Raw genomic sequence first — 114229 nt, 5'->3', positions numbered from 1 at the left:
ATGTGGAGTCCAAACAGGGTTCCCAGTGAGACTGAGAGCTGCTTTTATAGTATTTGCTGAGTTGACTGAACTGGTGGGTTTGTTTTTTTTGCCATGCCTGAGGCTTGTGAAAGTTCCCAGGCCAGGGTTCAAACCTGTGCCACAGCAGTGACCCAAGCTGCTTCAATGACAGTGTTGGATCCTTAACCTGCTGTGCCACAGGAGAACTCCTGAGCTGCTGTTTTCATCACATGGTACTTTCCTGTATGCTTCAGAGGGACAGCCATGCCCAGATAGCCTTAGGCCTGGGCAGAAATTTTGCCTTGGCCTCTCATTCCTCTGGCCTTACTAGCGCCTCCCCTGGGGCGCCATGGAGGGTGAGGCTGGAGTTGGTCCATCCACAAATTGGTACTGTTCTGGATTTTATCTTCCTGCACTGAACAGTGAGATAAACATACTTTTAATCCCCATTTTTTATCTACTCACTAGAAAGCAGACAGGGTTGTTCCAGAATGGATTTCCTGTGTCATAGAAATCACGGAAGCATAAAAGGAAAAACCAGATGTGCACAGAGAGCCCGCCTGGGCTTACACATTCTTTCATATCCAGAGTCATAGGGCTTTATGGTCTGCGTTCCCAAAGCCAGCTCATTTTTTCCCCTTTGGAGTATGTACTCTTGCTCCTATTCCCAGTTTGGGAGCTAGGAAGAAGGGAGCAGGGATCTGGGTGTTCGTGAACCGGGCTATGTCTGTGGGTATCTTCACACACGCTGGGGGCTTGTTTGCTAAAAAGTATAGCTGTGCACATCTAAGCAACTACTCCAGGAGACCCTTAAGCTTTGAATAAGCTCCTTGACACCTGTCAATCCTTTCTCTTCAATGAAATGCAAAGCCCACCTTTTCCTTACAGATAGAGTAGATCAGAGAGGAGATGCCTGTTGTCCGAGGCCTAGCTGCCCCTGACTTTCTCTTTCCTGTTCCTGAGTCTTGTGCCTTTTAGAATGAAAGGCTTAAAATAGGTTCAGGGTCTGATTTTGTCACTAGGATACATTGCGACTTTTCCTCAATCAAAAGAAAAGCATAAAGTCTGCTACAGATGCACAATTTGTAGTCTTATGCTTTGCATTTGAAACTCATAGCCTGGTTTGAGATTGTGATATAGAAGCTATAGATATAACAGAAGTCCCTGGTCTAAGTGGATAAGAAACAGGGCAGCAGGCAATTGGGCAGCTGGTACATTGACGCCCTAATGTATGAGAGCTAAATTCTGGAGGGACTGGTGGGGATTAAAGCAGAGAATAGGAAACTTCGGAGTAACTTTTTGGTAGTCTAACCAGACCCTTGATTCATGACTTTCTTTTCTTTTCTTTTTTTTTCTTTGCATGCAGAAGTTCCCAGGCCAAAGTATTGAACCTGTGTCACAGCAGTGACAGTTCTGGATCCTTAACTCTCTGAGCCTCTTCCTTCCTTCCTTCCTTCCTTCCTTCCTTTTCCTTCCTTCCTCTTCCTTCCTTCCTTCCTTCGTCCTCCTCTCCTCTCTCTCTCTCTTTCTCTCTCTCTCTCTCTCTTTCTTTCTTTTTTAGCTACACTCGTGGCATAGGAAGTTCCCAGGCTAGGGGGTCGAATTGGAGTTTCAGCTGCCGGCCTATACCACAGCCACAGCAACTAGGGATCCGAACCTTGTCTGTGAGCTACACCACAGCTCACGGCAACACTGGATCCTTAACCCACTGAGCAAGGCCAGGGATTGAACCTGCATCCTTGTGGATACTAGTCAGGTTCATTACCGCTGAGCCATGATGGGAACTCCCTATGACTATTTCTTGAATGCCAACTATGTGCTAGACACTGTTCTAGAAGCTGAGGATACACAGTAAACCAGAACTACAGTCTCTTCCGTCCTTGAACTTATGGTTGAGTGGATGGAGATAGGCTGTCAGGTGGCGATAAGGCTAAGAAGGAAAATAAAGTGGGTCAAGGGATGGTTGGGCGTTGCTATTTTAGATAGGTTGGTGAGGGAATGTCTTTCTCATAAGACTGCTTTTGAGCAGGAACCTGAATCACGTGGTGGAGCTGGCCATCATAATGATAATGTGGAGGAGGATCATTCCGGCCCACAGGGACAGCCTTGAAAAGGCTGAGTTGGAAGTGGGTCTAAGGCAGAGCAAGAGGGCCCACGCGGCTGGCACTGGGGGAGCCAGAGAAGACTGGCGGGTGATGGGGCAAGAGAGTGGACTGGGGGTCTTGCAGTGAGGGAGGTGGAAAGCAGTTGAAAATTTTTTTTGTTTGTATGTTTTTTTATGGCTGCTCCCAGGACATAGGAACGTTCTAAGTCTGGGGGTCAAATCAGAGCTGTAGCTGCTGGCCTACACCACAGCCACAGCAACACAGGCTCCAAGCTGCATCTTGACCTATACCACAGCTCACGGCAATGCCAGATCTTTAACCCACTGAGCGAGACCACAGATCAATCCTCATAGATGCTAGTCAGATTCCTTTCTGCTGAGCCACAACGGGAACTCCCAGTTGAAAGTTTTGAGCAGGACAGTAATATGATCTGATTTGGGTTATAAAAGGATCACTATGCTTGCAACAGTGTCTAGCAGAGTGTAGGGAGGCAACAGAAAAAGCAAGGAGAGCAGTTAGGAGGCAGTTGTGGATGTCCAGCTCAGAGAGATGGTGGCCAGGCTTGCGATGGAGGGCTGGAAATGCAGGCATGGAACTGGATTCTGGGTATGTTTCATAGCTAGAACCAATGAGATTTTTCTGGTGGGTTCAATGCAGAGTATGAGAAAAAGAAAGGAGTTAAGGATTAAAGAAAGGACTCCAAGGGTTTGCTTGTTAGTTTGTTTCCTGAGCAGTTAGAAAAATGGGAAATGCCACTTCCTGAGATGGGGAGAAGCTGGTTTTGGGGGGATATCAGAAGCCTGGTTTTGGACCTGGCACATTTGAGATCCGATCAGCCATCCAAGCAGAAATGTTTTGGAGGTCATTGGTGACAAGAATCTGGAGTTCAAGAAACTAGATTAGGTATAACATGAGGCCTTGGTGGAACCTGAGGACTCAGTTCATTCCATGGCCCTCATCCTTTTCTAACGAAATGGTAGAACATTCTCACCAGCCCTAACCTCTTTTGAACATCTAGGGCCAATTTCCAACCAGAGATTGCCTGGACCATGGATGGAAAAGTTCAAGTTAGTCCCCAAGTTTCAGCTGGCAATTCATTATTACCCAGTGTTTATTGAGTGCCTAGTGCATGCCAGACACTCCGTTGAATGCTGGGTATTCAGTGAAGACAAGACACATTCCTTTTCCTCATAGAATGTTCAGTCTTACAGGGAATTAGGACAAGAGAATGGAGATTTCGGTACAATGTGTTGGAGGGCGGTGGTGAAAATAGGCTTCATTAGCCATGAAGGAGAGGCACCTCATCCAGTCTTGGAGGCCAGGGAAAGTGCTCTAGGACGACTCCTAAAGGATTGGTAGGGGTGGCCAGGTGAAGAGGAGAGGGGGGTGGTGGTGGAGAGTGTTCTAGGCAGAAGGATGGATCAAGCAATGAATGAGTGTTCAGGCAAAGGACAAAAATCCAGTTTAGAATGTGTGGAGTGCAGAGTGAAGGGGTAAAGGCACAGGGAGGTAAGTAGTGGCTGAAGAGGAAATTAAGAGTGACACCATGAAGCATCTTATTTTTTTATTTTTTATTTTTTTTTTTGGTATTTTTAGGGCTGCACCTGGGAGGGTCCCAGGCTAGGGGTCTAATCAGAGCTGCAGCTGCTGGCCTATGCCAGAGCCACAGCAACACAGGATCTGAGCCAAGTCTTCAACCTACACCACAGCTCACGGCAACGCCAGATCCTTAACCCATTGAACAAGGCCAGGGATCGAACCCGCAACCTCATGGTTCCTAGTTGAATTCGTTTCCGCTGTGCCAGGACGGGAACTCCACCATGAAGCATCTTACTGAGCGATGCTGGGGCTTTATTATAAAAGCTACAGGAAGGTTTTGAGGAGTTTTAAGCACAGGAAAGAAGCTGGTGTAAAGCACAGATAAGGAGGCAAGCCTGAGAGTTCCCATCATGGCGCAGCGGAAACCAATCCAACTAGGAACCATGAGGTTTCGGGTTCGATCCCTGGCCTTGCTCACTGCGTTGTCATGAGCTGTGGTGTAGGTTGCAGATGCGGCTCGGATCCCGTGTTGCTGTGGCTCTGGTGTAGGCCAGCAGCTGCAGCTCTGATTAGACCCCTAGCCTGGGAACCTCCATATGCCATAGATGCGGCCCTAAAAAGACAAAAACACCAAAAAAAAAAAAAAAAGAAATGAAAAGGAAGAAAGAAGAAGGCAAGCCTGTAAGTAGGGGATTGGAAATAGTGGCAATTTCAGATTCACACTGCCCTGAAAATCTCCTATAAGTGTGTCCGTATAGTAGGAGACAAAGCCTGGGTGTGCTTTTCTTAACCCCAGCTAATGGGAGATGCTCTCTGAGATGCTAGTTATTTTGATGGAAAGGAGGTATCAGATGCTTACTTTTTTTTTTTTGTCTTTTTGCCATTTTTTGCACCACTCCCACAGCATATGGAGGTTCCCAGTCTAGGGGTCTAATCGGAGCTGTAGCTGCCGAGCCTATGCCAGGGCCACAGCAACGCGAGATCCGAGCCGCGTCTGCAACCTACACCACAGCTCACAGCAACACCGGATCATTAACCCACTGAGAAAGGGCAGGGATAGAGCCCGCAACCTCATCGTTCCTATTCGGATTCGTTAACCACTGTGCCACGACGGGAACTCCTCAGATGCTTACTTTAAAAAATTTTTTTAATTATTATTATTTTTAATGGCCACGCCTGCAGCATATGGAATCTCCTGGGCTAGGGATCGAATAGGAGCTGCAGCTTGGGCTTATGCTATAGCAACGGCAACATCAGATCTGAGCCACCTCTGTAGCCTACGCTGCAGCTTGCAGCAACACTGGGATCTTTAACCTACTGAGCCAGGAATCAAACCTGCATCCTCCTGGGCACTATGTTGGGTACTTAATCCGCTGAGCCACAAAGGGAACTCCAAGATGCCTACATTTTAATGGGGGGGGGCAGTGTGTTGGAGGAAGCAGGGTGAAGGGCAGTTCTAGGATGGTACAGCCTCCAGGGAGGGCAAGCCCTCATCCCAGGATTCAGGGGGGCCAGGGTTAGAAACCAACCAATTGTAGTTTTTCTAAGCACATCTTGCTTTGTGTCCTGTATGCCATGCAGTGTGGGTTTAGGGGCCGGATTCTGTGTGAAGGTGCTTAGTGCTGGGTTTGTCTTTGGGAGTGGATGTTTGCGAGGGAGAGTTCTCTCTGAGTCTATGTTAATGTGCAGAACTCTGGAATGCATACTGAGCAAGTAGGAACTTGCAGTAAAAGGGGATATTCATTCAATATAGGCTGTAATATAGGCCTTTTGATGACCTGCTTCAAACAGAACAAGCTATGGGTTCTGTTCACATTTAGAGACTCGGTTTATGGTGCACACAGCAGGCAGTCACATATTTGTCAAATGAATGATTGTTTCCGTTTTATTAAAGTGTGATCGTTTTAGGAAATATATAGGTTGGGTTACAAGCTTGAACTGGATGTTTTAAGAAAAATAAACACAGCCAAGCCCCAATATCCATTTACAAAGTCTAGCAGTTTAAATTCTGGAGTGGAGTTTATATAGTAGCTGGAGTCCTATCTCATGTCAAACGCTTTCACTATTTCATTCAACAAACATTTAGAGAACACCTTGGCCCAGCAGCACTGGGTGTTGTTGCTGGAACTCACTTCCCTCTCCTCTGAGCCACCTTAGTCTGGGTGCTGCAATTAAAGCTTAATTATATGCTATCTTGTATTGTTCCTTAATTGTTGCATGTGCATTCATCTGCTTCCAGCTAGGCTGGTTGTCCCTTGGGGGAAAGGACTTTATTATAAACTTCAGGGTAGGTGAGGGACTTGGCAGAGAGGTGAATCTGCATAAGTGAATAAACACCCACTGTTTGAGGAAAAAGGGAAACAGAATGGAAAGCTATTTGTGAATTGTAGTCATTTATAATCTATAATAAGATACCTTAATGATAAAGGAGTATATATTGTTGTTAATTAAGTAAATATTCCTTTAATAATAAAATGTAAAATTCAAATACGCATTTTCACATTAAGGGAAGGCTTTGCATATTAATATAATTGCTTGTGATCCCCCAAATGCCTTGATTCTTGTTCTTCTGAGTGCAAAACAAGAAGTTTCCTTGTGGCTCACAGACATGGAAAACAGACTTGTGGTTGCCAAGGGGGTGGAGGAAGTAGTGGAATAGACTGGGACTTCTGGGTTTAGTAGATGCAAACTATTACATTTAGAATGGGTAAGCAATGACGTCCTGCTGTATAGCACAGGGGTCTATATCCAGTCTCTTGGGAGAGAATATGATGGAAGATAGTATGAGGAAAAGCATATATATATATATGTATGTATATATATGTGTGTATATATATATATGTAGATATATGTGTATATATGTGTGTGTATATATGTGTATCTATATGTGTGTGTATATATGTGTGTGTATATATATATGTAGATATATATCTGTGTATATATATGTGTGTGTGTATATATGTGTATATATATGTGTATATATATATATATATATATATGACTGGGTCACTTTGCTGTACAGCAGAAATTGACACAACATTGTAAATCAACTATACTTTACTTAAATAAATTTAAAAAAGGAGTGTTTCCTTGTAGATGAGAATTAAAAGGTAGGGCCAGTCTTTAATGAATTATTCCAGGGCGGAATTATCCTATAGCAGGATTTCTTAACAGTACCACTATGGACAATTCAGACCAGGTAATTCTTTGCTTTTTTATTTTATTTTATTATTTTTTTATTTTTTATTACTCAAATGATACCAGGTAATTCTTTGTTGTGTGGGGCTGTTCTGTGCATTGCAGGACATTTTTCTAGCAGCATCATTGGCCTATTCCTATTAGATGTTAGGAGCAACACCACTCCCAGTTGTGACAATCAAAAATGTCTCCAGACATTGCCAAATGTCTCCTGGGGGGTAAAATTCCTACAAGAATTTTGGTTCTGTGTAGCTGTTTTTCTTATGTAACAAATGGTGGTGGTGGGAGGGAAATACTATTTAGTGCTTATTTGGTTTGAGCTAGGCACTATACCTATGTGTTTAATTTCATCTTACAGATAAAGCTGAGGTTCAGAAAGAGAAAATAACCTGCTGAAGATCATAAACTAGTTCAGTAGTAAAATCAGGAGAGCAAACCAGGCTTGTTTGACTGCAAAGCCTTCAGTCCTTTCCTGCACACTCCCCATTGCCTCCCTGCAAGAAAGATAGCATACCTCAAGTCGAAGGTGAACAGACCACAAATGCAACAAGTGTGTCCAAAAGTATTTAAAAACTTTTTTTGGGGGGGGGAAGGGATTTATTTCTTGTATCCATTAAATTTATTTGAATATGAATCTACATGCTCACACTCACAGGCACTGGGTCTCCTTACCACCGTTGTAGCTCTGGTCTTATCTCTGAAAAACAAAGTGCGATACAGTGGAACAGCTTCAATTCTTCTTGTTACAAATTATACAAAGCCAGAGCCTAACAGTGCCAAAAGCAGCTGGTATTGTTTACCTAAGGGCTGAAAGCTAATAGTTAACTTTCTCTCATGTTAATTCAAGAAACAGTAAATAACGTCTCACTTTACAACTACAAACGAGAGGGACCGAGTAAAATGTCATAAAATGGAGAAGAAAGCATTAAAGCAAAGGCAAATGGAAAGGTTGGTTCCATGGCTCTCTCCCTCTCGCCTTTCGCCGCGCCCCGCGGGTCGGTGCTGCGCGGCCCGGGTCTCGACCGCCCCCGCCCAGCGCCAGTCTGCGGCGCCCGGAGCCTTCGGGCGGCCTTTCCCGCCCTGGGGCGAGCTCGGCCTTTCTCGGAGAAGCGTATCCCAGAGCCCGGCCTGGAAAAAACAACAGCAAGAAACTTTGACTCGGTTGGCGGTTCAGTGGAAACAGGCAAACCCCCAAGTTTGTTTCGGGGCTGCAGCCGCCGGGTCCGATTTGGGGGTGGGGTGGGGGCGTCATCACTGGCTCAGGTTCAAGTGCGCATGTGCGCCAGGAGTCGCTCGGGCACTTATTGAGCGCCCACTGTTTACTAGCGGGCGGGGGTGTGTATGCCGGGCGCGCAGTGGGGTGTGTGTTGGGGGCGGGGTGGGGTGGGGGCTCGGGCGCGCGGGACCGCCGAGGGGCGCGCAGGCCGCGGGCGCGCGCGCGGCTCCAGGGGCGGGGGGGGGGGCGGGGGGCGCGGGGGAAGGGCGGTGCGGAGGGGGGGCGGTGGAGGGCGGCGAGGGGGTGTGTCCCCAGCCTCGCCCGGGTGCTCGCTGGCTGGCGCGCGCCTCCGCTCCCTTCCCGGGCGGGAATCCGGGCCGGGTTGTGGCCGCGGCCGCGTACGTGAGCGCAGTGTCCCGGAGAGGGAGGGCAGGCCGACCAGGTGGGCGCGAACGGAGCCTCGGCGGGCGAGCGACCGTAGCCGAGCCGGGCGGTGGGCCGCGCCGGGTGGGCGGGCGCCGCGGCAGCCGCAGCGGGTTGCCGAGCCGAGCCGTCCGAGCGGTAGCTGCCCGCCCCGCGCCGCCGCTTGTAGCGGGGCGAGGTAAGCTGCACGGGGACCTCGCGGCGCTGCAGCCCAGGGACGAGGGCGGCCCGGGAACTTCCCACGCTCCACACGCCCTCGGGAGCCGGGCCGGCAGCTGGAGGGCACGGGAGGCGGGCGCCGCCGGGGCAGCGGCGGGTCGGGTCGCGGGGGCGCTGCGGCAGCGGCCGCGCCGGCCGGGAGGGGGTGGCCTCCCGCTCTCCCTCCCATGAGCCGCCTTGTTTATTTCGCCGGCTGCCGGCGCTCGCCTAGTGATCCCCTCCCCAACTTTGAGCGCCGGTCCGGAGTCGTCTCTCTGCCGGAGGGTGACCTGCCCCCTCCCTGACCCTTTCCGGCCGGGCCGCTGGCCCAGTCCTTTCGGCGCCCCGCGCGTTCCTGCCCGCTCCTCCGAGCGGCCCGGCGGGCAAGTGCCGGGCGCCGGGACGCGCGGCGCGACACACCCTCCACCTCGGGGGGCTGGCCCCCACCCTCCGGTTCCCGTCTCCCCACCCTCCACACTTCTGCGCGCCTTCACCCTGCCTCTCTTCTCCGGAGGCCCTGGCCTTCGTCGGCGCTGGCACTGCGGGCTTGTGGGGGTGCCCGGGTGGGGGCCCGAACGGGGAGTTTGTCATGTGCAAACAATTTCAAAGGCAGTATTTTCTTCCTTGCCTGGGAGTTCAGGGCTCAGCGCTTTCACTTTAGGATGGGCTCAGAAATCCAGAGAAGCCCATCTGTCAGGCGGCGAGGGGGGTGCTGCTGCCCCCTTTATTTCAGGCAGCCTTGGCCAGTGCCCAGTGATTTTGGAGCGCTTCCCCCAGGCGGGAGTTCTCCTGATGCCAGGCGGCCAGGTGCAGCGGTTACCTATAGGACACCAGTCAGTTCTTTAGACCCTGTTTTCTAGAAAAGTGTATTTGGTGCATTTTCCCTGAAAGCGAGTGATCAACAGGTATTGAAGGCCTTTTTGACACCCTCCTAAGGTGTTGTGTAAACCGAGGTTCCGGGTCTGAAGGAACTTGAAACACCAGGAAACATAGCAATGAAGTTCAGTTCCACAAATCCTTTTGAGGGGCTTCTGTGTTCTCAGCATCATGCCAGGCTCTTTGCGAGATAATAAGAGGGACCCAAGAAATCTAAGGCCTCAGTAAGCGTACTGACCAGGTGAAAGTGATTTGAGAGCTCAAGTTCAAATTAATGTGCTCTGGCTGCCTTGATGAAGATTAGAGTTGCAGAATGGATTTAAGAGTACTAAGTTATGAAACGTTATGCACATGGAGAATAGCTCTGTAGCAAAGGTCAAAGGCAAGGGAGGGAGAAGTAACAGGTGTGAAAGGTTACAGAGGGATTAGGGGAGGAGAAGAGGTTCAGACAGTTATCTCAGGGAGGATGAGAAAGATACATGAGATGATTCCCTCCAGGGTGTATAATCTCAGGGAGGAGACAGAAAGACTTGGGAAGTAAGACCTCAAGATGGGGCACAATTAACTGTCAAACTGCAAGGTGTAGACTAGGTGCTATTGGAATTCAGAAAAGGGCACTATGAGTAGTGATCACCAGGATTGTGTTCCCAGCAGATGAGACCCTTGAGATGGGCCATGAGGTACAAATGAACATGACTTTCCTGAGAGACAAGGGGATGTTTCCTGCACAGTAGGAGATAAAAATGGAGAGGAACAATGGTTGAGGTTGTGAATATCCTAGAAAGCCAGAGGGGAATCGCACTGTACCCTGTGTATACTAGGGAGATAGCAAAGGTTTTTCAGCCAGAGAGTGATGTAATGAAAGGATATTTGGAAGGGTTTTTAAAAGCAGTGTTAGGTGACAAATCAGTTAGTAGGCTGTTTTAGTTGTGGAGTACCCAGGCCTTGGACTGGGATAACTGGAAATGGAAAAATGGGTGGGTTTTAGAAGCATGACTGTTGAAATAATCTGTTGTCAGGGGCAGGATGAAGGAACGAGATGAATGGAAATTAATTCTTGGTGGAAATTGATTACACGCCAGGGCCTTGGAGCTGCTGTAGTTAGTAACTCGAGAAATCGGAAATGTGTGTTTTGGAGAGAAGTAATTGACACTCAGGCTGAAGAGAAGTTTCTTGCGTTTGCCAAGACATTCAAACAGAGGTGTCCTGCGAGCAGCCACAACACTGAGATTGGTGGGAAACCAGGTGTGTAAGGTGGGAGAGGCTGCTGTTGCGGGGGAGGGAAGGCATCAGTCATAGGGAGTCAGGCAGGATGCTAGTGAGCGGGGCTGAGGGTCTGAGTTGGAAGGTTCTGTTTGGTCTTGCCATTCACATGACATCACTTGGTCCTGAACCTGAAGTTAACAGAGCAACTCAGGGGAGTTGAGCCTCCGAGGAGGATGGGACACTTCTTCTTCTTATCAGGTGGATGGGATTGGAGATTGGAGGGAAGTAGGATGGAATTGATTAAACACGTAAATTGTTGGGCTTCGAAATAAGTTGAGTTGTGCTTGCCACCCAGACCTTCAATCTTGCCCTGGTGTCCCTTCGCAGGTGTTTGTCGGGGGAGCACCAAGATGAGGGGGCAGCAAGATGATCTAAAAGAGCAAGGAGGAAATTTTGGGTTGGGGGGTGGTGCTTCTTCCAGGGCCAGGCCCCTCCTAACTAGAGCCTTTGCTAGTTCCCAGGGAGCCAGCCACTCTCCAGCAGCCGGGAGCTGGTGCTTCTCCTGGTCTCCGAATTCTGCTTTCCTGTTGCAAGGGTGACTTAGGGCGATTTGCTGAACAAATTCCCCAAGCCTCAGCTTGCAACATCTGAGTGCTGGTGAATTTGAAGGATGATTGCAGAAAGTTGCAGAATGAACAAAAATATGATTGCAGTTACTTAGCCTCCTGGTTTCTCTGAGATGCAGGAACCGTGAACTAGCAGGGGAAGCTGACTTGCATGGGGCAAGGTGTCCATCAGATATTTTTTCTTTTTAGGGAATATATGATTGTCAAGAAAAAAAATTTTGAATGGAGCACAGATGGAGCTAATATACTTGTCACAGAGCTGTGTTTTCTATACGCTTTCGACTGTGACCTACATTAAGAAACAAAATTTACAGTATGACCTAGTACACTCAATTATGTATGTAAAAATTTTAATTCATGTACATGAAGTCCTCCTCCTTTTGCTTGCTGCAATCTCCTCTGATACTTGTATCTTCTATCCCACTATTTTTCATTAAAGAGTGCTTATTGTCTCCCACAAAGTCGACTTAACCGGTCTGTAATGGATCATAACCCACAGTTTGAAGAAAAGTTATAGAGGATTTTTGCATCTAGGAAGTGTTTAGTAAGGTGTTCCTGCTACCCTTATTAGTGCTGGAGGTGGAAGGAAGCAGGAGGAAGGGATTGAAAGTTTCCAGGTGTGATGGAGAGATTAGATACCTGTGTTTAAGGAGCAAGGCAAGATGATGAAATGCCAGGATGAAAGATAAGTAGCCATAGGGTTCAGAGGAAGAGGCTGTGGTATCGTGACTCGTAAGAACTTTCTGGAATCGGGAAGGAAGTCTGGGAGGGACCCTTTGGAGGTGTCTCGTGGTGGTGCATAGTTGTGGGGGTGCGGCCTGGGCCCTGGCATGGATTAGGGGTGTACTCGGTGTGTGGAAGAGTGAAGAACAGAGGTCCTTGTTAGAGGGAAGGGAGAAATCAAGGTTGGTTAGGATCAAAGGGTAGTTAGTGGAGGGGTTCTCACTGGGAGGCCTGGTGAATTTTCAGCCTTCAGACTAGTTGTAATTTGGACCTCACAAGGTTTTGCAGAAATTGGGAGCAGTCCAGAAAAACTTCTGGTTTGGAGACTCTCATAAAGAGTCAGACCAGGAGTTCCTGTCGTGGATCAGCACTTAATGAACCCAACTAGCATCTATGAGGACTCGGGTTCGACCCCTGGCCTCGCTTGGTGGGTTAAGGTTCTGGCATTGCTGTGAGCTGTGGTGTGTATGTCGCAGATATGGCTCAGATCTGGCGTTGCTGTGGCTTTGGTGTAGGCCGGCAGCCTCAGCTCCAATTAGACCCCTAGCCTGGGAACCTCCGTATGCAGCAGGTGCGGCCCTAAAAAGACCCCCAAAAAAGTCAGACCAGGCAGACCCCCTGGGGGTGGGAGGCAGGCCTGTGCCCCCAGCTGTCCTGATTGCAGTTCTCCTTATGGCCTCGGTCCAGTGTCTGTCGATTCCCTGCTCAGGCCTGCAGGCCTTTGGTTTTGTGGCCGGAAGAGACTCAAAGGCCAAGTAGGGAATTTGGGCTCCCTGTCCAAGGCTCCGGGTGGCCGCAGGAAGATTCAGTTAGGAGTGGGACATCATGGAATTGGAGAGCTCTGTGTACAAGTGGTGTGTTTAAGGCAGGTCAGAAGCACTTTCTCAGTTGCCGCTGCCTGGGACTTGGAAATGTTTGTTTTTCTGACAACTGGACTAGTACTAATTAGAGATGGCTTCAGGCTGTAGTCTCTATGAGGAGGCCAATTTCTAGTGACCCCAAGATCTCTCAGGCCTTCCCATTTTCCAATTCTGGCTGGCCACATTAGGTGGTGGCTCCTGGCACGTATCTTCTGAGAACTGTGTCAGGATAACAACTTGGTGAGATGTGAGTCATGACTGCCAAGGGCCGAATGACATTATCTTCTCAGGAGCTTTGATTCTGTGAGTCAGTAATAAAGGAGACAGGCTGCGTCATTTCTTCTCTTATTTCCTTCTTCTTTTCACGGCCCTTGGGGGTAGGACCCCAGGATCCAGAGATTGATAATCCAGGATTCATAACAACCATGGAGTAATTGGTTCAAGTCCAGGTGTGAATGCAAATGACTCCTGGAAAACCAGGTTGGTTCGAGGACCAGCTCAAGTCTGTGGTCTGGAGACAGGTTTGGTTTACCCTGGAGGTCCATAACCAGTTGTGATGTAGAGCACTTCCCTGGGGACCTGTAGGTGACAGAGTTGAACAGGAGCGCCACCCTGCTTTTTACCGGTGTGTGGTCGGATTATTTTAGAATATTGCTTTTGTAAAGAAAAAAAAAAAAGTCAAAACTGAAGTGCTTTTTGCTTAAAAAAGTATGCGGCTGTAGGATGCAAGGATAACTGGAAGTCAGCCAAATTGTATCCAGTTAAGCCCATTTCCTGTTGTATGTGATGGTTTGGTTACTAGATCAAAGCAGTGATGCAGCAGCTATAGTACACTTTCGCTTTAGTACAGTATTTAACAGTTATCTTAAGATATCACGGTCCATATTAAATAAGTGGTGGAATGTGGGCTGGATGGTGTTATTAATTTAATTTGACAGTTATATGCAAAAACCGTTAATTAGTGGCACTGAGTCAGCCTGGAGAGAGGGCTCAAAATGAGTGCCAGGGGTTCTATTCTTGGCCTTGAGCTGTTCATCATTTTTCCCAGTGTTGTGGATGAAGGTGCAAGAAGGTATGTTTGTCAGTTTTGTTGATGGCATAGAAGTGGGAGGAGTTGCTTATTTAGTAGACAAACCAAGGTTCAAAAATATCCAGGAGGGCCTACATTAAACAAAGAAATACAGTGAGGGATAAATGTAAAGTCTGATGTAGTTGGGTTTTTTTTTTTTTGCTTTTTTTACTAATGAATTTTATTACATTTATAGGTGTACAGCAATCATCACAACCAAATTCTGATGTAATTTTTAAAATCTGAATTGTAATGTTTGTACATTCTGGTAAGATACTTCCACTTCTGGAGACCACATCTGAAATGTAGCTGATGCTTTGTGAACAGAGATTATTTAGACTTTTATTTTGTTTTGTTTGTTTTCATTGTAACTGGTCTGGAAGTAATCTATATGTGATTCCGATGGATATGTCTTTATAATGTAATAAAAATAATGTTTAGGAAAAGTTTTTTTTTTTTGTCTTTTTGGGACCACACTCGTGGCATATGGAGGTTTCCAGGCTAGGGGTCGAATTGGAGCTGTAGCCATCAGCCTACGCCACAGCCACTCAGGATCCGAGCGCGTCTGCGACCTACACCACAATTGAAGGCATCGCTGGATCCTTAAGCGACTGAGCAAGGGCAGGGATCGAACCCGCAACCTCATGGTTCCTAGTTGGGTTCTTTAACCGCTGAGACACGACGGGAACTCCATAGGAATAGCTTAAATAACACGGACAAATGTTTCTGCTAAAAGTTGAGGTGCATCTACAATATGACTGCAAATCTTACAGTGTATAGAAAAGGCCTGGAAGGAAATATACTAATAATTCAAATACCAAAACACTAATATAGGTTACTTCTAGATGGAATAAGTTGAGTGACTGTCTTTTTTCACGTTTTCAATTTACTATTTGCATTTTTTATAGTGTGTATGTATAGCACAGTGGGAAAAACACTGATATATTTTTAAAATATGTTCTATTTTTTTAGAGCAGTGCTTTTAGGTTGACAGCAAAGTAGAGCAGAAGGTTCAGAGAATTCCCACATCTTCTCTCCCCCTGCACGTGTACAGCCTCCCTAGCTATCAATACCTCTCACCAGAGTGGTACATTAGTTGTAATTGATGAACCTACACTCACTGACATGTCATGATTACACAAAGTCCATAGTTTCCACCGGGGTTCACTCTTGGTGTTGTACATCCTGAGTTTGGACAAATATATCCACCATTATAGTATCACATGGAGTACTTTCACTGCCCGAAAATCCTCTGTGCTTTGCTTATTCACCCCTCCCACTTCCTAACCCTTAGTAACCACTAAATGTTTTACTGCCTCCACAAGTTTTGCTTTTTTTAGAATGTTATATAATTGGAATCATACGGTATATAGTCTTTTCAGATTGGCTTCTATCACTCAGTAACATGTGTCTTATCTTTCTCCATGTCTTTTCATGGCTTGATATAACTCATTTCTTTTTAGCACTGAATAGTATTCCATTGTCTGGATGTACCACAATGTATTTATCCATTCCTCTGCTGAAGGACATCTTGATTGCTTCCAAGTTTTGGCAATTATTATCAATCACATAGCCATAAACATCTGTGTAGAGGATTTCATGTGGACATAAGTTTTCAGCTCCTTTGGATACATATCCAGGAGCACAGTTGCTGGATCTTATAGTAAGAGTGTGTTTAGTTTTGTAAGAAAGCACCAAATTGTCTTCCAAAGTGGCTGCACCATTTTGCATTCCCACCAGCAGTAAATGGGAGTTCCTGCTGCTCTACATCCTCACTAGCATTTGTTGTCAGTAATCTGGATTTTGGCCATTCTCAAGGTGTGTAGTAGTATCACATTTTAATTTGCGATTCCCTAATGACTTGTGATGACATCTTCTCATGTGCTCTTTTGTCATCTGTCTTCTTTGGTGAGGTGTCTGTTAAGGCCTTTGGCCCCCCTTTTAAAAATTGAGTTGTTTTCTTGTTGAGTTTTAAGAATTCTTTGTATATTACGGATAATTATCTTTTATCAGATGTATGTCTTTTGCAGATATTTTCTCCCAGCCTCTGGTTTGTCTCTTCATTCTCTTGAACACTGCTATTTAAAAAATGTATTAAGGACAGGATGGGGTAAAGGGGAATGATTCATTCAGCAACTACCCTTAAGTATCTACCTGTTATGTGTCAAGCACAGACTAGGCACTGGAGTCTCAAAGGAGGACTCAGTCCCTGACCTGAAGTTGATGATCGGATTGAAAGGGGGAGACAGATAGGTAGATAGATAAGCACAGTATAGCCCTGGTGGTGCCCCAGGTGCTGAGGAGGGGGCAGATCAGGTGGGAAGAAGGTTTTGAGATTGTTCTGTGATTCCTGAGTTTCATCCTCATCTGGGTGGCATGAGGCTTTTTAGAAAATAAGGCCAGTTCTTAACTGGACCAGAAATTCATCAGTGCAGTCACAGGGTATATATATATATATTTTTTTTTACTTCCTTTTTTTGGCCATACCTATGGCATATGGAAGTTCCCAGGCTAGGGGTCAAAGTGGAGCTGCAGCCACCGGCCTTGCAACACAGCCACGGCAACACTGGACCCAAGCCGCATCTTTGACCTACACTGCTTGCAGCAACGCTGGATCCCTAATCCACTGAGTGAGGCCAGAGGTAGAACTTGCATTCTCATGGAGACTAGTTGGGTTCTTAATGCACGGAGCCACAACGGGAACTCCAGATCTAGATATAATGACCTCTGCTGGTCATGTGATAATTCAGACCACTGCAGGGCCATGATTTAAAAGAAACATGAACAAACTTCACCTATAGGAAGGAGACTAGGATGACGTGGGATCAAGGATGATTGGAGTACACTCACAGGGTGGGTACACAATAGTGCTTTCCAGGAGTTCCCGTTGTGGCGCAGTGGTTAATGGATCTGACTAGGAACCAAGAGGTTGCAGGTTCAACCCCTGGCCTTGCTCAGTGGGTTAAGAATCCGGCGTTGCCATGAACTGTGGTATAGGTCGCAGATGTAGCTTGGATCTGGTGTGGCTGTGGCGGTGGCGTGGGCCGGCGGTTACAGCTCCGATTGGACTCCTAGCCTGGGAACCTCCATGTGCCTAGGGAGAGGGCCTAGAAAAGGCAAAAAGACTAAAAAAAAATAGTGCTTTCCAATATTATCAGGTATAGGAAAGAGTGTTTCTGCTTCTGGTGTCCAGATATGACCAATGCATGGAACAATTTTTCCCCCTCTAGCTTCAGATTCTTTCTCTGTAGAATTTCATTACATACTTCCTTGTCTGTTGAGTGTTTACACTGAAAGTGATGAGTTTTAAATTTCTTTTTAACCTTAAAAACTGGGAGAGCAGAAACTTTTGAGTGGGATTTCCCAGGAGTGCATTTATTTAGTTTATATCATCAGACAGTACATTTGTGGTTTGAATGAAAAGTTTTTCACTTTTGTTATTTGCAGCTTACATGTGGGAAGTCTAATTTTGCCTTTACTTCAGCTTTACTGAAATAGATGGTGGATTTAGAATCCTCCCATATTATGTAAAAACTTGAGATTTTCTTCTTGATATTTTTGGATTACTTCTTTTGTTGTTGTTGGGGGCACTGCTTGGGCTAAATCACATACCAAAAGTTTCTTAGAGAAACTCTGCAAAGAGGACACAGCTTTATCTCATCTTTTGGAGAATAACATAAGATTTCTGTCACCGTGTGATACATGCCTACATTTTTGCATCTGAAAAAAAAAAAATCGGTGTGGGGTAGTTCCCGTTGTGTCTCAGTGATAACGAACTTAATTAGTATCCATAAGGACTCAAGTTCAATTCCTGGCCTCGCTCAGTGGGTCAAGGACCCGGCATTACCCTTAGGTGTGGTGTAGATCACAGACACAGCTTGGATCCTGAGTTGCTGTAGCTGTGACATAGGCTGGCAGCTGCCACTCTGATTCTACCCCTAGCCGGGGAACTTCCATATGCCTCGGGTACGGCCCTAAAAAGCCAAAAAACAAAAAACAGAAAAAAATCAGTGTGGGCAAAAAAGTGCTTTCTTCATGTGGAGTAATTTCAGGGTGCGTGACCTTGGGGAGCTCAGTTATAGATGTATGTAAAAATATAGGCAGAACTTGTTAATTTAGAACTATCCTTGGAAGTCTTGGTGTACTTGCTGGTCAAGGGCCCAGCAGCCTTTATTTCAGTATCATTAGGACCTCACACAGTGTGTGGCACGTCGGCCTGGCTTTTGGAATTGCTGTGCATCAGTTTCCTGGGCCACATAGCAGTGGGTACGGGAAAAACTTAGGCTATGACACTTTTTTTTTTAAAGGCCAAATACGATAAGAAATAACAGCTCTCAGCCTTTTTTGTTCTCTGAGTCCTGGGAAGCCATAAAACTCTTTTAGTAAAAACAACCACACTCAGTGGCTGTTTTTCAAAGTGCAGGGGGAATGAAAAACTCCCTCGCCTCCTTCTATTTTTCCTTTTCTGCTGAAAATGAATTGCTCCTGGTGTGCTGTTCTTAAATTCCTGTGTCCTCTATCCATTTTAATCTTGTTATCTATTTTTATGGTGACTGTCGCCATGGTACTTGTGCTCTTTACATAGCACAACAGAGATTTCGGATGTCTGATAGGACAGCTCAGAGTTCTGCTTCAGCCAGCAGAGAAACTGTGCTGGGGTAGTGTTTTTTTTTTTTTTTAATTGAGGTGTGATTTGCATACAGTGGAATCCTCAGATCTGAAGTGTGCTGTTTAATCAGTTTTGACAAACGTATCTGGAGATTGAACATTTCCGTCACCTCCAGAGTGTTACTCCTCCCCCAACCAGAAGGACCACAGCGCTGAGTTCTATCACCTGGGTTAGTTTTACCTACACTAGGTCCTTAATACTAGAATGTTGTGTTTCTAAGGCCTTTAGACATGGTGTTTTTGAAGAGGTGGAGAAGTGTGTGTGTGTGTGTTTAAAAGTCAGCCTTCTCTATGGTTGGGTGACCCCGAGGAGTAAATAATATTTTGGAGCTTGTCTAATGTGGTGGTCAGATTCTTCTTTCTCATTAGCCCACGGGATCCAAATTTATGTTAGAAATCCCCACTCCCAGATGGAAGAGAAGAGTCTGAGGCACAATGGCTAGGCCTGGTGTGCAGTACGTGTGACTGGTGTGTGTGTGTGTGTGTGGCTGGAGAGTTGGAATGCTCAACTAGAGCTGAAATTGCTCCTAGGACAGCCCTTTGAATTACCCAGAAGCCACCTGACATGCCTTTCTCTCTCTCTCTCTTTTTTTTTTTACCTCTTCCTTGCACCAGATATAAATTGAACCATCCACCGAGTCACAGAGCCTGGCTTCTAATATTGAAACAAGATCTGTGTTGCAGAGCTGGCTGCTTTGCACTGCCGAATTCTCAGCCTCCTGTCATATTTGGGTAGAAAGTGCCCCTAAACACGTGACTGAACAGTAGGGAACAGGGTCCGTTTTCTTTCTTTTTGTAAAAAAAAATTAAATGGCAAAATGAGATTTTCATTACACAAGTCGGATGCGGACTCGTTCTCTGTAGGGAAAGAACCAAAAAGCAAACCTTTCAGAGCAAATAAAATCTTCCTTGACAACCACTCCTAATCCTGGGCCTTCTCCAGAGGTTAACCACTGTTTTGAGCTTGTCAGTATTCTTCAGATGCTTAACATACTTGCATTTATACCTATAGAACTTTTAAAAAGTTAAGTGCACTGCACTGCAAATGGTATTGTGCTCTGCCCCTCCCCCACTACCCCCACTAGATCTTGCTCCCATCAGTATGTATAAGTCTTGTTGATTTTGTTTAACTCCTGCTTGGCCTTCCTTAGAATCAGAAGACTAAACCCTTGTTTGACTTAGCCTAATTGATGGATGTTTAAATTCTTCCCAAATCCTCCGCTGTTACAAATGCTGTTACAGTACACATGGCTGCACCTGCCTCTCTGTAACACAAGTGACTGTTTCTCCAGGGTAGATAGTGAGAAAGAGGACTTGCTGGGTAATAGGGTCCTTCGATGTTAAACCTTAATAAAGACCCATTACAGGAGTTCCCGTTGTGGTGCAGCGGAAATGAATTCAACTAGGAACCATGAGGTTGCGGGTTTGATCCCTGGTCTTGCTCAGTGGGTTAAGGATCTGGCGTTGCCATGAACTGTGGTGTAGGTCGCAGATGTGGCTTGGATCCCGGGTTGCTGTGTCTGTGGTGTAGGCCGGCGGCTACAGCTCCGATTAGACCCCTAGCCTGGGAATCTCCATATGCTGCAGGAGCAGCTCTAGAAAAGGCAAAAAGACAAAAAGACAAAAAAAAAAAAAAGACCCATTACAGGGTCAGTTCTGAGTTTAGACTTAATGTAGGCCATAGGCAGGGCATACTTGAGGATGAGCTCAGACATGAGGCAATTATTTTCTAAGACTGGGGCAGGTTTTATTTAGGCTGTGCAAGTGTGTGGCCCCCACGTTTCAGCTTGTCTGGAAAGGTGGCTGTTGGGAAGGGCTCTGCTGAGCCTCATAGCCTGTTTGGTCTGGTCCCCCAAAGACTCTGGCCTGAATGTTGGAGAAGAATCCCTGGATGGGAGTTCTTGGTGGCTCAGCAGGTTAAGGATCCCATGCTGTCACTGCTGTGGTGCAAGTTCGATCTCTGGCCTGGAAACTTCTGTACACCGTGGGTGTGGCCAAAAAAAAAAAAAAAAAATCCTTGGATGGATGAGTCCATTGTAGACTCTGTGTGGTAAATTCTAAACCTAGTTCATTCCCTAGCTGGAGACCTTCATGCATCTGTGATTCTTCTCTGTCCATCATTAGAAAACAAAGTGTGGCTTCATCGTGCAAAGCCAAGGGTGAGGCATTTAGAAGCACTTTAGTGTTCCATTTCATTTTTTTTTTTTTTAAACCCTAGAACATTGTCGTGTGACTCCTAATAACAATTCCATTTTGTTAGGAGAAGGATGATGTGTGGCTTTCTGTATTTATACTTCTTGTCATCATCTCTGGATCTCGGAGAACTTGTAGGAAACATGAAAATTCATCATATTAGGCCAAACCATGCCTTAGCCAGCCAGGCAAGGGAGGCTTGGCTCTGTCCCCTTTCTTTCTTTTTTCTTTTTATGGCCGCATCTGTGGCATATGGAAGTTCCCAGGCTAGGGTTTGAATCAGAGCTACAGCTGCTGGCCTACGCCACAGCCACAGCAATTCAGGATCTGAGCTGCATCTGTGACCTACACCGTAGCTCACGGCTGGATCCTTAACCCACTGAGTGAGGCCAGGGATTGAACCCTCATCCTCATGGATGCTAGTTGGGTTCATTACCACTAGTAACAATAACAGGAACTCCACTAGTCGGGTTCTTAACCTGCTGAGCCACGATGGGAACTCCAGCTCTGTCCCTTTTGAAGGGATCATGCTGGTGCCACTGGTCACCTAGCTAGTGAGGAGCAGAGCCTGTTGCATCCTTAATTATTCCACATGCATTTGCCTTCAGATTCCTTAAGCAGAGGTTAGAAAACACCCTTGCATCCAAACAGCTGTCCAAAGCCAGTAATGCATTTATATTGCCTTCTTTGGGCTCTTGAGACGTCTCCTCCTCTGGTCAAGGTTGGGGCCTTATCTTATCTCCCTCATTTGCTAGATACTCCCAGAGTCCTACGGCCTTGATCTTTCTGGCTCCCTTAGTGTGCTTTCCCCGTCATGTAGCCCATTAAGGTGACGGTCCTCTAGTTTTACAAGTTTTCTTTTTTCCTTCCTTTTTTTTTTTCTCTTTTTTTTCTTTTCTTTTCGGCCACTCCACGGCATATGGAATTCCCAGGCCAGGGATCGGATCTGAGTCACACTTTCGACCTATTGTGCAGCTATGGCAAAGCTGGATCCTTTAACTACTGTGCAGGGCCGGGGATCAAACCTGCGCCCTGGCTCTGCAGAGATGCTGCTCAGCCCATTGTGCCATAGCAGGAACTCCAAGTTATCTTTCTTGATGGGCAGTCACCAGCGCTGGGGATGATTCTCTAAGTTTATAGAGAGTAGCGGGCAATGTGTTTTTATTTTCAGTGTTTTTGCAGTGGTGCCGGACAAAACAATTTGTTCTTTGGCCTCTGTGACCATTGTAGGGGGACAGTCCAATCTGTAGTGCTATCAAGGGCCCTGGGTTGCCACAGAGCTCTTCCTTGACTTTGATTTTTTTTTCTTAAATGTATTCCACAGCCCTTGTTGATGGGAAACTGTGCTGTCTGCTTTCCTCCTCCTTGAGTGAAGTTTTCCCTGTGATCTTCCCATGAGCTTGGCTGGTCACTACCCAGAGCTTGGTGCCTTTTTTTAGGCTCACATTTGCTGACCTTAGCACTGGAGGTGCTTCTTCTCATTCTTTGCTGGGCTCCTCTCTCAGACCTGGGGAATCGGAAGCTCTAGGGAGGGGAGCTAGGTGACTCTTAACAACCAAGGCACTCTTTGAAAAAAAAGAAAAAAAAAACTGCATCATCTCATCAAAGCCTCGAGGTTTCCTTTGGAGTAGGAGGCCAGTGTTTTTCTCACTTTACAGGTGAGGAAACTGAGGCACAGAGGAGCAAAGTAGTTTGCCCAAGCTCACAAATTGGGTAGTTAGTGCTTGTTTGCAACCCTGGCTGTTTCCCTGTGCATTCTCTTTGGGATATTTGTGAACGTGTTAAGTAGGGGTAATTGTAGCCCTGGTCCCAGGGAGCCCCATGTGGGATGCTTTGCTGTCATAGTGCCTCTTTCATTTCCCCTCCCACACACCAACACACTAACCTCTCTGTGACTCAGGTTTTCACGAACAAGGAGCCTCATCTTGCCTAGGCTCTAACTTGATACCTGATTTTCCTGTATAATATGGTGGAAAGAGCATAGCTTTTGGAGTTGGATGTGTTTGGACTCACATCTTGGTTCTGTCAGTTTGTCACCCTGTGGCCTTGGGAATGTTACTCAACCTCCTGGAGCCTCAGTCTCCGCATCTGTAAAGTGGAGAAGGTGATGGCACTTATCCCATGGGATTATTGTGAGGGACACAGTGAGACACAGTCTGTGTGTGACATGCTCAACCAATGGCTGGCACATACATCTTTGAGAAATGAAAGCTCTTGGAACATTCATCAAGGACCAGCAGTCTTTGAAAGCCTGTGCATTGCACAGAAGCCTGTGTTTCTCTTGCCCTTTGATTCTGTCACAACTGACAAAGCAGGTAGATGCAATTCAGAGGTTTGGGAACAGCTCACTGCCTTTCCCCTCAAAAAAGAGTGTTTTTTTTTTTTTTTTTGGTCTTTTTAGGATCACACCTGTGGCATATGGAGGTTCCCAGGCTAGGGGTTGAACCAGAGCTGTAGCCACCAGCCTATGCCACAGCCACAGCAATGCAGGATCCAACCTATATCACAGCTCACGGCAACACCGGATCCTTAGCCCACTGAGCAAGGCCAGGCACCAAACCTGTGTCCTCATGGATACTAGTCAGATTCGTTTCAGCTGAGCCACGACGGGAACTCTCAAAAGAGTCTAGTCTTCTGCTGGCCCTGAACTATGTTCACCCTCCCTGCCTGCCTGACTTGGGCCGGGAGTCCATGTGGTGTCAGCCTCCTGGGTCATCCTGGGGCCAGCCATGGCTGTGACCTACTGTGTGCCAGCATCAGCACTTGAGGGGGCCCTGTGGTCCCTGTGATTGACCCACATTTGTTTTGTCACTCTGCCTGAGAATGTCCTCAGCAGTGAGCGTGCTCTCATCCTCCGTCCTTTTCAGGAAAATCATCCGAGAGTGGATGCCCCAGTATCCTGAGCTGGGGCCAGGTTGCCCTTTCATTTGGCCTGTGTCTGTGTCTCTCCGTCACCCTTGAACTCACCCTAAGCCCCAGGAACCTTCAGTTACTGGGGCATGAAGGTTCCCTAACTGGCTTCTGGAGAGAAAGCTCCTGACTTGGTGGCCTGTGCCCTGAGTGAGTGGCCTCCCCAGCTGCGCTCATTTTCCATCATTTTACCATGTATTTAAACTGCCTTCCTTACGGTATCTAAGAGGCTCTTCATTTAGGCTTTCTGTTTTCTGGGGGAAATGTGTCTGTCTCTCCCCACCCTCTAGTCACTCAGCAGATTTTTCCCCCCCTTAGATTCATAACACATTTTATTTCAACTTATGTTAGACACTGAAAATTTTAACATGCACATTCATCTATGAGCTTAATCCTAAAAACCATCTTTTTAAAAATCGGGCTTCAGTGTCAGATTGCTGGATGGATGTTTTTTGCATTTTTCCCCAAAGAAGCAAATTCTGATTCATTCATTTAATTATACAGCACAGATATATGAATGTCGCTCTGGAGCATGTTAAGTGCTTTAATAAACAAGTGCTGGGTGTGGGATGCAGGTGGAGCTCAGTGAGGCCTCACGTTCTTGAAAGGCAGTGTCTGAAGCCGAGGCGCCTTCATTATTTAGTTCATGGCAAGAGCCTGGCACATGTGTTGAATACCAGCAGATTTTTGAAAGCACTAGAGGTCTGGTTCTGTTGTGTCCTTCCCCCCGGGTTTCTGGTGACTCGGTGCTGACCTGTTTTCGGTGTGGTTCTGTAGGGTGAATTTGGATCCAGATTCAGGACAGCTGGATCCCGGGATGGACGCGTCAGATTTGGGAGTTTGCTCGCAGAGCCTGGTCGTGCTCCACCTGCGGGAGGTCTGGCAGCAGGCCTTGAATTCCCCTGGTCAGGGCACCAAGACGGATTTTGGCTGGGAGAGGAGTGCAGGGCTGGGACCTATGTGCTGAAAGCGAGGTGCGTGGCCAGGCCGTGTAGGGTCCAGCTTTGGGCTGCAGAGCCGAGCTGACTGGCTGGGCATTGAGCTCAAGCAGGGAGCCCTGGGGCTGGTTCTCTGTGGCCATCTGGCCTCTAAATGGAATATGTTGGGTTTCTCAATTCCCATCTTGCCGAAATCACAGTGCTGTTTTGATTTCATTTCATCAGTGGCTCACCCCTGGTCCACTTCTTGATTTCCCATCAGAGTCAGCAATTGTATTACTGGTTCTGGTTGAATATTCTCTTGCAACCTCAGTTCCCTGATGCCAGTGGATGGCGGCCATCAAGCATTCCGAGTGGCCTGCTGTGTCATTTCAGGGTCCAGCGCCAGTCTGAGAACGGACAGGGGTGGGACCACATTTGTTGAGATCCTTCCAGATGCTGGGCACTGAGCCTGTTTTTCACAGGTGAGGTGAGAAATGGAGGCTCTGAGGTGGTGGCTCATTGCCGAAGCTCACACAGGTCAAGGTGATGGGTTGCGGGGAGCCCTTTTCTCTGGGAGAGGCGTTCTGGGCAGTGTGCCCGGGCTTAGCTTCTCTTGCACGTGCTGGTTCCATTTTGAGGAGCTGGTTTTAGTTGCGCAGGTGATCCAGCCCTTTTTTACGCTCAGCCACAGCACTCCTGGGGAATGGGAAGCGTTCCCGTTGGCTCCAGTCCCGGGAGAGCAGAGCAGTCTCCCGGGAGACGTGGTGGCGGGACAGCGTGAGGAGCTGCCCCCCCATCCTGAAACAGGAAGGCTGACTCAACTGGGGAGTCAGAGTGAAGGGGAAAGTTGTATTCGAAGTTGATCCATGGAAGCCTGGTACTGTCCTTCTGGCCAGACTCCTGCCATCTTGGCTAGTCAGCCATCCTGGTCTTGGAACCAATTCTGGTATCCAGTTCTTATTTCAGTTCCTAAATGTTATTAGCCACTAGAATCGCTAGTCATCCCAACAGCACATTTTTTTTTTCCCCTTCTTTTTATTGCCGCATCTGAGGCATATGGAAGTTCCCAGGCTAGGGGTTGAATCTGAGCTGCAGCTGCCGGCCTAGGCCACAGCCATAGCCACAGCAATGCGGGATCCTTAACCCACTGAGCAAGGCCAGGGATCTAACCCATATCCTTAGGGACACTATGCCGGGTTCTTTACCTGCTGAGGCACAAGAGGAACTCCCAGCACGTGATTCTTTTTTTTTTTTTCTTGTCTTTTCTGTGGCCGCACCAGGGCATATGGAGGTTCCCAGGCAAGGGGTCGAAATCCAAGCTGTAGCTGCCAGCCTACACCAGAGCCACAGCAACGTGGGATCTGAGCCGCGTCTGCAACCTACACCACAGCTCACGGCACCAGCATGTGATTCTTATTTTGTGATTTATAATTTCCAAGATCCCAGCTTATTTCCCACTGGCTTACGTTTGGCAGCGTTGTAGCTCCCACTTGAGACTTGGATGCCTGAGGGTTATCAGGGTACCTCGGTCCCTTCCCTTCCCTGTTTCTCTTTCCGGATGGATGTCTCTCATTGGCCCTTCTTGTCTGCACGTGCCTGGTTTCCCATCTATCATTTTGGCTTGCCCACTCCTGGCCGGGCCCCCGGACCAGGTGGCTGCTTTCTTGGGCACCTGTAGCCCTGTGTGCTCTGATAATGCACCCTGGGAGAGGGCTGCTGCCTTTATTACTACTTTATTACTACTATTCCAGCCAGGAAAGTCAGCAGGTGGCTCTCACCTTCCCTGCAAACCCCTCTGTCTATTTACTTAGCATCATCAGGGAATGTGATTATTCATTCAGATGACTGCTGAGTTCCAAATAGTTTTTTTCCTTTAACCAGTTCAATGAAAACATAGGGAGCTTGCATTTCTCTGCCTTCAAAGGGGTGAGAGAACATAAGGGGCCCTTTTCTTGTCTTTCAGGATGGGCACCTCAGGCATCATGATCATGAAGCTTCCCTTTCTGGCGAACCATTCAGGGTCTTCTGCTAATGGTTTCTGGATTGTTAAGCCTTTTATTTATTTTGTTTTATTTTCTTTTGGCCATGCCCGTGGCATGCACAAGTTCCTGGGCCAGAGATTGAACTTGGACCACAGCAGTGATCCACGCCACAGCAGTGGCAGTGCTGGGTTCTTAACCCACCGAGCCACCAGGGAGCTTCTGTTAGGCATTTAAAATTTTCCCCTCTGTGTTTTATGTTTTGTGTTTTTTCTCTTTAAAAAGTTTTTGTATGTGTTGTATTTTTGAGGGTGGTTCTTCTGCTGCCAGCTCTTGCTTTTCAAAACTGTAAGTGCCTCTAATAGAGCCCTTCTTCCTAATGAAACTCACACTGTTTTCCTCACAGCCTTGTGAGGGTCAGACAAGGCAACGTGAAGGCATCAGGGCTGGGACTCTGGAGCCCCTGTCCTGCTGCTGGGTCTCCACTTGGGGAAGAGAGAACTAGACCAGGGAGGGGCCAGGAAAGCTGCAGACATCACAGCTTGCCAGCTGGAAGCATGTCAGTGGGCTCTTAGGGGAACCTCAGTTTTCTGAGCTGCAAAATTGGGATTATGTCATCCCTCTATATTTTCTGGAGTTGCCGGGAGGTCAGGAAAAAAAAAGAAGGAAGCTCCTAGACATGGGTCTCAGGGTGAATGTAACCCCAGTGCCACTGAGGCAGTTTGACTTGACATGCAGGTTATATGCTTACTCTGCAACCTGCTGGAGAGAACTGGTCGTTCTCTGAGGCTTGTTCTCCTAGAGAGACTTGTCTTTTGGTTCCCTCCTTCCCACCTGCTCGGGGTAGAATCCTGAGTCGCAGTCGTCCACCTCTGCGCCACCTGCTGGAACTCTCACCTAGTTTTGGTGCAGCCAGATTAGGTTTAACCACAGTGCAGGCACCCACAGGTACTCACATGTGTGCGAGCGTGCCCCCATGCATGTACAAAAACAGTGCTGCATAAGCTCTCCACCTCACCGGACATTTGTGGGCATGAGTTGCCATATCCCTGCTTGCTTACACAGAGTTCTCCACCTATTTTCAAGGAAACACTGCTGTTTTAGCATCGAGTTTGAACACTAAAACTCTCCCCTTTATTTTTAGAAATTTTTAAAATTGTAGTTGGTTTACAGTGTTGTGGCAATTTCTGCTGTACAGCAAAGTGACTCAGTTATACACACATAGACATTCTTTTTTATATTTTTTTTCCATCCTGGTCTGTCCCAGGTGATCGGATATAGTTCTGTGGGCTGTTCACTAGGACCTTGTTGTTTATCCATTCTGAATGTAAGAGTTCGCATCTGCCAACCCCAGACTCCCAGTCCATCCCACTCTCTCCCCCCTCCCCCTTGGCAGCCACACCGTCTATGTCTGTAAAAAATTATCTCCTTGTGTTTGTTGCCTGTTTTCATTTTAGGGCGAGCAGCAGGTCTTATTTCTTCTAACACACTATGTTTTAATCTGGGGCTCTCCTCACTTGTGGAAATAGCATTTATTCAAAGTCATAAATAGGGGTCAGCAAGGTATGGTTTCTGCCCTGCAAGGCTTGCAGTCCATTGGTACTAAGAGAAGTAGTTCTGGATCACTGAGCTCTCACTGTGTGCCAAGTCCTGTGCTAAGAATTGTCTCGTTTAATACAGAGTAGTGTATGCACGACAGAGCAGCAAATAAAGGGCACTGGGGGTTTTGAAAGCAAAGAGGGGGGAGCGAGGTGTGAAGGAAGGGGAAGTGTGTTTGTGCCTGGGCTGAACTGTGAAAACGCTTTCCTTCCCCGCTGGCAGTACAAACAGAACGCTCTCTTTGACTTGATTGAATGGCCGTTGTGCAGTCAGACCAACAAAAGTATTTGTCGATCAGGATCATTTATTTGCTGGAGAAAATTCCGTGTAGCCAGATTAGGTGACCTGTTTCTATGGCCCATCTCTTGGAATATGAAAATAGCACGGCTGTTTGGGGCCCTCATTTTCCCCTTCCATTTTCCTGTTACAGCTATTACAGTAATGGAAAGGCTGGATATTCACTTACAGGAGACGCCCGTAGAGAGGATACCAGCCCCGAATGGGGGATGGGCAACCTGTAAGACCCCTGCCAGCCCTGATAGTCTCGTTCCAGTGTTATCAGTAGTCTAAACTATTCTACATTGAAGCAGTGTAATTCAGTTTTTAACAACCCGCAGAAGAAGACAGTGATTAGAATGCCCTGAGAATCCAAACGGCCTCTGGACAACTGACTTAGAAATGTTGGAATTGAATCAGTTACTGCTATGATCAATGCTGTGATCTTAAGCTCCTAGCATGAAAATCTAAAATGCACACCACACATTTAAAAACGGTGCAACAGGGCCTCGTACATAACTTGCGAGACCTAGACATTTTAGCTCAGGCCCTGGCTACTCTTGCAGGCTTTTCTTTCCAAAGCCAGGCTGGGTAGAGAGTCCCCTGGGAAGAAAAGGGTCAATACGTGCTCCATGAAGTTTTTGGTTTTGTTTTGTTTTTTTCTTTTTTTGGAGACCATACCTCAGAAGAAAATAAGGCTTGAGAACTACCAGGCAGCATTGGGGAGGTGATGGTGGAGTATGGCAACTTTGCTTCTTCCTGCCAGGGTTCACATGGTGAGGACCACAGATGTATTTGCATGTAATCATAAATATGCTGTGGATGGGGGGTTCCTGTTGTGGCTCAGTGGAAATGAATCTGCCTAGTATCCATGAGGACACGGGTTCGATCCCTGGTCTTGCTCAGTGGGTTAAGGATCTGGCATTGCAAAGACCGGAAAAAAAAAAAAAAATGCTGTGGATGCAACATAGCACCCCTCAGCAAAGTTCATCCCTGGCCACGAATTACTGAAAAATGAGTTGTTTGGGCAAATGAATTGTCCTCTTCTCCACTAAATTCTCTTAGAAGATAAAAGGTGTGGTTTGCTACAGCATCTTTGGATGAGCTTAGAACATCACATTGAAAAGAATTAAGTTAAAACTTTGCAGATTTAAAAGAAAAAATCAGTGACTTTTCTGACAAAAGATGATGCGAAAGTGAGATGCAAAATATTACCCAAAGAACTAAACACTGGAATTCTTGTTCTGCCCAGTGGTTACCCAGTGGAGATCATAAAATAGATGGAAAGCTGTAGTTTAGTGGAGAACCTGACACTCTTGGTAGAGGGGTGATGTGCCTAAATTCTAAATTGTTCAGCAGAGAGGCAGCAAGCCTGCAGACTTCAGCAAGTGGAAGTCTGACTCCAAACCTCACCCTCCGTAACAGCAACCCCCCTCCATTAGTTGTGTAATGAATCACTTTGACTTTATGACCTGTGTCCTGGAAGTGCCACTTGCTGATGTCATGGCTTGTTGAGTGTCCCAGGGAGGTAGGAGAGAGCAACCATTGTACGTGAGCGCGTGCACACATACATACACGTGCTGAGACATGGGGTTGTTCGGCAACAGTCACATGTCAAGCGGCAATTTGCAACTTAGAACCACAGAGAGGGTTTGTTTTCCTTTTCTGTCTATTCCAGTTATTTAACTGATGGCAGATGTCCTCATTAAGGCCAGTTAGCACATCAGGAGACATTTGCTGAGCCCAGAAAAGGGCTAACCCCTTTTGGACATGGACCAAAATACATCTTCATGGGTAGCCAGCCCCTCCCTGTGGGTGACAGTGGTGGGAGTGAGAAGCAAAGAGGACTTGGGATCTCCTAACACTGTACTTTAGCCAGGAAGTCTTTCTTGGAACAGAGTTTAAGTTTCAATCAGGGACTTTAAGAAGTTGAGAATGTAACTCTTTAATGCTGGATTTGACTACTGTTGAAACATGGTTATTGTTTCCTGTTACTGTTAGTGTTTCTTGATTTCTCTTTGTGGTACCAGAACCATAGGACACATTTGGGGCTGGCTGGTTAATATGGACCATTGATAGCTCCCAAGAAAGAATTGGTAGGGGAGTGAGGAGAAAGTAGAGATGGGGGCGGGGGTTCCTTTGTGGCTCAGGTTCAGTCCCTGACCTGGGGACTTCCACATGCTGCGTGCACAGCCAAAAAAAAAAAAAAAAAAAAAAAGGAGGAATGGGGAATAGAAGTTTGAAGGAGGCAGCAGTTCCACTGATAGAGACACACTGGTGGGGGTAGGGGATTGGTGGATTGGAACCCTTGATCTGAGGTATAAAGTAATAGGTGGTCCTGGAAAGCCACTCTAGGGTCCAGAATTAAAACCTGGCTTCTCCACCCACCTGCATGGCAGACCTCTGTAGGTGTTTGAATTCACTTCCGAATCCCTCAAGGACTGCTGATTGTGTTAGCAACTGAGCCATATTCCTAACATGATGAGTGTGCCAAACATACCTGGCCACCCTGCCCAGCTTACACTGAGTCTAGATTCATATATTTTCACTTCTGTGCTATCAATCTCTGGTGTAAATTTGGCTAAACTTTTCTTTAACTTTGGGGATTAATTACATCATCACTTTGGGCCCGCCCAGAGGGCCATACGTGTATAAAGGTCTTCCCAAACTGCTAAATGATTAACAGTGACTTGGACTGTTGAACAAGGTCAGAGTAAAGCATTGACCTTTCTTTTGTAGGGAGGTGGTTAGGATGCAAGTGGAGAAGGGATTTTCAAGGAAAGAAAGGAAGTGGAAGTAGAGACTTGCAGGATTGGGAGCCGTTGTTTTGTTCTGTTTTGCTTTCTTTTCTATTGTGGCTCACTGACGTAGGGAAAAAAAAAGCCATGTAGATAAAAAGCAACTTTATTGCATGTTTTATTTTAGGAGAGCTCACACCTCCTGGAGTAGTGGCAGGATCGTGCCCTTTGACACCAGATAGACGTGAGTTCAGTCCCCAGGGACGGCCTTTCCTGGTTGTGTAGCCCTGGCAACCTAACCTCTCGGTGGCTCAGTTTCCTCATCAGAAATAAAAGAACATATGTTTAAGTCATTTTGAGGATTAAATTAGTACAGTTTGTGAAAGCTAGAGCTATTAGGCATTTAATAAAGGCAGTTTCCCTTCCTTCTTTCTCTTCTGCTTTTAAAAAATTAAGATTTGGGTGGACTCTAAATAAAACAAATACTAAAATATACTTCAGAGTGGAATTCGGGCCAGTTACAGGAGAAAGGCCAGAGAACACATGTGGGAAGAAACCGGAAGTGGGCAGGTTCACCCACCGTGCAAATCCAGCAGGCTTTTTTGAAGGTCACCAGCTTTGCAGACCAAGTAAAAAGTGTTCTTTACATTTTTTTTTTTTCAAAGACTTAACAAAAACATTGTCAGAATCTGTTAGTCAAATATTTCAGGCTTCATCTGTAGACTGGAAGCCCAGGAATTTTGGAAATACTACCCTGTCTTCATTTTCAGTGGTAGAAACCTCAAACTTCCTGCTGTGGAAAGTGGGGCTGGCCACTGTGTTTTTATTGGTCAAGAGCAGGATTGTTGCTTTCTCTGGATGGATGCTGCCATCTGATGTCTCTGAGTGGCACTGTGGCTTCACTTCTAGCTCAGTGAGATTAAACTGAGGGTAGGAGGTTCTTGTTTCTGGTTTAAGGCTTCGAGGATGGTGGTAGGTGACTTGAGTTTTTGAAACCACATTAACTTGGATGGACATTTGGTGTCTTTTTGGTTTTTCTGATAGCGGTAAAGAATTTACTCTTTACGTTTTTTTCTTCCTTTTGATTACATACACAGTAAAGCTTTCCGATAGAATGTTACTGATTATAAAGTCACCAGACACTTGGAGAGGAACTCTGTAGAATGCTGTGATTTTGATCTTTTTCTTAACCTCTTCTTTGCTTTCTAGGGAATTCATGGTAGAGATACCATACTCTCTGGTTCTAGCCCTGGAAGCTCTGATTAAAACACTTGTAGAAATGAGCCAAACCCTTTCCTCCATATTTGCAACTTTATTATTATTTTCTTTTTTTTAAATGAAAGTATAGTTGATTTTTAATGCACTTATTTCTGCAAAGCGAACCAGTCATACACATATATACATCCCCCCCGCCCTTTTTTTTTTGTCTTTTTAGGGCTATACCTGCAGCATTCGGAGGTTCCCAGGCTAGGGGTCAGATTAGAGCTACAGCTTCTGGCATACACCACAGCCACAGCAATGTGGAATCTGAGCCCCGTCTGTGGCCTGTGTCGCAGCTTGTGGCAATGCCAGATCCTTAACCCACTGAACAGCAAGGCCAGGGATTGAACATTCATCCTCATGGATACTAGTCAGGTTCTTAACTCGCTAAGCCACAGCAGGAACTCCTACATTTCCTTCCTTATATTATCTTCCATCTTGGTCTATCCCAAGAGATTGGATATAGTTCCCTGTGCTATACAGTAGGACTTTATTGTTTATCCATTCTAAATGTGATAGTTTGTATCTGCTAACCCTAAATTCCCCATCCATCCCGCTCTTTCCCCCTTCCCTTTGGCAACCACAAGTTTTTTCTCTATGTCTGTGAGTCTTTTTCTTTTCTGTAGATAGGTTCATTTGTGCCATATTTTAGATTCCACATATAAGTGATATATGTTAGTTGCCTTTCTTTTTCTCATTTACTTCACTTATTATGAGAATCTCTAGTTCCATCCATGTTGCTGCAAATAGCCTTATTTGTTCTTTTTATGTCTGAGTAGTATTCCATTGTGTATATATACCTCATCTTCTTCTTCTTCTTCTTTTTTGTCTTTTTGCCATTTCTTGGGCTGCTCTCGCGGCATATGGAGGTTCCCAAGCTAGGGGTCGAATCGGAGCTGTAGCCACCGGCCTACACCAGAGCCACAGCAACTCGGGATCCGAGCCGCGTCTGCAACCTACACCACAGGTCGCGGCAACGACGGATTGTCAACCCACTGAGCAAGGGCAGGGATCGAACCCTCAACCTCATAGCTCCCAGTCGGATTCGTTAACCATTGCGCCACGACGGGAACTCCTGTACCACATCTTCTTAATCTGTTTATCTGTCAGTGGACATTTAGGTTGTTTCCATGTCTTGGCTATTGTGAATAGTGCTGCTATGAACATAGGAGTGCATGTATCTTTTTGAATTATATAGTTTTGTCTGGATTTATGCCAGCAGTGGGATTGCTGGATCATATGGTAGTTCTATATTTAGTTTTCTGAGGAACCTCCATACTGTTTTTCCATACTCCGTAGTGGTTCTCCCAATTTACATTCACACCACCTTTGCAGGAGGGTTCCCTTTTCTCCACACCCCTTCCAGCATTTGTTATTTGTAGACTTATTAATGATGGCCATTCTGCCTAGTGTGAAGTGGTACCCCAATGTGGTTTTTATTTGCATTTATCTAATAATCAGCCATGTTGAGCATTCTTTTCATGTGCCTACTGGCCATCCGTGTGTCTTCTTTGAAGAATTGTCTATTTAGGTCTTCCGCCCATTTTTTGGTTGGATTATTTGTTTTTTGTTGTTGTTGAGTTGTATGGGCTGTTTGTATATTTTGGGGATTAAACCCTTGTTGGTTACATCATTTGCAAAGATTTTCTCCCATTCTTTGCGTTGTTTGTTCTTTTCCTTTCTTTCTTTCTTTCTTTTTTTTTTTTAATGGTTTCCTTTGCTGTGCAAAAGCTTATAAATTTGATTAGATTCCTTTTTTTTTTTTCTATTACCTTGGGAGGCTGGCCTAAGAAAACATTTGTATAGTTTATGTCAGAGAATGTTTTGCCTATATTCTCTTCTAGGAGTATTGTCTTTTAAACTTATTTTTCCCATTCATGTTTTGTTACTGTGAAGATATTTGCTTAGCATAATTTGCTGGGATGGTTGAGAAGGAGGCCAGGATTGTGGATATGTGGAGATGCCACAGAACTTAAATGAAGCCTTGGGGTACTTTTGGACAAGGATGAAAGTAAAGAAGGTTTATAGACTTATTCAAAGAAAGTTTGAACCCACACCTGTGGTGCAGCTTTCTTTTGGCCTGAGTGTGGCTGGAGGAAGAGGGGTGGGAGGGGGGAGATAGGAGCTGGAGTTGTCACTTGAAATGTCAAGCTTAATAGATGCAGGTGGAGTTGGTCTGGTGGGCATTCCAGGTAGGGAAGTAATGTTGGTATTGAGTTCATGAAAATCCTAGTATTTTATACCAGCCACAGCACCGGGGATATGCTTTGCACATGTCAGTTCCTCAAATCCTGACTGGATAAACAAATTAGGAGGGAACAGGGGAGCTGGGACAGCAGAGATTAGGAGTGTGCTGGGGGGTGGTGTCAGAGGAAATGAACCTCAGCAGGATGGCAGAGGAGCCACTCGAGCCCTGGAGAAGGGGTGGCATGAGTTTGCAAAGTGCTGGGTCTGATGCTTCTCCTTCTGCCAGCAGACCCAAGCCCAGGAGCGGCTGGGCTCCCTGGTAGGATCTGTCCTAAAGTTCTGTGCGGATGCAGGGGATTCAGGTTTCTGGGGGTGAAGGGACTGCAAAGTTCTGATTTGTTGGCGGGTGACCGCTGGAAGTCGGTTCTCAGGTGTTGGTGGGAAGGCAGCAGGTGAGAAGGGCAGCCAGTAGCCTGGGAACCAGAAGGGGAAACCAGGAAGGAGGGCATGGTTGGGGGTTGTGAGCGCAAAGCTTGACCCTCCAGAGGCCGGGCAGTACCCTGTGCCTCAGTTCATGACATGGAAGGCAGAGATGGAAGTCAGTGGAGTCAAGGGAGGTGAGGAACAGGGAAGTAGAAGCTTAAGTAGTGGCCCCAGGCAGGGCATATTTGGAAGAGGGGGGAGCATGGTGTAGTCCTGAAAAAACAGTCTTGGAAGTAGGTCCCTGGGGGCCCTGATTTGGCCCTTTACCTTGATCTTGGTCAAGTCTCTTAATCTGAGTCTTTTTTTTTTTTTTAATTTTTAAAATGATTTTTATTTTTTCCATTGTGGTTGGTTTACAGTGTTCTGTCAATTTCTACTGTACAGCAAAGTGACTCAGTCACACACGTATATATACACACATTCTTTTTCTCACATTATCCTCCATCATAAGTGACTAGATATAGTTCCCTGAGCTTTATAGCAGGATTTTTTTGTTTTTGTTTTTTTTTGAGATTAGAACTAGGATGGATGATAATGCCAGTGCAGGACTTAAGAGTCTAGCACATAGGAAGTGCTCTTAAGTGTTAGGTATGAATATGATATTTACAGAATAATGAGGTGTTCCGAGGTGAGCCATCTAGATCACCTAGGAGGTTATTACCAAACGGGGAAAAGGGATCATTTTTCATCTTTTAAAGAACATGGAAGATAAGTCTAGTACATAGTTATTTAGAAGCCTGTGCCCAGAAGGCTTCTACTAGAACGTTCTCATTTGCTCCTCTGAGGTTGGTGAGTGTCACTTACAGATGAGGAAACAGGCTCTGACTGGGGACTGACAGTGTGGCCCGAACAGATCTGCTGTTTTTCCCTGCCTCCTGCTTACCAGAGAGGCTGTGGGTCGGAGTGGGATTTCCCAAGAGCAAGCCTGTTGGCTGTTTCGAATCGCTCAGGCTCTGTAAGACGGAGTTCCTCTTTTCTGGAATGGTATAGGCTCCTGAAGGTCAAGGGGTGGCCCTGGCCCCGGCCCTGGGGCTTAGGGGGTGCCAAGTGCCAAGAACCCTGCCTCTCAGGCAGGACTTTGGTTAAAGGAGTATCACACCAAGCTTTTTGGTCTGGTCTCCCTTCTTGCTCTCCCCCCCTATAAAATGCAGAGGATGGCACTGCCCAGTTCCCTGCTTTCTGGAGTATGACACACGCGTGACACCTCGGAGCGCGCAGAAACGATGTGTGTGGTTTCCAGAGCAGCAGCCCCTGTTGGTCGTGGGGTGACTGTGCAGAGGCCTGGAACAGTCCTTCTTAGCTCATGTCAGGGCCGTGGTCCTGCATTTCTGTCACCCCTGAATGCACACGCAACCTGACTGCCCCCAGGTGCTGTGGGAGACAGTGTGCAGGCAGTGGGGAGGCAGTGAGGGGACCTGGGTTTGGAGCCATGAGACCAGATCTCGTTCAGGCTCTAGTACCAACTACCTTCATCGCCGTGAATAAGTCATTGAAGCTCTAGGCATTAGTTCCTCCAATGAAAAACAAGGAGCATGGAGTTCCTGTTGCGGCTTAGGGAGGATGCGGGTTCCATCCCTGGCCTCGCTCAGTGGGTTAAGGATCTGGTGTTGCTGTGAGCTGTGGTGTAGGTAGGTCGAAGATACGGATTGGATCTGGTGATGCTGTTGCTATAGTGTAGGCTGCAGCTCTGATTTGATCCCTAGCCTGGGAACTTTCATATGCCAAAGGCGTGGCCCTAAAAAGAATAAAAGAAAACAAGGAGCGTTAGCATGGCCTGTTTCTGAAGTTGTTTGCAGCTTTGAAGCCAGCTGAGCTTGAGAACCTGCAAGTACCCAACAACCACTCTTCTACTCTGACTTAGCACTGATGTAATAGGATCCTGACCTGGGAAGTGGTCCTTGGGGTGTGGGTGGAGCAGCAGCTGAGAGGCTCCCTGTAGGCAGAGCAGTTTAAGCAACACAACCCTGGGCACAGCCCTCAGGCACAATCATAAGGGATTTGTTAAATTAGCAACGATGCATCTGCCTAAGAAAACACTGTGTGACTTCTAACTGTTTTTGTGGAGTAACGTATAATGACGTAGTACAGCCCACGCAGGTTAAGTGAAAATTCAGTTTACCAAACCATGATCCCGTTTTTGTAGAAATAAAAGTATGTAAATCCATGTGAAGAGGAGCGCTTGGAATGCTGTACTGGGTATCTCTGGGAGGCAGCTTCTTGAGTGACTTGTTTTTCTTTGTGCTTATCAGTATGTCTAAAGGTCCCACTAGTAATAGATAAGTATTACTTTTGTTAAAAAAAAAAGTTGTGGGAGTTCTCCTGTGGTGCAGCAGGTTAAGGACCTGATGTTGTCACTGCAGTGGTTCAGGTTGCTGCTGTGGTGCTGGTTTGATCCCTGGTGTGGGAACTTCCACATGCTGAGGGTGCAGCTGAAAAAAAAAAAGAAGTAAAATTGGAGTTCCCATCATGGCGCAGTGGGAACAAATCCGACTAGGAACGATGAGGTTGTGGGTTCGATCCCTGGTCTCGCTCAGTGGGTTAAGGATCTGCGTTGCCATGAGCTGTGGTGTAGGTCACAGATGAGGCTTGGATCTGCCCTTGCTGTGGCTGTGGTGTAGGCCAGTGGCTACAGCTCCGGTTTGACCCCTAGCCTGGGAACCTCCATATGCTGCGGGTGTGGCCCTAAAAGGACAAAAGACAAAAAAATAAATAAGTTAAAAAAAAAAAGAAGTAAAATTTACTTTAAAGTGCTTCCTCCTTTTTAATAGACACTCTTGGGCTCCTGCTGTGTACAGGGCTTCCTGATTCCTCTGGATGATGGATAAAGGATTCTGTGTCCCCTTTGCTTCCCCAGGAAAGGCAGCAGCATGGCCAGCGTGCTGTCCCGGCGCCTTGGCAAGCGGTCCCTCTTGGGAGCCCGGGTGTTGGGGCCACCTGGGGCTGTCCCACCCTTGGAGCCGCAGGCAGAGCTGCTGGAGGGGGCGGCTCCCCAGCCCTTCCTTGCCTCCAAGGACACGTCCTGCCAGGAGCAGCCCAAGGAAGTGCTCAAGGCTCCTGACACCACAGGTCCTCAGCCAGTGGCCTTTCAGCCTGGGCAGAAGGTAGGTTGATCTCTGAGTGGACTGGTGTCTGATCTCCACAGGCTTGGGTTTGGCTGCTCTAGTGATGCCCCTGAGTGACAGACCAGAAAGTCTCTGGGCGATGGCTTTACCACAGATCTTTTCCCTCCAACAAGCTTCCCGAGACAGTGAGCCATCCCGAGCAGACCCAGGGCTCTTCCATGACAGTTCCTGGCTCAGGTCTGCCCAGAACCTCAGTTCAGAGCATGGCCAGAGCTCAGTTTTTCTTCATCTGCCTCAGCTTGCACCTTTACAAAAACAAGGTGAAGAATCTCAGGCTTAGAGGAGACAGATAAGATGCATCTTTGAATTAGCTTTAGGAGTTCCCATTATGGCTCAGGGGAAACGAACCCAACTAGTATCCATGAGGATGCAGGCTCGATTCCTGGCCTCAACCAGTGGGTTGAGGATCCACCACGGCTGTGAGCTGTGGTGTAGGTTGCAGATGCGATTCAGATCCCATATTGCTGTGTTTGTGGTGCAGGCTGGGAGCTGCAGCTCGGATTTGACCTCTAGCCTGGGAAGTTTTGTATGCCCCACTAAAAAGAAAAAAAGAAGGTGTTTGTTTAGTTGGATTGCTGTTTAGGTTTCCTTTTCCCAGGGCCCAGGCAGAGCCCAGGTATCACCTAAGCCTGAGCTTATCACTGGATCCAGGTGCGTGGGCTCCTTTTTCATTGCTTTTGCAAAAGCTCATGGTGGAGGCTGTTCCTTCTGCCTCTTTCTCAAAGCCTGTGTCTCCAGGCCCCTCTTCCTGTGAGGTGAGGCGACCTGCCAATCGATAGGTACTCTTGAGAGCAGTCAGCCTACTTCCCCTACCATTGTGCTCCCAGGCAGACCCAGGATTCTCTGAAAGGAAAAATGCCGGGTGTAGGCAATTCGAGGCAGTGTTGGGAGCCAGCAGGTATATAGGACTTCAAAGGCAAGGCAAGAATTCAGGAGGCCAGACACAGATTCCAAATTAATTTGATTGGAGAATTTAATCTGTTTACATTTAAGTAATTATTGATAGGTAAGGACTTAGTATTGCTGTCTTGTTAATTGTTTTCTTTCTCTTTTTTTCTCTCTTTTCGGGCCGAACCTGCGTCATATGGAAGTTCCTCAGCTAGGGTTTGAATCAGAGCTCCAGCTTCCGGCCAACACCACAGCCACAGCAATGTCAGATCTGAGCTGCGTCTGCAACCTACACTGAAGCTCATGGCATTGCCAGATCCTTAACCCACTGAGCAAGGCCAGGGATTGAACTTGCATCCTTATGGTTTCTAGTCGGGTTCATTACCACAGAGCCACAATGGGAACTCCTTGTTGTTTTCTGTTTTGTAATTCCTTTCTTCTTCTCTTGCTATCTTCCTTTGTGATTTTTTTTTTTCAGTTCTGTGTTTTGATTCCTTTATCTTTTGCGTATCTACTAGAGGTTTTTTCTTTGTGGTTATCATGAGGCTTATAGAAAACTTCTTATAGTTGTAACAGTCTCTTTTAATACAATAACAACTTAACTTTTTTTAATTGCATATAGACTCCAAGTTCCATAAAAATCCCAGAAACTGACACATTTGGTCTCTCCATCTAGAGGGTTTATGAGGGTCTGTTTTGGGAAGAACCAACCCACTGTGGTTAGTCTGAGTGTTCAGGTGGGAAGCAGGTACCCAGAAGCATCTGCTTGAATTAAAGCTGAGTCAGAGAATGTGGTTTGTGACAGGTGGCTCCTGGCTCCCAGAATTTGGGGCATATGGAGTGAGAACTCCCAGATGTTGACCACTGGTTGCTGTTTTTCTCCCCCCAGGTTTGTGTGTGGTATGGGGGTCAAGAATGCCCAGGGATGGTGGAGCAGCATAGTTGGGCAGAGGACAAGGTGACTGTCTGGCTGTTGGACCAGAAGTTACAAATCTGCTGCAAAGCGGAGGAGGTGTGGCTGGCTGAGCTGCAGGGCCCCATCCCCCAGGCGCCACCTCCAGAGCCTGGAACCCAGGCACCAGCCTACCGGCCTGTCTCCAGGAACATTGACGTCCCAAAGAGGTTTGTGTGGGAGAACCTGGGCTCTGAAAGGCACGTGGGTGGTGAGGTCTGGGGTTGTGAGATGCCCGGTGAAGGGGGAGGAATGTGGAAGTCCCAGATGTCGAGTGGTCAAGGTCTCAGGCAAATGGAAACAGTGGGAGGGCAGTCTCTGAAAAAAAACCAGAGGGGCATCTATCTTTTCTTCCCCGACGGCTTTGTCTGGCTAGAGGCTGTTTTTCCCCCTTATGCTTTAAACGAAAATCAGTTCTTAGTTTTTCATGATGAGAGGGGAAAAAAATGGCTTCGATCAGGAGTCAGCAAACGTGCTCTGAATGGGCCAGATAGTAAATAACGTAGGCTCTGTGGGCCAGACGGTCTCTGTTCCAGCTGCTCTGCTCTGCTGTGGTCGCATGGAATCAGCTGCAGACAGTACATAAGGAGGCGGGCATGTTTGTTCCAGTAAAACTTAAGAATCTTAGATTTCAATTTCAGGTAATTTCCATGTCTCACATGCCAAGAAATAATATTCTTCTTTTGATTTTTAAAACCATTTGAAAATTGTTGAAGCATTCTAGCTTGTGAGCCGGGCTGACACAGGCTGCAGGCTCATAGGATTGCTGACCCCCAGCTAGATAATTAAAAGCACTGATGCTGAACGAAGAATGCACTTTGCTTTAAGACTTTCATGACACGATATTCCCCTGAGACTATGTATACTCTAATTTCTATGTTATATACTTTGTGTACATTGATCTTTTAAGATTAAACAAGAAAATCCTCGATGAGATTCTTATATACAGGATATGTAAGTGGTTGAGCCCTGTGCCACCTCTTTCTGTGTTTGTGGGTGCTGACTGTTACTGACAGTGCACCCAAGTGTCTTGAGACCAGATCAGAGCAACAACATTTGTGATTCCAAATTCATCGAAATGCTGGCAAGAATTTGCCTTTCTGTTCTGTGGAAATAAAATTACAGATGATCACACAAAAAAGGGGATGTTAACTTGTTTAATATGTTACTAGTCTTGATTTAGCTCCTTCAAGCCCAGTTGCATATTTTAGTGGATCTGAGTTGTAAAGAATGAATTAATACAGTCCTTTGAAATAGAGAGCCATCTAGAAATTTATTTCAGGCTGACGTATAAGTTAGCATTAACTTATAGCTTTTATTTCCAAAATAATGTAACTTGATACAGATTCTTAAAATATATAAAATTTTATAGAGCTCTGCTGTATAAAGCATTGAGATTTGCATTGGGAAATTTATTTTAGTATTTCTGGGGATTTTTGCTCATTGGCTTACAAAATACCAGGTTCTGTTGACATTCAGAAATTGTCAGAACACCTCATCATTAATCTTGGGGGGAGGGGAAGGAAATTGGTTAGTATAATTGTGCTCTCAATTTTTTTTTTTTTTTTTTGCTTTTTAGGGCCACACGTGTGGCATATGGAAGTTCCCAAGCTAGGGGTCGAATTGGACCTACAGCTCCCAGCCTCCATCACAGCCACAGCAACTCAGGATCAGAGCTGTGTCTGCAACCTACACAACAGCTCACAGCAACGCCTGATCCTTGACCCACTTAGCGAGGCCAGGGATCAAACTCGCATCCTCATGGATACTAGTTGGATTTGTTTCTGCTGCATCACAATGGGAACTCTCAGTTCCCTCTTAAATTTAAACAAGTTCCTGTTGTGGCTTAGCAGGTTGGGAACCCGACTAGTATCCATGAGGAAGTGGGGTTTGATCCCTGGCCTTGCTTACTGGGTTAAGGATCTGGCATTGCTGAAAGCTGCGGTGAAGGTTGCAGATGCGGCTTGGCTCCCACGTTGCTGTTGGAGCAGAAGTTACAAATCTGCTGCAAAGCGGAGGAGGTGTGGCTGGCGAAGCTGCAGGGCCCCACCCCCAGGCGCCACCTCCAGAGCCGGGAACCCAGGTGCAACTGCAGTTCCAATTCGACCCCTAGTCTGGGAACTTCCATATACCACAGGTGTGGCCCTAAAAAGAAAAAAAAAAAAAATTTAAATATGAGATGAGGAAAGGAAAGTGATTTTGGTGATTTTGAATTCTAGCCCATGCAGTATTTCATTGCTTCCTTCTCCTCAAATAAAATTCCTGGTTTTAAGCAGCAGAGCTAGAGTTAGGAAGTGAATTCAGTGGTGAGCGGAACTGCCTCTGGGTGTCAGCAGTGAGGTGGGACCCGACCAGCCTGCTTATGCCGGGGTTGACTGAGATTTTTTTTTTTTTTTTTTTTAGCTATTTCTTGGGCCGCTCCCATGGCATATGGAGGTTCCCAGGCTAGGGGTCCAATTGGAGCTGTAGCCGCCGGCCTACGCCAGAGCCACAGCAACGCGGGATCCGAGCCGCGTCTGCAACCTACACCACAGCTCACGGCAACGCCGGATCGTTAACCCACTGAGCAAGGGCAGGGACCGAACCCGCAACCTCCTGGTTCCTAGTCGGATTCGTTAACCACTGCGCCACGACGGGAACTCCTGAGATTTTAAATGCAACTCAGAATGTAGTATTTTTCATGAAGAACGAGGAGAGGTCTTAATGACTTGTCTCACTGTTTCCTGAGCACGCACTGAGTGGAGTGGGGCGTGAGGGGCCAGTCCAGGGACGTAAGATGCTCGCGGGACCAGCTGTGTGGGGAGGTAACCTCTGGCTCTCCCCGTTTGACTCCAGGAAGTCGGATGCCGTGGAAATGGACGAGATGATGGCGGCCATGGTGCTGACCTCCCTGTCCTGCAGCCCCGTTGTGCAGAGTCCTCCTGGGGTCGAGGCCAACTTCTCTGGTGAGGAAAAGGGTGCGTTCTGGGTGCGGCAGAGGCCCACGACTGACTTCCTCTGCTTGGGGCAGCTCTTTGCCAGAGTTGCCGGCGGCCTGGCCGTAGGGTTTCTGGAGTCTCTTCTTCCTTGTGTCCCAGGCTGGCTGAGTGACATGGAGTTAGATGCTTCCCATTCTTTTTCCTCAGTTTCCTCCTCTGGGGAGATGTGTCCTGGTGCATTGTGAAGATGAATGAGCATGGGATTGAGCCCCACGGGCCACTTGAGTAAGTTCTTCTATGGGAGTAAGCGAGTGAGGCACTTGTGGGGCTGAACAAGGCCAGTAGAGGAATGTTTAGTTCGATAGTAGAAACTTAGTAAATGGTCCCCTAGTGGCCTCAGCCGATTCATGCCCCTCTTCCAGGGGCCGAATTCAGCCTTGTAAATTAGTGTGGAGTAAACGAGCTGAGTCTAAAAGAAATCTAGGAGTTCTCTGTGGCGTCGTGGGTTAAGAATCCGGCATTGTCACTGCAGCGGCCTGGGTCACTGCTGGGGCATGGGTTCCATCCCTGGCCTGGGAACCTCCACATGCCGCGGGCATGGCCAAAAATAAATAAATAAAATAAAATCGAATTGACTGATACAAACCGTTAGTATGACTTAGCAAATTTGTAAATTGAAAGGAAATTCTAGCACAACCCCCAGAATACATTAAAAATACTATAGGAGGCGGAGTTCCCATCGTGGCTCAGCGGGAGCAAATCTGACTAGCATCCATGAGGACACAGGTTCGATCCCTGGCCTCGCTCAGTGGGTTAAGGATCCGGCATTGCCATGAGCTGCGGTGTAGGTCGCAGACACGGCTTGGATCTTGTGTTGCTGCGGCTGTGACGTAGGCTGGCAGCTACAGTTCTGAATCAGCCCCTAGCCTGGGAACTTCCATATGCCGAGGGTGTGGCCCTAAAAAGACAAAAAAAAAAAATTGGGGATGGAAATGCTGTAAAATTTGGTTTGTGATGATCTGTTGTACAACTATATTAAAAAAAAAAAAAAGAATACCATAGGAGGAGGGGAATTGCTGGATACTAGTCATGGGACAAGACTGGTGGCGAACATGAAGTTTTTTAAAAAATTCATTATAGGGCTGGCCTAACTTACTCCCAGGGAATAACTTTTTCATTGGTGACTAACTGAATTGTGAGCTTCTTAATTCTTAAGCTTATAGGAAAATAGAGTCAGCTCTCCATGATTACAGAAAGGTTCTGTAACCTGCATACCAGGAGGAAAGCAGCCTTTGCAAGCATCCCTTATCAGTAATCTCCTAGATGGAAAATGAATTTCAGGCAGTGATAAGGCAGACCTATCTCACCCAAGGCCTGTCATCAATGACTAGGCTGCCAGAGGTAGGCACAGCATCACATAACTGTTCTGTGAGTGCCGAGAGGCTACACAAGCAAAGCACAGAATCCATACGTGTTCACCCCCCCCCCAACACCAACAACATGTACACAGCTAACTGACAATAACTGACAATATGCCATGATCTCTTAACTCCCTTTGGAAAACAATTTCTCATTGTCTCTTAAAGATATTTTTCCCATTACAGTCTATTTTTGGTCTTATGTTGAAGTCAATGGAAAAATAAGGCCTCCTCGGCAGCTAATCATGTGGACATATTCTGCACGAAGTGAGGCCTCTGCAACAACCAGAACCTTGCTGCAATCATGGATGCGACTCGCACAGAATCCGTCTGTTCCCTCCGGTCCCTGCATTGTTAGAATGGCTCCGTGTGTGTGTGTGTGTGTGTGTGTGTGTGTAGAGAGGAGGGAATTACAAGTATTTCTTAGAAGTTCATTCTGCATTTGCAGGTAGCTCTTTGCTTTCATGGTATGGAATCTCGCTTGACCCTGCGCTAGAAAGTCTTTTTACTTTTTTTCTTTTTAGGGCTGCACCTGTGGCATGTGGAGATTCCCAGGCTAGGGGTCAAATCACAGCATACAGCTGCTGGCTTACACCACAGCAATTCGGGATTTGAGCCGTGTCTGTGACCCACACCACAGCTCACAGCAACACCGGATCCCTGACACACTGAACGAGGCCAGGGATCGAACCTGCATCCTCATGGATACTAGTCAGATTCATTTATGCTGTGCTACAGCAGGAACTCCTAGAAAGTCTTATGATCCAAGGTAAAATAATTTTTGATCCTCTTCTCAGATACAGGTTTATTTATCGGATTCACTTTTCCCTTTGCTTTTTATTTTTCTTTCTCCAAGTGCCAATTTGCCAGTTTTCATGTTGAGCCATTTGAATGCTTCCTCCGTGGAAAGCTACTGTTTTGGGCGTGCCCTTTGACCTGCCCTTCTCCGGTTCCCACCATGCTACATGTAGCATTCTGCTTTCTTGCCCTTCTCTCCCTGGTAGGTTTCCCGAATGGATGTGTGTGGACTCTTGACCTGTTGGCCTATTGGTGACTCCTGAGTTCTTTCCTGAATGTCTAACCTGTTTAAAGCCCCAGGTGTAAATGTCATAAACCCTTGGTTTCCAGGAAGTCACAGCTTTGAGACTTGACAGCAATCCTGAAGGAGGTCAGGTGCATCTGTCCCATTCTGCTTGGGTGGGTTTCTCCTAGATTGTGAGACTTAATTAAAGAGAGCCTACATTGGAATGCTGGGTATCCAGATTAGCCTAGAACTGATTTGAACATGGACCAGATTGAGAGAAAAGCAGGGAGTTTATTGTGGCCACAGGGCATGTGGTAGACGAGCTCAGAATCCAGGGTGAGGAGGCTCCATGGGATGCTGCCCATGTTGGGAGGTGGGGCTTTTGGGGACAAAGCCACTGTACCTGCGTGTGTCACAGTTTTTTCCCCCTTTTCATACTATTTCCTTGTATCGAAAAATTAGATCCTCCTATATTAAACATGCATACAAATTTATGGCCTAGGCATGAAAGAGTCTGGGTTGGGTCTAAAGGAGCCTGAAGAAAGGCAATTTAAAAACTGAGAATTTGGAGTTCCCATTGTGGCTTATTGGGTTAAGGACCTGGTGTTGTCTCTGTGAGGATGTGGGTTCGATCCCTGGCCCCACTCAGTGGGTTAAGTATCCAGTGTTGCCGTGAGCTGCAGTATAGGTCTCAGATGCAGCTCTGATCCAATCTGGCATTGCTGTGGCTGTGGCATAGGCCGGCAGCTGCAGCTCTAATTCGACCCCTAGCCTGGGATCTTCCATATGCCACAGGTGCGCCCTAAAAGAGAAAAAAAAAAAGGGAGCTTCATGTCTCACTGTGATCTTCTGGTTCAGACACGATGCTGCGAGCAGGGCAGCCAGTCCAGGCCATGTCAGGTGATGACGGGCCATGTCATCTCATGATGAGTCTGATCTGCTCTCAGAGCTTGTCTTTCCTTCTGCAGACATGTTCCCTGTGTATAAAAAGCAGGGGCCACCTGGGCTGCAGCTAGCTCTGGTAAAGACTACACCTTTCGACAGCTGTGAGAGCCGGCTGAATGGTTTCTTTTCACATGCAGGTTTTGATGTACTTGCCTGGGTTTAAATTATCAAAAGGCATTTTTAAAGAAAGCCTTGCTAACAAGCCCTTAGCATGGCCTCTCCATTCTACTCCACTGCAGGAAAAACTTCCCAAGTGGTACCCAGGCTGCTTGTCTGTGCGCAGAAGGCAGGAGAGGTTTTTCCTCTCCATCTCCCCACTCTTCCCCTTACTTTTAACGTGAGAATTACATTTTAATTAGGTGATCTTTCCCTTAATCATGCAGTTTTCCCCCACTGTCTGAAAGTAGAGAATTTCTATGAAAGTTTTCAAAAACTGAAATGATGTAAAGCAGAGTCAGTTATCTCAGGACACACCTTGCTAACGGATGCACAAAATACATGGAAATAAAGCACAGATGCTCACAGACTCTGCTCAGAGCTATGGCAGCTGGATGCTCAGATGCTGAGTGTGGTTCCCTGGAAGGAGCTTGGCAGGGGCACCCTCACCTCTCGGGGTGCGCTATCTCTATAACAGCTGCTGCTGCGAAACCCGTGCTGAATGCCATTTTTCACCTTATTTCATAAAGTGAAAACCCTCCTCAGATTTCTTTCAGTTAGTGAAAGTGTACTAATGTACACCTGTCACTTGGGATTCATGGGAGATTGGTTCCAGGACCCATGCAGATCCCAAAATCCGTGGACGCTCAAGTCCCTTGTACAAAGTGGCATCATGTTTGCATATAACCTTTGTCCATCCTCCTGTATACTTTAAATCATCTCTGGATTTCTTATAAATACCTAATACAATGTAAATGCTACCTACAATGAAAATAGTTGTAAATACAATGTAAATAGCTGCTGGTGTGTGGCCAATTCAAGTTTTGCTTTTTGGAACTTTTTTTTCCCTGAATTTTTTTGTTTTTTTCGGTCTTTTTAGGGCCACACCTGCAGCATGTGGAGGTTCTCAGGCTAGGGGTCGAATTGGAGCTGCACCCTCTGGCTAACGCCGTAGCCACAGCAACTCAGGATCTGAGCTGCGTCTGTGACCTATACCACAGCTCACAGCAGTGCCAGATCTTTTTTTTTTTTTTTTTGCTTTTGCTTTTGCTTTTTAGGGCTGTACCTGCAGCATGTGGAGATTCCCAGGCTAGGGGTTGAATCAGAGCTGCATCTGAAGGCCTACACCACAGCCACAGCAACGTCAGATCTGAGCTGAGTCTGCAACCTACACCACAGCTCATAGCAATGCCTGATCCTTAACCCACTGAGCAAGGCCAGGGATCAAACCCACAACCTCATGGTTCCTAGTCAGATTTGTTTCTGCTGAGCCACAGCGGGAACTCCCTCCCTGTGTATTTTCAATCCATAGTTGGTTGAATCCTTGGATGTGGAAACTATGGATTTGGAGGGCCGATATGTAGGTCTTTCATAAAAGGGAAATGGTGTAGGCCAACTTTCCGGAAGCGGGGGACACCTGCACACAAAGTGAAGTTGCATTATCAATGTGGCTATGATGAGGTCCCTGGCGGCTCAGCAGGTTGAGGATCTGGCTTTGTCACTGCTGTGGCTCTGGTTGCTGCTGTGGCTCCAGTTTGATCCCTGGCCAGGGAACTTCTCATGCTGTGGGCGTGGCCAAAACCCCAAACACAGACAAACAGAACATGGCCATGAAAGGAAGTGTGCCCTGGAGCAGAGCAGGACCACCCGCAGATGGTGCTGCAATGACTAGACCCACTCCTCATTTTTACTGAAGCTCGAAAGGGGAGGGTTTGTTGGTGGTTGGTTTTCGCGTCCCCTCTTGGAGCGGCCAAGCCAGGCAAGCAGAGCCAGGAATTAGACTCAGAGACCCAGACTCCAAACTCTAGTTTCCTGGCCTCCGACCTGGGCTGTCCATGTGGCATCTGGTGTAGACCCGGGGACAGTCCCCTGAGCGTCCTCTGTCTTCTCTCTGCCCAGCTTCCCGCGCCGCCTGTGACCCGTGGAAGGAGAGTGGCGACGTGTCAGACAGCGGCAGTAGCACCACCAGCGGGCACTGGAGCGGGAGCAGCGGTGTCTCCACCCCCTCCCCTCCCCACCCCCAGGCCAGCCCCAAGTATTTGGGGGATGCCTTTGGTTCTCCGCAAACTGATCATGGTTTTGAGACTGACCCAGATGCTTTCCTGTTGGATGAACCAGCTCCCCGCAAGAGAAAGGTGCGTGGTGTGAGCTTGGCCATGGAGGGGCTGGGCCCCACGGGTCCTGGGCCTTTGTGGGCTCCATCCTATTTCAGCTTGCCTTTGCTGCTTGTGTTTCCTCCTGGTATTCCTCAGAGCCCACTCCTCTCTAATGTCACCTCCTTGGCCTTCTCACCTCACCCCCACTCTGCCTTCGTTCCCGCTTCCCTCTAAAGAGGCCTCTGACCAGTCTTACCCCCCCACCCCCCACCCCCCAGTCTCTGGGCTCTCTGCTGGTCCCTAGGACCAGCTCTTGGCGCCAGGCTTTCTGTCCCTGCTTGTCTTTGGCCCCCGAGGACCCCTTTTCGCGAGCCTTTTGCTGGGTTCTGTTTGAGAGGGGGCTGAGGGAGAAGACACCACCCCTCACCCAGCCTCCCTCTCCCCCAGAACTCGGTGAAGGTGATGTACAAGTGCCTGTGGCCCAACTGCGGCAAAGTCCTGCGCTCCATCGTGGGCATCAAGCGACACGTCAAAGCCCTTCACCTGGGGTAGGTACGAGCCCAGGGCCCCTCTCCTGAGGATGCCGTTCAGGCATCTTCCACCTGCTGCTCCCCAAGACCTACAGCTCAGAAGGCTTCTGAGAAACAGGCTAGGCTGGTGGAGGCTGCCACCCACACTGACCCTGGGCCCCACAGAACAGCCCCTGGGAGAGAGGTTTTTGCTGGGGAGGGTGGCCCCTCCTGTGGCAGTGGGTGCGGAAGCTGTTGCTGGGCAGGGAGCTCCACCCACCTTGCAGGAGTGACTTCTCACCTCGAGATAGGAAGAAGATGCTTCGTTCAGGTAGTTAGAGGGTGACTGGTGAGAGCCTGTTGTGAGTTCCGCATCTGCTTCTCCTCAAGCACCCGGGGCTCCCTTTGCACTGACCCCCTGGAGCCTGGGAAACAGACAGCCCTTTCCTCTGAGTAAGTGGGGACCATAGAGGACCCAGGGCTGAGCTCAGAGTCACATTGTGCAGGAGAGGTTCGCACATGTTTTGTGAGAGGAGAGGCCTTAGGCGCCAGGATGCACAGTTCTGCTGATGTACAAGCTTGTCATGCCCTGTGACCCAGCATCAGGACCAGGGCTTCTGGGGGTCCTCCTGGGCGCCTTGTCTAACTTGCCGGGTGACTGCCTCCATGTCCCCTGTGTTTGGACCAGGGCAGCTTGTTCCTGGCCCTCACTGCATCTCCTTCCCACACAGGGATACCGTGGACTCCGACCAGTTCAAGCGGGAGGAGGATTTCTACTACACGGAGGTGCAGATGAAGGAGGAAGCTGCTGCCTTGGGCGCCCCCGCAGCTGACCTGTCTCCCACCCCCGGCGTGACCAGCCCACCCCTCGCCATTCTCCCACCGCCTCCTCCCAAAGCCCAGCCCTCAGGCCCAGATCACCCTGGCCTGGAGTCCTACCTGCCCTCTGGTGCTCTCAGCAAGTCAGCTCCTGGCTCCTTCTGGCACATTCAGGCCGACCATGCATACCAGGTACAGGGCAGTGACAGGCTGGGAGCTCAGCGCGAGGCCATGAGGACATTCAGGGTCTGTCACTGGCCAGCCTGATCATAGGCCACTGACCAGTGGCCTCTGATTGAAGGCTGAGTCTTTTGGCTCAATTACTGATCTCTACCATCTACAAAGAATAAAATGACTTCACACCCAATAAATATGGGGATTCCAGAGTTCTCCCTCGGTGGCTATCATGAGCTGTTAGGAAAAATCTGGCTGAATCCCCAGGTAACCAGGTTGATGGGTTTGGACTGGGGAAATATTACATCACTGGTTATAAAAGGGGGCAGGGTAGTGAAGGTGAGCTTCCCAGAGCAAATCCCTAGTTCTAGAATTGTGCTGTGTTAACAAGTAACCCGGCACTTGCTCTTTCTAATTCCTACTATATGTCAAATATTGAGCCAGGCTTTGCAGATAAAATAAGACATAAGTTCCTGACCTTGTGAAGTGTGTGGTTTAGCTGAAGAGAGAATTTGAATGTGTAACTATGATTCATTATAATAAGGCGTCAGGGTATCTTCTTGGAGGCACAAGAAGTTGTTGTGGGTCCAGGAAAGACCAAGCTGTTAGGCCCATGGGGTGGGGAAAGTTGTCATGGAGTGGGTGTCATTTGGGATGGCCTTCTCTGCAAGTACAGAAGACACTGCTTGTGATGTACCAGCTTTTCTTAACATCCTTTTAAGCCTGTGGCTTGGTTTTATCTGACTCTTGGCTGATTTGCAAGTTACTAATTAAAACACAGAGCTTTCCGTCAGAAAGCCTTTACAGAAGCAGCCAGCTCTTCTCCTCGTTAGAATGAGTGGTCGCTTACCTATTTTATGTTTGGCCTACTTTAGGTGGCCATTCAGGCATTGGCTGGCCCTGTGGGCTGGGAGCCTGGGAAGGGCGGCGGGTGTCTTCACAAGAAACCTGAGCCTGCGTGTGTGGCTGAGAGTTGCTGCTTCTAGGCAGTTGCCTGTGGACGCCATACACTTAACGTGGCAACACCAGCCCCACTCAGAAAGCTTTCGGACTTCTCTGGGGAACTGCCTATAGCTTGTTCTTGGTGGGTGATCCAGCCAAGAAGTTAATCCTGGGAAATGATTAAACCATGAGGCTGGCATCGTAAACCAGCTCTGAGAGCACGGTTCCAAAAAAAGATTGAGGCCACTAAGGAGACTCCAGAGTTGTTACTCTGGCGTTTCTCTTGGAAAGAGTGTTTCGGGGTGTCCCCCTCCCCCGTAGTTCCCTGTCATAGATGCACCTGCTGCTATACACCGTGAGGTCACAGGGACAAGGCTGGGGCCCAGGCTGACGCTCTTCTGTCTCCTGCAGGCCCTGCCATCCTTTCAGATCCCCGTCTCGCCACACATCTACACCAGTATTAGCTGGGCCACTGCCCCCTCCACGGCCTCCTCCCTGTCTCCGGTAAGCCTGCCGGCTCTGAGCCCGTCAGCACCTCTGGGTGCCCTGAAACCCCCCAACCCCTTTCCCTGAGGGCCTTCCATACACACCCTAGTGCTGGAGGCCTTCCCCTCCCACTTGCCTCCTGCGCCCTCAACTTCTTGAGGATCTGTATGCCCTCTCTCCCCAGCTCACCCCCCAGCTGGTCACAGCACCCCTTTAGGAGGTGGGAGGGGCACCCAGATCAAGCAAGTTCATGGCCAAGAAGATCTCGATGCCAGGCGGGGTCAGTGCCCTGTCTAGCCCCGAGTGTCTGGGTACTCAGCCAGAGGAGGAGGGAGAGGATGTGGGAAAGCTGGAGAGGAAGAGGGCAGGTGAGGAAGGGGGTGTGTATGGGTGGATCAGAAATGTCCAGGCCACTGCGGACTAGAGTCATCAGTTGCCTGCCTCAGGCCTGAAGTAAACTAAAGTCATTGTGAACCAGGCACAGTGGGTTCTGGTCTTTTTAAAATTTTTTTTTATTTTTTATTTTTTGAATTATTTATTTATGTTTGCTTTTTAGGGCCGCACTTGTGGCATATGGAGGTTCCCAGGCTAGGGGTCAAATTAGAGCTACAGCTGCTGGCCTACACCACAGCCACAGCCATGCCAGATTCAAGCTGCATCTGCAACCTACACCAGAGCTCTCAGTAACACCAGATCCTTAACCCACTGAGCAAGGCCAGGGATCGAACTCGCAACCTCATTCATGGTTCCTCGTGGGATTCATTTCCACTGAGTCATAGTGGAAACTCCTAGTCTTTTTTAAAAAATTGGACTGTAGTTGACTTACAGCTTCATGGTAGTTTCAAATGTATAGCAGTGATTCAGTTATATATATAATATGTGTGTATGTGTGTGTATGTGTTCTTTTTCAGATTTTTTTCCCCTTTAGGTTATTGCAAAATATAGAGTATAGCTCCCTCTCTCCTGCAGGAGGTTAGCACATGTTGTAAAACCCAAGGGCCCAAATATGCCATTGAGGCAGTGCCATCCCTCCTGTTGTCCCACATAAGGTGGCATCAAATCCACAGGGCTCAGGCCAAGTGGCTCCTCTGTCCATGGCCCCTACTCTGTTGGGAGTGTGGCTTTCAAGGCCCACTTCTCATTCTCCACCTCACGCCTTGCCTGGCCCTGCTCACCCGTGCCCAGAGTCTCCTTCCGGAAAAGACCTCCTGGCACAAGGTGGGGCTCGGCGGTCCCCTCACCATTCACAACTGCCCTCTTGCTCATGGCTCCTGTCCCTGTGCCCAGGTCCGGAGCCGGTCGCTAAGCTTCAGCGAGCCCCAGCAGCCACCCCCTGCCATGAAATCTCATCTGATTGTCACTTCTCCACCCCGGGCCCAGAGCAGCGCCAGGTGAGACCGCAGCCTCCCTTCGCGCTCCTGTCCCTGCCCACCTCTCACCCCCTGGGTCAGGTCCAGGGAACCAGGGGAGGGGGTCAGTCCTGGTGGCTCCCACTCCTTCTGGCCACTGCTCGTGGGCTCAGCCTCGGACCCGGCCCCTCTCCAGATCTGCCCACCAGTGCGTGACTGTCCCCTCCTTGCCCTGTCTTGCAGGAAAGCCCGTGGGGAGGCCAAGAAATGCCGCAAGGTATACGGCATCGAGCACCGGGACCAGTGGTGCACAGCCTGCCGCTGGAAGAAGGCGTGCCAGCGCTTCCTGGACTGAGCGTCCAGCGCCTGCCCAGAGGCCTGAGGACAGAGGCAGGCGTGACCCAAGCCCTCAGCAGAAACTGCAAAGCTAGAGAGTGGACAGTGGGAGTTTGGGCTCTATTGGCTAAGGTTTAATTCTTAAAACACTTTCCCTTCCCTTGCGGGAACGTTTTATTTTTTAAAAGAAAAGAAACGAAAATATTTTTTTTTTCCTCTAAAATAGGAAAGAGCCAAAACCGACCAAGGGTATTCTGCAGTGAACCAGAGACCAAAGAATTGATTAACTGCCCCCCCCCCCCCACATCCCGCCTCTAGGGGATTAGTCTGTACCTACGGAAAGAAGGAGCAGCTCATTCTGTTTCCTGCCGAGTTGGTGAATTCTTTGCTCTCTCACCTCTTCCAGAAGGGACTATGAGCAAGATGAATTTACTTTTCTTACAGGAAAAAAAAAAAAAAAGCAGGTTTCTGGCTGATGACTCAGAGAGCAGGGCCCGCTGAGGATGGGGTGGAGAGACAGGAGGGGTGGGTATCAGTGTGCAGCCGGCTCTCTTCTCCACCCGAATCAGCCAAGGGAGACCTTGTCCTCCCCAGGCGGCTTCCATAGAAGTGAAAGGAAAACCCTTGAATCCCCGTTCCCTCAGACGTTGGGTCGCAGCCCAACAGATGGTGCGTGTGGCTTCTTCTCTAAGCCCAGACGCATGGGTTTGTAAAGACTGTCCCCGAAGAGCTGAGCCAAAAGGCCAAACCGAAGTCACGCCTTGCAGTGTGGCAGTTAAACACTACCTTGATCAGTCCTTTGCTCTTTCCTTGAGGAGAGGTGAGAGGGTGTAGTATTGCTGAGAGCTCCCTGCCGTTCCCGAGTGAATCAACTCCCTCCAGCTCTGGACGACACCTGGGGAACGCTGTGTTTTCTGTCATGGTGTATTCAGAAGCCTCTCTCTGATTACAGTTCCCTTTGTTTGGGTGGGAGACCCCACCCCAGGGAAGGTACCTCCCCATCTCTGGTCTCATCAGGGATCTCCCCACTTCCCTCCAAGGCTGCAGACAGGGTCGTCCAAGAGAACAGACAGAAAGGTAGGTAGCAGCTCCCACCATGAAGGGAGAGCATAGAGCAGTGCCCAGTTGGTCCACTGGCTCACCTGCCCCTTTGGGGACCATCTCGTTTTGTAAGGTGATGGGTAGGACAGGGCTCTTCAGGCTCTTCTGGGTTTTTACCAGTGTTGGTGCAGACCGTGTGATGCGGAGGGCCGGTTTGATATGGTGTCACCTTCCCAGCCATCTGCTGGGCACCGAGTCTGCCTGATGGCGGGAGGGGGTGGTTAGAGTCCTAAGATCATTGAGGTGGACCTGGGGTTGCATTACCAGCTGCTGGTGCTTCTGGAGGCCTCAGGAATTGAGCAGAGCCTGGACTTTGTTGCTTGGGAGATAAACAAAGCTGTTCTGGAGGTGGGAGATGTGGGGAGTTCTGTGCTGGGAGGGGTCAAAGAATCATAAAGGCCAGGTGAGCTGGACTGAAGGCAGGGCACATTTTTTATCACAGAGCCTCACCTTTCTTCTGAGCTGGACTGGTCTGGGGACTCCTCAGGGCTTGCATCTAGGGGTCAGGGGCCAGGGCCTCCCATCAAGCCACTTCTCTGGGGCCTGAACGGCAGCGTCCAGACCTTGGCTGTGGTTGAGCTGTCCTCTTGGTCCCGCTGGGAAGAGCCTTGAGGACACCTTTCAATCAGAGATGGGAACCCGAGAAGAATGGGATGATGTCGTGAAGGGCGATAGTGATTGGGTTTGGTGACAGAAGGGAAAGATACTCATAGGCATGGGTGTCTTTGATGGTGATGGGGTATATTTTTATAACTTAGTAAAAAAAAGAAAAAAAAAAAGTATCTGGAATTCTGTCCCTTGGTGAAGCTCGAAACCAGGCCAGCAAGCGTGCCTGGTTCTTCCTCCAGCCCCTTGAATCTCCCTGAGAATTAACCGCTGTTGCAGGGTGTTGCTGTGCCGATGCCTCGCTCCTTGAGCTGGCCATTTGCAGGTCCTCCCAAGCAGGGAGGGGGCCTTTGAGACAGGGCAACGCCTTCCCTTCCCTTCTCAATCTGAGCTCTTGCTGGGCCTCACCTTTTCGAAACGCTGTTTTAATTCCCCCTCAGTTTGGACCGTGTAGATAGAACTGGCTGTAAAGATTGTCTCTGTCACTGGTGCACGGAGCAGAAAAGGGAGAAGGAATTGATGCAACAATTTAAAAACTGAGGGTTTTTCTCTTTTTTCATTTTTTTAAAAAAATTGTCCTGGTGCGGCTTTCCCTGTCAGCATTTGCTCCTGCCTCCTTTCTGGTGGCAGTGGCCTCCTCTGGCGTCCCTCCTCTCGCCATTCTGTCTCGTAGCTGTCGTGTTGGTTCTTGACGTGTGGTTCTGTCCTGGAGTTGTCCCGTGCGTCTCTTCTTGGAGGGTGGGGGTGGCTTGTGACCTGGTCCCGTGATCACGCCTGTTTTCTTCATCTCTGTATCTCTCCCTACTGCCCAGCCCACCTGGGTGGCAGGACCTGCTGGAAGGCAAGATGCCTCAGGTGTGCGCTGGAAACTAACAGGACTGATGGGCAAGAGCAGGTGCCTTGGGAAGGTCTTTATTCCAGGGATGTTACCCTTATTCAGAATATTTCTGGAAAGTACCTTTGGAGTCTGTGGTGCCTGCATCTGCACCCACGCCTGTGCATCACTGCACAGAGAGCCTGCAGTCAAATGAGGTCAGGGGTGCAAAGCACAAGGCCAAGGGGTGAGTAAAATGGCTTGAGTTTAAAAATGTGATTTCTAAGCCGGCCGTGAAAGTTTTGTACTTTGCGAGAGCATTCTGAGCAACATCTCCATTGTTGCGGTTGGCCCATGGCTGGCCTCCTTGGAGGGTGTCATGAATTTGGATGTGGAAACTCTGATTTGTTTGAAGAAATCTGTCCTGTTACTTTCTGGCCCTCCCAGGCTCTGACCTTACCAGGGGCAAAAAAAAAAAAAAAAAAAAAAAAAAAGAAAGAAAAAAAGAAAAGAGGGAGATGAATCCCATCTGTGAACTTGTCTTACTGGCGCCTTTTCCCCCAGCTGTCTTCCAAGTATTATTTTTACTGTTAAAAATTTTTTTAAAAAATGTGAAATGTAATGTTTTTACAGCAACAATATGAAATATATTTTATAAGGAATAAAATGGTACATTGTCTGGTTTAATGTGTGCCTGGCCCCCTTGCCCTGTACCCCTACAAAGAATCAGATTATCATTGTTCTTGGTGTTAAACAAGTGGTAGTCCTGGGGGCGGAGCACACGCACTCCTTTGCTTATAATAACAACCGTTCCTGTTGTGGCTTAGCTGGTTAAGGACCCGATGTTGTCTCTGTGAGGATGCAGTTTCGATCCCTGGCCTCGCTCAGTGGGTTAAGGATCAGTGTTGCCGTGAACTGTGGTGTAGCTTGCAGATGTGGCTCGGATCTGGCATTGCTATGGCTCTGGAGTAGGCCGGCAGCTGTAGCTCAGATTTGACCCCTAGCCTGGGAACTTGCATGTGCTGTGGATGCGGCCCTAAAAAAAAAAAAAACAAAAAAAAAACCAGGCAGCATTACGAGGGACCTGGCCAAGTGCTTATTACATGGATTACCTGAATAACCTTATGAAGGAGTTACTTGTCATTCGCATTTTATTTTTTAATTAAAAAAACTTTTATTTTTGAGAGTTCCCACTGTGGTACAGTGTTTAAGAATCTGACTGCACTGCTCGGGTTCCTGAGGAAAGATGGGTCAATCCTAGCCCTGTGTGGTAGGTTAAGGATCCCGTGTTGCCACAGGTATGATATAGGTCACAGCTGCAGCTCAGATTCAGTCCCCAGCCCAGGAACTTCCATATGTTGTGAGTGTGGCCATAAAATTAAAAAAAAAAGTCTTTTTATTTTTAAAATTTTCATTTATTTAACTTTATTTTCTTTTTCTTGTCATTCCCATTTTACAGATGAGAGTGAAGCACAGAGGTTAGAAAGCCTCACCCAAAGATGTCATTTGAGAAATAAAGGCACTAGGATCGAAATCCAGGCAGTAACTATTTTCTGTACTAGTGGGGTGGTGGTCTTGGTCCTGGTCCTGAGTTGCTGGAGAGCGGGCAAGTGACTAAGGAGAAAATCGGTCCCATTCTGTTTCTGGAGTGAGTTCTGACCCTAGGGAGCAACAAGGGGCTGTTTCCGCAATTCCTGGATTCCGTGTCCTGTGATGGCCCAAAGGGCTGGTTCAGAGCTGACCTGGGTGGAAGGGTGCTAAAAGCATAAAAAAGTGCCTCACGCTTGTAGCGCTGAGACTGCCTTATGCATTTTGAGGTATCTCTGGGAGCAGGTTCTTGGGTCCCCTGATGTCACCTATCGGGGAGGTGAGGCCACTAGATTACGTCCTGAGTCAAGCACATAAGTCGGCTGGTGTGGGAGGTTGTCCTTGGCCTTTTTCCTTCCCTTGGGGTAGATCAGAGGACTTCCTTCTCCCCCTTCCCTTTGCCCTTGCCCTGCCTCATCTAAGAAAACCCCAAATAGAATTGCTGTTCTTCTGCAATTCCCCCACTCTCTCCCTGCACACGCCCCCTCTTGCCCCATCCCCCCATCAGTTAAACTGCCTTTGGGCTGGACATTGTCTGTTTGCAGCCCTGAGCCCTCCCAGGCCTACCTTATGGCTGCATCCGAGGACCCGCTAACTTTCTGGCTGCTAGTTAGGTTTGAACAACAGGAGTTTGAAAGGCTGGAGGAGAGAGGAGTTGGGGTATATAAACCTTGCAGTGTGTGAGTGGCTGTTCCACCTGATGACCACTAGAGGGAGCCACGGTTCTCCCTGGGTTCCAGGAGCACCTTTAATGGGGGGCGGTGTCCCCCCAGTTCCCCAACAGAGCGTCTTACCCCCCCCCTTACAGATTTCCCACAGCCAGTCTACTTGTGTAGCCATTTGCCCCTCCTCAATGACTCCGTTTGGGTAGAGCAGCAGTTTCTTGGCTGAACTGATCATTACCCCCCTTAACATGTTTCCTGTTAATTGGGGCCCAATGCGAAGGTCGCAAGCCAGCAGGCTGTACATCACCTGGCTCTTGTTAACAATGTGCATTTCTAGTGAGTCAGAAACTGGGGGTGGAGGCGCAGCAACCTGGCCCCCTCCATTCCGCCGGGCTCTTCACACAGCTGTGGGCTTGGATCTGGGGTGTTTCTGTTCCCGTATCTCACCCGTCACACTTTACATAAAGCAGAGCCACCCGCTTTTTCCTCTGCCTCCCAGGAGAGGCGGCTCTGGTGGTGTGTCTGAGGTCTGTGCTGCTCAGTTCCTCCACTTAAAAACAACCAACCAATGTATTAACCATTTGCTCAGTAGAAGTTTAATGGAGAAATATCTGTTGAAAACAACCATTCAAAAAGAACAGCTCTTTTACAAACAAGTTATGGCAGTGACAAGTCAAAACCCCCGGCTTGATTTGTTCCTTTAACCCACCCTGAGAAGAGCGAAGAGGCGGGTGAGAAGGAAAGATGGGGCCATTTGAATGGTAGCTGGAGGAATTACAAAAATACACTCTGGTGTAGCAACAGGGTTATCATGAAACATGCCATGGGGTGGGTGGAGGAAGGGGGGGAGATAACCAGACAGGGGCTGGGCCCTAGGGGTGGAGGCCTGGAGGCAAGGCTAGTTTCAGTGCCTCGGGGAAGAAGGAATCCCGATTCCCAGCCGGCAGGTCTGGGGCTGGAGACATGCTGATTTGGGGATTGCCCGGACACCTGGGGAGACAGAAAGGGTTACAGTGGCAAACCCGATACTTTTTCTGACCCTTCAATCCTATTTGCCCTAATGACTGAGCATTAGAAAGGAGGCAAAGAAAAGCTATCATCTGGAGTTTCCCCTGTGGTGGGTTTAAGGATCCCGTGTTACTGCAGCTATGGCATAAGCTGCAGATGTGGCCCGGGTTGGATCCCTGGTCTGGGAACTTTCATATGCCATGGGTGCAGCCAAAAAAGAAAAAAAAAAAAAAAAAAGAAAGAAAGGAAAGCGATCCTCTGAATAAATAGCTCCTAAAGCAGTGAGAAGTGTTCCCTGACTCTACACACCTGCTTTCCCTGCCCGCCTCCCCCAGTGGCAGGACCAACAGACTAAAGGGAGGGGGTGGGCCGTGGGCTGGGACTTGAAAAGCATAGAGTAGCCTTCCCCCCCCAGCCCCTCTCAGAAACAGATCTCTTATCTCTGCTATTTGGAATCTGTGTAACTCCTCAAGCTACATAGAGCCCTGGTTTATGGCTGTCTTACCCTGCAAGTGTTAACTTCACTAATTCCTTAACCAGGAATGAATCCACTCACTTTCCCTGGTCAAGATCAAGCCTTGGGGCAGTAGAAGAGAGGAGGGAAGTGTAGGGCCAGGGAAAGGGATAGTAGACACAGGGGCCGGTTGTGCACTTTTCACAGGCTTGCCCAGGACTGGCCCTGTATCCCAGTGTCCCTCCTTTCTGGGACATCCTCACACTTTGTGAATGGGGTGGTTCTTTTTTTTTTTTTTTTTTAAAGAACATATTTATTTTCCTTTTTAGGGCTACACTTGCAACATATGGAAGTTCCCAGGCTAGGGGTCGAATTAGAGCTGCAGCTGCCAGCCTACACCACAGCCACAGCAACAGGGCATCTGAGCCATATCCTTGACCTATACCACTGCTCACAGCAAGGCCAGATCCTTAACCCATTTGAGTGAGGCCAGGGATCGAACTCGCATCCTCGTAGATACTAGTTGGGTTTGTTACCGCTGAGCCACAGTGGGAACTCCGGAATAGGGTTCTGTATCCCATGTGTTAGGTGGTGCCCTTTCCTCCAGTCTTCTACATCTAGGTTGGTGCTGGGTATCTCAGGATCCAGAAGAGCTCTGGCCTCAGGGATTCCTCCCCACCCCCCCGCCCCATTGGGGAGACCTCAAGCTCATGTGGGGCTGCTTGGGGTGTGTACAGGCAAATCAGGACAGGTTTAAGGGACTCATAAATACACATCCACGCTGGAATTCAGCAACCACGAGTGTGTGGGAAAAAGATGGAGCAAGATGCTCACAGGAGGAGAGCCATCAATCACACCCAAATGAGCTGGTTAATATCTCTAGTGTTACTATCAAGAACTGTACATCTTGGAGTTCCTGTCATGGCTCAGTGGTTAATGAATCCGACTAGGAACCATGAGGTGGCAGGCTTGATCCCTGGCCTTGCTTAGTGGGTTAAGGATCCGGCGTTGCCATGAGCTGTGGTGTAGGTCACAGACACGGCTCGGATCTCGCATTGCTGTGGCTCTGGCGTAGGCAGATGGTTCTAGCTCCGATTCGACCCCTAGCCTGGGAACCTCCATATGCCATGGGCGTGGCCCTAGAAAAGACAAAAAGACAAAAAAAAGAGAACTGTACATCTTGAGCAAAGCCGCAGACGGATGCTGGTTACCAGTTATGTTTCAGTACCGCTCAGTCAGAAGCTTAATCGAAAACTGGAAAAACCAATTGCCTGAATAGGAGCTCAAATCGTTTAAAAATAGGTTGATTCCTGCTAATGTGACTGATTTGAAACCCTTCTTAAACTGTCTTTCTTTAAAGAAAATGGTTGCAGTTCAGAGTTGGATGTGTCTTCAGTGCCCCTCAAGAGTCACTTTAAAGAGAAATGTCTTTAAGATTCAAAAGAATCCAGTCCATGCTAGTTGTGAAAGATTTACCATTAGGTCCTGTGTAGATATGGTTTGGGAAAAATAGAATACTTGTTAAGGATCCAAGAACATGACTTCACAAAAACCATGCAGGTTAATTCAAGGCCTTCAGAGATTAGTCATTCTGCTAAAATAAACACAGCAGCCTTTGCCTCACAATACATATAGCCATATTTGGCAAAAGACCTTTTGCAAACAAGGCAGCCTACCTGCAAAGAGCTACGTGGGCTGCCCCCTGCCGAAGTGTGTGTACCAAAGACCAACACGTGTATTAATATACTTTGAAGGAAGATTATTAACAGTCGGCTAGCTTTAATGCACAGGAAGCAAAATAAAACAGTAAGTGCAAACTTTTTTTCTTGTATGCTTCTGAGTCAGGGAAGAGCCCCAACTTGATTTTTTTTTGTTTTTTTTTTTTTGTTTTTTTTTTTTTTTTGCTATTTCTTTGGGCCGCTCCCACGGCATATGGAGGTTCCCAGGCTAGGGGTCGAATCGGAGCCGGTAGCCACTGGCCTACGCCAGAGCCACAGCAACGTGGGATCCGAGCCGCGTCTGCAACCTACACCACAGCTCACGGCAACGCCGGATCGTTAACCCACTGAGCAAGGGCAGGGACTGAACCCGCAACCTCATGGTTCCTAGTCGGATTTGTCAGCCACTGCGCCACGACGGGAACTCCAGAGCCCCAACTTGAGTTAAGAATATTTTGGGAAAGTTTTTGATCAACCGATTAGTTCTTTCTATTAGGGGAAGTTTCTAGACGATTTAAAGAGAGACAGGAGACCCTGAAGATAATCATATTCCCATCTATGAATTAAGGAGGCACTTAGGCTTGATGGTTAGGATCTTTTTAGATTATCGGAAAATTCCATGGTGCTAGTTCCTTGCACCACTTAAAGGTTGATGGGCTGAGGAAAGCTGAGATTCTAATGACTGGGCAATAAATGAGGATCTCTGGTGCTTGTTATCTGAACTCTTGTAAAGATACATGTATAAACCTACCTGTGGGGGTAAGAACAAACCAGAGGAGACAGAGGATGAGGGAAGCAAACAAACACAAAACAAAAATGGCGCCTGGAAAAGTGAAGAAAGGCGATGACCCCTTAGTCCTCCTAAAAACGACTCAGGGCACTTGGGCGGGATTCTCAGAGCTTTGCTCAGGTGCCATGGGCTGTAAAGAATCTGCCCATTTCTGGCAAAGTGGTCGGATGGACAAGTGATGTGTGGAAGAAACAAAAGCAGAATGTGTCCTGACAAGAACTGGTCCTAACCAGCACCCCTTGATGTGGAGAGAGTGGGAAAGTTCAATGGTTTCCACCGACTCCAGTCACCTTAAGATTCAGAGGGGTGGGGGGTGGGGATAGCTAAGCCTTTTTTGAAGGCGAAATAGCACCAGCACAGCCACGGAAATCAGACTCTCTGCAAGTGGCTAAGTGCAGGTCCAGCTCTCGGTTCTTAGAGATAGTCTCTAGAGGAAAGGTGAGCTGAATGGTTTCTATGGCAACCAGATAGGCGGATTGGTCCACTTAACTGTCCCCATAGTAACTAAACTCCTGGAGAGCTACAGAGGAATTAGTTATCTTAACACACGACTATTATCCCCATGGTAACCAATCTCTTAATGGCAGTGGTCAGCATGGGGAACGATCCCAGGAAAATCTTGGCTCCCAGAGAAAGGTGGGCAGAAGGCAGGGAGGTGGCTTCGGCTCCCAGGAGCTGAACACCTGGAGGTGGTGCGGGGAATGTGTATGTGTTTGGGGGGGCCTGGGAGGAGGGCTAACAGGGGAATAGGAGGTTTCTTCTTGCCCCCAGCTCATTTGGGCCCAACTCACTCATGGGGTTGAAGTGGACGGTGCAGCTGGGAGGGGCTCCCCTTCCGGCTACGCATTACCATTCTGGTGCAGGGTGCGCCGGCGCTGGCTGGACTGCAGGCTCAGGACCAGGTACTGCCTCATAAACTCACTGAACCGCTTTTGGTTGGCCAACTTCCGGGCCGACTTCCGGGCCCCCGTGAAGCCCCCGAACCTCTTCTGCAGCTGCTTCTGCTTTGTCCCTCCAGCCTCATCCATGCCGGGCTTGGTCGCTTCCTGGGCTTGGAAGAGGCTCCGGACACGGGGCATCCGCTTCAGATGCTGCATCTCAGAGGCTCTTGGCTGGTAAAGAGTGGACGCCACGTGGTCTGGGTCGGCAGGGCTGAGCTGCCAGGAGGAGCCTTTGGCCATGACCTTGGTGCATGGAGTCCAGAGGGGACTGGTGAAGACCTTCCCTTCACACTCGAGGATGCACACCTGCAAAGACAGAGGTGAGAGGAAAGACAAAGACCAGGAACATCTCTTAGTTCAAGGCACTGGGGAGACAAAGTACCCAAAGTACTCTTGGTACCAACTGCAAGTACTTCTGAAGCATCTGTGTATCAAGTACCGAGCAGCAGTTTGACATGTAGTTATCCAGGTTCATAAGGATTTCAGAGTTGGAAAGAAAGAGAAAACTGGCCCAGCTCTGTCATTTTACCAACAAAGAAAGCTGGGTCTCAGAGAGGTGAGATTAACTCACCCCAGGTGACACAACAGGTTAACAGAAATGAGTGTGCCACATTGTACCTGGTTAGAGCCTTAGTTGGGTTCGGGGAGCCAAGCTTAGCTCATCAGGCTGACTCATAAAGAATTTTATTTTGTTCCCTTATTAGGCTTAGGTCAGATGGCTTTGAGAAATCAGGGATGTCAAAGCATATAGTTTAATCTGCATGGTTATTTGAAAGTCACCAGGTAAAGATCAACTTTGGTGTGGTTCATTTTTCACAACCCCCCAACACTAGTCATCACTGCCTCTGCGTCAATTAGAGAAAATGGGGTCAAGACCATTTGGGATGCCGGCAGGTTGGGCAATCTGGGACCATCAGATGCAATCCAGTAGGCCTGCCAGTGCCCAGGAACTCCTGCTGTGGTGCCAGCCATCTCCCACTTCTCACCTAGGTCACCAGCCTGATATCCCAGCCAGTCCTGGGCTTGGCCCCCTTCCTCCCACGTTCCTGCCTGGGTCTCCTGGAAGCCTCTGCCTCCGACTTTCCCCCTATTTGCTGTTTCAGCTTCACCCTCTGAATGCTCCTCTCTGGTTTCCCCCTATTTGCTGTTTCAGCTTCACCCTCTGAATGCTCCTCTCTGGTTTCCAGCCTTAGCCAGATGAAAACCCCACTTCGACCTGACCTTGACATCATGGTCAGCAGGAAGCTGCAGAGCCCTTTGTTAAAACTTGGAGTCTTTACTTGGCTTACAGTCATCAGGAGTTACTTCTCTACCTGAGCAGGTGTGGGACATGAGAAGACTGACCCATTGGTCCTACCAGGAAGTAGGAACACCCACCCAGGTGTTTGGAGTGGCAGAGATGCCCCTAGGGCAGCGTTTCCAACCTGATCCCTATCCAAGGAGTGAGAGGTTCATGGAGCTTAAATCACAGACCTCACAGGCCGTTCCATCAAACCCTCAAAAAATTTCCTTCAATCTGACTTTTCCTGAAAGCCTTTGCCACTGCCAACCCTGCCCTCTTGTTCCCTGCTAAGCTTCTCCAAGATGTGATCTGTTCCTTTGCCTCCATCTCAGCATCTGCCACTTGCCCCTCAACTCCTTGAAATCTGCCTCCTACCCTCATCCCTCCACTAACCTTCCTTCTCGTGGACCTCCAGTGACTTCCCAGTCATTAGACCCTGCTTAGCCCTCATTCTCCTTGACCTGCAACATTTGGTGACGGGGACCACACCCTCCTGAACCTGCTCTTTTTTTTTTTTTTTGTCTTTTTGCTATTTCTTGGGCTGCTCCCGCGGCATATGGAGGTTCCCAGGCTAGGGGTCGAATCGGAGCTGTAGCCACCGGCCTACACCAGAGCCACAGCAACGCGGGATCCGAGCCGTGTCTGCAACCTACACCACAGCTCACGGTAACGCCGGATCCTTAACCCACTGAGCAAGGGCAGGGACCGAACCCTCAACCTCATGGTTCCTAGTCGGATTCGTTAACCACTGCGCCACGACGGGAACTCCTGAACCTACTCTTTCTGATGTTGCACTCACCTCTCGGACTGTTTGTGCACTGTCCTCTTGTGTTCCTCAGATTCTGTCTTTAAATATCTCATCTCCCGTTCCAATATGCTCCTTTGTGACTTTGTCCTTTTCTGTGATTTTGGTCATCATGTCTTTCAGGACATCCCAGGTCTCTATGTCCAACACCCATTATCTCCTGAAGTCCAGACAGTTCTCTAATCCCTGTCTGTTATCTCATTAAGTGAAGATTTTTTGTTTTTGTTTTTGTTTTGTCTTTTTTGCCTTTTCTAGGGCTGCACCCGGGCACATGGAGGTTCCCAGGCTAGGGTCCAATCGGAGCTGCAGCTGCCAAGCCTATGCCAGAGCCACAGCAACACAGGATCTGAGCCGCGTCTGCAAACTACACCACAGCTCACGGCAATGCCACATCTTTAACCCACTGAGCAAGGCCAGGGATCGAACCCACAACCTCATGGTTCCTAGTCAGATTCATTAACCACTGAGCCACGACGGAAACTCCCTAAGTGCAATTTGTTAAGAATAAAGCCAACCTTCCCTTCTGGAGGCTGCCAATTGCCCATTCTCTACCCATCTCCCATCTTCCTCAATAAAAGAACACTTTTCTTCCTGAGGGCCACCTGCATGTTTCCCAGCCTCCTCTGTAGCCAGAGGTGGCTGATGACATATATGTGAAATTGACCAGGAGCCCTTCTGGGCATGGAGGAGGCTGACTTATCTGGGAAGAACATCTTTTTTTTTTTTTTCCCTTTTTCCTTCCCTTCCTCCAGTCTCCTACTTAGGACATTTTGGCCGATGCTCCCTGGGCCAGCTTGAAACCACGAGGGAACTTGGAGGATGGAAGCCATATGAGGGTGGCAGCTGTGCGAGGATGGAAGCAGAAAGTGGAGTCTGGTGATGTGATGGAGCTGCCATGTCAGCCCTGGATTGGCCACCGCCTGACTTCTTTATGAGGGATCAAATCTCCTTCTTATTTTTTTTCCTTTTGGCCACACCCATGAACCTGTGCCACAGCAGTGACCCAAGCCATAGCAGTGACAAAACCGATCCTTAACCTGCTGAGCCACCAGGGAACTTCAGAATCTCCATCATATTAAAGATGTTACTTTAGGTGTTTGTGACTAGCAGGTGAGTTTAATTCTCATCTGATACACTTCCTTCAAACAAGTCTGTCCTTCTGCTCTATGTCTCCGTCTGAATGGCGCCTTAGTCCCCAGTTGACTCAGGGATTTGAACCCTAAGCATCTCTCCAGCATCTCCCTTCTCATGACCCTATTCCTCTATGCAATCCATAGGTAAGTCTGCCTCCTCCTCGCCATCCCTTCTACTTCATTCCTTCTTGGGGTGTAGTGGCTTCCTCATGGACCTCTCCAGCTCTGATCTTTGCTTTGCCTTAATCCATTTTATATCCCTGGCAGAACTGCCTTCCTGAAGAATAGATCTAATCATATTATCACTTACCCACAACCCTCCTGTATTTTGTCTTTGTCAAAAATAACTCCATACTCCTGGGAATTCCCATTGTGGCTCAGCGGTTAAGGAACCAGATGAGTATCCATGAGGATGTGGGTTCGATTCCTGGCCCTGCTCAGTGGGTTAAGGATCTGGCTGTGAGCTGCATGCGGCACAGGTTGCAGATGCGGCTCGGATCGCACATGGCTGTGGCTGTGGCTTAGGCCGGCAGCTGCAGCTCTGATTTGACGCCTAGCCTGGGAACTTCCATATGCCGTGGGTGTGGGCCCCCCCCAAATTAAAATAAAATCTAAAACATCTCCAAACTCCTAAGCAGAGCATTCAAGTCCCTCCCCCACCTGATCCTTGCCCATTTTCAGTCTTAGTTCCAAGTCCCCCTCAAAACACCCCCATCCATGTTCCTGGTGCCTCAAACACACCAAGCTCCCTGCATTCCCCACATGCCTTTTCTCACTCTGTTCCCTCTGATGGAAGAACCTCCTTCCACCTGTCTCTGAGGCCAGTCAAGCTCCACAGCTACCCCTCCATGACACCGGTCTTCTGGCTCCCTGGCCAGAACTGCTCTCTGCTGCCTCTGGGCTGCCACAGAACTCTCCATCGCTCTTGTAGAAATCTGGATGCTTAGTATAATTCTAACACCTTATAGGAGTAGATGTTAGAGTAGGACCCATGAGGGACCACATCTTGCTCATGAAGGAATCTTCTCCATCCAGTAAATAGGAGGCTTTCAGTAGAGGTTTGCTGCCCTGAGCTAAATTAAGCAAGAAGTCACTTTATATTTAGCTAAGGGTGACACAAGAAGAAAAAAATTTTTTAAAAAGAAGAAAGATAGGAAATAGAGTCACTGGAAGAACAGGAGTGGCAGCTAGTTGCAACCAGACTTGAACTCCCCCAGCACTTAGCAGACGCTTCTGATTTAGTACTTGTCACCCTGTTGCAACTCTTCATTTTCCTGATTCCTTATCTGTCCCATTAGACCAGGGTTCTTAACCTTTTGGGGGTCATGGACTCTTCTGAGAATCTAATGAAAGCTGTGGACTCACCCTTTCACCATCTAAATGCACATGTGTGTCACATTTAGGGGGCTCATGAGTCTTCTAAAGCCTAGCCATGGACAGGCATCTGTGGACTCCAGGCTAAGCACCTCTCTACTTGTCTGTAGCTGGGCTGTGGGGGGCGTGATGCATTCCAGGCATCCAATAGCTGGAATGCAAAGTAGAGTCCATCGTGAGGCTGGGAAGTGGAGAGAATCAAGAGGAGAAAGAGGGGATCTGCAGCTGAGGTCCCCCATGGCCACAGTGGGAGAAGCCCTGACTCTTCTTAACACATCAGCAAAGTGTTGCTAAAATTCTAGCGCTAGGAGTGATCTTAGGCAGCACTTGGTCAAGTGGGTCCTACAGCTGGGTGTGAATCCAAATCATCTGCAGAACTTTCCATTTTTATTTATTTATAGGGGGGCTGCACTTGCGTCATATGGAATCCTGGGCCAGGGATCAAACCTGCGCCCCAGCAGTGACAATGCCCGATCCTTAACCTACTGTACCACAAGAGAAGAACCTGCAGAACTTTTAAAACACTTGTTAAATCTCTCAGGAATAGGAGTTCCCATTGTGGCACAGTGGAAATGAATCCGACTAGGAACCATGAGGTTGGGGGTTCGATCCCTGGCCTCAATCAGCAGGTCAAAGGTCCAGCGTTGCCATGAGCTGTGGTGTAGGTCGCAGATGCGGCTCACATCCAGCATTGCTGTGGCTGTGGCATAGGCCAGCGGCTACAGCTCTGATTAGACCCCTAGCCTGGGAACCTCCATATGCCCTGAGTGCGGTGCTTGAAAGACAAAAAAAAAAAAAAAAGACCAAATCTCTCAGGAATAGAACCAGGGCTTAAAGCCTATTTTTTCAAAGCTCAGGTAACTCTGATATTTGCCCAGGTTTGAAAACCACTGACGGTGGTTAACGAATCTGACTAGGAATCATGAGGTTGCGGGTTCGGTCCCTGGTCTTGCTCAGTGGGTTAAGGATCTGGCATTACCGTGAGCTGTGGTGTAGGTTGCAGACTCGGCTCGGATCTCGCATTGCTGTGGCTGTGGCGTAGGCCGGTGGCTACAGCTCTGATTGGATCCCTAGCCTGGGAACCTCCATATGCCGCGGAAGCGGCTCTAGAAAAGGCAAAAAGACAAAAAAAAAAACCCCAAAAACCAAAAAAGAAATCCACTGACATAGCCCATGTTTGCCTATTGCAATGTGGTTCAGTAAGGGGTTTAAAACTAAGCTGAGATAACAGTATAACCTGAATAGAACTCAAATGTTTCAAATTCCACCCCAGGACATTTCCTACCCAGTGACCTCTCTGTGCTTGCAATATGAACTGGTGGAAACTAACGGGAAAATAAGGATTCTATGAGCAATGTTCTGATGGGGAAATTGCTCATTTTCTGCTGGACCAGAGAGAAAAAAGAGACGGTGTCCAGTGGGAGCGCCACTCTCCTTCACCAGTAAGGTTTCCAAGGAGCACCTTTGCCCAGACCACCTGCTGGCCAGGGCTGGTGATGTTGGCCCCTGCTGATCCTCGAGCTTTTTCTGAGCATGTCTTTTCCAATTAGAGTTTCCTCAGACATGCTGCCAGAACCAAGATGTTGTTAGTGCCAGCTCAGTGTGATACACAGAGAAACCACTTTTTCACACCCACAAACTCACTGGGTAAGAAAGAAGGACAGACAAATCCCATAGATGGGAAGGGGGGAGTTTAGAACAAGAGTACTGCACAGCCGAGCGTTCTTGAAGAATCACTACTGGGGGAGTTCCCCTCATGGCTCAGCAGTAAAGAACCCAAATGGTAGCCACAAGGATGTGGGTTCGATCCCTGGCCTCGCTCAGAGGGTTGGCGATCCAGCGTTGTCGTGAGCTGTGGTTGCAGCCGTGGTTCGGATCTGGCGTTGTTGTGGCTGTGGCATAGGCTGGCAGCTGCAGCTCTGATTCCACCCCTAGCCTGGGAACTGTCACAGGTGCAGCCCTAAAAACAAAGACAAAAGGGGAAAAAAAGAATCACTACTGGGGCTGGCTAGAAGATATTCTTCGTCTACACCCCTGGAGATTCTGATTCAGTAAGCCAAAGGTGGGGCCTAGGAATATGCGTTTTCAAATGTCCCAGGAGATTCTGAGGCTGGACTACGCTCTGAGAAACCCTGCTTTGGAACTTGCTCCAAGGAGGAAGGAGCCGTCATGGAAACATAAGGTTGGGACCCTGTGGAGGGTCACTTGGGTTTGTACTTGGCCCGCTCCTGAAACACTCTGAAGAAAACCAGGTACAAACAACTTGTAATTCATCTTTTGGGATTATCGTCCTATTGGGTTATTGCTGTATGTTGGACTTCAAGGCCCCTTCAAGGAGACTGAACTCAAAGCCTCTGGCCAAGGCAGAATTACCAGACACTTATCATCGCCCCCCCCACCTCACTGTAATGCCCCTTCCCCACCTGGAGCAACCTGTCCCACTCCTTCCTGCCCTCTATGAAGAAAGGAGGCCCACTCTTCACCCTGCCCCTGTGGGCCTTATATGCCCCCAAACAACCAGCAAGTGGTGGGCTATAAAAACAGACACTTAGAGGAAGGCAGGTCACTGAGGTAACAGCGTCTCCTGCCTCAATAAACTTGTCTTCACTTTGCTTCGGATCCGGAAATTCTTTTCCAACCCATATGTACAGACCATAACACTCTATATCAGTGGGTCTCAACTGGGGGCAGTTTTACTGCCCCCCCCCAACACACACACTCTGGGGACATCTGGCAATACCTGGAAACATTTTTTTTCTTTTTAGAGCTGCACCTGTAGCATATGGAAGTTCCCAGGTAAAGGGCTGAATCCGAGCTGCAGCTGCTAGCCTACACCACAGCCACAGCAATGCAAGATCTGATCCACGTCTGTGACCTACACCAGAGCTCAAGGCAACTCTGGATCCTTAACCCACTGAGTGGGGCTGGGGATGGAACCTGGATCCTCATGGATACTAGTTGGATTCTTAACCTGCTGAACCACAACGGAAACTCGTGGAGACGTTTTTTGGTTGTCACACAGCGGGTGGAAGCAAGGGATGCTACTGCTCTTTAATGAATAGAGGCCAAGTGTTACCAAACACAAGTTCATGATGTACAGTGAGGCCAAGCAAACCTACATGTCAGAGTTTGGAGCAGAGCAAAGTTTGTTGCAGGGCCAAGCAAGGAGAATAGGTGGCTTGTGCTCAAACTCCTAACTTCCCAATGGTCTTTGGGGAGCAGTTTTTATAGGCAAAATGTAGGGTAAAAGCTTACAGGTATGTGGTATGTGGCTTTCTTCTGATTGGTTGGTGGTGAGGCCATAGGGCGGGGCTCCAGGAATCTTGTGCTCAGCCAGAGGTTACCACCGTCCACCTGGGAGGGGCCTTAGTTCTGCAGAAGAGCTCACAGGTACTGTTAAGTGTATCCTTTGAGGCAGAATCAGGACCCTGCCCCAAGGCTGCGCTATTGTTTCTTGGCTTCTCTTCCCTTGTCTCTGCCTAGCTCCCTTCCCTGATTAGTAACTGTTTGAATCTGACCTTTGGAACTCAGGGAAGATCAAGGAGACTGGACGAAACCTATTTTCTATTTATTCTTATTTTTATTTTTCATCTTTTGTCTTTTTAGGGCTGCACCCACAACCTATAGAAGTTCCCAAGTGCGGGGTGGAATAAGAGCTGTAGCTGCTTGCCTACACCACAGCCACAACAATGTGGGATCTGAGCCGAGTCTGCGGCCTACACCACAGCTCAGGGCAATGCCAGATCCCTAACCCACTGAGCAAGGCCAGGGATCGAACCCGCGTCCTCATGGATACTAGTCAGATTTGTTAACTGCTGAGCCACAGTAGGAACTCTGAAACCTATTTTCTACGAACAAGAGAGGACTTGTACCCAGGGGGGCCCCACAAGGTCGTGCTCCGTTTCACAGAGACACTAACAAACATCCTACAAGGCATAGAATACCTCCACCCACAGCAAATAATTATCCAGCCTGAAATATCCACAGTGATGAGCCTGAGAAACCCTACTTTACAGAGTAAAGGAGAAAGCAGGAAAGTGTGGGGAGCACTGAGAAAGCCAGCAGAAGTGGAGAATTTTCAAGCTAAAATGGCCCTTTTTTTGGGGGGGGCGCACCTGCAGCATATGGAGGTTCCCAGGCTAGGGGTCGAATCAGAGCTACAGCTGCCGGCCTATACCACAGCCACAGCAACTCGGGATCCGAGCCACATTTGCAACCTACACCACAGCTCATGGCAACCCTGGATCCTTAACCCACTGAGCGAGGCCAGGGATCGAACCCCCAACCTCATGGTTCCTAGTCGGATTCATTTCAGCTATGCCACGATGGAAACTCCTAAAATGGACTTTGAGCACACTTGTCCAGTCCTCACAGACTGGGTGGCCCAAAGTGCTTGTGGCATTTTTCCGATCCTTCAATTTTACAGGAACAGGTGGAAGCTGTTAAACCTAGAGGCGCTCAGATCTTCCTTGAGCCCCCGGGTTTCTAAGCCCAGATGGTAATTAGGCTGCGTGTCAATCAGAGAAAATGAAATCCTATGATCAAACCAGATGCAGAGCCTGTACTCAACATACTGTTAGATGAATTAGGTATTAACAAAATCATCTCAACTCTAGATTTAGGAGAAGGTTTGGGGCAAAAATGAGGAATCCAAATACACAGAAGCATTTGTAGCACCAGATGGGCATATGAGCTTAATGCCTAACCCTCAGTTTGAGGGACCCACCAGCCTCTTTCCAGAGCTGAGTTAATGGCCCGTTAAGTGAGCTGGACACGTTTTCACAGCCCATACTGATGACATTGCTATATTCAACCGGAGTGTGGAAGGGCATCTGGAAAGTCCCAGATTGGTGCCAAATTGATCTGAAGAGCTGGGCTTGTGGGGAAATGGAACCAAGGTCTGTTTAGTTGTCTGGGATCAAAGATTAGGGAAACAGGGCCAAGAGACCATTGAAAGGAAAAGCAGCAGCTCACTGAGATTGTCACATTTCTGCCACTAAGGAATCAAGCCACATGTGACCAAGAGAGAGACATTTGGGATCTCTTTATTTTAGGAGGTTCTGCTAGCATATCTGAGGACGAACATTAGCAGCCAGCGGATGAATAGCACAAAGGAAATACATATAAGAAACTCCTCCTGCAAGTCAGCTACTAAGAGTTTTCATGTAATCCAGACAGAAAGTACTACCAGAAGGCTGTTTCTTGTGCTATTAATTGAGTTTTAGGAAGTTTCTTTTTTCTTTCTTTTTTCTTTTTTGGTTGGATATACCTGCAGCATGTGGAAGTTCTGGGGCCAGGGATCGAACCCATGCCACAGCAGTGACAATGCCAGATCTTTAACCTGATGAGCCACCATGGAACTCCAAGCTTCGGGAAGTTTTAAATAAATTTTCCAAGAATTTTCTTGCAGATTACCTTCTTTTTGTCTTGAAAACATCTCCGTGAACCTAGTTTTTTTACCTCAGTGGATGGGGTCAGTAGCATTCACAATTAGTTGAAAGCCCAGGATGTTTCAAAGGTTTGGAAGGCGTGAGTCATTCACCAAAATCACAGTCTTAACAAAAAGCCAGCTTTACTTGGACCATCGACCTGGAGAAATTCTTGATGAAGTTAAGGGTCCAGAGGATCCTGGGAATAGCTCAGGATTCCATACTTTGGTGGAGCAATTGGGGAGATGACCCTTACTGAAATATCTGAGTCCCCCTCATCATTCACAGAGTAGCCATACTCGAGGGTTGTAAGACCTGAAAATGAGATGTGGTGGCCTAAATTATAGGCATTTCATAAAACTTAAAAAAATCAGTTAAAAGTGAATACAAGCTAGAAACCAAACAACCAGGCAGCCAAGCCCTCTAGGGGTCTGCAGGCACTTGCAGGGATCATTCTCACGGTGCCGCCAGTACTGGCCATTTTCTCACTTGTCCAGACCCAAGGTTTAAGATGCTAAGGAGAAATGCAAACAGGCTCCAAATTCTTTACTGGCTTTGAAAGACACCAGTGTAAAAACACTGCAGGAGTTCCTGTTGTGGCTCAGGAGGTTAAGGATCCAACCTTGACTCTGTGGTAGCTCAGGTCCCTGCAGAGGCACAGGTTTGATCCCTGGCCAGGGGCAGTGGGTTAAGGATCTGGCATTTCCACAGCTGTGGCATAGGTGGCACCTGTGGCTCGGATTTGATTCCTGGACTGGGAACTTTCATATTGCCGTGGGTGCGGCTGAAAAAGAAAAAAAAAAAAAGGAAAAACCCAAAAAACCTCTGCAGTGTCTGTACCTATTAAAAGACCAAAGGTCTTGCAATTTTACAATTTCCATGGGTTATGTTTATTGAGCAGTGCCACACACTGTGATGGAGGTACCCAGACGAATCAGCAAAGAAGGCTTTGCTGTGGTGAGCAACAGACTAGCAGATGCAAGTAATCGTCAGAGAACAGGGCAGCTAGGGGCTGGCTCAACTGGGGACAGGTGGAGAATCAGCCACGCCCTCTCTCCTAGGAGGTGAAGCTTAATCTGGGTTTTGAAGAACGAGTAGCATTGATTGGCTGGGGCCTGGGGGGCAGGGAGAGGCATAAAAGCAAGACGGCAGGACAGGTTCCTGGAGCCCTGGGAAGTCTGGGCAGGGAAGGCTGGGTTTCCTTGGAAGTAGAGCAAGTGGACTGGAACCCAGCAGAGAGGAGGCAAGGTGTGTACCTCTGGGGTTACCTGCCACCTGGGAGAGCAGACAGCCTGGGAGGTGGTGCACGCAGGTAAGAAGCAGGGAAACTTGGTGGTCACTTGGGTTTAGGGGGGCGGGAGGAGGAATAGGACCCCGACAGGAGACAGAAAAAGAAGTGTCAGCATGGGGAGGAGAGCTGGGCTCAGCAAGGGAGGACCAGGAGAGGCAGGTTGTACATGGGCAGGAGTCCTGTGTTCCGGAGCTGTTGGTGAACAGCTAAGGAGTGGGGCTATGGGGTCAAGGTCACAAGTGTAGAGTGTAGATGATCTCTCAAAAACAAGACTTGTGGGAGTTCCTGTTGTGGTGCAGCGGAAACAAATCCAACTAGGAACCATGAGGTTGCAGGTTCGATCCCTGGCCTCACTCAGTGGGTTAAGGATCCGGTGTTGCCATGAGCTGTGGTGTAGGTTGCAGATGTGGCTCGGATCCCACGTTGCTGTGGCTGTGGTGTAGGCCAGCAGCTGCAGCTCTGATTCGACCCCTAGCCTGGGAACCTCCATATGCCGCAGGTTCAGGCCTAAAAAGAACGAAAAGTCAAAACAAACAAAAACAAGACTTGTGGTTGCCAAGGAGGAGAGGGGAGAGAGTGGGATGTACCGGGAGTTTGGGGTTAGTAGATGCAAACTATTCCATTTAGTCCGACTGTGTAGCACAGGAAACTACATCCAGTCTCTTGGGATAGACCATGATGGCAGATAATATGAGAAAAAGAATGTGTGCCTATGCATAACTGGGTCACTATGCTGTACAGCAGAAATTGACACAGTATTGTAAATCAACTATACTCTAATAAAAATAAAATTTAAAGCAAAAACAAAACCAAGACAACAGAGGGATGGAGCGTGCTAGTGGGAGAGGGGAAAAAAGATGGAAAATGGCCGGTGGGAAAGCCAGTGGCACAAAGGAAAGAAGAGGGGGAAGAAGGATCCCTGACCTCGCTCAGTGGGTTAAGGCTCCGGCGTTGCCGTGAGCTGTGGTGTAGGTCGCAGACATGGTAGAAGGATGCCGAGATGGTAGTAAGGAGGCTGAGAGAATCCGGCATCTCAGACCTGAACACCAAGGTCAGGGGGTTGAGGTGGGCGGGCCATTACAGTCTCGGGGGATTTTTGTTCTAAACCACTTAAGTCATGAATGCTTTACTTTGTAAAAAACAATTAGAGCAGACGTGGGGGTTATCCTCACGGTTGAGTTCCTGATGCATTTTTTCTATTGTAAAATACGCATACCATCCAGTATACCATTTAAACCATTTTTCTGTGTACAGCTCAGTGGCATTAAGTACAGTCACATTGTGGTGCTACGGGCCCCACACCCACCCTCCAGAACTTTTTCATTTTCCCAAACTGAAACTTTATACCCAATGAGCACTAATGTCCTCTTCTCCTCCCCCAGCCCCTGGCAACCCCCATTCTGCTTTCTGTCTCTGAATCTGACTCCTCTGGGAACCTCAGGTAAGTGGAATCTACAATACTGTCCTTTTGTGATTGGCTCATTTCAAGCTCTTCAGAGTCCATCTGTACTGTGACATGTGTCATAATTCCCTTCCTTTTTAAAGCTGAATAGTATTCCATTGTATGCGGAAACCACTTTTTGTTTATCCATTATCTCTTGATGGTCGCTTGAGTCATTTCCACCTTTTGACTATTGTGAGTGATGCTGCTACGAACATGGGTGTACAAATATCTATAGGTAGGAGAGCCCTAATGCTTTTCTGGATGGGAGGTAAAGGGTTGCAGTTAAGCTAGTGATTCAGGAATTGTACACAACTTTCCCCTGCTGTCTAGGCTGCAATCTCATAGCTTTAACAGTGTGGGGGCTATGAGACTATTGCCTAATCAACTCCTTCACTGCTTTACGTGTAAACTAGTTTATCTGCTCTGTTTACTGAGACCAAGAGGAAGGGTGTTTTTTTTTTTTTGGATGAACTTTTGAGCCTCTCTGGGCTGCACAGGAAAGGCACGTGGGCCTTCTGTGTTCCAGCCAGACTCAGCTTTTCTCACTTCCTTAAATGCTGCTCCCCTCTCTGCCCAGGCATTTGCATATGTGCCTGCTCCCCTCAACCTCCCTGTGCCACCTGGGCACCTGGGGCTTCCTGTCTCTTCGATTCCCTTTAGTCTCCTCAGAGACTTCAGTTCCTGCGAAAGCCCTCTCTGAATCTCTAGAGTAAGTTGGGGTCCATTGCTCTTGCCTTCCCATTGCCCAGGAATCCCCCTGGTAGAGGGATTGTGGGCTCTATTCTTCAGAAGATGGGTTTGAAAACCACTGAGCTGGCCTGGGAGGATGGAAGTGTCTGGGTGTGTTGCAGGGCCTTGTCTGCCCACGTTAGTGTGTTAACTCAACACTCTTACTTGGTTTCTGTATTTGTACACCTGCCTTGAGGAACAGTAGGCAAACAATTGTTTTTGTTTTTCTTTGATTGGGTTTCTTTGAATTTGTTTATTTTTTAAAATTATAATTGATTTATAGTGTTCTGTCAATTTCTGCTGTACAGCAAAGTGACCCAGTTATCCATATATATATATACATCCTTTTTTTTTTTTTTGGACTTTTTTAGGGCCTCACCCAAGGTATATGGAGGTTCCCGGGCTAGGGGTCTAATCAGAGCTGTAGCTACTGGCCTACACCACAGCCACAGCAATGCCGGGTCCTTAACCCACTGAGCCAGGCCAGGGATCGAACCTGCATCCTCATGGATGCTAGTCAGATTTGTTAACTGCTGAGCCACAACAGGAACTCCCATATATACACATTCTTTTTCTCACATTATCTTCCATCACAAGTGATTAATATAGTTCTCTGTGCTCTCCAGCAGCAAACTATTTTTTTTATGAGGAATTCCAAACATGCCATCTTTTGAAAGAAGCTTACCTGACTACAAAGAAAAATTAATTGAGTTATATTGGATTTAATAGAAGAGGAGTAACTATTTAGATCGTAATGCAAGCAGTGGAGAAAGCAGCTTACTTAATGAAAAGCTATTTAATGCTCAAATGAAAATTTAAAATATAAGAGAGCATTTAGGTGTTCATTGGAGAATTGCCTATACTATCAAAAGTGGAGGGCACTGTATGTGTTCAACAGGAGGGGGATGGTTAAACACAGTCACTATACTGTGTTCATAGAAAGAAGTAATTTAAAATAATGTTAATAATGGGAAAATTACGCTGGTGTCATAAAGCAAGTGCAAAAATTAGGATTCTTTCTCTGATTGGGGGATGAAAGGTAATTTTAATTTTCTTGTTTTATAGTTCTCTGAATTTGCCAGATTCTCCAGAAGGTGTGTGCATTATTTTTATAAGGGAAACTAAATGGCAGCATGGGTGGGTCTTTATTTGAACGTGGAAAGAGGAGTTCCCGTCATGGCTCAGCGGAAATGAATGTGACTAGTATCTATGAGGATGCAGGTTCGATCCCTGTCCTGGCTCAGTGGGTTAAGGATCTGGCGTTGCTGTGAGCTGTGGTGTAGGTCGCAGACATGGTTCAGATCCTGCATTACTGTGGCTGTGATGTAGACCAGCAGCCGTAGCTCTGATTTGACCCCTAGCCTGGAATTTCCATATGCCAAGAGTGTGGCCCTAAAAAAAAAAAAAAAAAAAAAAAAAGGAGAGAGAGAAAGTGGAAAGATGACAGATCTGCTTTCAGAAGGTGCTAAGGCATTCCCTTTGTGCCTCAGGGGTAACGAACCCAATTACTATGAGTGAGGACCCAGGTTCAATCCGTGGCCTTGCTCAGTGGGTTAAGGATCTGAGATTGCCGTGAGCCGTGGTGTAGGTTACAGGTTCAGCCTGGATCCTGAGTTGCTGTGGCTGTGGCTGGTAGCTGTAGCTCTGATTCAACCCCTAGCCTGGGAACTTCTATATGCCGCAAGTGCAATCCTAAAAAGGAAAAAAAAAAAAAATAAAAAGGAAGATACTCAAGTCCACTTCTATTTCCTGAAGATAACTGACACTGGGAGAGTCATGTGACCTCTGGGGGAGGCCAGTAGTTTCTTAGGCTGAGTGGCTCTTATGGAGGGCTTGGGGAAAGACAGGGCCGCTCCTGGACGTACCTCAAGGTTGAAGCTGTCAAGAACTGGGTGGAGCTTCTCTCTGCAGGCCAGACAGTCCTTCTGACAGCTGCTGGACACGCTGCTGGAGAAGAGGCTGAGCAGCAGGAGGTCACAGAACAGGATTTTCATGGTGCAGGAGCCAGAAGCAGGATGCTAAAACACCAGGGAGGGTGGCAGTTAGAACAGCTCTTCTGTGGGGGCTGGTAAGAGCTGGGACCATCGCACAGGGGATGCAGTGCAGCCGGCCTGAGATTCACCTCCCAGGCGGGGGTGGATTGCTGAGGACACAGGTGGCATGATGTTCACCCAGGGGCTAGTATTTGGGAGCCTGGGGCAGCCCCCTGTGATTCCTGCCCACCCTCCGCCCCCGTCTGGCCTCTACCTGCATGAGTGCTTCTAGGGGCTAAAATCCTCATTTTGCAACTTAACAGTGTGAGACCTTAAGACAACCTTTCCCAGATTCAGTTTTCAAGGCTCTAAAGTGGAATAGTGGTGACCAGCTTATCAGAGGGCTGTTGCAAAGATGAGATCTGTAAAGGCTGTCTTGCAAAGTGCAGTGACAAGTGAGAATAGAAGATTGATGAGTCACTCCCCCCGACCGCAACCTCAGTCTTCCCTTCCTGATCAAGAATTTCTTTTTCTTTTTCTTTCTTTTTTTTAAAATTTATTTTATTTTTATTTTTTGTCTTTTCTAGGGCCGCTCCTGCAGCATATGGAGGTTCCCGGGCTAGGGGTCGAATCAGAGCTGGAACCATTGGCCTACGCCAGAGCCACAGCAACTCGGGATCTGAGCTGCGTCTGCAACCTACGCCACAGCTCATGGCAACGCCGGATCGTCAACCCACTGATCAAGGCCAGGGATTGAACCTGCAACCTCATGTTTCACTAGTCGGATTCGTTAACCACTGAGCCACGACGGGAACTCCAAGAATTTGTTTTTCAAGAAGTTTTGGCCAAGTTTCTTGTCCATTCATCCCCCTGTCCCCCCCCACCCCCACTCAATGCGAGCTAGCTTCCTGAGCACAGAGCCCGGTAGGTCCACCTTGCAATTCCATTCAGAGCACAGACCAGGCATTTGAATTTATTCATTGAAAAGTGAGTGAAGAGAGCACTGGGAACTCTAGTCACTTATGATGGAGCAGGATAGAGGATAATGTGAGAAAAAAAATGTATATATGTGTGTGGCTGGGTCACTTTGCTGTACAGTAGGAAATTGACAGAACACTGTAGGCCAACTATAATGGAAAAAAAATCGTTTTAAAAAAGAAAAAAAAGAAAAATGAACAAAGAGACTATTCTAAGGTAATAGCTCCAATGATTATTTGTTAGAGCAGTTGTTTATATTCTTTATGTAGGATTGCCTCAAAGATGGACAGTTTTTCCTGCTCCTCTTTAAATTTATCCTGTGATCAAGTCTCCTGAATCCAAAAGCTATTTTCTTGGACTGCATCATCTTGGGTCCCTTTAGAACCATCTTTATGTGGAAGATTAAATGGAAAAGGAAACAAGGAAACTTTCTGGAAATGCTGTGAATGTTCTCAATTTAGGTGTAGACCACAGGGGTATATACATTTGCCAGAAACCCCACTGAATTGTGCATTTAGATTCTGTGCATTTCACTGTATGTAAATTTTACCTTAAGATTTCAGGGTGGAAAACAAAAATAATTGCCTTTATCACTTTTTCATCAGAATATACTGAGAAAACACACAAGCCTGGCTATTCAAAGGCAGCCTGCAGACCAGTAGCATCTCCTGGGATCTTGTAAGAAATGCAGAATTTCAGGCCTTACCCCAGAACCACAGGATCTGGATCTGCCTTTTTAGCAAGAAGCTCAGGAGATTCATACACATGCTAAATAAAGTCCAGGAAGTATGGTAGAAAATGGATGTGAAATGGAGCAAGCCTGGGAGACGGAGGGGCACCCTGCAGGGAGGTCACCCAGGGGCTATTTTGGGAGACCACCCGGCCTCTTCTTGGGCATCACCCAAGCATGTCATACCAGGAGGATGTTGATGGAAAGATGCTCTGCTGATGTTTGTCAAGTCAGTGGGCTGATATTTGAGATGGTTTTGAAGAATGAATAAGAGTTTTCCAAGAGGACAAAGAAGAGGGCATCTGAGAGACGCAGGAAATGCCTTTCTAAAGGCACAGAGGTGAGAGGACCACAGCCTGGCAGGGCATGGTGAGCAGGAGGCTGTACCGAGTCCACCTCCCTAAGGGTGAGAGAAAGAGGCTCCATCCAGATGAAACCGGGTCATGTTTGCCATCCTCAAGGGTTTGACATTTACCCTGCAGGTTGGGATGTCCGGGTTAATGAATAATGAACTTGAACATCTATACAAATGACTATATCTCAAATGCATTTTTCTCCTATATCCAGATGGCTAGTGCCTTCATTGAAATTTATTGCCTTGGTCACTGTGATTGTCCTCTAATTAGTCTGCCTACTGATCTAGCCCCCCACCAAGCCATCTCCAAATCGGATGATGTCACTTCATACATCAAATAATTCATAACCCCCTGAGACTTTGCACCGCTCCTGCCTACCTCTCTAGCTTCAGCTCCTGTCACTTATCATTTTATCTCCTCCAATCCTGGTGGATCGCATATGATTCCCAACTCCGCCAGGTCCTTAATGCCTCTGCATCTTGGTCCTCCTTCTTCCAGCTCAGTCCTTTCTCCAGCTGACACTTCATGTCCAACTCAGGAATGCCCCCCTCTGGAGAGCCCTCTCTAGGCCCTGGTCCTCATTAGATGAATCTCCTCTGCTACCTGGCATCACAAGGTAGTAGGAAGCCATTGAGCCCCAGGGGCCTGGCTGTCAAATGGGCACACCAGGCTTATGTGACAGGGTCATTGGAATTCACATTTTTCTCATATGCTCATCACTACAGACTGTTTGGGTTCAGACCCCATGTCTGCAACTCAACCTCTTAGGTTCTATAAGACTGGGATAATAATAGTACCTATCTTATAGGACAATTAATGGCTTCATGTTTTTAAGCCATAAAAGGGTACCTGGCATATAACAAGTGCAATGTAAAAGCTTGTCCAAGAGGAGTTCCTGCTGTGGCTCAGTGGGTTAAGAGTCCAACCAGTATCCACGAGGCTTCGGGTTTGATCCCTGGCCTCACTCAGTGGGTTAAGGATGCAGCATTGCCATGAGCTGCAGTGTAGGTCTCAGATATGGCTCGGATCCCTCCTGTGTTGCTGCGGCTGTGGTGTAGGCTGGCAGCTGCAGCTCCAATTCAGCCCCTAGCCTGGGAACTTCCATGTGGTGCAGCTGTGGCCCTAAAATCAATTCTGTGAGCATGGACTTGTCTATTTCTCCCACTGGGATGTGGCTTCTTGAAGGGTAGCGATTACCTTTGATGGTTCTCTGTGTTTCCAGCACCAGCACAGGGCCCGGCACTTAGGAGATGCTCAAGAAAATCTGCTAGGTGACAGTGGAGTATCTCAGGAGCCCTCTCTCTTCTCAGAGCTGGGGGCGTTCTTGGAGCGCTGGCCTCACTGAGGCCCAGGATGCTCATGGCACAGGAGCCCCTTCAGGATGTATGTCACTGACCAAGGGTCTAGTAGCTAATTGTTCAGCTCAAGTGGGAGGGGTGGGAATGAGTTTTACTCCAGAGAAAATCAAGATGTCATCCTAAGCTGGAACCTCATGCATGTTCTGGAAGAAGACTGGTTGCCAGTGGCTGGGAGACATGGTTGAATGGTGCTATGTGCTAATTTTGCCCTGGTGAAAAGTGTTGGTAGACCAGCTAGGGAAACTCATCACCGTCACAGGTTCTTTTGAGAAGCACATGTGTCTTAGGTTCCAAACAGCCACTATATAAGCAAAAGTCTTAAACTGAGGACTGCCTGGATGTGCCTTTTGTTTAATTTGATAACTGCCTTTACAGGTTTTTTTTTTTGTTCTGAACAATTTCAATCTTTCTCATCCGGAGAGTTTTGTAGAATTTGTCCAGCATGCTATGCTCTCTATGGCCACATGATGGCAGTGTCTGTGCATCACACAAGACAGGGAAGGCCGGGAGAAAAGGGACTGTTTTCCTTTTCTTCCTAATACAAAATTGCAACACATAATGTTTGCATAGGTCGAGCTGATAAGTTGTGACAGATGTTAATGAAATGCTCCCTGGCTGCAGTTTTTCATGAACTTCATTAACTGTGGCAACTTGCGCATTCAGGAAATGTTTGGTGGATGGACTGCTTGCTACTCGTTATCTCAAATTCTGGGGAAATGGGTTTTTAGGATGAGATGAGTAAAGAAGATGAGCTCCTGGCACCTTTAGCACGTGTTCTATTTGATAGCCTTTCCTGCCTATAAAATGCAGGCCGTCCTTGGTTTGGCACTTGGGGAAACTTTACCAAATCTGCTTCGCATTAGGCTAGCCCTCCCTGTGGGCCCCCAGTACACTCACCTTTCTTCTGGTCTCCAGCCTCCCTACTCTGCCATATCCCACCTCTCACTTTCATTTATTTTAAATTTCTAAATTAAAAATTTTATTTTTTTCATAAGAAAATAATTTTTGGGCGTTCCGGTTGTGGCTCAGCAGAAACTAATCTGACTAACATCCATGAGGACACGAGTTCCATCCCTGGCCTCGCCCAGTGGGTTAAGGATCCGGCATTGCCGTGAGCTGTGGTGTAGGCCAGTGGCTACAGCTCCGATTCCATCCCCAGCCTGGGAACTTCCATATGCCGTGGGTGTGGCCCTAAAAAGAAAAAGAAAGAAAGAAAATCATTTTTATTTAGCCACTTCATTTATTCACACCTCTAAGCTAATCAAGGCATGTGATTATTCCCTTAAAATTGCATCCTGGGAAGTGTTTTCACTTAGGTTTAAAGAAAAATACATGGAAGCAATTGAATGCTGGTGAGCCATGATTAGTTATTATCCTTGTTTATGAATTAGCATGAGTTTAAAGAGTAGTTGATGCCAAAGGCTAAACTTTTTATTTTTATTTTTCATAACAGAGTTCCAGCCACAATGAAACAGAAAGATCGATGAATGTCAGAGGACATTTAAGCCTGTTAAAAAAAAGCTGAAAGCCGGATTCCTGTCCCTCACTTTTAACTGGTGACTCTACCTATTAATTAAAAAAATTCGAGTTCCCTTGTGGTACAGTGGATTAGGGATCTGGCATTATCACTGCAGTGGCTTGGGTGGCTACTGTGGCTCAGATTTGATCCCTGGTCTGGGAACTTCCATATGCTGTGGGTGTGGCCAAAAAAAAGATTTAAAAAAGATGAAATATATGTAATTATCCTTATAAAGAACATAACATTTTGTCCTTTTTGGCACTCCTCACAACCCCTAGTATAATTGTGTTCTAGGTTAAGACTTTAAACTTTATTGAAAACTTAACAGAATTTTTTCTTTCCTTTCCTTCTCTTTCCTTTCCTTTTTGTTTGGACATGCCCTCAGCATGCAGAAGTTCCCACATCAAAGCTTGAACCCTTGCCACAGTTGTGACCCGAGCTGCAGCAGTGACAAAACTGGATCCTTAACCACTAGGCCACCAGGGAACTCCTAGAAGTTTTTTGCTCTTGAGAAGTCTTGACAACATCTGTGTGCTTTCTTTGCCCTCTGTGTATCAATTAATGCCAATTAAAATGAAGGCTAGTAATTAGTTAACTCCTGAGTTATATTTATCTTTGATCTTTGTACTTTGTATCAAAGTTGGTCAAGTCGTTTCACCTCTGAGAGCTTCAGTCTTCTCACCTGAAAAATGGGGGTTTCAACTGCTTTTTTTTTTTTTGTCTTTTTGCCTTTTCTAGGGCTGCTCCCACGGCATATGGAGGTTCCCAGGCTAGGGTCTAATTGGAGCTGTAGCCACTTGCCTACGCCAGAGCCACAGCAACGTGGGATCCGAACCACGTCTGCGACCTACACCACAGCTCATGGCAACGCCGGATCCCCAACCCACTGAGCGAGGCCAGGGATGGAACCTGCAACCTTATGGTTCCTAGTCGGATTCATTAACCACTGAGCCATGACGGGAACTCCACAACAGCTTTTGCTGTTGTTTTTTATTGTGCAGTAGAGACCATCAGTAAGTAAAACTTCCCTGAGTATGTTTGACATTTACAGGTCTTGAATTCACCTAGTGAACCAAACTCAGCTCACACTTCTGCGTGAGGATACTGCTTATTACATTTCGGAACATCTCTGAACACCTTGCATTGAATAAGTAAATGTTTAATTACCTCTTATTTCAGTAATAACAGGTCATTTAATTTATAAATTTTTTTTTTAAGAGCTGCAGATGTGGCATATGGAAGTTCCCAGGCTAGGGGTGGGATTGGAGCTGCAGCTGCCCACCTATGCCACAGCATCTGCGACCTACGCTATAGCTCACGGCAATGCCAGCTCCTTAATGCACTGAATGAGGCTAGGGATTGAACCCACATTCTCATGGATGCTAGTTGGGGTCTTAACCTGCTGAGCCACAACGGGAATCCCTGATTTATAAATTTTATTTGCACCTCACTCTTTTTTTTTTTTTTGCTTTTTTAGGGCTACACCCGAGGCACATGGAGGTTCCCAGGCTAGAGTTCTAATCGGAGCTACAGCTGCCAGCCTACGCCACAGCCACAGCAACACTGGATCCTTAACCGACTGAGCGAGGCCAGGGAGGCCTGCAACCTCATGGTTCCTACTTGGATTCATTTCTGCCATGCCACGACGGGAACTCCATGTACCTCACTCTTTATAAAGATAAAATGCCCCTGTGTTTAGCTTTAATCTATTTGCATGTACTCTTGCTTTCAAGGGCAATATAATTCTTTGTTTATCTGTTTGGAGGAGTCCATATAAAGTTTTAGCTGAAGCTAAAAGTAAATTGAGTTTTGTCTATGACCTATGAGAAAGCCTGTTATTTTAGTGCTTTTAGTGGAGAAGAAAAGGGCGGGTGTCAGCTTTCTGCTAGAGGCATATATGTTCCCATCCTTTTCATCAACTACACGTGTAGATATTGTTCTTGTAGTTTACAAAAGAGTTTTATATTCCTTTTTTTCTTGGCCATGCTTCCAGCGTATGGAAGTTCTCAGGCCAGAGATCAAACCCTCATCACAGCGGTGACCCTCACCACAGCAGTGACAATGTTGGATCCTTAGCCCACTACGCCATCAGGGAACTCCCGAATTTTATATTCTTATACAACCCTATAATCAAGCGTTCATATTATCCCCCTTTCGAGATAAACATATATACATGGACGTTAAGCAACTTGCCTAAGACCATCCAGCTCAAAAAAGAGCCAGGGAGTTCCCATTGCGGCTCAGTGGGTTACCAATCTGACTAGTATCCATGAGGACTCAGGTTCGATCCCTGGCCCTGCTCAGTGGGTTAAGGATTCGATGTTGCCGTGAGCTGTGGCATAGGTTGCAGACGTGGCTTGGATCTGGCATTGCTGTGGTTCTGGTGTAGGCTGATAGCTGCAGCTCTGATTCGACCCCAAGCCTGGGAACTTCCATATGCTGCAAGTGTGACCTTAAAAAGCAAAAAGCAAAAAAAAAAAAAAAAAAAAAAAGGAGCCAGGACTTAAAACTCAGACATTTTGACCCTCAAACTTTTGTTCTGGGAAATAACTTTGTCCTGCTCTGGAAAGGTTGGCAAATTCTGGTGGAATCTGGCTGCAGTAGTAACCATGTTATTATTATAGTTAGCATCCTCTGTGCCAGGAACTGCGCTGATTGCTTTATAAGCATTCAGCCTCTGGGGTAAGTACTGTTGTCCCCATTTTACAGTTGGGAAGACTGATGCTTGAAGAGGAGAACTCGCTTGGAAAGGCAGAGCTGGGGCTCTACCCGTCCCGACTTCCAGTCTCATGACCTCTCACCTGACCTCTCAATGATCTCGGCAGTTTTCTGTGTCTTTGTGTAGGTGAATTCCTTCTAAGGGTCTCCCCTCTCTGATGACACCCCTTCATCTCTGCCTATCCCCCGTTCCTGGAGGAGTTGTTCATTGCCCACCAGCACGGGGGGTTGTTTTCCACAGAGCCCATTTCTTTTTTCTTTTTGTTTCATTTTTGGCCGCTGTCAAGACTTAAACTGAAGCTGTGCCTTAAGCTGGCTCCTTTAACCCACTGTGCCAGGCTGGGGATCGAACCCGTGTCCCAGTGTTCCCAACAGGCTGCCAATCCCATTTCACCACAGTGGGAGCTCTGTCCACACATCCCATTTCTTCAAGCCATTACAGACACAACTTGACCACTGAGCTTTTACTTGCTTGCCAGCTAGGACCCGTTTACTTTTCCTCCTCTGACTAATGTACTTAACAGCCCTTTCTGCTCTAAATTTCTACTTGGAAGTGGGAGATGGGCAGAGAGGAGGCAGAGGACAAAGCAAGTCCCCGCCCTGCACAGACCCGATGTGCCCAGAGCCAGCAGGCCATGAATGAACAGAAGCCCTGGGTTCCAGCTCCAGCTCTGTGTTACCTGTGGGATCTTGAGCAAGGCCCTTTCTTTCCCTGGGGCTCAGTTTCCCCTTCTCCAAAAAGAGGCTGTTGGATTACATGGTTAATTCTTTTGATTTTATTAGTGGCCAGACATTTGTTACAACAGCCCAGCTGGGGCTCAGCAGAGGGATATGGTTTTTGTCAGGGATGCCATTTGTGGAAACGCATCACCACTCTTAACACGGAGCTTCCTGATTCTGGGCCACGGTTCCACATACACTGTCAAAATATCATTTTTCCCCCAAAGCTTTCATTGACTTTTACAATAAAATCACTTAATAGTCCTTTCAAAAAAGATTAGAAAATACAGATAAATGGAGTTTCCATTGTGACTCAGTGATAATGAGCCCAACTAGCATCCATGAGGATGCTGGTTCTATCCCTGGCCTGTTTAGTGGGTTAAGGATCCGGCATTGCTGTGGCATAGGCCGGCAATTCGACCCCTAGCCTGGGAACTTCCATACGCCTCAGGTGTGGCCCTGAAAAGCAAAAAAAAAAAAAAGAGAAAATACAGATAAGCAACCAACAATGGATCTTGACCAAACATCTCCAAATTCTCTAACTTTACACCTCCAGCAGTCAAACAATCTTGAGCACACCTGACAAATGTATTTGTAAGTTACATGCAGGCTAAAACCCACTAAGGTGCGAACTAAGAAAGATAACTGCACAAAAAATTAAGCCTCAGTTTCCCAAAGCCCAGTGGACTGTCAGGTACCCATGCCCCTGCTGGAGACCACTGGTCTAGACACCTTAACATCTGGCGATATTGGCGGTGAGCTCTGAGGACAGGCTGTGGCGGGGTCTGTTTTATGGGCACTGAGCACTGCGGGCTCCTATCTGAACGCAGAGCACGTTTCGCCGCTGAATGAATGGAAGGATGAATGGGGAGTGGGTGGGGGAGGGGCACAGTGTGAGCCGAGAGGGGGAGGTTGGCTCTGAGCCCTGGAGGGAAGGTAGGGCCCTGGGCGTGTGTGTGCTGGTGATCCGCTGACGTTTTCACCGAGACCCCAGCACTCAGCTCCACGCGTCACCCGCCCGCCGCTGAGCCAGGCCTTTCAGAGCTGGCCATGCTGGCTTCCTACGAGGCTGAGGCAGCAGCCGGTATTTGAAAAACCACAGGATCGCAGAAAATCAAGACTGAGCCGTGTTTATAGGCTATTTAAGGAAGTGCCCAGAAAACCGTCTTGCCCCCACCTCCCGAAATTGGTGTGCTCCAAATCTCAGGCTACTTTGTGGTTAGAAGGAAAGCAACATGCATGTTGGATACTGGGAGGACTTAGAGGCATTGAAATCCAAGTGTATAGAACGTCCAGTTTGCCTAGTGAGCTCCCAGTCATTCAAGCCCCTGCAGACTGTCCTCTCCATGGCTGCTGTTCCCTGGGAGGGGTCCCTCCCTTCCCCAGGGTATCTGATGAGCAGTTCCCCCCAGATCAGGTAGATTTCTGTCATGGGAGCTGTGGGGCTGGGCTGAGGCTTGATGAACCCTGTGGATAAAAGAGTAGAACATTCACCCTAAGTCTTCCCTTCCTTCTGTGGGTGTGGGCATTAGCATGAAATAAGCATGTGGACAAGTTTAGCTCATTCCCTGGTACGTGGTAGTTTTCACTACATGTTCATTCCTTTGCCCTTTTGTGCCTTTTTCCCTCGACAAAGCCCTAGGTCCATCCAGATGCTGCCTCCTCCTCTTCCTGTCTCCAGTCCCTAGAATTTCTGGAGCAAGCGCTCCTTCACCCAAATTCCTCCAGCGTGCGCAGTCTGGATCACGCCATTTGGGACTTAATTACACCCAGCCTTGCATCGTCCTCTAATTGTTTCACTGTGTAGGTTACCCCACCCCCACCTCCATCCCCATTAGTGGGTAAGCGCCCCTGTCCCCCAAGGCTGGACTCGGTCCCATCTCTGCCATGTCCTAAACAAATTATTTAACCTCTCAGCTTCAGTTTCTTCAACTGCAACATGGAGATAATGACACCATCTCGCAGGGCTGTTGCCGGGGATAATGGGTGTGAAAAGCGCTAAGATGTAAATCGTTGTATGAATGTAAAGAGCTGTTATTATCACCTCTGTTGGATCCGCCCTGCCTGGTGGAGTGTAGATGATAAATACCTGATTGATTGAATACAGAATAGCTGTGTGACAGCTCCAGAGAGCACGGGTTTGCACCTAATCCTGCAATTACTCCCTTCATTGACAATGCAAAATCTCCTGCATCCTCTAAATCCGCCCCCCATACCTTCAACCTTCAGCTGATAAAGCCGCAGAACTGCCCTCCCCTCCCCTGCCAACGACCCCGGGCTGCACCACAGCGCCCTAGACGGGAAGCAGGTGGACTGGTAGAAGCGGCTCCTTTTCCCAAGGTGGTGGTTAGGGGCAGCCTTTCTGGGGACCCTCCCTTGCAGAAGACTCAGCGAGCCCGAAGAACATGAATGCCTTTCGTGGAAGGTATTACGGCATCAGTGGAAGCGTGCAAACCTTTCCCCTGCCACACTTTCTGCTGAGAAAGAGGAGTGTGCCTGCAGCAGCCACCCACAGGCAGTGAGAAAGAGCAGCGATTTCCTTGGGAGGTTTTTGATAAGAATCCAGGCAGCTACTTCCCCCCCAACCCCGCCCCACCCCAATGTTGAAAACTCCGGTTTAGGCTTGCTGGCGAATGCCATGCAAAGCTCATCTTTTGTTAGTCTGCCGAACAATGTTATTGGTTATAATTGGGGCAATTATGGGCTGCTCGAGGAAGCGAAACACAGATGTTGAAGCCCGGGATCAGGGTATTCAAGTCCAAAGCAGCTTGCTTTAAATAGTCCATTTCCCGAATCATCCTGCCTTACTTGAAATTCCCCCAGAACTTGCCCATGTTCAGAATGAGATGGGGAGAAGGGGAGGGGTAGCGGGCGGGAGGGGAAAGAGAGAGGCACTCGCGGAGAGAGACGCACAAAGAGAAGAGGAAAAAGGAGGCTGAGCGAGAGTTCGGAGGACTTCTGATCGTCGCATTCCATAGGACCCCGGGCTGAGACCTTTAGGTGGGCAGAAGAAAGATGCAAAGAAAGAGAAGAGACTGCCAAAGGATTCCTGGTCTGGGAGACCAAGGTCATCCCTGCGGAAATCTCTGTGGAATTCACACCCAGCTACGGTGTTCAGCATCCTGCAGCTGGAGCACTACGCCCTGGGTCTGACTTTTCTCTACATCATCACTAGCAATTTGTACTCGGTACCTATAGGGGAACAGGGTTCCCTCAGGGTTAAACACCCAAATCCAGATGGAGTTCAGGGATCTGTTGAAAACCAGCCCGCACACGCTCTGAAAGGAAGTCAGCCACGGAAAGAAAGCAAGCTCTCACAAGGGTGCCTGGAAGGGCGGGGGCCCTCCCCCCAACACCCCCAAGTACCTATCCCTTCCCTAACCTCACTCCTCTAACCACCTTTTGGCAGCAGACAGCAGTGACCTAGTAGGGGCCACATCTGGGGAATCAAAACTTTTCCTCATTTCCAAGTTCCGCTCTTCTTCTGCATCTCTTATCAGGATAAAAGCCTCAGCCCTCCCCTCTATCCCCCCACATCCGAGCACGAAAAAGAACACAAATGAAGGAATAATCTCACGGAGAGGCCTTCAGCTTCCACAGTGGACAAAGGAGAGGAGCTGGGGAGAGCGCCCTGCCGCCCTGTGCCTTCACTAGGCTCCCAGCAGTGTGTCTTGGGGCCGGGGCTCATGAGCAGCTGCCTACCTGGGAGCTGTCAGTAGCCGGGGCTCCTTCAGCTGTGAGGCTCTGCTGTACCAGCCACCAGCTACACCAGCATATATATCCTCTCCCCCCCACCCCCCCCGCACACCCCTCCCCTTCCCTGCCCACCTCGATGACACATACACAGGCTGACCCCCTTAATCAAGCAAGCAGCAGAACCTACCATCCTTCTCGGCTGTTCCCCACCCCCCTGGCTCTGTGCTCAGACCTGTGACATCCCTAGCTCCCAGTCAGTCCATCCCCAAGCCTGCTTTACCTGGACTCTGCTCAGCCAGGATCCCACAGCTTCCTTCTTTTGGCTTCCAGAGGCACTGCGAGGGCTGACAGGGAGCTCTGGCAAGTCAGGAAGGAAAAAAAAAAAAAAAAAAGGCTCCTGGTGACAGTGACAAGGCAGACCCTAGTCCCGGAATCTCCTTGAGCAACCTTTTTGCCTGAGGAATGAAGCACAGGGAGTGGGCAGAAAGGGGGAGCTCCCACCGTCACAGAGATGCCCAGAGCTTAGCTCAGATGGCCCCCTCCTGCTGTCACCGCCCCACACAGGCAGCAACAGATAGGCCACTCCAGGGAGTGGCTTGACCTGCCACGGGCCAGGGTCTGGCACAGGTGCCCCCAGCGTGGCTCAGTGGAAGACACTGAGATTTTGGACCAAGAACGAAGTGTCTGAAATTCTGGTTAGAGCAAGTTCTTCTTGGGAACCTCAAGTCCTCCTTCTGCAAATGGGTACAATAACTCCCCGGGTGGCTGTTTGATTTTGGAACCCATGAGACCTTTAATCAATGTGGGTTCTGCAGCCCCTCCATCCTTTCTCATGAAATCATATCACCTGAATCTAAATCCCCCTGCCAGCATTTCCTGTCACAACAGAGAGCTCTTATTTTTTATGTTTATGTTTTGCAGGCTAGGGATGGAATCAGAGCTACAGCTGCCAGCCTATGCCACAGCCACAGCAAAGCCAGATCTGAGCCGTGTCTGTGACCTACACCAAAGCTCACGACAATGCCAGATCCTTAACCCACTGAGCCAGGCCAAGGATGGAACCTGAGTCCTCATGGATCCTAGTCAAGTTTGTTACCACTGAGCCACAATGGGAACTCCCAACAGAGTGCTTTTAAAGCTGCTAGTAAACTTTAGAGTGTCACCACTAAGAGCCTTTGGAGCCTCAGAAATTGTTGGGGATGCCTCAGCATGGAGCCTCCTCTCGTTCCCCGGTGAAGGCAGCTTCCAGTCAGCCCAGGCAGGGAATGTTTAGATTCCACAGAATCCTTGGGGGTCTCTCCCTTCCTGGATGTTGGTGACTTCCACCATGACCCCATCCTTGGCTCCCCCAAAAAGATCCACCCATATTCCAGAATCCCAGGGTTTGAGCCTAGGTTGTCCAATGATTTCCAGCACCCTCTCATGTGTTGAGGCTGGCTCTCCCATTGACCTGAGACTGGGTGGAGAAGGATTAAAGAAAACATCTGCTCCGACTGCTAATGGGTGTGGGGTCTCTCTTTGGGGTGCTGAAAATGTTCTGGGATTAGTGCTGAATGTGGCACAATATGGTGGATATACTAAAACCCCCTAAATAGTATGCTTCAAAATAGTGAATTTTATGCTTTGTGAAATACATCTCAATTAAAAAAAAAAAAAAAAAGCAAGAAGGCAAGCAAGCAATACCTGCCCAGATTAGGAGCAACAAGTTCTAAGAATGAAATTTCCCTTCCATCTGTATTTACAACAAAAGGGCCCAGGAAACCAGCAGACTCATGATTTTCCACTCAGAGCTCTATTGCCCAAATATTACACTTACTATAGGTCAAAGCCACCACTATGAATTCTGAGACATCAGCAAGATGTGTGGTCAGTTTTGCATCCTGATGTGTGTTGGGGCCTGGAGCTTGATTTTACACATGCTGTGGCAGATATTGGCTGGTTACCTACCCAACACCCATTCCCCTGTTCTTCCATACTAAACAGTACCCTTGATTTTATTCTAGGCGGCAGTATGCTCCACTAAAATCCTACCTTTCCCAGCTTTCCTTGTAGTCAAGGGCAACCAATGAAAATCAAGCTGCCAGTCACTGGCTGGGGCTTCCAGGAAAGCTCTTTGTTAAATTTTTTAAAAAAATTTTTAAATAATTTTTTCTTTTTTTAGGTTTTGTTTTGTTTTTGTTTTTTGTTTTTGGCACGTGGAAGCTCCTGGGCCACGGGTCAAACCATGACACAGCAGTGACCCAAGCTGCTGTAGTGACAATGCTGGATCCTTAACCTGCTGTGCCATAGAACTCCAAGGAAGGTTCTTTTAAAGGGGGATGATTCAGCTAGAATTCACCTTCCTGCATGCCTGGAACACAAATATGATGGCTGGAGCTCCAGCAGCTATCTTGGATCATGAGACAGCTTTGAGGATGAAAGCCATGGAGTAAAGATGATGGAGCATCAGGGGAGAAGGATTCTGAGTCCCAGGTGACAATGGAGCTGCCATACCAATCCTGGATTTCCAACTTTCAACTTTTTTTTTTTAAGAGAAAAAACCTCAAATATTTATTTTAAATGTCAGTTAGGGTTCAGTTAGCTATTGCTTCATAACAAACCACATTAAAGCCAGAGATTTGTTAAATAACAAACCATTTATTTGCTCATGGTCTTGCAAATTGACCATTTAGGCTAGGGTCAGGAGGGCAGTCGTTCTGGTCTTCGGTCGGCTGCAGATTGGCTGGCTGTCGACTGGGAGTATGTTGGTTCTATTCCAAGTGTCTTATCCTTCCTGTGTCTCAGATTCCCTTAGCAGGTTGGTTTGCTTGGTCTCACAGCAAGCTGAGGTGTGAGCACAAGCAAGTAAGGCACCTACAGAAGCAGCTAGAACCCCTGGAGGCCCAAGTCTGGAGCCCAGCACTCCATTTGCTTTGGTTGTATTTATTGGCTAAAGGCAGTCTCTGGAGTTCCTGTTGTGGCTCGTGGTAATGAACCCAACTAGAATCCACAAGGGCATGGGTTTGATCCCTGGCCTTGCTCAGTGGCAGCCATGAGCTGTGGTATAGGTTGCAGATGTGGCTCAGATCTGGCATTGCTGTGCTCTGGGATAGATGGCAGCTGCAGCTCTGATTTGACCCCCTAGCCTGGGAACCTCCATATGCTGCAGGTGAGGGCCTGAAAAGACAGGAAAAAAAAAAGGCAGTCTCAAGGCCAATCCAGAGCCAGGTTGGGTGGAGAGCACAAGGTCACAGGACAAAGGGCTGGCTACACAGAGGCCGTTCACTGGAGCATTGCTATCTCTAACCCACTGCATTTTGTTTAAGCCACTTATTTGGGTTTTCTGTTCCATGCACTAGAAAAGCATCTGAAATGATTTCCCTGTCTTTGAACACCTCAGTTATTCCCTGGGAGTTGGTTGGACAAATGCTTTTCTTCCCATGCAGTTGAGGGGAAAAACAAACAAACAAACAAAAAACAAGAGTGAAAATCACATCTCTGAACTTTTCTTCGCTCCTTTATCAAATGGAAGAGTTGAATGGAATGAGGTGGAAGTTCCCCTCGGGTTGAAGGGAGCTGAGTCTTGTGGGGGCTCTTTCCTACAATGATTGGAGGGGATGGGCAGGAATGAGCTCAGAGGGAGCTGTGTGTGTGCGTGTGTGTGAGAGAGAACCACACCTCTCAGAACAGCAGGAACAAACTAAGGGAGGTGAAAACTGGGAGCACCAACAGGGTGCTCAGGGTCCCTTAAAGGCTTTCTCCTCAGTTGGAGTTCCTACTGTGGCTCAGTGATAATGTACCTGACTAGTATCCGTGAGGATGCGGGTTTGATTCTTGGCCTTGCCCAGTGGGTTAAGGATCCAGCGTTGCTGTGAGCTGTGGATCTGGCATTGCTGTGGCTGTGGTGTAGGTGGGCAGCTACAGCTCCTATTCAACCCCCGGCCTGGGAACTTCCATATGCCACGGGTGCGGCCCTTAAAAAAAAAAAAAAAAAAAGGCTTTCTCCTCAGGACTTCGCTAGGGGCTGGATCCTGGCACCCTGAGGCCCTCGGGCTTCCTTGGGGGTGGGGCCTGGTCTTGGAGCAGCAAGTTGCCCTCTGCTCTTCTGACTGAGGGCACCCACGTAGTCAAGGGGGTGGAGAGGAAAGGTCGCCCAGCCTTATTTCCAGCAAAGCTCAGCTCTGCCCCTCCCAGCTCGCTACCTGCAATCAAGGGGCCGGGGCCCAGACTCCATTCAGTGCTGGCAGGTAAGTTTGGAGGCAGATGTAGGTGCTCTGAAAACAGCCACCAGCAAATCTCAGCCGAGGGCGCCCAGGAAGAAGGAGGGAGCCGGAGCTGGGCTCCCACTGTCGGCTTGAGACCCTCTGCCCACCCAGCGTTTCTCCCTCTCAGGGGAAAGAGCCCCTTACCTCTGGGGGTGCGGCTGCTCGAAAATTTAGTGATTAATTACGGCACCTACAGCCAATTGGTCTCCTTAGTAACCACACTATAGCAGGGTCCCAGCTGGAAAAGCTGCTTCGTTTGCCAAAAGGGCAAAGCCTCCTCATAGTGTAAAACACTTTCAGTCAGAACACGAATGGATTTTTTTTGTAATTGGGAAACTCCTGTGTTTCTTCTCAACCTTGCCTCCCAGCATGGATGAGCTTTTGGACTACTGAGGGAAAGCTGAATGGTAGTGAGCTTTTTATTTTTTTATTTAAACAGTTTTTTTTTGGTTGCGCCTATGGCAGGAGGAAGTTCCCAGGCCAGGGCTCAAACCCACGCCACAGCAGTGACAAGGGCCAGATCCTTAACCACTAGCCCGTCAGGGAATTCTGGGAGTGATCATTTTCAATGAAGAGTTAAGCAAATCCAATTTCAAGGCAAAGAGATACCATCCTAAGGGTAGGTTTTGACAGCACAGAGCATCCAGCTGAGTGTTGTGTCCAGTGTTGTGGACAAGGGTGTCCTGCCCTGGAGAAGCCAGCCTGGGCCCAGGACAGCACACACTCTAGTGTCTGAGGAATGAGAGAATGAGGACCTATGTATCAGGTGCTAATTGCAGATCAGCCTGGAAGTGAGAGAGAAGTTGGGGTGAGAAGGGAGAGACATGAGGTTTGTCTTATTTTTTGAGCAAAACACTAAGACGCTGAGGATCAATTGTGGGTTCTGAGTGGGTAGAAAAGGGGCAGCTGGGCTTTGATCTGGGCAAGGGTCAGGATCGGGGGTGGGTATCTTGCTCCGCTCAGGCGGCCAAAACAAAGCACCACAGACCAAGTGGCTGAATGACAGACAGACATTGTCTCACAGCTCTGGCGGCTGGGAGTCTGAGGTCGAGGCGTCAGCAGGGTTGGCCCCTCCAGAGGCCTCTCTCCTTCTGTCTCCTGCTCTCTGTGTCTTTCCTTCTGTCTCCTCCCTGTGTCTTTACGTGGTCTCCTCTCTCTCTGCGTGTCTGTGTCCCAGTCTCCTCTTATAAGGACACCAGTAGATTGGATCAAGACCCAGCCTGATGATTTTTTCCCCCCGAACTTAATCCCCTCTCCAGCAGTTCCCATTGTGGTTTAGTGGGTTAAGAACCCAACTAGAATCCATGAGGATGCAGGTTCCGTCCCTGGCCTGGATCAGTGGGTTGAAGGATTGGGCTTTGCCACAAGCCTTGGCATAAGTCACAGATATGGCTTGGATCTGGCAGTTGCTGTGGCTGTGGCGTAGGCCTGCGGCTATGGCCCCAATTCCACCCCTAGCCTGGGAATTTCCATATGCTGCAGGTGCGGCCCTAAGAAGACAAAAAGAAGACCCTATCTCCAAATACAGTCACATTCTGAGGTCCTGGGGGTTAGGACTTCAACATATAGATTTTAGGGGGGAGGAGGGCACATATAACAGAGGGAAATGATTTTGTGGCCATCAGATAATGGAGTAAAACCCCAGAAAGGGAACTAAAGGTGACTAAGGGACACCGAGCGACTCACGGGCACAGAGAGGTCCTTCCCTTGTCGGGCTCCCAGACGCAGGCGCTGGTGACCCCAGACATTGAGCTGACAGCATGTGTCCTGCTTTGCCAGATCACAATGTGCCTGGAACCCATGCAGTTCTCAGGGCCATGTCTTAGAGTCCTGTCCCCATGGGGAAGGTGTCCTGAGTAATGGAATGTGAAGATCACAGAAGCTGAAGAAATGCCATGTCCCAGTAAGAAGGCCTCTGGCTACTTCAGACGCTTCGGATCACAGTCCCTGGGAAGTTAGTAGGATGCTGCTCTTTCCCTCGGTGGGTTCAGGATCTGAATGCCAGGGTGAGGGTGGGGTGGCTCCAGTGTCCTTATGTTCCATAACTTTCTATAAATAAGTGCTCCCAATTCAGTTGTGAACTTGCTCTGTTAAATTAGGCACAAGTTTCCTATGCAAGTTCATTTCCTTTACCCACTGGGGACCTCATAGGCTCCCTCAGCACAAACCTCTCCTTGGACTTCTGGTGCCCATTGCTGGGGACTTCAGGTGTTCTCACTCACCTCAGCCTGATGCCCACAGGGAAGCTGTGCTCTCCCCTCCAACCCACCCCCATCTGCATTTCCAGAGTCACAAATGGCATCCTCACAGCCACTCAGCTCTATAATGGGAGTTGTCTTCCTTCCTCCACTTTTCCTCTCCTTTGTATTTAGGGTGTTATCAAGTGTCATCATTTTGTCTTTATTGCCATTTGTCAGAGCTCTGCATATCCACCCCCCCCAATGTGTCCTGTACACAGCAGCTTGCCCAATATTTTAAAAATGGCATTGTCACTTTGCTTCACTGCTTTGCTTCAATATTCTAATTTAAAGGCAAAGGATAGAGTTAGAAAGTATTGGGAGCACAGCAAGGCCCACTGGACTTAAACTCCAAAGACCCCGGTTTGAATCCCAGCTTTGCCCCTTACCTGTCATGTGACTCTGTCCTTATTCTTTAAAATAATGTAAGTGAAGGGGCGTTGAAAACGTTAACGTACCACACAAATACTACAAAATATAATTATCCTGTAGGACCATCTCAAGTACAACCACTTCTTACAACTAATTAAAAGCTGGCCTTTTCTTTTCCTGAGCTTTCATAAATAATCCTTTCAGGACAATTGCTTGTATTCCGATTTGCCGTTTGCATTGCATGGTGCGCCCCCTGCTGTTCTTTTCCGGTTTCACACCTTGCCTGTCCAGGGGGATTGCAAACCGCTTGACGGGAGCACTAATTGTCTCTCCTATTCCTCTCGAGCTGAGAGCCCTGTGAAGTCAACCAATCCCACGTACACTGACTGAGCACCAGATATTTGATTCACACAAGGCACATATTAGTAGGCAAGAGCGTCAATGGACTGTAATAAAAATCCCTGCACTCAAACAGCTCATAGTCTGGCTTTGAAAAATGAGCTGCAAGAACAGAAAAGGATGTGGAAAATTATTACAGTGTTACCAAAAGATATGTGGGTGTTTAAGGGTGATGGAGCCCCTCCAGCTGGGATAGTGGGGAAGGCTTGGCGGAAAGGGAAGACTGGAGCTGGGTCTTGGAAGGTGGGTGAGGTCTGGATAGATGGAGATGGGGGAAGGCGGGTTACAGTGAACAGGCCAGGTGACCTGGAGCAGAGGAGGTTTTGCAGAAGAGGGTGGTTGGAGACGGGGTTGGACTGGCTGGCTGGGTGAGACAGGGGCAGGCTGGAAGGGTGGCCTCACAGATTTGTGCTCTAACTTGGCAATCAGAAAATGTGGAGAGTTTTTGCCCGGGAGGGTGATAGGCTCCAGGCAGTCTTCTGGGCGTGTTAAGCTAGGGCTGATGCTCAGTATCGATTGATAGGAGAAAGCAGGAGAGTATGTGTGGGGGCACCTCTGTCTCTCTGTGGCTGGTCCTATGAGGGTGACTCCAGCTTACAGATCCCACTAAGAAACAGACATGCAAATAGTCAAGCAACTGCACTGAAGGCTTGCTTTCTTCTTCTTTTTTTTTTTTTTTTAGCAAATAGTGTCACATGAAAATCTCCTAATCTTTTGACATTTCCCGTTTCTATATCAACTCCCATTTCTCCTTTCCTGCTACCAACCGAGGCCTGATAGCAAGTCACAGTCTGAGCCTGGGCCTCTTAGAGAAGGGCCCCTTCTTCCTCCCTCTCCCCAAAGTTTACAGAATGCCATTTCACGAAATTGTATTGTTGTTCACACAAGATGACTATCTTCCCAAAGCTTTTTCGTGGTTTCAGGAGAGGAGGCTATAAAATAGGTACGTGTACGTGTATATATGAGTGAATATATATATATATGTACATACACATATATATATTTACACATGTATTATATATATATAGTATATATGTAAATATAGAAACATATAGTTTTTTGAGAATGAAAATTCTTTCCTATTTTGCAAAGTAAAATAATGGATCTCTTAAGTTTTCTTCATCAATTAAAAGACATCTCCTGGAGCTCCCGTTGTGGCGCAGTGGTTAACGAATCTGACTAGGAACCATGAGGTTGCAGATTCGGTCCCTGCCCTTGCTCAGTGGGTTAAAGATCCGGCGTTGCCGTGAACTGTGGTGTAGGTTGCAGACATGGCTCGGATCCCGCGTTGCTGTGGCTCTGGCGTAGGCTGGTGGCTACAGCTCCGATTCAACCCCTAGCCTGGGAACCTCCATATGCTGTGGGAGCGGCCCAAAGAAATAGCAAAAAGACCAAAAAAAAAAAAAAAAGACATCTCCTAAGTGTCTTGCCTGTGACCTTCTCCCTCCCTCCGGCCCTCTACCCACCCTGGGCCTCTGCTGCCACATGCCACTTGTGCCATGTGCACAGCTGGTCTGTCCAGCTCTGCCTGCCATCATTACAATCAAAGAGCTTTTCCCAGGCACCCACATGAGCTGGCGCTGGCAGAATTACTTGCAAAATATATCTTGTTGAATCACACAAGCACAGTGCCTAAAAAAATCCAAAGCCACATGGTCCGTTAAGATAATGGAATTGTTTCTCCGAGGGAAAGGTAGGCGATTAGCCTCTTGTGTCATATATAACAAGGCCTCCAGGAGAGGAACTTTTCCAGGGACCAACCGGGACATGCCAAACCTTGGCCCTGCTTTGCCCACCAACATGGCAGAATTCCCAGGCCTGGCCCCCGGCGCTCAGGCGTCTGTCCTAATGACAGATAAGACTAAATGAGAATGGGGCTCCCTCCTGAGCCGGCACATCTGTATTCCGGGCTGCCACGCGGCCTCCACGGGGCTGCATCCAGGACCTGAATGTTTTATTGAACCATTAATAGTGAATTTTCTGCTTGGATTCCTTGCTGCTTGGAGACAAAAGGCACCAGAGGGCTCTGAGTCAGGGCGCAGGGTTGGGGGGAGGCGCCAGTCTCATTTGCATTCCATAGCTTCTCACTCGGGTGGGTGCCTGGTCTAAACACAGAAGACCAGACCGTCCCCTCCCTGCCAACACAACTGTCCCGGTTCTTGTTCATTCATTCAACAAACACGGACGGCCTCTGTACCCAGTACTGTTCTAGGGGCTGCCACACAGACAGAAAGGGGCAGGATCTCGTCTGCAGCACATGTTGGGCGTTGAAGCTTGAAAAATTCATTTAGGATTAACACAAAGCAGAACATGCCCCAAATAAGAAGAGAGTCCGGAGGGTTTTAAATGGACAAGTTAATAGAAGCAAAAGGAAGGCCAGATGATGAAATGATTTGGGGGAAATGATACGTACACAGTTGGGGGCGATGAAAAAGAAATCATTAACATGGTGATTTTTTTCCTTCTTTTCAAAATTTTATTTCATGTTGTTACCATAATATTTATAGAGTAAAATAGGGAACAAAAGTTGAGATGAGAAAACCTTCAAGATATATCCAGAGTCTTTGCAAACTGTACAATATTCTCTCATACTGAAATATTTGCTAAATGGAAAAGAATGTTTCATCACACAAACAGCTATTCCAATATTTTCCAGGGATGGAAAGGCCACTTATGGAATAGAAAATGGTATTTTCCCCGAAAATGAAGATAGTTTTTTTCTGACTGTACAAGCAGTGTGTGTGCATTGTAACAAATAATATTTAGGCTATGCCAAAAAAGCCATAAAAATAAAAGTAAAAATTCCTCTAGAGACACACATAGATATAGTCAATTGATCTTTGACAAAGGGACAAAGGCACTATAATGGGACAAAGACAGTCTTTTCAACAAATGGTTCTGAAACAACTTGATATCCACATAAAAAAAAAAGAAAAAAGAAAAATAAATCGAAACACAGACCTTATGCTCTTCACAAAAATTAACTCAAAATCCACCATAGACCTAAAACATATAAAATTATAAAACTCCAAGAAGACAACACGGGAGAAAACTTAGGAGGTTTTGAGTATGAATTTGAGCATTTAGATATGACCCTAAATGAATGATCCATAAAAGGAAGACTTGATACCTTGGACTTCATTAAAACTGAAAACTTCTTTTCTGCAAAAGACATTGTCAAGAGAATGAGAAGACAAGCCACAGACTGAAAAGAAATATTTGCTAAAGACACATCTGATAAAGGACTGTTATCTATAACATACAAAGAACTCTCAAAACTCAATAAGAAAACAACCTGATTTAAAAAAAATGGGCCAAGGTCTTTAACAGACACCTTACCTAAGAAGATACACAGATGGCAAAAGAGCGCATCATATGATAAGACGCTCCATATATGTCATCAAGAAATGCAAAGAAAAACACGATGAGCTAAAACTACACACCTGTGAGAATGGCCAAAATCTGGAACACTGACAATACCAAATGCTGACGAGCAGCAGGAACTCTTGTTCATTGCTGGTGGGAATGCAAAATGGTGTAGCCACTTTGGAACAGTTGGGTGATTTCTTACAAAGTGAAACATACTTGACCCGTATGATCCAGCAATGTGCTCCTTGGTAATTATCCCGAGGAGCTGGAAACTTAATGTCCACACAAAACCCTGCATACAGATGTTTATAGCAGCTTCATTCATAATAATTGCTAAAGCTTGGAAGCAGGGACACACCATTTCTGAAGGCATGCTCCCTTTGTGTCTTCCTTGGCCTGGCAAAGCAATAAAGCTGTTCTTTTCTCCTTCACCCAAAACTCTGTCTCCAAGATTCAGTTCAGCATAGGTGCACAGAGGCCAGGTTTCAGCAACACAAACAACATTGCTCAGGCTGCTTTGTCACAGTTTTCTTTTCTTTTCTTTTTTTTTTGTCTTTTTGCCTTTTCTAGGGCTGCTCCTGCAGCACATGGAGGTTCCCAGGCTAGGGGCCTAATCAGAGCTGTAGCTGCCGGCCTACGCCACAGCCACAGCAACTCGGGATCTGAGCCACATCTGTGACCTACACCACAGCTCACGGCAACACTGGATCCTTAACCCACTGAGCGAGGCTAGGGATCGAACCAGAAACCTCATGGTTCCTAGTCGGATTCTTTAACCCCTGAGCCATGACGGGAACTCCTGTCACAGTTTTCTCATGTTTTGATTTCCCAACAGTAGCAACACATTCTTCAGAGATTTGTAGGTAACTGACAGTTCAAAGGGACTGGTGGTGGGGGGTGGGGGTGGAGGGGATGTTTCTCTTTGCTTCCAAACAATTTTACCTAGTGTGCCTTTCCTTGGACCAATTCTTGCACAGGTCATGCAGAGTAAATAATAAATATAGAGGTGAATAAAGCAAAAACCAAAAAAACTTGGAAGCAACCAGTATGGAGTCCCTGTTGTGGCTCAGTGGAAACAAATCTGACTAGTACCCATGAGGATGCATGTTTGATTCCTGGACTTGCTTAATGGGTTAAGGATCTGGCATTGCTGTGAGCTGTGTGGCTAAGACCTGGCGTTGTTGTGGCTGTGATGTAGGCTGGTAGCCTGGGAACCTCCACATGCCGTGAGTGTGGCCCTAAAAAGCCAAAAAAAAAAAAAAAATAGGAGTTCCCGTTGTGGCGCAGTGGTTAACGAATCCGACTAGGAACCATGAGGTTGCGGGTTCGGTCCCTGCCCTTGCTCAGTGGGTTAAAGATCCGGCGTTGCCGTGAGCTGTGGTGTAGGTTGCAGACGCGGCTTGGATCCCGCGTTGCTGTGGCTCTGGTGTAGGCTGGTGGCTACAGCTCCGATTCTACCCCTAGCCTGGGAACCTCCATATGCCGCGGGTGCGGCCCAAGAAATAGCAACAACAACAACAACAACAACAAAAGAGACCAAAAAAAAAAAAAAAAGATGTCCTTCAGTAGGGGAATGGATAAATACACTGTGGTACATCTGGCCAATGGAATATTATTCAGTGCTAAAAAGAAATGAGCTATATCAAGCCACAAAAAGACATGGAGGAAGATTAGATACATATTACTGAGTGATAGAAGCCAATCTGAAAGGCTATAATGTATGATTCCAACCGTATAACATTCCAGAAAAAGCAAAACTGTGGAGATAGTAAGATTAGTGATTGCCAAGAGATGTGGGAGGTCGGGATGAAAAAGAGCACAGAGGATTTTAGGGCAGTGAAGTACCCTATGTGATAGTCTAATGGTGGATACATGTCATTATGCCTTTGTCCAATCTCAGACTGGACAACACCAAGCGTGAACCCTAAGTAAGCTATGGACTTGAGTGATTAGGACGTGTCAGGGCAGGTTCATCAATTGCAACAAATGTCCCACTTTGGTGGGGGGTGTCAATAGCTGGTGAGGCTATGCATGTGTGGGGCCAGGGTGTATGTGGGAATTCTCCCTACCTTCTTCTCTAATCTGCTGTGAATCCAGAAAGGCTTTAAAAAATACACTCATTCTAGGGAGTTCCTGTCGTGGCACAGCAGAAACAAATCCGACTAGAAACCATGAGGTTTCAGGTTCGATCCCTGGCCTTGCTCAGTGGGTTAGGGATCCGGCGTTGCTATGAGCTGTGGTGTAGATCTCAGACATGGCTTGATTGGACAAAAAGACAAAAAAAGACAAAAAGTCATTCTAAAAAGCTATCTCTGATTCTCTCAGAGTTAACTTCTATTGATATTTCAGTGTATAGACTCTAACACTTATTTTTCTTTCTTTTTTTTTTTTGTTTTTTGGGCCACACCCGAGGCATATGGAGGTTCCCAGGCTAGGGGTTCAATCAGAGCTACAGCTGCCAGCCTACACCACAGTTCACAGCAATGCCAGATCATTAACCCACTGAGAAAGGCCAAGGATCGAACCCACAACCTCATGGTTCCTAGTTGGATTCGTTTCCTCTGAGTCACAATGGGAACTCCAATATAACACTTTTCTTTCTGCACATATCTTTAAAACTCTACCCCCAGGTTCATAGCATTTTTCATAACAGCCAAAATGTAGAAACAGCCCAAGTGTTGTCCGTCAACAATGAATGGACAAACAAAACGTGTCTGTCTGTACAATATTCTTCAGCCTTAGAAAGGAAGGAAGTTCTGGCACATGCGAAAACGTGGGTGAATCTTGAAGATAGGATACTAAGTGAAATAAGTCAATCACAAAAGGACAAATATGGTAGGATTCCACTTATACAAGGTTACTAGAGGATTCAAGGTCATAGCAACTAAAGCGGTTGCCTAGGGCCTGGGGGGAGGGGAGAACAGGGAGTTGTTTTGGGTACAAAGTTTCAGTGGAGGAAGATGGAAACGTTCTGGAGATGATAGTGGTGGAGGTTGCACCAGGTGAATGTAGGTAATGCCACTGAGCTGCACCCCTAAAAATGGTTAAAATGGCCAAATTTATGTTATATATGCATACACACACACACACACACATATATATTATTAAAAATTGAGGTAGAGTTGGTTTACAATATTGTGTTAGTTTTAGGTTTGCAGCAAAGTGATTCAGTTATATAATATAGTCCAGATTATTTTCCATTATAGTTTATTACAGGATATTGAATAGAGTTCCTTGTGCTGCACAGTAAATCCTCATTGCTTATCTAGTACTTTGTACCTGTTAATCCCATATGCTTGTGTATTTTACCACAATAAAAGATGTTCAATTAAAATAAAACTCTAGGAGTTCCCGTCATGGTGCAGCGGTTAACAAATCTGGCTAGGAACCATGAGGTTGCGGGTTCGATCCCTGGCCTTGCTCAGTGGGTTGAGGAGCCGGCGTTGCATGAGCTGTGGTGTAGGTTGCAGACATAGCTCGGATCCCGCGTTGCTGTGGCTCTGGCTCTGGCGTAGGCTGGCAGCTACAGCTCCGATTCGCCCCCTAGCCTGGGAACCTCCATATGCTGCGGGTGTGGCCCTAGAAATGGCAAATAAAATAAAATAATAAAATAAAATAAAATAAGTAAAACTCTACCACTTTCTCCTCGATTACCCACCCCCCTGCCGCCACACACACACCTTGATTGCAGGTAACGGAAAAGCTCACTCAAATTCGTTTCAGCAAAAGGAGGACGTTAGATGTAGGAATGTCTCCTAGAGCCCAATGGTAGGCATGTGGGTGACTTTCTAGCTTCCAAGGGGATGGGGACCAAGAACAAAAGCTTGGGAAACAAGGAGCCGTCCTTAGCAGCCTCTCTGTATCATTCTGGGTATCTTCCATCTCTTCATCTGGGCTGTTTTCCTGTTTTTCCAAGCCTGTGGTAGAACATGGCCATTCTTAGCTTCTGGATTTACTTGTCTTCTTTAAAACAAACAAACAAAACAACAATTTTTTTGGTTTGCGTGATCAACCTAGAATGGCTTCATATTTCTAAATCCCAACAGCAAATTCCAAGGACAGAGCTTATTCGCTGCCAAGTGTATCTTGAAAGATTTCAAGCCCACAGAAAAGTTGAAAGAATCAGAACAATAAAGCTTCCATCAGAGTCATCAGTTAACATTTTGGCACATTCATGGGTTTTCTTTCTCTCCCTACTCACCCACACCCCCACACCCCCACACAATTTTCTTGACTGAACCATTTGAAAGCTGTAGATGTAGATATTGTGATGTCTTCCCTGAATTCTTCTTTTTTGTTTGCTTTTTAGGGCTGTGGGGCATATGGAAGCTCCCAGGCTAGGGCTCAAATGGGAGCTGCAGCTGCTGGCCTACACCACAGCTCACAGCAACGCCGGATCCTTAACTCACTGAGGGAGTCCAGGGATGGAATCTGCATCCTCATAGTTCCTAGTCAGGTTCGTCACCGCCACAACGGGAACTCCCTCCCCTGAATTCTTCAGCATGGTCTCCGAAGGTAAAGACCTTCTTCCGAAGCATGATACCCTTATCACACCAAAGAAAGTTAACTACAGTTCAACAATATCACTTAATAGCCAGCACATACTCAAAATTTTTCAAGTGTCCCAAATTTTCCTTTATAATTTTTAAAATTGAGGTTCTAATCAAGGTTTTATGCTGCATATTTTTGGTCATTTAAAAATCTACAACAGTCACCCTGCTCTCTTTTGCGTTTCTTGATATTGACTGTTTTGAAGCATTCTGGCCAGTTGTCTTCATTCTGGATTTGTCTGGTGTTTCTTCATGACTGGATTCAGATTAAACATTATTATTATTATTTTTTTTTTGATAAAACAGTGAGCTTCGTAATATTATATACTTCCTTTTCTATGGTTTAATTCTTCTTTTTTTTTTCTTTTTTGGCTGCCCTGCGCTTATGGACTTCCCAGGCCAGGGATCAGATTCAAGCCACAGCTGTGGCAGTGCTGTATTGAAATACAGTTGATTTGCAATGTTGCATTGGTTTCAGGTGAACAGCAAAGCAGTTAAGTTATACATACACATTTTTTGGATTATTTTCTCCTATAGGTTATAACAAGATATTGAGCATAGTTCCCTGTACTATATGGTAGGATCTTGTTGGTTATCTATTTCATACATAGTAGCATATGTATGATATAGATATATGTATATATTTTAATCCCAAACTCCTAATTTATCCTCCCCACCTTTCCCCTTTAGTAACGATACTTTTGTTTTCTATATCTATAAGTCTATTTCTGTTTTGTAAATAAGTTCATTTGTATCATTTTTTAAGATTCCACATGTAAGCAATATCATATGATATTTGTCTTTCTCTGCCTGACTTCACTTAGCACCATAATCTCTAGGTCCATCCTTCTTGTTGCAAATAACATTATTTCATTCTTTTTGGTGGCTGAGAAATATTCCACTGTGTACATACTACATCCTCTTTATCCATTCATCTGGCAATGGACATTCAGTTTGTTTACATATCCTGGCTATTGTAAATAGTGCTGCTATGAACACTGGGCTGCATGTATATTTTCAAATTATGGTTTTCTCTGGATATACCTGCCAGAGTAGGACTGCTATATCATATGGTAGTTCTATTTTTCATTTTTTGAAGAATCTCCATACTGTTTTCCACTGTGGCTGCACCGATTTACATTCCTAACAGTGTAGGAAGTTTCCTTTTTCTCCACAAGCTCTCTGCATTTGTTATTTGTAGACTTTATGGTGATGGCCATTCTGACAGATGTGAGGTGGTACCTCATTGTAGTTTTGATTTGCATTTCTTTAATAAGTAGTGATGCTGAGCATCTTTTCATGTGCCTTTTGGTGTGCACTTCTTGTTTTATCACATCAGGAGGTAATTTCTGTGAGACTAAATTTGATTACTTAGTTAACATAGTAATCACCAAATGTTTCTGTTGTAATGATACATTTGGCTTTTTTAATCTGTAAGAAATCTGTGGCTTGGAGTTCCTGCTGTGTGCAGTGGGCTAAGACTCCAATTGCAGCAGCTCCTGTCACTGCAGAGGCATGGGTTTGATCCCTGGCCCTGCACATTTGGTTAAAGTATCTGGCGTTGCCACAGCTGCGGCTTGGATTCAATCCCTGGCCCTAGAACTTCCCTATGCAGGTGCAGCCATTAAAAAAAAAAAAGAAAGAAAAGAAAGAAAGAAAGAAAGAAAGAAAGAAAGAAAGAAAGAAAGAAAGAAAGAAAGAAACCTGTGGGTTGAAAACTTTGAGGTGCTGTGACTATTCTGTTTTCCTACAACTTCTACCCAACATTCTTTGATGATTTTTTACCTAAATCAATTATTATGTTGGAGATTGAAAGGTGATGATTTTCTATCAATCTTTATTTTTGTTTTTATTATTATTAATTTTTTTTTGGCCATGTCTGTGGCATGTGGAAGTTCCTGGGCCAGGGATGAAACCTGCACCATGGCAGCAACCAGAGCTGCTGCAGGGAAAATGCAGATCCTTAACTTGCTGCAAATCCTTCCTTATTTTATTTATTTATTTATTTATTTTTGTCTTTTCTAGTGCAGCACTCATGGCATATGGAGGTTCCCAGGCTAGGTGTCTACACCACAGCCACAGCAACGCAGGATCTGAGCCACGTCTGCGACCTACACCATAGCTCAGGGCAACGCTGGATCCTTAACCCACTGAGCAAGGCCAGGGATGGAACCGGTAACCTCATGGTTCCCAGTCGGATTCGTTAACCACTGAGCCACAACGACGGGAATTCCCCTTCCTTATTTTTATTTTATTTTTATTTTTTCGCTTTGATTTTTTTTTTTGTTTGTCTTTTTTGCTATTTCTTTGGGCTGATCCCACGGCATATGGAGGTTCCCAGGCTAGGGGTCTAATCAGAGCTGTAGCCGCCGGCCTACACCAGAGCCACAGCAACTCGGGATCCGAGCCTCGTCTGCAACCTACACCACAGCTCATGGCAACAATGGATCCTTACCCCACTGAGCAAGGGCAGGGACCGAACCCGCAACCTCATGGTTCCTAGTTGGATTTGTTAACCACTGCGCCACGACGGGAACTCCGCCTTCCTTATTTTTAAATGGCATTCTTGTAAAGAAGGGTTTTCTGCATTTCCCTTCTCTTTTCCATTCTCTCTTTAGGAGTACTTTAGCATGTGTATCTTAACAAGCAAACCAAACCCTCATTGTATTGTAAATACTTGCTATAATTATTATTTTAATACTCACGTTGTTCCACATTTGGCCGGTAGGAGTCCTTCAAGTTGGCTCCTGCGTCCCGAGCTGGCCTCCATGAGTTCTTAGTGGTTTCTGGCACAATATGTTCCAGAATTTTCTTGTACTTCCTCATCCCAGATCTGGAATCAACCAAAAGAGAGAGTCACACAAATGGCTTCGCACAAATCTGTTACACCTTATCCCACCTTATAGATTCTGTAACAACTGTGAGACATCATTTCAATTTGTTTGAAGGCCTTTGTAAAAAAAAAGTATTGACCCAGGAGCCAAAAGGCGTTAATGATAATTTATGCTTTTAAATTGAGCATCTCCTGTGCCAGGTATTTTAAATAATGTATATGCTCTAATCTACATAACGCCCTGTTCCAGACTGAGTTGTGTCTTCTCAAATTGAATATATTAAAGTTCTAACTATCAGTATGATGTATGATTGTATTTGGAGATAAGACCTTTAAAGAGGTAATTAAGGTTAAATGAAGCCAGAAGGGGGGGGACCTAATTCAGTATGACTGGTGTCCCTATAAGAGGAGGAAGAGGAGACCCCAGGGCTGAGTGTTTACAGAGGAAAGGCCATGTGAGGAGACAGTGAGAAGGTGGCCATCTTCAAGGCAAAGAGCGAGGCTGAAGGAGAAACCAACCCTGCCGTCGCCTTGATCTTGGACTTCCAGCCTCTTTCTGTTTTTTAAGCCCCCTAGTCTGTGGTATTTTCTTATGGAAGCTCTAGAAAACGAATACACACTTATTCAAGGAAGGAAACAGGACCTCCACATCTCAGATAGAACAAAGTTCAGAGAGGCAAAGAACTATTCCAAAGTTCTTCCAACCTGCAGGTAGGAAGTGCTGATACCAGAATTCAAATCCAGGTCTGTCTCCCACTGAAGCTATAACATTTTTCGCTGCACTCCCCCAAGTTCTGGCCCTGCCACAGGGGAAGTAAGTGGTGTGAAGGCAAGGATGTGGTCTAACATGCTTACTGTTGTGTCCCTATGGCCCACTACAGTACCAGCCACAGTGCTCAATTGTTTGTTGGTGGAACATCTGCCCTGAAGAGCATTCTGATTTGGTTTAGGCAAGAAACCAAGCAAATGTATAATGACATGGAGCCATTGTTATTGTGGAGGTTTTGAGGACAGTCGTTCTGGGGAGGGAATGTCAGGGTGGGCTGGAACAGAAGGAAAGTTTCCAGGAGATAGATGGAAAAGTAGTCACCATTAGTGTTCAATGGGTTATTTATTTTTCTTTTATATGTGAAGTCATTCTGTGAATAGTTTATAGAAGTAAAAATAAAGGAATAGTGAAAAACAACTTCATTAGAAATTTTAAAGAGAATTCAAACAGAGCAAACCTCTTTGTATCAAATAAAATTTGAGGCATACACATCATAAAAAATGAAAAATGACATCAAGTGTCCTTCTAGCAAAGTGGGATAGGCTGGGTGCTTGTAACAATTATCCATCCTTTGACTGGCACACTGGATGAAAATACTGTATTCCCTTTTTGTCTTTAAAAATACATCTTTCGCATATTGATTCTTATATTGAAGAAGAATCATGAGGACTTGCAGTCTGAGATTTCTCTCACAGGTTACATTTTCTCATCATGATTCGAGGCTGCTGCCTGCCTCTTCGTTTCATTTTCTGATTTGTCTAATAATTTGAAATGTCTTTCTCTGTTCGTTTTCTTTGCTTTTGAAGGTAGAAAAGAAAAATTCCGAATTGTCATTTGTTAAATGAAGGCTGAAAGCAGACTACAAAGATGGTGTCTCCTGCCTTATTCTGTTCCTTCTTGAAAGATGATGTATTCCTTTTGGCAACAAGAAAGCTAAAGAAAGATGATTTCTTCACTGTTGGGTCATCTTTCCAGGCAATGCCATCATCTTTCTATTTAAAAAATATTGCCTTTTTTTTTTTTTTTTTAGCATAGTTGGGAACCGTTGATGAGTAATGGTGAGGAAAGATGAGCAACAATAATTCCCAGGTAATGGACGACATGTTTTCAGATGTAGGGAAAATGAGATTATTAAGATCTCGGAGTTCCCGTCGTGGCACAATGGTTAACGAATCTGACTAGGAACCACGAGGTTGTGGGTTCGATCCCTGGCCTTGCTCAGTGGGTTGGGGATCCGGCGTTGCCATGAGCTGTGGTGTAGGTTGCAGACGAGGCTCGGATCCCGCGTTGCTGTGGCTCTGGCATAGGCCGGCAGTTACAGCTCCGATTAGACCCCCTTGCCTGGGAACCTCCATATGCCTCAGGGGAGCGGCCCTAGAAGTGGCAAAAAGACAAAAAAAAAAAAAAAGGATTATTAAGATCTCATGTTGGGTAAAAAGGGTCCACATGGTGATTGCAAGATAGAAGTTTTTATGTAATTAAAAAACATGCAAATGCTGTTTTTGTTCTTTGGAAGACCTCTAAGAAAGAAGAAAGTCACAAAATAGCGATTGTTATGGTTGGAAATAAAAAAAGAAATGCAAGGAGTTTCCTGGTGTCTCAGCAGGTTAAGGATCTGGTATTTTTACTGCTTTGGGTCCGGTTACAACTGTGGCACACATTTGATCCCTGGCCTGGGAACTTCCACTTGCTGTAGATGTGGGGAGGGGGGGGGAGGAAAAAAAAAAGGAAAGAAAAAGAAATGCAAAAAGAGATTTGGAAAATTAGATGAAGACAGATAGGAACTCCAGGTGTGTGGGGCATATGTAATATGATGGCGATGCTTTATTCCCAAGGAAAAAATTTAGTTTTTAATGTGTAATAAAGATTGTACACTCACCTCAGAGCATTATGCATTGATTTTCAAGTGCTTCAATATGCATTACATTCTTCTACACAAATAAAAAACCCACATGCTGTCTTCAAAGTCAATTAAAATGATAGCATGTATTAACAAATAAACTGCTTAGTTAAACTCCATTTCATTGGAAGTTTGCACTGACTTCACAGGCCTGGAATGTTTTAGGTGCCATGCTTGTTTGCCAGTACAGACTTCTCAGTCTGGAAAGGTTAAGTTTAAGAGTGAATGTGATTATAAGTTCTGAAATAGTTAAATACGGTAGAGAAATGGAGCACACATTTGTTTTTCAAATTCTGGAAGCGTTTCATGGAGAAGAAGCTTATGAAACCATTATCCCCAGAGGCGGTAGTGTCTGAAAAAGTAATTTCAAAGATTAAGATAAATGTGGAGATGACAGTCATAATTGGCTATTAAAGACAACTGCATGTTTTGAGTGGCCTTCCCCTAAGGCTATTGTCAGGGTCATACATTTCCAGCTGTGTCGGCAGGGTCACATTAAGTGTGCCACTTCTTGCATCCTTGGGAGGTGGTCTGCACCAAGATGAGCATCTTGTTTTCAGAAAACGTGCCCATTGATGACTTCTCCACCTTCCTCTTCTTCCTCCTTCCTCCTCCTTCTTCTTCCTCTTCCACTTCCTCTCCTTTTTCTTCTCCTTTCCCTCCCCTTCCCCCTTCCTCCTCTTCTCCTCCTTTCCTCCATCCCCATTCTTCTTCTTTAAACAAAACAACATTTATTGTGGATGGGGCTTAGGCTGCAGTTTTCTCTTGGGTCCCTCCTGAGGTTGCCATCAGATAGTGTCTGGTGCTGGAGGCATCTCAAAAGCTGGCTGTTAGGACCTCGACTGGGGATGAGGACTGGAAATCATACACTTGGCCCCTCTGTTGTCTCTTGGGCTTCCTCACATCATGGCAGCTGAGACTGATGAGCCAGCATCCAAGAGAGGAAGAACCAGCCTAAAGCACCTTTTATAACCTAGCCTTGGGTGTCACTTCTGCTTCATTCTCTTCCTTAGAAGTGGGTCCCTAAGTCCAGCCAAGTTCAAGGCTACAGGAATTAGACTCTACCTCTTGATGGGCGGCCCTTTGATTTTTAAGAAAAAATGCTGGTTTTAATTACCACATATTGATAATAATTATACCTATTATCCTCCCTTGCCATTCAATCCATCAATCATTCATTTAGCAAATATTTATTATGATGGGCATTTTGCCCATACTTGACATCTGAATAGGGCTTATAATTTTTTCTTTCTTTCTTTCTTTCTTTCTTTCTTTCTTTCTTTCTTTCTTTCTTTCTTTCTTTCTTTCTTTCCTTCCTTCCTTCCTTCCTTCCTTCCTTCCTTCCTTCCTTCCTTCCTTCCTTCCTTCCTTTTTTGCTTTTTAGGGCCACAACTGTGGCATAAGGAAGTTCCCATGGTAAGGGTCCAATCAGAGCTACAGCTGCTGGTCTACGCCACAAGAACACCAGATCTGAGCTGAGTCTGTGACCTACACCACAGCTCATGACAACAACTGGATCTTTAACCCACTGAGCGAGGCCAGGGATCGAACCGGCAACTTCATGTTCCTAGTTGGATTTGTTTCTGCTGTGCCACGATGGAAACTCTGGCTTTACAATTTCGAAGCAACTTTATATACTTTATTCTATGGATACTCTCAACAACCATGTTTATTACTTCCATTTTTTTCAGATAAAGCAGGAAGAGACTAAGGAATTCCTCCAAGTCTCTGAATTGGCACCTGGTCCCAAGGTCATTCATTCCCAAGTCTGTCCTAGGACCATGTGCTTTTCACTCGCCACCCAGGGCACCACCATCTCCCCACATAGCCAAGAATGGAGGTGGGGGGATAGACAGGCAGAGATTTGCTTTGAAGTCACAAGGCCTATACACCGGGTGACCTCATTATCACCAAACTGGGACATCTGAGAGAGAAAGATGATTCTACTTGCTAATTATACTGTGATGGGAGGCTTAAATCAGAAGTGTTCCAGGTAAGCCAGGCATATGGCCACTGAACACACGAATAGTCAAACTTCAGTGGAACCCAAGTGTCCTGTGTCTTCCCACCAAAATCCTGCTTTAATATTTAAACTTCCTATGTCTTAAAACAAATCCAGCAAAGGCTAGGAGAGCAATTACACACAAGCGATCCATACATCCCAGGATGAGACATGAAAGCATCTTTAGGTGCATTTATATGTAGCCGCTGTACCAGCTCCTGGACCTGGCTTATCCCACATAAGCCAAAGCCCCTGATGGGCAGAGGCCTGTGGGGAGTGGTCCAGCTGTCCCAGGATTCTGTTCTGCTGTGCTGCAACACTGGTCAGGGAGGCAGGGTGACCACACTCTAGAGAGCTGCAGTTCAGAATAAGGGGAAGATTTGGGGTACAAGGTGAGGAAAGAAAGGCTGCCTGAACTGGTGGCCTATAGCTCCAGTCTAGCATTGGGATGGGCAAGTCAGGGATGAGCAAACTCGAGGCCAAGGTGGTTGCCAGTTGAGTATGGCATGGCCTGGGGTCATGGGCTCTCCAGAAGCAGGTGCTGAGGAGGAGTGTGGGGTGCAAGATGTGTGGCAGGGATGAGCATCTGAAAGAAAGAGGAAGGAAACAAAATTGGATAGAGGAAGAAGTCACAGTGTGATGCAGGTCTGAGAAAAGTCTGGATGGCCCACTGGGTGCTCTGGAGCGAAGAGTGCCCATTGGCATTGCCCCTATTGAGCAGAAATGGCTGGGTCTTTACCCCCAGCCTCACTCAGTCAATGGGTGCAGGCTGCCCTGGAAGGGTGCGACCCTGGGTGGCACAGACTTCTGCATGGAGGCAGACCCTGAAGGAGCCGAGTGTTGGTGCCCCACAGCTGGGCCACCGTCCTTCCTGAGAGGGGATCTGAGTGGAGTGTATGCCAGGCTGTTACAAGAAGGACAGACAAATAAGAAGAAAAGTTCTATTTTG

The 114229-nt window shown here is 47.3% G+C and overlaps 2 protein-coding genes and 1 long non-coding RNA gene across 5 annotated transcripts; 2 read left to right on the top strand and 1 right to left on the bottom strand.

Moving 5' to 3' along the window:
- Positions 1–7715: 7715 nt before the first annotated feature.
- Positions 7716–53830, top strand: ZNF395 (zinc finger protein 395). Of its 3 annotated transcripts, none has more exons than XM_047759907.1 (10): positions 7716–7790; positions 38107–38353; positions 40152–40384; positions 43050–43159; positions 48575–48810; positions 49219–49319; positions 50012–50291; positions 51627–51719; positions 52989–53092; positions 53294–53830. In XM_047759907.1, exons 1-10 carry the CDS (start codon positions 7753–7755, stop codon positions 53403–53405), a joined length of 1554 nt encoding a protein of 517 aa, XP_047615863.1. In that variant the 5' UTR covers positions 7716–7752; the 3' UTR covers positions 53406–53830. The 3 variants fall into 3 exon arrangements, with proteins under 3 accessions (XP_047615863.1, XP_047615864.1, XP_047615865.1); XM_047759909.1 differs by lacking the exon at positions 7716–7790 and adding an exon at positions 8462–8659; XM_047759908.1 differs by lacking the exon at positions 51627–51719 and having other exon boundaries at positions 7768–7790.
- A 4902-nt stretch (positions 53831–58732) lies between these two features.
- On the bottom strand, positions 58733–78677 carry PNOC (prepronociceptin). The gene is made up of 3 exons (XM_047762115.1): positions 78423–78677; positions 62921–63376; positions 58733–59149 (listed from the first exon to the last, which is right to left on the bottom strand). The coding sequence occupies exons 1-2, from the start codon at positions 78549–78551 to the stop codon at positions 62969–62971; spliced, it is 537 nt and encodes a 178-aa protein (XP_047618071.1). The 5' UTR covers positions 78552–78677; the 3' UTR covers positions 58733–59149; positions 62921–62968.
- LOC125116673 (uncharacterized) lies at positions 74115–83885 on the top strand. The gene is made up of 4 exons (XR_007132401.1): positions 74115–74405; positions 75767–75825; positions 83406–83508; positions 83857–83885. It is a non-coding gene; the product is annotated as an uncharacterized LOC125116673 (long non-coding RNA).
- The last annotated feature ends 30344 nt before the right edge of the window (positions 83886–114229 follow it).

Source organism: Phacochoerus africanus, chromosome 15 (assembly GCF_016906955.1).
Source record: "Phacochoerus africanus isolate WHEZ1 chromosome 15, ROS_Pafr_v1, whole genome shotgun sequence".
In the NCBI taxonomy this organism is placed as follows: Eukaryota; Metazoa; Chordata; class Mammalia; order Artiodactyla; family Suidae; genus Phacochoerus; species Phacochoerus africanus.
Note: the sequence above shows the minus strand (reverse complement) of the source record. Positions and strands in the feature narration are given on the sequence as shown.

Bases quoted from the DNA above. Each gene is read 5' to 3' on its own strand.
- ZNF395 (XM_047759907.1), top strand. From the start codon at position 7,753: ATGGAGAAGAAAGCATTAAAGCAAAGGCAAATGGAAAG. The intron at 40,385-43,049 runs GTTTGTGTGGGA...GTTTGACTCCAG, and splicing joins AACATTGACGTCCCAAAGAG to GAAGTCGGATGCCGTGGAAA. The intron at 51,720-52,988 runs GTAAGCCTGCCG...CCCTGTGCCCAG, and splicing joins CGGCCTCCTCCCTGTCTCCG to GTCCGGAGCCGGTCGCTAAG.
- PNOC (XM_047762115.1), bottom strand. From the start codon at position 78,551: ATGAAAATCCTGTTCTGTGACCTCCTGCTGCTCAGCCTCTTCTCCAGC. The intron at 63,377-78,422 runs GTACGTCCAGGA...CTGTCTTTGCAG, and splicing joins TTGACAGCTTCAACCTTGAG to GTGTGCATCCTCGAGTGTGA.